Below are 125,424 nucleotides of genomic sequence, written 5' to 3' on the forward strand. Positions count from 1 at the left end.
CCACGGGAAAGAGGAACAAAAGGCTGCTTGGCCTCGCGACCTGCTGTCTGGACCAGAGACAGAGGGGTGTGCTCTCTGAGACTTCCCACTGCGCCCCTAGAGCACTCCCTGCCAATCAGTCTCCTCGTGATTGACATGGAGGGATGACCACCCATGCTACAGGCCTCACAGGGTGGTCATGAGTTCAGGACAGAACACGACAGTGCAGAGCTCCCTGGCCTGTGCCACCGGGAGGGCTGAGGGTGAGAACATTGATGACCGGAATGACACTGAGTCCTCAGGAGAACCTGTGAGCTCGGTGGAGGTCTCCCACTTTCCAAAGGAGGGAACGGGTCAAGGAGGCCAGGCCCAGGCCTAAGGTCACACACACCGAGTGAGCGTTGTAGCTGGGAGTCGTCCAGAAGCAGAGCATGCTGCAGTCCGGGTGGCACTGGTACCAGCTGACTTGGGTCAGAGGGCCAGGGTGTGAGGTCAGGGCTGGTGGGGAAATGGGGTGAGGTGAGCATGACCTCAGTGACCCTGTCCTCCACCCTGGCGGAAGCAGCCTTCCAGGTATGCCACTCTGATGTTCCATGTCCCTGGATCCAAGCTCAGGCTGCCCAAGAAGGTGAGTGATCCTGTCTGGGGGTGCTTAGGATCATAGGAGGGGGTTCTGTACTCTCAGCTGGAGGCTTCCAATTCAAGACAGGGAGGCCTTCCTCCTCCAGCCCTACCTCCTGTGCTCACAGAACCTGAAACCCTCCCTTAGAAATGACCAAGAGGAGGGCCTGGGGGAGGTACCTGCAGGCTGGACATGGGGGTGGGTCTGGCCCAGGACCACTGACCCAGTGATTTGCCCAGACGTGGTCCTGGGAGCTGATCAAGAGGAGTTCCTGGAGAGTGAGGGAAGGGACAATTGAGTGGAGGGCCTAAGGGACCTGGGCCGCTCCACGTGGAAACCCTGGGGTGGCCAGGAGGCTGAGGGTGGGAGGCTTTCAGGAGAGAGCCCGTGGGGCACCTGAGAGCAGGGGCTCATCCGACCCTCACTCTGTTTGTCCAGTGTGTTCCCTTCCTGGGAGAATACCTTAAAGAACTGATGTTGATGGACAGCAGAATGGAGGATGATCAGGAGGTGGGTGACCTGGGGCCTGACTGGGGTGACCAGGATTGACCTAGGGGACAGAGAGCCCCCATCCTGATCTGTGAGTTCTCAGCACTGCCTTCCCTTGGAGCTGGAGCAATAGGCCCATCATAGTCATCCTTGTCCCCGCTCCTTTGGAGCCCAGAGCCTGGCCTTGATCCCAGTCCTACCTTTTCCTGCTTCCCATTCCCTCCTGGGACCTGGTGGTCGTGCACCATGAGAAGGGTGGGCATAGGGGTCCAGTCCTAGCCAGGGGGATCTTTCTCATGGACCTTGGATATCTGCCTTTTAGAAGAATCAGATCAATTAGCAAAAAAGGAAAAGGTTAGCAGCTGTGGCACAGCCTGCTGGACAGGGGACGTAGTAAGAATCATAGTCGCCCTGGCCAGCACACTCCGGGGCTCCATCCCCTGCATCTTCCATTTATTGGGAGGATTTGATAACAGAAGTGGGAGACCCCTCCAGTTGGTGGTTGGGGGTAGGGGCATGAAATCAAGGATAACCTCCTGAAAGGAGGGCTGTTGATGCCCATCTCTGAGCACAGGTAGGGCCTGGGTGGGGTTGGGGGAAGGAGGGTGCCCCTGTGTGCAAAGACCCAGGACGGAGCCCTTGCTCCACTCTTCACCCCCATTTGGGCCATGTCTGCATCCTCTCCTTCCCTCTGGCCTCAGGTGCAGAGAGTTTTGGAGGAGATAGTGCTGCTACAGGAGGCTGCACAGAAATACCAAATAGAGCCTGAGGAGCAATTCCAGGCCTGGTTCTGGGCCCTGAAACGGCTCAGTGAAAATGAGAGGTGAGGCCGGGCTGGAGTTGGGCAAGGGCCGGGATAGACTCTTTCTGCTGGTCGGTCCAGAGAACCTGTGTCCATGGTTCCCTGATTCGCCTCCCCCCAGTCCTTGCTGTGTAGCAATTCCTGGGGCTCCTGACACTGGGAGGGACACCTGAGGTTGGGAGCTCACAGGTGCCACTCTCTCCTGCAGTTACATCTGGTCCTGCCAGCTGGAGCCACAGTCCTAGGTGGCCAGGGGAATACTCACCCAAGGAGGTCAATGCATGATACACTGCAGATGTGGAAATTATTCTCATCATAATCTCTATTTTTTAGATTAAGAAATAAGTATACAAATATTTATATTTATCTTTGCACATACCCTAATAATACATGTAAATATACCTTTACCCATAGTTCTAAGTAATTTTTGTTATGTTTATGTTTTGTAAGTTTTAATAATATTAAAGTTATTTCTGAAAAATAATATCTTCTAGTATCTTTTCTCGTGCTTTGTCTTAAATTGTATAATTTGGCTGTAGTTAATGGACTTAAAATGATTTTGTTTTCAACTTTATAAATCAGTCTTTGATGATCATTGTTGTATAGATACCTCTGAACATTTATTCATTTTGAATCAAATCCGGCAAATAAAATTTTTTTTCAAAAAATACACATTTTAAATGTTTGTATGTACTCATTTTGACTCATATGATCAAATTCCCTTGGAATTTTGATTGTGATCTCATCAGATTTGTAGACTGGGCTAAGAGGAATTCATTCCCTGGCTCCTTTATCAGGTATGTATTGAGCGCCTCCTATGGATCAGGCACTAGGAGCACGTGCTCAACCCGAAGAGCTTGTCATGATGGCATGTTTGCATGAAAGAGTCAAACCAGCCAGCACATGCATACCGTGAAGTCAGGATGTGCTGGGTGCTCTGAACAAAAGGTAAAGTGGAGAAAGAGAGAAATGGTGAAGAGGTGATGTTGTGTAGGATGATATGAAGGTTTGTGGGATCGAGGTGATAGTTGAGGCTGCTTTGGGAATATGCATAGATGACCAGCAAAATGTAAACATCCCAGCTGAGCCCCTAGTTTGGGCTCTGGTTCCAAAGTGCTCTTGGTGGCTCCTGATCTGAGGGAGAAAGTGTATCCAGCCTCATTCCTCACAGAAGGGAGGACAAAGCACGCAGCCCCTGGCCTCTCTGGACCCTTTACCGTGAATTAACCTTTCATTGTGGGGCCTATTCTTACTTTACTGCTGTGGCTCCAGTGTGTCCTCTTCCTGTAACAAACTGTAGGCAGCAGGTATCCCTGTTTACCTGGCCCTGAGTTATACAAGGGCAGTGCACACTGTGTGCCTGACCTGCAACGGAGCCATCCACCTGTCTGCCCAGTTCGTGGTCCCACACACTGAATGGGTCTCTCCTAGGCATCATCTGTTTTGCCCAGGAAACTACAATTGCTTGTGCTTCCCTTGAGAGTTAGGGCATTTGAGTTGCCTCTCTTATAAGCACCACCCAAGCCCCCAGCACCCTGCTTGGCTCTTATATTTCCATCATGCTGCTCCCGCACTGCATGGAGGACAAGAGGTCTGAGAGCTTAGAATCTGTAGTGTTGGAAGGTCATTACGTGGTACTGAACTAAGAATTATGACTAAGATAGAGGGAAGGGGGTGCCAGTGATGCAGATACGGAAATCATCACAGATGAGAGAGGGACCTAGGGGTCTGTGGGTGACCGCAGCCAGCAGGGCTGGAACAGTCTAAGAACATAACTGTCCCTCTGTTGTCCTCCATCTCCTGACATGCAGGGGAGACCATCCCCTGCTGCAGGCTTCACATAATGGTCACAAGTTCAGGGCAGGAAAGGACTGTGCAGAGCTCCCTGCCCTGTCCCCCCTGGAGGGCTGAGGGTGAGAACAATGATGACAGGAATGACACCGAGTCCTCATGAGAACCTGTGAGCTCGGCGGAGGTCTCCCACTTTCCAAGGTGAGAACGGGTCAGGGAGCCAGGCCTAGGCCCAAGTGAGTAAGCGCTGTAGCTGGGAGCCATCCAGAATCAGAGCATGCTGGAGTCGGGGTGGCACTGGTACCAGCTGACTTGGGTCAGATGTCCAGGGTATGGGGTCAGGTGTGATGGGGTAAATGGGGTGAGATGAGCATGATCTCAATGACCCTGTCCTCCACTCAAGGGGAAACAGTCCTTTGGCTTTCAACTCAGATACTGAATATCCGAGGATTCAAGAAGAGGCTGCAGAAGAAGGTGAGGGAGCTTGCCTGGGAGGGACACTCCAGGGTCAGAGGAGAGGGGGCTCTGTGCTCCCAGCTCAAGGCCTCCAAGTCAAGAGAGAGAGAGCTTCCTCCTCCATCCCCGCCTCCTGTTTCCCCAGAACCTGAAACCCTCCCTTAGAAGTGACCAAGGGGAGAGCTTGGAAGAGGAGGGTGCAGGATGCATAAGGGGTTGGGACTTGCCCCGGACCACTGACCCTGTGATTTGCCCAAAGGATGTCCTGGGGGGTGATTATGAGGAGTCTTGGAGAGTGAGGGAAGGCACAATTTTTTTTTAAATTAAATCTTTATTGTTCAGATTATTACATTTGTTCCTCTTTTTTCCCCCCATAACTCCCCTCCTCCCAGTTCCCACCCCACCCTCCGCCCTCACTCCCCACTCACTGTCCTCATCCATAGGTGCACGATTTTTGTCCAGTCTCTTCCCGCATCCCCCACACCCCTTTCCTTCCCAAGAATAGTCAGTCCATTCCCTTTCTATGTCCCTGATTCTATTATAATCACCAGTTCATTCTGTTCATCAGATTATTTATTCACTTGATTCTTAGATTTCACTTGTTAATAGATGCATATTTGTTGTTCATAATTTGTATCTTTACCTTTTTCTTCTTCTTCCTCTTCTTAAAGGATACCTTTCAGCATTTCATATAATCCTGGTTTGGTGGTGATGAACTCCTTTAGCTTTTCCTTATCTGTGAAGCTCTTTATCTGACCTTCAGTTCTGAATGATAGCTTTGCTGGATAAAGTAATCTTGGTTGTAGGTTCTTGGTATTCATCACTTTGAATATTTCTTGCCAGTCCCTTCTGGCCTGCAAAGTTTCTGTTGAGAAATCAGCTGACAGTCGTATGGGTATTCCCTTGTAGGTAACTGAGTTTCTTTCTCTTGCTGCTTTTAAGATTCTCTCTTTGTCTCTTGCTCTTGGCATTTTAATTATGATGTGTCTTGGTGTGGTCCTCTTTGGATTCCTTTTGTTTGGGGTTCTCTGCGCTTCCTAGACTTGTAAGTCTATTTCTTTCACCAGGTGGGGGAAGTTTTCTGTCATTATTTCTTCAAATGGGTTTTCAATATCTTGCTCTCTCTCATCTTATGGCACCCCTATAATTCTGATGTTGGTACGCTTGAAGCTGTCCCAGAGGCTCCTTACACTATCTTCGTATTTTCGGATTCTTTTTTCATTTTGCTTTTCCGGTTGGGTGTTTTTTGCTTCTTCGCATTTCAAATCTTTGACTTGATTCTTGTGCTCCTCTGGTCTGCTGTTGGGAGTCTGTATAATATTCTTTATTTCAGTCAGTGTATGCTTAATTTCTAGTTGGTTCTTTATCACAACATCGAGGGTCTCATTAGATTTCTTGTAGATCTCATTAAGTTTATCAGCAGTTTCTAGAAATTTATTGAAAGACCTTAAAAGTGTGGTTTTGAGCTCTGTATCCTCCATTTCTGACATTTATGTCCTGTTTCTTTGTCCCCGCATTTTTTTATGTTTTCTTGGTGCACCCCCTTGTGGTCTTTGTGTGCAGTCTTGTTGTAGTTAAGCCTTGATTGTTGTAGGTAATACTGGGGGTGATTTGACCTTCAGGCCAAGTGGCTGTGAGAATCAGCTGTGTCTGCAGTGGGAGAACTTCTGTCCTCTAGGGAGGTGCTAATCTAGCCTTTGCCTGAGGCTATCCGGCAAATGCCTCTGTGCAGGGCTTGAGCGGGGCGGGTCCCACGGGATCAACAGGGCGGGTGAAGCGAGCAGTTGGGGCTGCTCTCAGTCCCGTCCCCAAGGGCTCTGCCTCTCAGAGTCCCAGCAACCGCTGCAAACCTCGGAGAGAAAGCTGCCCTCGAGTTCCGACCGCTGCCAGAAAGTCCCGCTTCTCCCGTTTGAGTCTGGATCCCTAGAGGCTCGCCCGGATCTGGAGCTCAGAGCCTGAGACTCCCTCCCAATTGAAACAGACAACCATGCCCTCAGCCGCCAGCCTGCTCCGCTCCGCGAACACCTCCGCACCTTAGTATTTGACTTCCACACTGTGCCTCCTCTGAGTCTCGGTATGCCTTTCTCTTTCCTTCTAGTTGTAGAATTTCCCCTCAGCCAGCCTTCCTGTGGTTCTGGGTGATGTCCGTTCCGTCTTTTAGTTGTATTTTTGAAGTGGTTGTGTGAGGCAGCAATCTCCGGTGTTTACCTATGCCGCCATCTTGGTTCCTCAGAAGGCACAATTGAGGCGACTGCCTGAGGGTTCTGGGCTGCTCCCCATGGGACTCCTGGGGTGGCCAGGACCCTGAAGGTGGGAGGTTTTCCAGGAGGGTTTGTGGGTCATCTGAGGGCAGGGTCTCATCCCACCCTCACCCTGTTTTCCCAGTGTGTTCCCTTCCTTGGCAAATGTCTGACTGAGCTGTAGATGTTGGACCCTAGGATGGAGGCTTATCTGGAGGTGTGTGACTTAGGGCCTGACCTGGGGTGACCAAGATTGACCTTTGGGGACACAGGGCCCCCATATGGAACCCTCAGATCTCAGCACAGCCACTGCTGAGACCTGGAACAACATGCCCATCAAAGTGATCTGTCCCCCTTCCTCTGCAGTCCAGAGCCTGGCCTAGATCCAAGTCCTGTCTTTCCCTGTTTTGTGCCCCCTCCTGGACCTGGTGGTAGTGCAACATGGGAAGGGTGGGCATAGGGGGCTAGTCCTGGCCAGGGGGCATTTTCCCATGGACTTGGTGGAAGGGTGTGACAACCAGAGAAGCCCTGGCCAGCACACTCTATCCCCTGCATCTTCCATTTATTGGGAGAGTTTGATAACAGAAGTGGGAGACCCCTCCAGTTGGTGGCTAGGGGTAGGGTGTGGCATCAAGGATAACCTTGTGGAGGAAGGGCTGTCGATGCCCATTACTGAGCACAGGTAATACAGGATGGAATTAGAGGGATGGAGGGTGCCCATGTGTGCAAATCCCAGGAAGGGGCACCTGCCCCACTCTTCACCCCCACTCAGGCAGTGTCTGCATCCTCTCCTTCCCTCTGGCCCCGGGAGCAGAAATTAATGGAGGAGATAGTGTTTCCACAGGAGGCTGCCCAGGAATATCAAATAGAGCCTGAGGAGCAATTCAGGGCCTAGTTCTGGGCCCTGGCGCAGCTCAGCGAGAATGAGAGGTGAGGGCAGGATTTGGGTGAGGGCAGGTTTGGACGCTCCCTGTTGGTCAGTCCTGAGAACCTGTGTCCATGGCTCCCTGTCATTCCCAGATCTTGTTATGTAGCAATTCCTGGGTCTCCTGACACTGGGGGGGGGGGACACCTGAGGTGTGGCTCCTGGGAGCTCACAGGTGCCACCCTGTCCTGCTGTTACATCTCATCCTGCCTGCTGGATCCCCGGTCCTAGTTGGACAGAAGAACACTCAGTGTCAAGAACACGGGTGTCAGTGAGTATTCAGGTGGGCAGGACAACTGTTCGTCACCAGCGGGGCCACTGCTGGGTCCTAGGAGATGGGGCCGCTTCCTCTGCTCTAGAAGGAGGAGCAGTTGGGACTCTTCCTGTTGAGCCCTGAAAACCAGGGGGGAGAGGAAAACACCCCCACCTTTCTCACAATCTCCCCAAGGCCTCTTTGTCCATGGGAGGCGCGATGCTTACTATGGTCAGCAGATTTGGTGCCGTCCTTTGCAAAAGGCTCAGGGCCTGGACTTCTGTCTATTTGCACCATCTCCCCTCTGGCTGGGGGAGTGCAGCTTCCCTTTTGACAGAAGACTGCTTCTTGGACTGGAGCTGAAATACAGATGATGTCTCAGCAGAGCAGTCGGAGCTGACCAGTGCAGCTCAGAGGGAAGCAGATCCAAGCAGAGCTGTCTAGCCAGAGAGGGGCCTGAACGTGTTCTGGTCATTATGGGCTGACACATGTGAGTTCTGTGAGGCAGGCCAGCAGACGAAACACTCAGCAAAATTGCATACTATCAGATGAGGCAGAATTTCTTCTTCACCAAGAAACCTTAATTTTTACTCTTAAGCATTTCAGCTGAGTAACAGACCCACCCCCGTTTCCAAGGGTAATGACCTCCACAGTCAACTGATTGCGGATGTGTGTGGTCATATAACTGGGTACCATAGCCCAGCCAAATTGACATACAACTCTCACCATCACAAGTTGCAGGAATTGCTCATCTCTAGGAAGTATTAGACGCTTCCCTGATACAGGCTTTGCTAATATTGCCTCCCATTCCGTGGGTTGTCTGTTTTCTCCTGCTGGTTCCGTTGATGCACAAAAGTCTGGCGCATGTATGAGGTCTGTTTTACTTGTGATGTGGAGGTTCTATGTAAGATTTTGCCAATCTAAGATAACGCACCTTTGTTTTCTTTTTAGGAATTTTATAGTTTGGGCTCTTCAATTTAGGTTTGCTTTCCCAAAGGTGGCGCTAGAGCTCACATTGGTGGGTACTCCTTGGCCTGATTACTAGGGCCAGCCAGCTTCCTCCTGAGCACCTAGCCCTCTGCCTGTGCTCAGGCTTGCTGCAGCCCCTCGGGAGGACTCAGAAGGCACTGGCCACAGGTGGACGTTTGAAAAAGGCTTGCGGGGCACTGGGGGTGCCGTGTGCCCATCAGGGGTCTATGGCAACGTGTTCCGTGATGCAGCTAGGAACCGCATCCTTTTTAGACCCTCCTATGGGCCCACCAGCTGCTAGCTCTCCCAGCCTCCTCTTGACCTAGTCATGTTGCTCACCCATCAGACCTCAGGGTGGCGCAAAAGAGACATCAGCTTTTTTGGTGGAGTCCTGCACAGCTGGCAAAGCTGTACTCTTCTTCTTGTTGTTATTATTATTGTTGTTATTGCTAAAATGGTGTGCTGACACTCTCCCCCTAGAAACCTGGTTGCCCACCAAGCTCTCTAGTTCCTGGGTGATTGTCTAAGACAGTGTTTCCAGGGGCTCCGGGCCAGGGCTGAGGGGGCTGGAGCTGGTTCAGAGGCGTTGCAAGGTCCACAGAAAGGCCTGGGCCCGGGTCTGTCTGCCTGGTACCCTGGGAATGAGCTGGATCCTACAGCTCCTACGACCTGCTCAGTGACCCTACATGGAGGCCGAATCGTTCTTATTCTCAGTGAATGGTTGCTGGGGGTTAAAGGGACAAAACTAAGGCATGTCTTATGCCATTAAGGTGCTGCCGTCCTTTGAAGCTTTACCTTTGATAGACTACGTTTGTAAGTATAAACCACTGTTTATGAACCCCTTGATATATGTCACTGATTTGTTTTCCCTCTTGAACTATCATCATGCTTTTAGTGTCCTCACATTGCAATGAGAGCTAGGAACGGAGTCAAGGTCATTGCATAAAACAGGAGACTGTGCATGGGTAAAGAAAATACGCTCACTGCATGTGCCTCACAAAGACTTATATGCATCTCATGCACTGAATTCCGACAAACAACACACATAAGAAATGGCTCGTAGACCTGAACATTTTGTGAGGGTGGCATGAAATGGAAAATAAACACAGTAATTGTGAGATACATCATCTGAACCACTAGAGCAGTGTTTCTCAACCTTCTGGCCCTTTAAATACAGTTCCTCATGTTGTGACCCAATCATAAAATTATTTTCGTTGCTATTTCATAACTGTAATGTTGCTACTGTTATGAATCGTAATGTAAATATCTGATATGCAGGATGGTCTTAGGCGACGCCTGTGAAAGGGTGGTTCGATCGCCAAAGGGGTCGCGACCCACAGGTTGAGAACCGCTGCACTAGAGTGACTAATAGTCATTTTAAGGATTTGAACTTGATTCTGACAGCAAAGGAAGTCATTGAAGGATTGACAGCAGAAGTGGAAATGATTCTGAAAATGATTTCATTTACTGCCCTTGCATTTTCATGGACATTGTCCTCATGGAAAGCAGGTTTGGATACAACATCTGCCTTATGGGAACTCTTAGCTTAGCAAAAATTTTCTTAAAAATAAGGCAATACTAACTATTGTTTTAAAGAACAGCACCATAAATACCATACATTTTGCTGGGTATGTGTGCATTTCCACATCCGCAATGCCTGTTTGATAAGAAATTGTAAGATAGCAATGATGGAACTGACCCAGAGGCAAGTCCTCTGAGATACACTCCATAGGAAGCAAGAATATTTAAAACAAGAGGAAGGTTGAAAAGCACTTGATAGAGGCTGGTACCTGTAAAATTTGAGGTGCTCAGAGCAGGTTTCTAAAAATACCAGCACAGCTCTGGCTGGTGTGCCCTCAGCTGGTTGGGCATCGTCCCGTGCACTGAGAGGTGGCTGGTTCGATTCCCAGTCAGGGCACATGCCTGGATTGTGGCTCGATCCCCAATCACTCATCTCCCTTCCTCTCTCTCTAAAACATCATACACTATTAAAATAAATAAAAATACCAGCACAGCAATGGGAGTTAATGGGGCACAAGTGGTAGAATATTTCTGTGTAGTGATTTTCACCTAGTTGGATCAGGTTGCTTACCTAATGTTTCTTGCTGTTCTCAGCCTATCAGCAGCAAATGTTGTGGCTGGACCAGCCCTTGTGTTTCTTCTTATGATTGCAAGACGATTTTTGAGCAAAAGCCATTGGGAAACTTGTGTGTGGGGAAGACTTATTACTTACAGGCCTGGAAATTACACAGCACACCTAGGGCCACACAGTGAGGTCTTTGGGGAGGTAAGAGGGGAGTGAGGAGAAAAAGGAGAAAGGGAAGAACTAGAGAAAAAGTTAAAGTTATGTAAGAAATGGAAGGTAGAAGACTAAAAGAAGGAAAAGTAAAATTTAAAGATAAGGTAAAAGGAACTTGAATGGAGTAAAACATTTAATACAAACAATGAAAAACTTTAACAGCTGAAACAATGTAGGAATTTGTGACTTTTTGTAGGACATTAAAATAGATGTGTTTCTTCAACTATGTTAGAATAAGATTTTAAAGAGAAGAAAGACACAAACATGAGGGTAGGGAGTAGCAAGAAGCCCCCAAAAATGGACAGATGAGGTTGAATAAAGTGGAAATAGGAATAAATATAAAATAGTAGAGAGCAAGGCAACTCACAGGTCTAAAACCATGCTGAGAAACGAATAAAGCAAAATAGACCTGCATAGAAAGAAAAAACATGTATTGGAGGGAGCAAAAGAGATATTTGTGTGGCTGTGTCTTGCTGCATGAATCTTCTGGTATGTACGTCTAATTAGTCCAGTGGATCTGCCTCTGAATAGAGTGTCTTGCCATAATGCAATTTGAGGACCATTAATGGGATTTTTTTCTACAAGTAATATTTGTTTCAGAAAATATTACCCAACTTTTAGGTGGACCCTAACCTGCTTGTCTTTCCAGGTAGGTAATCTAGACAAACTTCTTTATCCCCATCACCAATGCTTAAATATACTCACAATTTATATCTTAAGAGCAATTTCTTCATCTTTACAATAAGGAAACTGGACTATATATTATTTTTCTTTTTCCAAATAAAAATAGATTTTTTCATTATAAAAATAATTCATAGTTATAGGTAGAAAAGAGAAAGGTTAAAATAAGTAAAAATCATGCACATACTAAATTGAAAATAGTTATACATACCTTTATACATCTTTTCAGATATTCTAAACATATATAAATATACACATCCACAATATATTTCTGTTTGACAGTATATTCTATTTCTAATATTAAAAATATGTCTGCTTGGCCATTGTTGCTAAGTGGTTAGAGCATCAGCCTGAGCACTAGAGGGTCTCGGGTTAGATTCCCGGTCAAAGGCACATACCTGAGATGCAGGTTAGATCCTGGCTTGTAGGGGTGCATGCAGGAGGTAAGCAATCACTGTGTCTCTTTCACATGGATCTCTCTCTCCCCCTCTCTCTCTATCCCCTCCCTTCACCCCTTCCCTTCCAGTCTTTCTAAAAATCAATGGAAAAAATATCATTGGATGATGATTAACAACAACAAAACACACAAAAATTTCTGAAAAATAGTATCTTCTAGTATGTTCATAGTAAGTACCTCTGAACACGTATTCATTAAAAAAACGATTTTAAAAACTGATTTTTAGGGAGAAAGGAAGGGAGAGGGATGGAGGGAGAGAGAGAGAGAGAGAGAGAGAGAGAGAGAGAGAGAGAGAGAGAGAGAGAGAAACAGATGTGGGAGGGAATTATCCATCTGCTGCCTCCTGTCCCCCATGGATCCTACATCCCTGAAAAGTGCCCTGACAGGTAATCAGACCAGCAACCCTTGGTACCCGTGAGGACGCCCAACCGAGCCCGGCGCTGGCCAGGGCTATTCAATTATTTTTGAGTAATTTTCTATAAATAAAATTTGTTTCAAAAAATACATATATTCTAAATTTTAGTATGTATGAATTTTAAATCATTTGACCAGGTGTCGTTGGAATTTGATTGGGATTTCATCACATTTGTAGATGGGGATAAGAGGAATTCATCCACTGGCTCCTTTAACGGGTATACATTGAGTGCTTCCTACGGGCCAGGCTCTAGAAGTGCAGTGGACAATCCAGAGTTGGCAATGAGGGCACTTTTGCATCAGAATCAAGCCAGCCTGCAGGAAGCTACATAGCGTGAAGTCAGGACCTGCCTCTTTGCACGCCTGCTCTGTGCTTTTCCTTGACGCTCATTCCTCCAGGCGCATCCCGTTCCGCCTTCCTGGGCAGCGCGGGGTGCTGTGTCCTCCAGCCCGGCGACCCTGCACCTTTGGCCAGTGTCCCAGGGAAACTGGTCCCTCTCTCCGCCCCGCCTTGGCCGCTCCTCCCTGCGAGGTGCCTCCATTCCCGCCCCACTCCCTCCCTTCCTTTGGGCTCTGGGACCTCCCCTTCCAGCGTCCTGCGCCTCCCAGCTCCATTCCGGGCGCCCGCTGCCGGGCGCCGGACCGTGTTGCTCCGCTGGCGGCGCCGCCCGCGGGTTGAAAAGAATTTCCAGACCCGCGGCCCGGGGATGGGGCGAGCCCGGCTGCTGCTGCTGGGGCCGCTGACTCTGTCTTGGCTCTTCGTCCCTGGGCTTCCCAGAAGGGGTGAGTGCACGGGACGGGGTTCTGGGAGAGGGGGCGCGTAGCCCGGGGGCTGGGGGCGGGGGCAGATGGAGCCGGGAACGCGAGGGTCCGGGGAGGAGGTAGATGTTGGGAGTTCCGGAGGGGGCGCGGGGCGGCGGGAGGTCAGGGGTGGGATGGGGTGCGTCCCCCCTGCTGGGCAGGTTTGCAAACACTCACTCCCCCAACCTCCCCACGACGGACTGGTGCGCGGAGCAGAGTGCAGGTCTCGCAGTAGCCCAGAGTCAGGGCGCCTGGATGGGCCGTGTAGGCGCGTCCGATGGAACTGGCGGGGGCCACCGAGGGCCCCCTTTCCTCCGGGAGGAGGTCACGCTCTGTGCTGTGAGTTCCCAAGTTTTCCGCCCAGAGGACCGCGCTGGACCCGCGCTGGCAGGAGCTCTGGGGACCGCACACCCACATCCCGAGGGACTCGCGCCCACTGACGCGCAGGCTGCGGAGTTGGGGTCGCTGTTTGGGCGCGTGGACTAAAGCGGGACCTGGGATGGTTGGCGCTCAGGCTGCTCCCACTGGGCCCTCATGGGCAGTACCAGCACCCCTCTGCAGGACACCCCAGCGGTGCGGGGCCAGGAGAAAGGGGAGCATTCCCTACCCCTGTTATTGGGGGAGGGGGCTCCAGTGCTTGGACAGCGTGTAGGTTTATCCCAGCTCTGCCAGGTGTGCGCACGGGTATTCCTGGGCGGACGCTGGCTGGATGGGCACAGGCCGGTCTTCGGGGCCGGTTCTGCACCCATAGCTGGTTCACGGGTGAGAGGGTAAGCAGGTTAGAAGTCTGGTTGCTGATCCACTCCTGGAAGCAGGGAGAAACTTAACCAGGCCTCACCAAAAAGACAAAGAAAAAGGGGGGGGGGGGGGGAGAGAAAGGTATGCTAAATAAACACACCCCAGGCATTTTTCCTTGGCTAAACTATTTCCATCCAGCCTGTGGGTTGGTTTGTTTGTTTGTTTTACCATGAATACTGCTGAGTAGTTTTCACCTAGTAGAGTAAAAGGTGTGTTGTTGTTTTTTTAAGAATACCAAGTTACAGTTAAGCAATTTACTTAAAACTTTTCCTTTTGAGGTTTTGTGTGTGTGTGTGTGTGTGTGTGTGTGTGTGTGTGTGTGTGTGTGTGTGTGAAAGCTCAGTTGGTCAAATGAAAAATTCTTAAGCAGTGCCTCCTTTTGCACATTAAATTGCATGGAAGCACTTTATAATTTGGGGCAATTTGAAACAAACATCAAAGAACTAAAACATGCCTGTTCTCCACCCCCAAACCCTCAAAAATTCCTGGGCATTTCTGCCAGACCTATTTTTCATAATCCGCCAATCTGTTATATTTCTCTGCTAGTGAGGGCTGGCCATAAATAGTCTTGAAGGTAATGAATGTGGTGAAAAGTATGGGAAAAATAATTTTGGTGTAAGATACTTAAAAATTGTGTTTTTCTTTTTCTAAATTTTAAAAAAGCTGTAATAAAAAACGTTTGTAGTTGACAGTCAGCTTTAGTCAGATAAACATGCAAGGACTGCTAAAATCCATCCAGTGGTGCCCGTCTGGCGTGGGTTGGGCGTCACCTATGAACCAAGAGGTCATTCCTGGTCAGGGCACGTGCCTGGTGGCAGGCTGGATCCCCAGTGGAGGGGGGGGGGACTTGCTGGAGGCAGCCAATCAAAGATTCTCTTTCATCATTGATGTTTCTCTCTCCCCCTTCCTCTATGAAATCAATAAATATATTTTTTTAAATGAATCTTAAAAAAAAATCTACCCAGTAGGAAGAATGAAAAAATGTCTCCAATTTTTCTTTTTCTACCCTTTGCTTCTTTTCTTGAATTTGCCTGGGAGATGTCTGATAGTGTTGCAGCTTACCTTATGAAAAGCTTAAAGCAGTGGTTCTCAACCTTCCTAATGCCTCGGCCCTTTAATACAGTTCCTCATGTTGTGGTGACCCCCAACCATAAAATTATTTTCGTTGCTCCTTCATCACTGTAATTTTGCTACTGTTATGAATCGTAATGTAAATATCTGATATACAGGATGTATTTTCATTGTTACAAATTGAACATAATTAAAGCATAGTGATTAATCACAAAACAATATGTAATTATATATGTGTTTTCTGATGGTCTTTGGCGACCCGTGTGAAAGGGTCGTTCGACCCCCAAAGGGGTCGCGACCCACAGGTTGAGAACCGCTGGCTTAAAGGCTGGGATTCTCGCTGGCAGAATTCGAGCAGAAGTAAGAGTGCTGTGCGAAGAGATTAAAAATGGAAATTTGAGTCTCAGTCTAGCTTTAAGATTTTCATATTGCGCATTGTGGATCTAAGTGGTTTGTGTACTGAGACAGGAGGAGACCGGTGGACTGTGTATGTAGGTGCTACACTGTAGAAGAATGGATAATTAACACCTTCCCATCACTTTAATCCAGGAATCCTCCCACCTCCATACATACAAATACCATCCCTCCAAGCCACAGAGAAGCAGAAGTGAAACTGCTGACCCAGGGGCATTTCAGTCCTTCCTGCCTGAGAGTCTCTAGTGGGGGTGCTAGTGAGCAGCAAAACCACCCAAACGAGTGGTTTGGTACTGGAAGAGGATAAAGGAGAAATAAAAGTGGGTCACAGTGAGGGCACAGCCAGGACCTGGCCCCTGACGAGGCTGTGTATGCAGCTAAACTCAACCTTCAGAACAAATTGGGCTTTAAAACCTTTTAAATTGTAGTGTTAACCTTCCAAACTGATGCTGTAACATACAATCTGTAGTCAACATTTTCCCAGGGAGAATTTTAATTTGTCCCATTGCTCTTGGCCTTCATAAAACAATAGCTTCGTTTTTTAGAAATAAGTAGTGCATATGTAACAAATAAATAATTTATAGAAAATTATTCTGATCCACTTTTTAAAAATGGATTTTGAGAGAGCCAGAGAAACAGAAACATCAGTTGGTTGCCTCCCTCACATGCCCTGACCAGGGGGTTAAACATGAAACCTGGATATATGCCCTGAATGGGAATCGAACCTGCCACTTTTTGGTGGACAAGACGACACTACAACCAACTGAGCTGCACCGGTCAGGGCCTGATCCACTTTCTTAAAGTGCTGAATGGAACACATTTATTTTTTATATTAACAATAACTATGTTTTTCTGTCATTATTTTATTTTATTTATAATATTTTTATTGATTTCAGAGAGGAAGGTTGAGGGAGAAGGAGAGAGCGATAGAAACATCAGTGATGAGAAAGAATCATTGATCGGCTGCCTCCTGCACGCCCCACACTGGGGATCGAGCCCGAAACCCAGGCATGTGCCCTGACCGGGAATGGAACCATGACCTCCTGGTTCATAGGTCAATGCTCAACCACTGAGCCACACCAGCCGGGCTTCGATCATAATTTTAGAAATAATTTCCAGATAATCCTAGGAGCAGGGCCAGTGAGTTAGTATCCGGAGTTGGATCTGAAGAGGTTGACTCTTTTCATGCCTGTGAATAGGGAACCTGCTGCCCGCTGGACAAGCTGAGCCAGGGTCTTGTTAAACGGGTCCCTCCCCACCTGCAAAGAGTAGCAGCCACTTCCCATATAATAGCCAGAATGAGATCTGAAGACGAGCCTGACTGTTGGCCCTTGTTGAGAATCCTCAGGGGGCTTTTCACTCCTTCCCAGGGTTTGCAAGGATCTCACTCCTGTGGACTCTTTTCCAGTTACTCCCTCCTATTCAGGATGCTTCGGTCACAGTGTCTCCTTCCTAGGGCTTCTGCAGTGGATGTGCCTGCCCTCTGGGCGAATCTTTCCCCTGATCTCTGCTTGCTGGCTCCTTCTGGTTTAGGTTTCAGCTCAGAGCTTGTGCTGAAGAGGCCTTCCCTCACTCCCTCCCCAGCCAGTCATCTCTCTCTCTCTCTCTCTCTCTCTCACTCATTTTTAATTTCCTAATGATGCTTCTCACCACCTGATGGTGGATGGCAGATGCCTAGCCCATCGCAGGTGCGCAGTGGGTTGACTGGATAATGTCCAGGGCCAGGCCTCCCTGTCTCTCTCCCTACTGACTTCCCAGAAGCACAATTGTTGCAGCTGCTGTGCCCTTTTTGGTGTGGAGGGTCTTGGTTGATGGAAAAATCACCTTCAATTTCACTGTGATATCAAAGCAGTTTCATTACTAGAAATGTTAGGACATCTAGAGGAGATAGATTTTTGGGTTCTGTTATCACCAATATGGCAATGTTAGCCTATTTTATATTTTCACAACTATTCCAACTGGGAAAAAAGTCAAAAGCTGCTGTTTTAATGTTGAAAACACAGATTTCACAGCACCTCCCCAGGAGCAGGTTGCCCAGTGCTCAGGTGGTGGCCCTGAGTGCCTTACCTTTGGCCCATCGTCACAGGTTCAGTCTTAACCCAGAGCACAAGGCTGTGCTTACTGTGCATCTCAGCAGGAGGTTAATGATTATAAAAACGGACAAAAGCCTTTGGCCTGGAATGAAGTGCTTAACAGGGTCTTGGCCCAGGATCTGAGTAGTCAGCGAGCCTGCTCAGTCCTGCCTGGCCAGCCTCCGTTTTCTCTCTGGTCAGGGGGACTCTTAATTTTTCATGGAATTGTGAGGAGGATGAAGTGATCTAATGGCATGGAGTAAGTCCTCCAAAAATATTAACTGTTATTCCCAAAGGCTTCTTCCATTATTCTGAGCTCAAATTTTGGGGTAATTGTTTTTCCTGGACAGCCAGTGTTGCAGGGGGGCGGGGTTGTTTTCTCATTGAAATGTATCCTAAGTTACACCTTGAACTGTGAGGGCAGATGAGGGCAACGCCCCCTGTTCCTTGCGGGGCGGGGCCGTGGGGTGTGGGTCCTGACTTCTGAGTCCGGCTGTGCTCTTGGGGATTTGGCTTCCCGGTGGTTCCCGTGCAGGACCCACCCTTGGCCTGCCCTGCCCGCTCCTGCCCTGCCGCCCCCTTACCTTCAACCGCTGGATTCAGACTTAACTCGGTCCAGGAATAGCTTCCCGTCATGTGCTTCTCTGCAAGGTTAAAAATGAAGGCCAGTGCCTGCTCTACTCTCCCACACAACTCTGCCAACGTGGGTGTGGTTTTTGAGTGTAAACATCCAGATGATTCTTTTTTTTTTTTTTACCAGCGCAAACCAGGTTTTTCAAGTGAAGTCTTCTGGCTGCAATGGATGGAAAATGTGACTTTGTTTCTTAGATCAGCCTCTGGGCACCTGCCTGGTGTGTGTGTGCCTGGTGTGTGTGTGCCAACTCGCCCTCCTGACCGGATACTTCCTGTGGGTGGCAGGTGTGAGCAGGCTTCACCTGACCCTGCCTCTCGCACTCTGGGCATCTGCTGACCCCTGGCAGGAAGGGAACCTGCTTCCTTTATCCTTTCCTTGGTCAGGCCCCCTGTGTCCAGCAGGCAATGGTTGGGAATCCCACAGGATCTTGTGCCAGAGTACTGAGGGGACCCGCCACCCCCACTTCCTCCCTCGGCGGAGGCCTGAGTTGGCTTCTTCTGAACCGTGGCTCTGGAACGGCGGCTGTTGAACGGCTCGTGTGGAAGAGTCTTGACGGCAGCCAAGGCCCAGGTCTTCCCGCTTCTGTGAGTCCGGACAGCTGGGCAGCCCTCCGTGGTAGCTGTGTCATTCCCACTCTCTGGGCCTCTTTTCACAGCAGGACCCAGTGGGCCCCGGCCGCAGGTCCCAGGCTTTAAAGAGATAAAGAGAGGGTGATCATTCCTCAACGTTTCACTGAGAAACCTACACTCAATTCTAAAGCATTTTATTTCATCCCTTTGCCCATTTAATCCACCATCCATGCTTCTTTCTTTACTTAATGGTAAAACGGATTTTCCGTGAGCCTTGGGGTGGCGGGGGTGGGGAAGGAAAAAGGGTAGGGGAGACGAAGGAGGGAAAGAGAGAAACAGATGTTGACTTTATTTTGGGACAAGGCCATATAAGAAAATGGTTACACCAAAAACTAAGAATATTTGAGAGACTTCTGGAAAAAGCCCAGTCCATATCCCAGTGCGTGGGGTTTCTTAGGCTCTTGTGTTTCCCCTTGTCCTCAGTCATTAGTGGTGTCTTCTGGGGATTTCTTAGTCAGTTCCTTCACAGGTGCTTGCCCAGCGTCTGCTGAGCCACCTCAGGCCCCAGCAAGGTCAGGTCAGAGGTGGTGTCTCTGCTGGCTCCCCCAGGAGGTCCCGTCCTCAGGCCTGAGGTCTCAGGTTGGCACTGACAATCAGGCAAATGGGACAGACCTGTTTTTTGGGGGGAGGGGTGTTCAGGTACCTCCACATTCGGGAATGGTGGACACCTTAGACTTTGCCTTAGCTGCGGCCTGGCCTCTGGTGAGACACAGGGGAAGCCTTGTTTTGGGGGAGAAGGGATTGTTCTGCTGTTTTAAGCCTTCAGGCTTGTTAAAGCTGCTAGTAGACTGGCCTCATTATGGTTTTGGAAAATGATCCTTTTTACAAGTCAGAACAGGCTGTCTTGGAGGAGAATATTAGAACAGGGACGCAGTCTCCCTGAATGTTGTTTTCTGTCCGGGGCTGACCGCTGACTGCACACACGGCCAGCTGATCCATATTCATGGCACCCAGTTCGGCTGCATCTGTAGGCGGGTTTCCACTTACCCCTGGCTGGCTGCCCCCATACAGGAAGGGGAAGGAGCCTGTGAGCCCTTTTATAGTTCTGTCATGTGATTTGCAGATTTGTGGATGAAAACAATGTTCTTTAAAAGTCTTGGAGCAGCCCTGGCTAGTGGCTCAGCTGGTTGGAGTGTCAAACGTGGTGGGTTTGATTCCTGGTCAGGCTACATACCTAGGTTGTGGGTTCTATCCCCGGTGGGAGCATATACCGATCAATATTCCTCTCCCTTTCTCTCTCTAAATTCAATTTTAAAAAAGAAAGAACCAGCCAGTGTTGCTCAGTGGTTAAGTGTCAGCCCATTCACCAGGAGGAGTGCAGGCTGATCTCTAATAAAAAAAAATCAATAAAAAGGTTTAGAGCAAATTAAAAAAAAGGAAGCTTATTAGGATTAGCATTAAATCGGAAGCATTCGTTTAAGAAAAAGAACCACTTTGGGAGTGCAGAAATGTACATTCTCATCCCAGTTTTGACCTTAGCTGGGAGGACAAGGAGAAAGTCAGCTAGGAAGTACACCCCGGACCTGTGGACTCAGGGTTTGGGGTGCACATCTCATTACCCTCCATAGATCCAGTTGCATCTGATTCTTGAGGGGTGGGGAGCCTCTACCCCTTCCCCGTCAGAGCTGGCACTGAGGGTAGGAATAAGGTAGTTACATTTATCTAAGGACGGTGGCAAGTCCTAGGCCCGGGTGACATCTGCAGGGCGGGACAGTTCCTCAAGCCAAGCGCCTTCAGGATTTTTGGACCAACAGGTGGCCGGAAGGTTGAGGTCTCTCACGTGAACCACTCAGGGAGGGATCCCACCATTGTTACCTGGGGGCCAACCAGTAAACATAAAAGCCTCATTTTCTCTCTTTACCTTTACGTTTCGTCTTTCTCACCTACTCTTTTGCTTTACGTTCAAGCCTTTTTATAAAATATTTAGAATACGTCTTCTTGGGAGAAGTGTCTGTTCAGGTCCTCTGCCCCATTTTTTAAATTGGATTGTTTGGTGCTGAGTTGTTGTTTTTTTTTTTTTTAATATATTTTACTGATTTTTTACAGAGCAGAAGGGAGAGGGATAGAGAGTTAGAAACATCGATGAGAGAAAAACACCGATCAGCTGCCACCTGCACACTCCCCACTGGGGATGTGCCGGCAACCAAGGTGCATGCCCTTGACCAGAATCAAACCTGGGACCCTTGAGTCCGCAGGCCGACAGCTCTATCCACTGAGCCAAACCGGTTAGGGCTGTGTGAGTTTTTTTAAAATACCTTTTTGATATTAACCCCTTCTCAGAGCTGAATATCTTCAAATATCTTCTCCCATTCAGTTGGTTGCCATTTTGTTTTGTTGGCAGATTCCTTTGCTGTGCAGAAGCTTTTTAGTTTGATATAGTCCCATTCATTTATTTTTGCTTGCTTTATCTTCCCTTGCCTTTGAGGTAATAAAATCTTGTCTAAGACCAAGGTTCATAAAATCTTGTCTAAGACCAAGGTCCATATGTTTAGTACCTATGTATTCTTCTATATAATTTATTGTTTCACTTCTTATATTTAGGTCTTTGATCCAATTTGAGTTAATTTTTGTATATGGGGACAAACTGTAGTCGTTTTGTTTTTTTTGCATGTGGCTCTCCAGTTTTCCTAGTACCATTTATTGAAGAGGCTTTCATTTCTCCATTATATGTGTTTGGCTCCTTTGTAAAACATTATTTGCCCATAAACATGCGGATTTACATCTGGGCTCTCAATTCTGTTTTATTGGCCTGGTGTCTTTTTTTCAGCCAATATGCTGTTGGATTATCATTGCTTAGTAGTTTGAAGTTAGGGAGTGTGATGCCTCTGGGTTTGTTATTTTTTCTCAGGTTTGCTTTGGCTATTCAGGGTGTTGCATCCTTTCATACAAATCTGATGATTTTTTTTGTTCAGTTTCTTTAAAAAATGTCATTTGGGCTCTGGCTGGGTGGCTCAGTTGGTTGGAGTGTCGTCCCACGCACCAAAAAAGGTTGTGCAATTAATTCCCAGTCAGGATACATACCTAGGTTTCAGGTTTGATCCCAGGTCAGGGAGTGTACTGGAGGCAGTTGATCAATGTTTTTCGTTCACACATTGTTATGGGTTGACTCAGCGAGATAGACCACCGACTCAGAATTTAATTTTAAGAGCCTTTATTAAGCTGGCCAGCTGACTACAGTCACAGCACCCTGCGGAAGCAAAGGCTGAACTGCAGGCTGACTGCAAGAGTTACAGCGTTTTTATTTGCAAAAACCACAAAGTTACAAAGCCTTGTTTACACAATTAGTTCCCGACACAGTATAGCATCATTACCTTCCTATCTATGAGTTTTAGGAACAGAGAGTACAGCATATTGAGAAGGGGCCATGAGACCATATCTCAAGGCCTAGCCTGATGTCAGTACCTTCCTATCTATGTGTTTTAGGAACAGACAGCACAGCGCGCCCCGTCTGGCCGAAGTGTCAGATATGCAGCCCAGTACAACATCAATGTCTCTCTCTCTTTCCCTCCCTTTCTCCCTCTCCCTTCTTCTCTTCTAAAATCAATCAGGTGAGGATTTTAAAAATGTCATTTGGATTTTGATGGGGATTGCATTAAATCTGTATATTGCTTGGGTAATATGGCAGTTTTAATTATATGGATTCTTTTAATCCATGAACACAGAATATTTTTCCATTTTATTGTGTCTTTTTGTAAATATTTTTTATTGCTTTCAGAGAGGCAGGGAGAGGGAGAGAGAGATAGAAACATCAATGATGAGAGAGACTCATTTTTAGGCTGACTCCTGCCCAATGTACCAGAGTAAAGAGATGCAAAATGGGGATTGAGCCCACAACCCAGGCATGTGCCCTGACCGGGAATCGAACCGTGACCTCCTGGTTCATAGGTCGAAGCTCAACCACAGAGCCAAGCTGGCAGAGCATATTGTGTCTTTTTCAATCTCTTGTAATAATGCTTTGTAGTTTTCAGTGTATAGGTCCTTCACATCTTTTAAGTTTATTCCTAGATATTTTATTCTTCTTGTAATTGCAAAGGGAATTTTATTTCATTTTCTGAAATTTCATTGTTAGTATATAGCAGTGATGGCGAACCTATGACACGCGTGTCAGAGGTGGCACGCGAACTCAGTTTTTTGGGTTGATTTTTCTGTGTTAAATGGCATTTAAATATATCAAATAAATATCAAAAATATAAGTCTTTGTTTTACTATGGTTGCAAATATCAAAAAATTTCTATATGTGACACGGCACCAGACTTAAGTTAGGGTTTTTCAAAATGCTGACACGCCGAGCTCAAAAGGTTCGCCATCACTGGTATATAGGAATGGAGTGAATTTTTAAAAAATTGATTTTATAAACTACAACTTTACTGTATTTATTGTTTCTAATAGTTTTTTGGAGGTGGTGTTTTTAGGGTTTTCTATGTAAAGAATACATCATCTGCAAAAAGTGACACTTTTATTCCCAGTGTGGATGCCTTTTATTTCTCTTGCCTGATTGCTCTGGCCAGGACTTCCAGTACTAGGTTGAATAAGAGTGTGAGAGTGGACACCTTGCCTTGCTCCTGGCCGTCGAGGAAAAGCGTTGAGGTGTTCACCATGGAGTGTGATATGAGCTGAGGTTGCTGACGAGCATTATTTTCAAGTTCTGTGTCCTCGCATATTTTCTGCCCAGTTCTTTGATCGGTTGTTGAGAGAGAGATGTTGGGTGTCTCCAACTATAATTGTTTTGTTGTTGTTTTGTTTTTTCGTTCAATCCTGTCAGTTTCAGCGTCACATATTTTGCATCTCTCTACTCTGGTACATAGAGTCATCCCCTACTTTCCATGGGGGATTGGTTTTAGGACTGCCCCTCCCTTAGTATGCTGAAATGCGTGGATGCTCAAGTCCTTTATATTAAGTGATGTAGCATCTGCATATAATCTCCACACATCATCCCTTATACTTTATTTTATTTTTATTTTTTAATTTTTACCTGAGGATATTTTTTCCACTTCTTTTTAGAGAGAATGGAAGGGAGGTGGGGAGGGAGAGAGACACATCGGTAGGTTGGACGCACCCTGACAGCGGGTGGGAAGTGAACCCACAACCCAGGTACATGCTCTTGACCTAGACTTGAACCAAGACTCTTTGGTGGGCAGCCAACGCTCCAAACATTGAGCAACACCAGCCAGGGTATCCCATATACTTTAAATCATCTCTATGTTACTTACAATACCTAACACAATGCAAATGCTATGCAGATACTTCTTATACTGTATTATTTAGGGAATAATGAGAAAAAACCAGTCTGTACATGTTCAGTACAGATGCAGCCATCATAGGTCTAACTACATTGTACGTGTCAGCAGCAAGGGACCTTTTTTTTCTCCCTGAATATTTTTAGTTCACAGTTGGTTGAATCCATGGATACTATATCCACAGATACAGAGGGCTGGCTGTATTCATTTAACTGCTATTTCTTATTGGTAGATTGACTGTTTTATCATTATGTAATGTGCCTTTCTATCTCTGGTAATTTTCTTTACTTTGAAAACTACTTTATCTGATATTAATATAGCCATCCTGCTTTCTTTTGATGAATGGTTGCATATCTTTTCTATGCTTTTGTGTTCAACTTGCCTATCATCATATATAATAAAAGGCTAATATGCAAATTGTCCCCTTGACTGGGAGTTCAACTGGGAATTTGACCAGGGGGCAGGGCCGGCCCTCCAGCAGCCCGAGGACCCTCGCCCAAGACAGCCGATTGGGCTGATTGGGCCTGGCCATCCTGACCCCACTCATGCACAAATTTGTGCACCAGGCCTCTAGTATAATTATATGTGGAGTGAATTGCTTATAAATAGCAGATAATTGGGTCATGTTTTTTACTCTAGTCTGCCAATCTCTGTCTTTTAATAAGCATATTTTGATCATTTACATGTAATACTAGGTGTTGGTGTTTTAGCAGTTTAAATGAAATACAGAATCCCTACCTCCTTTTATTTTATTTTTTTATGATTATTTTTTAAATCCTAACCTGAGGATATGCTTTACATTGATGACTGAGAGAGCAAGGAAGGAAGATGAAGAGAGGGAGAGGGAGGGGAGAAGAGGGCGAGAGAGGAAGAAAGAGAGAGGAAGAGAAATCGATATGAGACTCATTGATTGGTTGAGGCAGCATAATCCCCTTCTCTACCAGAGCGGGTCAGAGGAAACCAGATAAAATAAAAGATTTAAATAAGAGCCAAAGTCTTATAATACCCAAAGGTATAATCCCCAGTCAGGGCCCGTTGATGAGGGCCCTGACTGGGGATCCAACCTGCAACCTGCTTATACTAGTATTAGAGGCCCGGTGCACAAAAATTTGTGGGTTTGATTCCCAGCCAACTGAGCTACACTGGCCAGGGCTTGACCAATATTTTTGCTTTTTATGATTTTTCCTTCCTTCTAATGACTCAGGTTTCTTTCTTTCATTATTTCCTTTCCTAGAGACATTCCTTTAGCGTAAGTCTTCTGATAACAAATTCTCATAGTTTTCCATCTCTCTGTGTGCTTTCAAAATGCCTTTTTTTTTTTTTTTTTTTTTTTGGCTTTAATAGTTAAAAGTTTGGCTATGATGTGTCTTGGCATGGATATTTTTGGAGCTTATTTTGGGTTCACTCAGATGTTTGATTCTGTAGATGTGTATCTTTTGGCAGATTTGGAAAGTTTTCAACCAACATTTCTTCAAGTACTTTTTTAGCCTTGCCCTCCCTCTTCTCCTTCAGGGACTCAGATGATACAAATGTTAGATCTTTAATAATAGTCCTACTGCTCCCAGAGACTCTTCATTATTTTTCAGCCTCTTTTCTTTCTGTTGTTTAGATTGGATACTTTTCTGATGATTTATCTTTCAGTTCACTGATCTTTCCTCTGTCCCTCCATTCTGCTTTGAGCCCACTCATCCACTCATTGAGGGTTTTTTTTTTGACTATTGTATTTTTCTATTAAAAAATTTCCATTTGGTTCTTTTTATTCTTCTATTTCTTTGCTGAGACTTTTTATTTTTCCTCTATTTCATGTTAATAACTGCTTGTTGGAGTATTTTTATGATTCCTTTAAAAACTTGTTCAGCCCTGGCTGGTATAGGTCAGTGGTTAGAGTGTTGGCCTGCCCAACAAAGAGTTGCGGGTTCAATTTCCAGTCAAGGAAGAGTACCTGGGTTACCGGTTGATCCCCGGCCCTGGTTGATGGTTTTCTCTCTCTCTTTCTCTCCCACCTCCCTCTCTCCCTTCCACTCTCTCTAAAAATCAATGGGAAAAATATCCTCGGGTGAGGATTAACAACAACAACAAAAAAGCTTTTTCAGATAATTCTCTGTCATCTTGGTGTTGATACTTCACTGAGACAAAATATTTTATTGAAACCTAGACATTTTGGGTAGTATAAGACCTCGACTCTTAGTTAAGTCTTTTATTTTATCTGGTTTCCTCTGACCTGCTCTGGTAGGGGAGGAGGTTATGCTGCCTCTTACTGCCTGGTGGAGGCAGCATAGGTCCCAACTCAGCCTCCATTGACCACCTCTGAGTGTGGGAGCATCCTGGTCACTGCTGGTCACAGGTGGGGTGCGAGTTCTGGCTGCTTGCAAGGCCACCCCTGCTACCTCCCTCGCTGGGAGGTGTAGGAGAGCCTCGTTACTTTCTGACTGTTCCCTACCTGACTTCCCCTGACATCAGAGGAGGGGAAGGAATGCCCTCACTGGGCAGTGGGGAAAGCCCAGACTCTGATAACCACCCCAGGGGGGACAAGGCGGATGCCTCATTAATGCCAGGTGGGTGTGGAAGTTCAAGCTCCCCACTGGGTCTTGACTAACACCAGCCAGTGGGGATGACAGCCCAGCTCTCCACGTGGCCCTCTCTGATACCACCCCGTGGAACTGCTGTCACCCCTTCACAGCCTGGTGAGGGTCAAGTCCAGGCTTCCCTTTGACCTTTGCTGGCCTCGGCGGGATGGAGCCATAGAGGAGAGCCGCTTATTATCTAAAAGTCTTCTGTCTTGTTGAGCTACCCCTTTCCTGGCCCTTCGAGAGAACAGACTTGCTTGGGTTTGTTTGTTTGTTTGTTTGTTTGTTTGTTTGGTTTTGGTCTCTGCCTATTAGCATTTCCCAAGGGGAAAACCCAGGGAATTCATCTTTATGGTGCTCTTGGCTTCCGAGGTCCTTTGTCAATCTTCCTCCTCTCCAGTTTTCAGGGTTTTAAAAAGAATGTTTGTTTTACATACAATGTCTGGTGTTTTCATGGGAGGGACAGGAAAAAATTCATCTGTTTTTAGAGGTAATTCTTTGCCTTCTGTCACTTAGGAAAGACAGACTGTTCTTGCTAAGGTGTTTGTTCTTCCCGAGATGGTCACATTTTAAAAGGAAATACTATTTCTTTAAAAGAATGACTTTTTATGACTAGGAATTCAGGTGTTTGTGAGCCAGGGCATACGTGTTGGGTGTGGCTTCTGGAGGAAATAAACTTGGAGTCTGAGAGTCGCTCCTGGGACTTGGGAAGGCCGTGCCTGGCCCTCGGGGAGAACCAGCCGCAGACTCCCGCAGGGAAGCTGCTGCAGGACCCGGGCCAGAAAGTGTTCCGTCAGTGCCTTTCTCTGACACTTGGTGTGCTGCCAGCGGGGAAGGAGAAGGAAGCCCTCGCTTAAGTAAACACATATTCCTGTTTCACTGAAGACTGAATAGCCTAAGGCATAATCGGTTCCATATGTTCAGCATTGATAGTCCACGCATGACTAGTGGCACCTTTGAAATAAGACAGATCGAGTGTTTCACGTTCTAACATAGTAACTGCCATTTTTTTTTTGCATGTCTGTGCACAACAAGCATCGTGCACAGTGTTCTGTGTGCACACTTCTGCTCTTACCTCTGAAACATACGGAGGTGTCACCTGTCTGACCTTATAATGAGACTGAGTCTCAGATGGACAGGTGACTTGCCTCTGGCCTCCGTGGGGCTGACCTGGGGCTACTAGTACACCTTGCCCGTCTGATCCAAGTTCTTATACTCACCACACTCCTAAGCCGCGTGCATTCAAACCTGGTTCTGCATGGGGATTCTCAGGCCGGACCCTCAGGCATGCCCAAGCCAAGGCAATCTGATTCATTCCCTAGAGCAGGGGAGCTGGTCCTGGCGGCATGATAGAATCACTAGAAGAGATTTCCTAAAAGCCTGATGCTCAGCTGCACCGCTGGCCAGTGAACTCCAGCTGTGCATGAAGCCCAGGACCGGAGCTTTAAAAACCTCCCCTGGAGATGCTGGTGTTCTGCGGGTTTGAGAGCTTGGAGGGGATGGTGGGGTGTCAGTCAGGTTCTGGAACTCTCTTTTCTGGTTGCAGAAAGCACTGGGGGCTGCAGCCTGCTTGGGGAGCTTTCTTTGCAAAGCACTTCTATCAAGAAAATGTCAGATGCCCACGCCAAAAAGTGGGGTTCAGGCTGAAGGGGATGATGAGGGGCTGCCTGAGGCCCTTGGAGGCCCTTGGGGCTCCCACTGCTGAAGTGGGTGCAGGCGGCCTGGTGAGAGGCCCAGGTGGGACTCTGCTCTTTTTTTTTTTTAAAGCCAATGTGCCAAGTGGGTTGTGCTCAGAGGTCCCAGCACTTCACAAGTTCCAGGTGAGGACTCGGGGGTGGGGGGGTGGGGGGGATGGCTTAAGCCACTGGTCGGCAAACTCATTAGTCAACAGAGCCAAATATCAACAGTACAACGATTGAAATTTCTTTTGAGAGCCAAATTTTTAAAACTATATAGGTAGGTATATTGTTATTAACTTAATTGGGGTACTCCTAAGGCTTAGGAAGAGCCACACTCAAGGGGCCAAAGAGCCGCATGTGGCTCGCGAGCCGCAGTTTGCAGACCACTGGCTTAAGGGATGTGCTATGGTTCCTGTGTGCCCCCCAGACCCGCTCTTGCCCTAGCCTGTGAGGGCCAATGGTGAACCCCGAGGGCTATTTTTGCAAAGTGATACTAAGATTTATTTGACTGAGTATATCATCCCACCCAGTCATAACTGACCTGAAATGCAAGTGTACTGGGGCATCCTGTTTCCTTTTATCTGGCAGCCCTGGGCCTGCTGGGCTCCCTGGGGGAAATCTGACAGGACCATGCTTTGTCCCTGTCCTCACTGTCAGCCCTGCCACCGCCTGCAGCTGTGCCCTCTCAGGCACAGGCAGCCCACACTCCTTTACCTCGAGGCCCCTGTCAGGCCAGCTAAGGAGCTCCAGGTGGCTGAGCTTAATCTCTCCAGGTATCACTTGGGCACCTCGGGTCACGTGATCTCAGGTTAAAAGTTTTTAGAAAGTTTTCTCTCATACGTTATTGTCGCTGCTCTTTATCCGTGGAGAATGCCTGGCTTTTGCATAAAGTTTGTTCTGGATTTGGCTTCAGCCAGAGGGGCTGAGGGAGGAATCCTCAAACGGGGACGGGGGAGTGGCCTAGGGACAAGACGCAAATGGCAGGCACCAATCCAGGCAGGGTCTCTCCTGGGGCTGGGGTGTAGACATAAATGGGATTCCAGAGGCCAAAAGCCTTTCTGTAAACACTGATCCACCCCAGAAGGGGCCTCTCTACTGCACTGCTGGACAGCACAGCCTGGCAGGCAGCAAGCTTGGGGCACTGGGCAGTGCGCCCTCCCTCCCCCCCCCATCTGCCATCCTGCTCTGTGCTCATATGCTCCACTGGTGAAGCAGAGAACCCCTGGGAGTTCAAAGACACCCCGTACCCCTGCAGTGCCCCCTCAACATCCCTCTCCACGGTCTCCCCCACTGATGTTAGGGCTGAACTTTGAAGAGTTATGCTCCTGCCTCTGCCCACCTTGCTGTCTGAGAAAGAGCAGGGAGGAGGCCCCATAGGCGGGCGCCTCCGTCCTGCCCTCATCCCACCACTCAGTTCACGGGACTGGACAGCAGGCTGAGGGCACCTGACACCCGAGGGCACTCTCCATCTTCCCAGGCTCCGGGGCCAGGAGTCCGCTTAGCGCAGCCATGGCACCTGCTACTCTGGGCCCCGAGCCTTCAGCAGCTGCTGCGTCCTGCACCTTCCTTGGCCTGAGATCCGAGTCTTCGGGGAACTTAGGGAACTCCTGCCAGGAGAGGGTGTGGAGGCCAGCCCCAGACAGGCTCCTCGGAGCCCGGATTCTCTGGCTGGAGGCTGGAAGCATATTTTTTCCCTCTCAGGTTTGGCCAGCAGTTACCCTGCTCCAGTGTCGCCGTTCTCTGTGCTTTGTCTAACACACACCTCCCTGGTGATCCAGGCACTCGCTCCCACATCGGCCGGGACCTGCACGTGTGCTGGGGTCCTGTACATCCATCCTCTCCCTCCGCGAGGGACTGTGACCCTGGCAGGGGAACAGGTTGAAGCTCTTCCCCTGAGGACATGGCTCAGGGTGAGGAGCTGGGGGCTCTAACTGCAGAGCTGCTGGTCAACCTCTGGCCACCACTGCTCCAATCCTCCTGCCGCTGTTATTGGACGAAGCGGGGTGTCGTTTTCCCCACTGGGGGCTGGGAGTAGAGTCCTCATGATACCCTGAGAGAAAGAATTTTCCGAGAGCCGCACAGAATGAGTGATTTTATTTGCGTGGAATTGTATCCGTGGGTTTCCAAAGTCTCATTTCCCTGAGTCCAGTCATAGAAGAAGTGTAGGTGGGGTTTCAGTAAAGCTAGAAGCAAAGCCAGGGTCCAAAGTTTCCATTCCATTTGTAGCAGGTCCAGGGCTGCATCAGGCTAGCTGCAGTCCATTAGTCTATTATGTATACATTTGGGGGGAGGGGGATACCCTATATTTGAATTCTTCACAACACACTGTGTTACCTTTATAATTAGAAAGGTCAAATGTTTTCAAATAAATTAAATCAAAGTAAGTATCATTAGCTTTCCTCGCTCTACTTTTTGCCTTCTATAAAAGGGACGTATATTTAAAGAAAAATAAAAAATGGGGATTTGGAGAAAGCCCAGCTCCCTAGGGCCCTGGAACTCCGTGAATTGACAAACATAGGTTTGCCAATGGAAGAGGCAGAGGTGGGCCGGGAGGGCTTCGAGGACTGTAGAATAGAGTGCACGTGGCTTAGGCACATAGCAGGAGCATTCACTACTGCAGAAAGCACCTCAAACCAGAGAAAGACGGGGCCTGGGGGGACCCAGGGCCTGGGCTTTGCCTTCTTCTACTGAGAGCACAGGCCACACTCCAACAGGCTTGCCTGGCGGTCCAGTCACCCTGACCTCCTCTCCCTGGAGTAAATGGACACTGCAGCCCCAGCACACTCATCTGTCTGGCTGGCTGCTCCAGGCTGACCCCTAGTGCCCTCCACCACGCCTGCAGAGGGCCCTGCCCCCACTGAGACCTCCATGTGGGGACCAGCAGCAAGTGTTCCGGTTCCTCCCAGTGAAACCTCTTCTCCTCCACCCTGGCATTCTCCCTGGGGCGGAGAGAGCACCTGGTGTGGGAGAAAGGCGTGCGGACAGGGCTCAGTGACCAGAGCTGTGGCCTTCAGTCGAGGCGTGAGTGCAGTCCTGAGGGACTTGGCAGGGAGGGGGCAGAGGAATACATTCTCAGGGGCCTCCTTCTGTCCTTGGAACTCCTGCTTGTAGTAGCTCCATTAGCCAAATACGTGCTCAGCTGGGTACTTTTCTTTTTCTTTATTAGCTGGATACTTAGGCTAAAAATGATTTGCTATTGATGTGAATTACAAGTTCTAGTTGTTGCTATGCATTCTTTCTTTAAATTGTTTTATTTTCTTGTTCTTTTTTTTGTTTTTTAATTTTTATTGAATGTATGGGTAATATTAGTTAATGAAATTATGGAGGTTTCAGGTGTACAATTCTGTAATGCATCATCTATATATTGTATCGTGTGTTCACCACCCCAAGTCACGTCTGGCGCCGTGCATTCTTATTCACTGAATCTGGCACAGCCCTAGCAGCGACCACCCTACTCTGCACACCCGCACTCAGGAGCCCAGGGGATGCAACATCCTGAATGTGACAGGAGGTACAGCCCTTGAGCAGGGATGGGGCCCTTGGTAAACCCCCAGTCACCACCCACAGAATGTGAGGCCTGCATCTCTCCCCACTGCCTGTTTCACCAGAATCGTGGTAAACATGTTTGAATACATAGCAACCAGCACAGAACATATGCTCCAAAAATGCCATTAAAAAAGCTAAAAGTGCAACTATTGTGAACCTATATTTTTAGAAATACTTTTGAGCCAGATTAAATGAAAACTTTTCTAGATCCATTCCAGCTGGCAAGCATTTTGCTAGAAGCTCCAAGTCATTCTGTAGCTGGTGGCCTGAGCACACTTTGATCCCCACCCCCTCACCCAGGGATAGGTCTCTGTGACCAGTAGCAGCCTCTCAAGGCTGTCGGCCAGATCTGCAGGACACTCTTGTGACTGGGCAGATAGACAGTGATCTCCTGGGGCTGTGCCCTTCCCGCCATCCTGTTGAGTTGGGTTTGAAGGACTTGGAGTGAGTCACAACAAATCTTTTTCATTGGGGGTGTGCGCCTCTGTGCTATGTGGATTGTTTTGAGCTAAAGGCAACTTTAGCCCCCTCTAGGCTCCAGGGAAACTTCTGCCCCTCCCTACACAACCGAGAACTTGAATTAAGGTCTTGCCCATAATAAGAAGTGATCAGCCATAGCCTTTTGTAACCTGTCTCTAGGGCAGGACAGACTTCTATTTACTGAACATGTGCTCTTTTTATCGCCCTGCAATAACTCGTTGAAGACCCCAAGGCACCTCACCTCGTCCCTAGCTCAGGAGGCCTCTCATACCCATGTTCCCTTCTGTCTCTGAACTTCGTGCGTGTGGGGTCTCTGACTCTCATGTATGCGGGTCCCATACATATGTATGTGTTAAATTTGTTTATTGTCTCATTAATTTGCCTCATGTCTATTTGATTATTAGTCCAGCCAGAAGAACCTTGAGGGTAGAGGACAGTTTCTCGTACACCCCTGGGGGGAGTATATTGCGTAACATTAGCGTAAAAACCTTCACAACTGTAAAGAATTTTTGTGAGTTTATTTGAGCCAAACTGTCAACAATTGCCAGGAAGCAGAATCTCAACAGATTGGGATAATGCTCCCGAGAATGGCGGTTTTTCATCTATTTTTATACATTAGAATCAAAGGAGGGGATGTAGGTGGGTTACATGAAATCCATTGGTGATAGATTAGAGAGGCGGGAGAAAGCAAAGCGGGGAAACCTCTGGGATTGGATAAAGAGTAAAACTATAGACCAGCCGTGGGCAAACTACGGCCCGTGGGCCGCATCCAGCCCGTTTGAAATGAATAAAACTATTGAAAAAAAAGACCGTACCCTTTTATGTATTGTTTACTTTGAATTTATATTAGTTCACGCAAACACTCCATCCATGCTTTTGTTCCGGACCTCCGGTCCAGTTTAAGAACCCATTGTGGCCCTCGAGTCAAAAAGTTTGCCCACCCCTGCTATAGACAGGTACTTCTTTTACTTAGGTGGGTACAGGATAGTTAATAGTCAACAATTAACATAATGACATGTGGTATCTGTCCTGGAGCCCAGGGCATTTGGTTGTGCCCTGAGGGGTCTGAAAAAAGGGAAGTTACAAGTTACCCTGACATTTTGTTTTTTTAATATATTTTTATTGATATCAGAGAGGAAGGGAAAGGAAGAGAGAGATAGAAACATCAGTGATGAGAGAGAATCATTGATCGGCCGCCTCCTGCATGCTCCCCATCTGAGGATAGAGCCCGCAACCTGGGCATGTGCCCTTGACTGGAATCGAACCCAGGACCCTTCAGTCTGCAGGCCAATGCTCTATCCACTGAGCCAAACCAGCTAGGGCTACCCTGACATTTCAATGATATGTTATCTTAGACGCAAAAAGAATAAGCTCAGTTAAGGTAAAGGTTTGCCTTGTTAGGAAAGGTATTGGCCTAGGAGTTGGCCACCCACCATAACTGCTTTTAGTTAAAGTTTAATTTCAGACCATCCTTTGTGGTGGCTTTAGGTCTTTGAGTTTGCAAGACTGCCATGCAGGCCTTCCCTGAGCTGGTCAGGTTAGCATGTGGCCCCTTTCGTCCACAGTAGGGTTCCTTAGAAGGTGTTGAGTGAGCACATGAATGAGAAATATGTGTTTCGAGGGCACTGAGGATTCCCCACTTCTCCCTCGTCATGGCTGTTATGCCCAGATTTCAAGATCCCCAAAAACCACACCAGGGAGCCATTCCGATGCAAAAGCAGAGGGTCCTGTATTGAGCTAGCTAACTCGACCCTGCCTCCTGGCCGATGCAGCGACCGGAAGCAGAATGCCGCTCGTGAGAATATCAGGGCTTTAATAGTGAGGGGAGGGGAGCTGACTGTGGGCCCTGCCAATTGGCCAGGCGCAAGTCGGGTCTTGTTACACAGGATGTGGTCATCTCTATGGCGCGCACGTCCCTTGATTGTCATTGGTTAGTTTAAAGAAATCCTGGGCGTGGCCAGCAGGGGCCTGGGCTTCCGGGAAAAAGGTACTCTCCTGAGCACATGGCGGCTGCCCCAACATGGAGGGTACGGGGCAAGATGGAGGGCATAGCCCTCGCCCTTTCAATGGCCTCATAAGTTGAGAACCTACTTGGAGAATACCAGGTTTTTTAAAAATTTTTATTGATTTTAGAGAGGGAGGGAGAGGGAGAAAGAGATAGAAACATCAATGATGAGAGAGAATCATTGACTGGCTTGCCTCCTGCTGGGGATGGAGCCTGCAACCCAGGCATGTGCCCTTGACCCAAATTGAACCCAGGACCCTTCAGTCCACAGGCCAACGCTCTATCCACTGAGCCAAACCAGCTAGAGCAACACCAGTATTTAAAAGGCTAAAAATCACTGTTCTGTTTTGCAGCTCTCGCTGAGGTGAGGGAAGAAACCCCGCCCCGCCTGCCCTTCCCCATCGGCCTGGCTGACCTTGTGCCATCCTCCTCTCCTCTCTCCCTTGGGGCCCAGCCCTCGGTGGTGGTATCACCAACCCTGCCCCGAAGAAGACTCCGCAGAGGAAATGCAGCCCTTCCAAGCGTGCCGTCGGCCAGGTCCAAGCGCCTGCCGCCTCTTGCATTTAATCACACGGTTGGCCACATAAAGCCATCTGAACACAATGACGTGAAGTTCAATTGCTCCATCAGCATACCTAACACGTACCAGGACACCCATATTTCTTGGTGGAAAGATGGGAAGGAGCTGCTTGGGGCACATCATGCGGTTACGCACTTTTACCCCGACGATGAAGTTACAGCAGTGATTGCGTCCTTCAGGTAGGTGGTCTTCCTCTTTCTATGTAAATGGTACGCTAGTGCCTCCTCAATACAAAACAGTCTTGTTTTCTGCCTGTGCAGCTCCACAGGTGCATTCAGAGTGTAGATTAATACCCGACAGTCTGCATGGTGGGTCTCTTTCCAATGGATCATAGCCCCACTGGAATGTAGTTAGCTCTCAGGTCTGGCGTAGGGTGACAGCCCTCCCACTGCTTCCCCCCCTCCCCCCACCAGGCAAAGCATCCCAGGGGGGCACCGGCCCTCAGGGCCAGGGACTGGGAGGCAGCTCTCAGCAAAATGGGAGCTGGTGCTCCTGTGGCCGGGAGGTCCCGCAGACCTAGTGACCTGCGATTTGTGGCGAAGGGAATGTTTTTGTGGTTGGTTTTCTGTGCAGTCGAGGGAATTGTGGTGGTTCCCATCGCTAAAGCTGGAGGACTTCGCTTTCTTAGTGGATTTTTTTGTGTGTGAAGATGTAAAGGTCAGTTTGAATCCCTGTGGGTTCCTTGGGCCCTGAGCAGCTGGTGTTTGATAACCCCCTGCCCACAGCTGCCCTGTGGGGCCCTCACCCCTGCTGCTTTTGGTGGCCCTGAAATGGAACTGTACATGGGAGAGCAGCAAAACATATAGAAAATAAAGACATAATCTTTTAAGTCAAACCATCAACTGGAAACGTTATTATTAGGCCCAGATCCCTGACACTCTGTGACGTGCTTCATAATCAGACTTCCTTCAGCTCAACATATACAAGACTGCACACAGGTGACCCGTGGTATGCCACCTGCACCATTTGATCTGTGACAGGTACAAACAGGACACCTACCAGTGCGTCGTTGTGTTATTTACTTTTTTTTTCATTTTTATTATCATGGTAACATGTACACAAATAAAAGTGACCATTTTAGCCCTTTTTGGGTGTATACTTCATTGGCATTAAGTACATTTACATTGTGGTGCAGCCATCACCACCATCATTTCTAAACAGAAACTCTTTGCCCATGAAAATCTAACTCACAGCCTTCTCCCCAGCCCCTGGTAACCTCTAGTCTATGTTCATTTTCTATTTCTCTATTCTAGGGGCCTCATATAAGTGGAAACGTACAACATATGTATTTCTTTGAAGAGGCCCCAGAGCTCAGCTGCTACATATGAGCCATTTCTGAGCAGTCAGCTCTGTTGGGCAGGTCCCAGGGACAGAGGGGCACTGTGTGTCCCCTTAGGATGTTGTCCTGGGGCCAGCCCAGGCGAGGCTGCCCTGGTGTGACGGGCTATGCAGCTGCTGGCCCTGTGGTCTGCCCAGGTGATTCCTGTCTAGACGCCACAGTCAACCTGTATGGGTCCTGTTGTTCTACCTGGTTCAGATGTTTCTACTTGACCAAAATCTCATGGGACTTTTATACCTTTTTTAAAGCAGGGAATACATGTCGTAGAATATTTCAACTCTAAAATTTCTCTCTCCCATTCCAGCCCCCAAATGTCTGCCAGTGGGTGCCTGAGTCACCCATTTCTTGAGTATCTTTCCAGAGACATTCGGTGCTTGTGTTGTGTGTGTGCCAGGCCCCCGTGTGTATGTTAATCTAATAGAGTGTTACTCACAGCTGGGGTGAATCAGTACCCACAGCTCACATAATTGGGGCCACATAAATGCTGTTTTCAGCTGAATCATGTCATAGACGGTAATCATGTTTATATCTTAGCATTTTTTGTTTTCCTGAAATTAATATTGTTTCCTTGCCTCTTTGTTTAATTTTCTAAGTGTTAATCATGCATTCTTCTCGAAGCTCTACCGGAAGACAGGCATTTCTTTGGAAAGTGAAAAGATTATCAGCTCTGACTTCTTGCTTGGCAACGCCTGTCCTAGAGCCATCCCCTCTCCTGCTCTGGTCTGGGGTCCAGTTGAGCCATTTTTGTGCTCCTCGTGGGGACCCTCACTCCTCTGACTCCCAGCCCCTGCTCCCAGGAGCCCAGGCCCCTGCTTGGCTTTCACTCCCTCACTTGGCATTAAGCCCATCCTCCACTAGCCTCCTGGGACCTGCATCTCTGAAAATGCCGTGTTTTCCCTACCCTGACCTTGAAGTAGTTTGGCCTGATGCAGAATTCAAAAGGAAAATAATTGAAAGTCATTGATGTACTCCTGCCTTTTCACTCCCAGATTTGTTCTTGCAGAGTCCAGTGCTAATCTGATTCACGTGTGAATGATCTGCTCTTCTTCCTTCTCAAGCTTTGGGGTCTCCACTTGATCACAGAGTCGTGATATTCCTGGTGAAGCCCCTGATTGGGTCTTTCCTCTCCCACTGTGCTGCCCACCATGGGGTCTGGTGAGGGAAGACCCGTATCTCCAGAACTGGGCATTTTCTTGAATCTGCACTTTTTCTGGAACTGTTCCTCAGTTGCTGTTCTGAACTCAGAGCCTTTCCCGTTGAGCCTGCATGGAGACTGGGACTGCTGTTTCTACTGGGGACAGGGCGGGCCTCGGGATACCACTCCTTCCTGTCTCCAGCCCACCCTACCCTGCCTTCAGCATGGGGACCTTTCCTGGGTTGTCTAGAGTAGCACAGGATTATTTGTGAAAAATCTGTCCTGTGCTATAGATACAATGGACGTGGACTTGCTAATGATTAATGCCAGCACACGGTCCTTCTCCCCAGACCATTGCTAAGCTCTTCCTGACATGAATGTGTCGAGTTAACAAACATTCAAACCTGCAGAGAATTTTTCTTACTTTGAATAATGTTTTATTTTTCAGTTACAATTTACAAACAATATTATATTAGTTTCAGGTCTAAAACCCAGTGATTAGACATTATATAACTTACTAAGTGATTACCGTAGTAAATCCAGTACCCACCTGACAGCATACCGAGTTGTTATTATTGACTATATTCTCTATGCTGTATTTTACATCCCCATGACTTCTGTAACTACCAATTTGTACTTAATTCCTTCACCTTTTCACCTAGCCCTCAGCTCCCTTCTCATCTGACAACCATCAAAGTGTTCTCTGTATCTGTGAGTCTGTTCTTGTTCTGGTTGCTCATTTATTTTGTTTTTTAGATGCCACATATAAGTGAAATATGGTATTTGCCTTTGTCTGACTTATTTCGTTCAGTATAGTACCCTCTATGTCCATCCATGTTGTTGCAAATGGCAAGATTTCATTTTTTTAATGGCTGAATCATATTCCATTGTTTATATATACACCACTTCTTTATTCATTCATCTATTTTTTTCTAATCCTCACCTGAGTATATTTTTCCATTGATTTTTAGGGAGAGTAGAAGAGAAAGGGAAAGTCAGAGAGAAACATTGATGTGAGAGAAACATTGATGTGAGAGAAACGCATCGATTGCTTGATTCCTGCATGAGTCCCAACCAGGGCCTAGGCCAGCGAGGAGCATGCAACCAAGATATGTGCCCTTTACTAGAATCGACCCAGGGCCCTTTGGTCTGCAGGCCCATGTTCTATTCACTGAGTCAACCTGGCTAGGGCTCATTCATCTATTAATGGACACTTAGGTTCCATTGTAAATAATGCTGCAGTGAGCATACGGGTGCATATGGCCTTTTTAAAAATATATATATTTTTATTGATTTGAGAGAAGAAGAGAGAAGAAGAGAGAGATAGAAACATCAACGATGAGAGAGAATCATTAATCAGCTGCCTTCTGCACACCCACCACTAGGGATCGAGCCTGCAACCTGGGCATGTATCCTTGACTGGAATTGAAACCGTGACCTTTCAGTCCGCAGGCTGACTCTCTATCCACTGAGCAAAACCAGCTAGGACCATATGACTTTTTGATTTAGTGTTTTGAGTTTCTTCGGATAAATACCCAAAAGTGAAATTGCAGGGTCCTTCTTTGCCTCTTGTTATATAGCCTTTGTTTTAAAGTCTCTTTTGTCTGGTATGAGTACCAGACTTGTTGCTACCTCAACTTGTTGTTTGTTCGATTTCGTTTTCACAGAATATCTTTTTCCATACATTTACTTTTAGTCTGTGTGTGTCTTTTGATCTGAAGTGAGTCTCTTGTAGACAGCATATGTAAGGGTCTTGTTTTCTTATCCATTCAGTCACTGTATGTCTTTTGATTGGAGCATTTCATCCATTTTCATTTAAGGTAATTGTTACATATGTATTTATTGCCATTTTATTATTCACATTTTTAATCTTTTTCTTCTTCTTCATTTCTGACTGGTTCTTTTTTATGGTTTCCACATGTGTTTGTTTGTTTTATGCTATTGAAGTTCTCACTAAGTTCCTTGAGCATCCTTATAACCATTATTTTGAACTCTGTATTTGTTAGTTTGTTTGCCTTGCCTCCATTGCATTTATTTCCTTTTCTGGATATTTCTCCTGTTCTTTTATTTGGGACCTGTTTCTGTGTCTCCTCATTTTGGCTGCTTCTCTGTGTTTGTTTCTATGTAGTAGCTAGAGCTACTAGGTCTCCTGGTTTTAGTAGAGTGGCTTTATGTAACAGGTGTTCTGTAGGACCTAGCGGCCAGCCTCCACAGTAACCTGAGCCAGGGGCTCCAGGTGTCCCCCTCCCCCTTACCCTATGTGAGCTCTGTGCACCCTTCTGTTGTAGTTGAGCCTTGCTTACTGTTGGCACCTCACTGAGAAGGATTGACCTCCCCCCAGGCCTATTGGCTGGGAGGACCAGCTGGGACAATAGCAGAAGAGCTACTGTACAGCAGCTAACCTCAACAGAGCAAAACTTAACTTCATTGGGGCTTTGGTACCCACCAAGTCCACCCCTTGAGTGAGTCACTTGTGAAGGTGCTTGGGTTGTAATCCAGTGTGACCTGAAGCTGTCCACTGGGTGCACTGGTTCTGGGGCCTCCCAGGAGTTGCAGGCCAAGGTCAGCCACTGCCTGTGCCCTGCCCAGGGCCACCTGGCAAAAGCTACAAAGCTGTCTGAAGATGGCTGCTTTGTGTTGGGCTTAGAGGTGTCCAGGAGAAGCCAAGCTGCACACTGCTGCTGCCTGCCTCTAGTTTTGGGCCTGGGGCCACTTAGCAAGACATATAGGATCCCCAGAGGCCAGATGCTCCTTGTTTGAAAGATTTTAGGAAAATCCAAATCATGATCCAAGAGAGGCCGTTTGTATGGGAAACCACTGGAAGTGGCTTAGGTGGGCCCCACGTTGGGTGGGACGGCGCCTCAGGCAATCACCAGGGTGGGGGAGAGCAGGGTTGACCCGGCTGATGGAGACTCAGATATGGCTCCCACCTGCTGGCTTTGTGAGGGAGAGTCCAGACAAGGAGCAGCTGCCTCTGCCAGCACTTCTGTCTGGGAGAAAGCTGCCTCTTCAGCTCTCACACGGATGCCAGACATTCAGTTCTTCCCTCCTTGTCCCTGCTGCCCCAACACTGGAGCACAGAGCGAGTGAGTCCTAGTAAGTCCATTGGTGGGTCCTTTTAAAAAGAATATCTGGGACTCCAGCAGCCCTCCATCCCACTCAGCCGCAATCCCCACTGGTTTTTACATCCAGAACTTATGGGGACTTCTCTTCCTGTTACTGGAATGTTGGGTTATGGTGCCTGCTGTGGGTCTGGGACCCCTCGCTCCTCAGGGGGGGACCTCCACATCCGAGATATCCCTCATGACTTTTATTCATCACAAGTGGGTGGGGGACCAGCCCGTTCCAGGTCTTTGCCCCTCTTACCAGTCACAATATGGCTTCTTCTGTATCTCTTTAGTTGTAGGACTTCTGTTCAGCTAGACTTCAGGTGGTTCTGAATGATGGTTGTTCTGCAGTTTAGTTGTAATTTTGATGTGGTTGTGGGAGGATTTGAGTACTTCATTTACCTATGCTGCCATCTTGACTGGAACTCTATGAGAAATTTTATAAGCATTTATTTGAGCCAAACTGGCAACATATACTGGGGAGCAAGATCTCAAATGATCCCAAGAATAACAGTTTTACAGCTCTTTTTAAGCATTTGAAATTAAGGAGGGAACAGAAGAAAGATTACATGAAGGCAGGGTGAGGTGGGAGAAACAAGGCAAGGATTGGATTACAGGACAGTTAACAAGATCATGTGTTCCCTTAAGGACAGTTACAGCTTATTTCAAAGGTGTGATAACCCAGCTGCACAGAAACAATAGACATGGCTTTCTTAAGACAAAGATAAAGCTTTTACAAAAAACGTTATATGCCTGGGGCAAGACTACCCACCATGACCTGCCAGTTAGTAGGAATTTAGAATCAGAACATCCTGTAAGGTTACTTTCCATAGTGTTAGGTTTTGGGCAGGTGATGTGAGCTGTGAAAGAATTCTCAACTGAGAGAAGAGATAGATAGATAGTTTATTTTACTTTCCCCAAAGGGAAAGGGCCAGTACATTGCTAATCAATGCAAGGGCAAGAAACAGAAGCTGCCCCCCAGGGACAGGAAGGGAGGGGGATTTTCGGGCTGCTGCTGTTGCTAGGTGAAATTGAGCATACATCAGAGGGGTTGACTTTATTAGTTCTTCAGGAGACAATCCGGGCAGCTGTCCTAGGGAGGGGTCTTACCAGTATGTTTCTAAAGCCTGTAAAACATTCTTAGAGCAAAAGTTATGAAGAGTTCAAAAAAAGGCTTGTTTGAAGAGGAGGGGGAAGGGAACTTTCTACTAATTATCCCTGGGTTGTATACCAGCAGGGAGGAAGGGTATGCAAGAATGTAGCCTTGAAAGTAGCTTATCTTGTCCCTCAGTTTGAACAGAGGGACTGTTGGACTCAGAGGAGCTAACAGTCTTGGGGTTTAATTGCCAGGTGCTTCCCACAAATTGTGGACGGCTACAGCAAAGAAAGGCCTTTTCTTCCATCCTAACATATAGGACCCCCCCCCCCTTTTTTTTTCTTCATCCACAAATGGCTGAAGACAGAGTTTGGATCATGTTCCTTCTGCCCCCCTTTTCTAGTCCTAACCTGAATTTTCCTCACTGGTCGGCTGAAGGTACTCCTAGACTTTTGCAGCCAGGGTGTGATGCTAACATGTTATTTGTGCCTGGTGGTTTCTGGGGCTCCCTGTGCCTCTGAACAGGTGTGCTCCACATCTGCCTTGAGCTGCTCCCTGGGGCCCTGCCCTGTATCCCTCTCTGCTTGTCACTTTCTCCCTGGTTGCCAACTCCCTGAGTCATCTGGCAAGCCTGCTGCTGCAGTGCTGCGGTCCCAGGCCCAGAGCCAGGTCTTCATAGGCACGGGTGTCCTCAGCCTGTCAGATCTTGTCATTCACTTGTAGAATCCCAGGCTTTGCCTGAAAAAAGTGACACCTCTTTTAAAGTGAACTTGTGAACTGTCTGGCAAGAACTTCTCTGCAGTAGCTGTGACCTTAGCTTCCCTTGAAAATGCACTAGATTGACTGGAGGTCTCAGGAGCCGCTGAAACCACTATGCACATTCAACCACTCGTTATGACTCACAATGGGCAGCACGCCACTCCAGACACACACTTCTCTCCCTCTTTCTTCAGCCCCTTTCTGTCACCATGACAGATGATCAGGGGAGCATCAGCCCCTTATTTGGAAATATTTGTCCTGTGAGATCTCTTTCTGTCTTTTATTGAGACATTCAGCTCCTGCCCCCAAACATGGAGAGATCTAGTCTTTACTTAATCCTGGGTCCTCCCAGATCCAATATTCACTCATCAGATGTGTTCCAGATTTAATGTTCTCCTACACAGCAGTGAGGGGAAAGGGGAAGAGAGTACACCTAAGTCAGTGGGGTGCCATTCAGATTGCCACATCAGGAAGTGCAGGTGACAGGTGACAGTCACACTCCTGGGTCCCCACTTCTGACTGACGCCACTCTTGACATGGAATTGAGTTGCTCTGTTTAGCATAAGCTAATAGGATTTGCAAAATGATTTTATTGGAGAGAAGTTATACATACATCCTATCTAATAAAAGAGAAACATGGTAATTAGCGTACGACCGCTACCCTTCCCATTGGCTAATCAGGGTGATATGCAAATTAACTGCCAGCCAAGATGGCGGCCAGCAGCCAGGCAGCTTAAACTGAACATGAGGCTTGCTTGCTTCAGTGATGGAGGACTGCAACGTTCCCCACCTGCCTTGCCGGCCTCTAAGCTTGCAGTTTGAAACATAGTTACAAATACAGAAGCTAAACAAAACCCCAGAAACCTGCTTTCAGCAAGCGGGGATCTCAGAGCTGGAGTTGATACAGAGTTTCGATTGTAGAACCCAAACAAACCAGATACCTGTTTTCAGCAGCTGAGGCCTCAGAGCTGGAGCCAGAGCTAAAGCTGGCCCAGAATAACAAAACAAAACAAAAAAAAAGGGAGCAGTTGGGAGCTTCAGTCCCAGCCTGAAAACAGCTCTCAGCCCCTCACCCAGACTGGCCAGGCAACCCAGTGGGGACCCCCACCCTGAAGGGTGTGTGACCAGCTGCAAACAGCCATCATCCCCTCATCCAGGCTGGCCAGGCACCCCAGTAGGGACCCCCACCCTGATCCAGGACACCCGTCAGGGCAAACCAGCCAGCCCCCACCCATGCACCAGGCCTCTATTCTATATAGTAAAAGGGTAATATGCCTCCCGGCACCGGGATCAGCGTGACAGGGGGCAGCGCCCAAACCCTGATTGCCCTGAGGCTCTGTGTGTGACAGGGGGCGGGGCCACAACCTCCCTATCTGCCCTGCTCTGTTCCTGACAGGGGAAGGTGCCCCAACCCCGTGATCGGCCTTGCTCTGTGCCTGATAGGGGGGAGCTCCCCAACCCCCTGATCGCCCTGCGGCTCTGTGTGTGACAGGGTGTGGCACCCCAACCCTCCCACCCCATGGGCCCTGCTCTGTGTGTGACGGGGTAGAGCCATAACCTCCCCATCAGCCCTGCCCTGAGTGTGACAGTGGCGATGCCCCAACCCCCTGATTGGCCCTGCTCTGTGGGTGATAGAGGGCGGCGCCCCAACCCCCCCCACCCCACGGGCCCTGCTCTGTGTGTGATGGGGTAGAGCCATAACCTCCCCATTGGCCCTGCCCTGAGTGTGACAGTGGCAGCACCCCAACCCCCTGATCGGCCCTGCTCTGTAGGTGATAGAGGGCGGCGCCCCAATCCCCTGATCCGCCCTGCTCTGTGTGTGACAGGGGGCGGTGCCCCAACTGCCCTATCGGCCCTACTCTGTGAGTGACAGGGGGGAGCTCCCCAACCCCCTGATGGGCCCTGCTCTGTGCGTGACAGGGGGGAGCTCCCCAACCCCCCTGATGGGCCCTGCTCTGTGCTTGACAGGGGGGAGCTCCCCAACCCCCTGATGGGCCCTGCTCTGTGCATGACAGGGGGCAGTGCCCCAAACCCCTGATTTGCCCTGCCCTGCTCTGTGCGTGACAGGGGGTGGCGCCGCAACCTCCCCATCGACCCTGCCTTGAGTGTGACAGGGGGCGGTGCCCTAACCCCCCAATCGGCCCTACCCTGAGCGTGACTGAGGGTGGCATCGCAACCTCCCAATCCGCCCTGCTCTGTGCATGACAGGGGGCAGCACCCCAACTCCCCAATCAGCCCTGCTCTGAGCCCGACCAGGGGCTGCACCTAGGGATTAGGCCTGCCCTCTGCCACCCGGGAGCAGGCCTAAGCCAGCAGGTCGTTATCTCCCAAGGGGTCCCAGACTGCGAGAGGGCACAGGCCGGGCTGAGGGACTCCCCCCATCCCCCTCGAGTGCACAAATTTTTGTGCACCGGGCCTCTAGTGTATATATATATATATCCTCACCTGAGGGTATTTTTCTACTGATTTTTAGAGAGAGTGGAAGAGAGAGGGAAACACAGAGAGAAATATCAATGTGTGAGAAACACATCGATTGGCTACCTCCTGCATGCGCCCCAACCAGGGCCTGGGTCTGGGCCGGGGAAGAGCCTGCAACTGAGGTACATTACCTTGACCGGAATCATACCCAGGACCCTTCAGTCCACAGGCCAAGGTTCTATCCACTGAACCAGACCGGCTAAGGTGAAAAGTTATATTTAAAATGTCCAGTGTGTGTTCTGACCCAAGGAGACTGTGGCTCCTCAAGGCCTGGATGGTGCTGTTCGCCCTAGGTGGCTGCTAATCATTGCCTAGGTCGGTGGGGGCCCCCTTTGCCCTTGCCTGCCCCCCTTTCTCTTTTGAGCTTTAAGCCTCGGCCTTTGACAGGCTGAGGGATGGGTTTTATTTTGCTTTGGATAAATAATTTGTATTGGGGTGCAGACTGCTAGGCAGGTGGACCCCGCCATGGTTTTCTCTTTTCCCCAGTGACATCTTTGCTGTGTCTGAGGAGCGGAGAGATCAGTGTCTTTGGGCCAATAGAGACCCCTCTGCGGGAGAGCATCTCCAAGTGTCCCTCCTCCCCTCACCCTTCCTACCCGGCCCAGTGCAGGTGTCATGTATGCTGAGCAGTTCCTGTTTGTAAACACGCTGGGAAGGTGGAAAGCAGGACTCTCAGTCTCTTAGAGCCAAGGCCACCTCTTAATGTCAGAGATTTTATAACATATTGTCCAAATGTAATACAAGAACAAAAGAAAGGTGATTTATAATAAAAGAATATGAATGTGAACTTGTTAAGTGGGGCATGGCCACACCAGGTCTGCAGAGACTTGCACCCTGTCTCCCCCGACTGCCCACCCCCCACATGGCAGTTGCAGATGCAGCCTGGATGTCAGTGATCCCTTTTCCAAATGGTGCAAAGTTCCAGACAGGCCAGGGCCATTGCTGCTCTCTCACCAGCCACCACCCACCCGCCCCCCATTTTCATGGTAATTACAGACCTGGGAAATTAGGTGGGTGTTAAAACCAGACAAAATACATGTGTGTGTGTAAAATGGAATGGGTTCCGGTCTCAGAAGGTCATTTGGGATATGGAACAGTTGCTTCTGGCCCCTAAAGGCCATGAGGCCCCCTAGTTATGATGACCACCCAAAACAAACTTACAAATTTGCGCTCCAATATAGAGGTTACCGTGGAAGTGAAGACAAGAACCAGCACAGAGTAATTTGTTTTAAAGACTTGGCCAGTGTGGCTGTAGGTGCCGACTGTGCAGTCTTGGGTCCCAAGGCAGTTTGGAGGCAGAATTCCTCTTCCTCAGGCGACCTCAGACTTTGCTCACAGGCCTTCAACGGACTGGATGAGGCCCACCCTCATTGTGGAGGGTCATCTGCTGTAGCCAGAGTCTGCTGATTTAAATTTAATCTCATCTGAAAAATACCTTCCCAGAAACAGCTAAAGCGGTGTTAGACCAAATATCTGGGCACCGCGACCTAGCCATGTCGATATGTGAGATTAGCATCACAGCATCTGACAGAGAAGCTGAAGAATGCTCTGTTTCTGTAGTAGAAGCTCGAAGGGTAGTCATCGTGCATATCTTCCTGTGTTTTCTCTGAAGCATAATGAGGGTGCAGCGGTCAGACAGTGGGGCGTACACCTGTAAGACGAACATAAACAGTGAAGAGATCGTGTCTGACCCCATCTACGTCGAGGTACAAGGTAAGTGCAGAGGCCACAGAGCGGCCAGTATTAACTGCTTTGCATATAACATTGCAGCTTGGCAGGCCCATTTATAACTCTGTGCAAACCTTGCAGACCTATAAGCACTGAAATTGTATGACTTCCTTGTCCTGAGGTTATTTACAGTTTTAAAAGTTGATGACTTTTTTTAGGAAGCAAATGCATTCCATTACCCGGCTCTTGGTACTGGCACCAGGTTCCACTCCCTGGCCAGGTGGCAATTTGCTTGTTACTCAGCATCTTGTCTTGTCTTGAGTCTGTGGGTGGTGAGACAGGGGGGAGGGGGGGTGTTTCCTAGAAGGGTCAGCAGCTCGGTCTGGGACTCCTTTCAGGGCCCTCGGTTTTGTCAGGTGTTGGTTCAGGGCAGTTCTGTGACAAGACAAGGCATGAGATGGGTTCAGTGGGGGTGAGAAGTGAGACATGAGATGAGGACAAGGCAGTCTCTCTACCCTAGAGGCACTTGAACTCCAGTGGGGAGTATGAGCTGATGCACAGGTGAGCCAGGCCAGGTGAGCCCAGTCCCTGGGTCTCCAGGTTCGGCAGTGGCAGGGCCTGGCAAGGAAGGCTTCAAGGAGGAAGCATCTTTATTGTCACCACCCCATTGGTCGCTCCCCACCCCCCAGGTGCTGCTTTCTGAGATCCCTGCATCCTCGCCTAGTTCTCTGAGGTTCCCCTGAGCAGACCATCAGAACACCTTTCTTTCCTACTTTCTCCTGACGCTCCTCATCACAGGCTGTAGAGCAGGTGATTAGCTTTCTTGGGACTTTCAATTGGAAACATCTTCCTCTAAAAGGCTCCTCTGCTACCCATTCTTTTGCAAACAGGAGCCTGGTGCCCACTAATGCTGCAGGCGGCCTGGGGGAGGCAGGCCCTCAGGAGTCTCTTTTATAGCTTTGTTCTCGGGTCCATCCCAGACTGGACAAGCTAGTATGTGTCAGCATGAATTGGGGGCGGGGCCTCCACTCTGGGTGTGTGTCGGGGGGAGGGGTCCTACATCTGCTGTTTATCTGGGAAAAATATTTAGAGGACATTTTATTTGTCAGAATCTCAGAAAAAATGCCCAGAGCAGGGACCCATTAGGTCCTAATGGAGTTTTACAAAACTGAAGCAGGAAAAAAATGTTTTGCATTTACCACTCCCACATCATTCCTGTAGGGACCAGTTCTGCGAGTTGGCAGCCCCAAAAGAACACAGTGTGAATGTGTGAGGACAGTTAGCTTCAGCTGATAAGTTTTTGGCACACGCCCCAAATAAGTGAGCTATTTGGGTTCCTCTGAGACATTCCTGAAGTGCCCTTCCTTATGGCCTTGATTCTGGAACAACAGTTGGAGATCTTGGCTGTGACTGTAACTGTGTCTACAGTGTTTTTCTGAGGCTGCATTTAGCCCTAGGCTCATGCACAGATTTTAAAGTTCCTGTCACCCATCTCAAAGCCTCACACACAGGCGATGGTCCTGGAAAGCAGGCAGACCTGTTTTCGTGGCGTGGCTTTTACTGTTTATCTGGGTGAAGAAGACGGAAAACCTGCCAGCCTGCCCCAGTGAGCTGGAGCCGGACTGTAGATCATCAGCCTGTCCTCTTTCTCACCCAGCTTTCAGGGGAGACCTGGCCTTTCCGACCTGAGATGGCGTAGAAAGCAATCTCCTGTGACCAAGGTCTAGTAGTTGCCATTCCCCTCAGGCTGTGCCTTTGCTTGTGGGTTTGAAACATTCCTTCCCTTAACCCTTCCTTTGCAGGACTTCCTTACTTCACCAGGGAGCCCGAGAGCATGAACGTCACCAGAAACACCGCCTTCAACCTCACCTGTCAGGCTGTGGGCCCGCCGGAGCCCGTCGGCATTGTCTGGTTTCAAAACAGCAGCCGTGTGAGTGAACAGCCAGAAAGATCCCCGTCTGTGCTGACTGTCCCTGGTGAGTCTGTGCCGATTTCTTTGTTTCCTCTCTAGTAGTGGGAGGGAGCACACGTTTGCTGAGCACTGCTGTGCACCAGGAGGAGGAAGACTGGTGTGGCAGCCAGGGGGCGGGGGCGGGGGGGGAGGCAGTAGATGGGGAGGCAGGCAGGAGTCTCGGGGGGAGAGTTCCCAGGTCAGGGGTGGGAAGTGGCTGAGTGCACTGCGAGGGTGTCCGTGGTTCAGGTAGGGAAGCTGGTGAATGCCCCAGGCGGGGCAGCGGAGCCGGCTCACACCTCCCACAGCAGCTGTGGCCTCGCTGGACAGCAGGTCTGGCACTTCAGGAACCGCTGATGTGAAGACTCAGTGAGGTTTGACAGCCCCCGGCTTTAGCACCATCTGTGTGATGGTGACCTCAGGCTTTGCTTCTCCCTGGGTCATGGCGGTTGTTGTGGGTTGTTGTGGGCAGAGTGAGTCATCGTGGGATTGTGGCTGATTGGCAGTCAGGCGTCACCTTGATTTCTATCTGAATGGAAGTGCCTGATTTTGTTCCAGTGGCTCTGACCATGTTCTAGACTAGAGTCAGCACCTTTGGTGTTCCTTTGCCGCGAAAGCCAGCGGGCTCCTCTCTGCTCCTCCCATTGCGTCTTTCAGCAACATGGGGCCAGGGAGCCCTGCTTGCGGAGAGGGGAGGAGAACCTTTCCTCTGTCCTCAATAATAATCTGGTCTAATAACCAAATAGTCATGAGGCCCGTTAGCAAAAGAACATGACCAAGTTTAATACATACATATGGGAGCCGGCATGCATGAGAGTCAGAGACCCCACAAGCAGGAGGTTCCGAGACTGAAAGGGAACACAGGTATATAGACATCCTGAACAGGGACGAGGTGAGGTGCCTCGGGGTTTCAAAGGGCCGTTGCAGGGAGAACGCATGTTCAGGAAAGAGAGTTTGTCCTGGCATATAGATAGGTCAGAAGAGGTGGTCTCTGATCGGCTCTTCTTATGGGCAAGGCCCCTTATTCAGGTTTTCTAGGTAGTGAAGGGAGGGGCAGAAGCTTCTTTTGATCCCATTGCTAAAGTTGTCTTTAGCTGAGAACAATATGCATACCCAAAGGCACACCTTGGGATGACTCGTTCTGAACCCCCCGGCTGGCCCCTAATCCTTCCTTTCTTCGTGCATTCAGGACTTCTGTGTGCAGAGGGCGTTCCGGGCCCTGAGAATGCGGTGGGTGCTTCATCGCACCTCACTGCTCCTTCTGTGCCTGTGGCAGGAGTTCTGAAAGGGTGGCGCCCTGGTGCTCAGTCCCGGGTCCACTTCTGTTCCCTCTGAGAGATGTTCCCGCGGCCCCTGGCTTTAGCACCGTCCATGTGATGGGGACCTCAGACTTTGCTTCTGCGCCCAGGCCTCTCTCCTGAGCTCCAAGCTCACGTAGCCAACTGTCTCCTTGGCATGTTCACTTGCTGGCTAGGTGCACATCTTAAAATGAAATTCTTGATCTTTCCCCAGATTTGTTCAGCCCCGAATTTCTCATCTTAGTAAGTGATACCACCATTTGCCAGTCCTTCCTTTTTCTCATTTTTCACGTGAATGCATCAGCAAGTTCCATCAGTGTTGCTTCTAAGGTACATCCAAAATGGTCTTTTCATTGTCCCTGCTGCAATGTCGTGGTCCTGTAACCACCAGCCCTTGCCAGCTCCACTGCAGGAGCCTCCAAGCTGGTCTCATTGCTTCACTGGTCCTCACTCTAACCCTTCTTCCTGGTGGCAGACCCTGTCACTTGCCTGCTGGAAATCCTTCCGTGACTTCCTGTTGTCTTAGACGGTTGCCCAGAGCCCTTCTTGCCTCCACCCAACACTGCAACCCACCCCATCCCACTCTCTTTGCTTGCTAAGCACCGGTCACACTGGTTGCCTTTCATTTCCTCAGACACATTTCCTCCTTCTTGCCTGAGGACCTTTGCCCTCTCTCTTTTGTCCGCCAGGGTTCTTCCATCTGCCCTTTGGTCCATGACACAACTCAGATATCACTTCTTCAGCGAAGCCTTCCCTGGTCACTCTGCACTAGTAGGTTTTTGCCACCTTTTTATTGACTCCCAGTCACGAATTATTGTGGAATTTCTTGCATAATAAGAAAGTACTTGTCAGTCTATAATGACCCTGTTTATTGATGATGTCTTCTTAGAGAACATGTGCTCGGTAAGGACCAGGTCTTGGTCTCTCCCAAGGCAATGCCTGACCCCGTAGTAGTAGTCACTAATATTCATGGCAAGAATGGATCAGCAAGTGAATGCCAGCCCCTGGGGTTGTCTCTGAATCACTTTTCTGACTCCTGACTCCACCTGGAGTATTATGGTTCTCTGTCTTCTACAGCTGGGCAGGAGTGCATTATTTTTTACTGCTGACAGTGCTCTGTTGTATGAAGGTGCTACACCGTGTTATTATCCATTTGTTTGTTGAACATTTGGGATGTTTATGGCTGTTGGCTACTGTGAATAAAGCAGCTATGAATATTTATGTGCAAGTCTCTTGGGGAACATATATTTTTATTTCTCTTGGATAAATAGCTGAGAGAGCAATGGCTGAGTTGTTTGTAAGCATGTGTTTAAGTTTTAAAGAAACCAAGACTGCCCTAGTTGGTTTGGCTTAGTGGATAGAGCGTTGGCCTGAGGACTGAAGGGTACCAGGTTCGATTCCAGTCAAGGGCACATGCCCAGGTTGCGGGCTTAACCCCCAGTAGGGGATGTGCAGGAGGCGGCCGAGCAATGATTCTCTCTCATCATTAATGTTTCTCTCTCTCTCTCCCTCTCTTAAAAATAAAAATATTTAATAAAGAAACCAGGACTCTGTTTTCAACAGGGTTGTACTGTGGTGCATTCTCCACTTTTCGGTTGCTCCATCCACATTCTCCCATCACTTGATAGTGTTCGTCTTTGTAGTTTTAGACATTCTAATGGATGTGAAATGGTAGATTATTGTGTTTTCATTTGCACTTCATTCCTCTGATGACTAATTTTGGATTAGATTTAGAGAAGACTTTGTTTTTATCCTTTTTGATGAAGACCAACTTTGGGCCTTTTGCCTATTTCCATATAAATCTTAGAATCAGCTTGACATTTTTTACAAAAATTCTGCTGTGATTTTTGTTTGCAATTGTATTGAATTTATAGATCGATTTGGGGTAAGATGACATTTTACTAATATTGAGATGTCCAATTCATGAACATAGTCTGTCCATTTTTTTAGGTCTTTAATTTCTCTCAGTGTTTTGTTTTTTATAGTTTTTGGGGTAGGGATCTTAACGTCATTTGTAAAATTTAGTTTTAAATATTTTCTGGCTTTGATGCTGGCAAATAGCCTATTTGATTTCATTTCCCATTTGTTCTCTATTAATATCTAGAAAATAAATGGACTTTTGTGTGTTGATCTTATATTTACAACCTTGCTACATTCACTTATTAGTTCTGAGTTTTTGTTATTGTAGAATCCTTGGATTTTCTAGAGATGTCACCTGCCAATAGACACAGTTGTACTTCTATTTTCCCGGTCCTTAGCCCTTTATCTCTGTGGCTTATTTCCTGTTTCCCTGGCCAGGACCTCCCCAGCATGTGCTGCATGGAAGTGGTGACAGTGGACATCTCTGCTTCCCAGGACTGAGTGGTCTTAACTGCGGGTAGATGCCCTTCATTTGGGCCAAAGACGTTTCCTCCTATTACCAGTTGTCTGAAAAAAAATTTATTGATTGATTTGTTAGGTTAGATGGCTCAGGAGGCGGCGTAAGAAATAAAGAGTTGAGTGAATCAGAAAAGAAAAGGAAAGGAAAGGTTTATTGCGTCCCCGGGAGACTCACGTACCCCAAATACAGGGCATGTGGATTCACGCCAACAGGGAGGGGGGCACTTTTTTTATACTGGTTGGGTGAGGGGCGGGGACATGAGCTGAGGTATTCAGCTGAGGAAGTTCCCGCTGCAGGGGGGCAGCCAGGTATTCAGGAAGGAGTCAGTGTCTGTGTGGGGGTCGTGTTGATTCAGGGAGAAGCCAGTATCTGTGTCTGTCAGGCTGATCTGTTAGAAATGCCAGGGGGAGTCCATTATCTCATCACACGTCTGCATGTATCCGATCCTGGGCTCTCTCCGACCTAACATGATTGACTTTAGATGAGGGGCTGGTGGGGGGAGAGATCACTTTGTTGTTCCACTTATTTATGCATTCATTAGTTGATTCTTGTATTTTTATATGTGCCCTGACTGGGGATCAAACCCGCAACGTTGGCATATCTGGATGATGCTCTAAGCAACTGAGTTACCCCACCAGGGCATAAAAATTTTACTTTTATCATGAAGGGTGTCAGATTTTGTCAAGTTTGTTTTCTGCATCTACTGAGATGCTTGTGTGGTGTTTTTTTGTTACTCTCTCAGTATAGTAAATTACGTTGATTTGCTTTTCAAATGTCAGTTTTGCATTCCCGGGATAAACTTGGTCATGATGTATTTTGGTGGATTTGACATTGCGTGAATGACTTTCGAATTTTTGTTTTTTTCTGTTTCACCCCCAATCTGGAGTAACACTGATTGGATAGACAGCTCTTACTTCTGACGCTGACTACTTAGAGTGCACACTGCGCAGGGTCAAGTCCTCCACAGACTACCCTCACTTTACATGCCAACCACAAGTCTGGGGTGCCAGTGGTGTCCCCAGGCCCCTCCACTTCCTGCTGACGGCTATAAATGTGGAAGTCCCCATGACCACCTCCAGTTGGGTAATTTGCTAGAACAGCCCAGTGTTAATGTATGAAAACATTCAAACTTGTAAAGAATTGTTGTGAGTTTATTTGAACCAATCTGTCAACAATTTCCGGGAAGCAAAATCACAAGATATTGGGATAATGCTCTGGAGAATGGTGGTTTTCACCTATTTTTATAAATTACCATCAAAGGTGGATATGTAAGTGGGTTACATTAAATCCATTGGTGATAAGTTGGGGAGTGGGAGAAAGCAAAGAGGGGAAACCTCTGGGTTTGGATCAAAAGTAAAATGATAGACACAGGCTTCTTTTACATAGTTAACAGTCAACAATTAACATGATAACAATAACAATGAGGGAATTTGTGGTCTCAGCCCTGGCGCCATTTGCTGTGCTCTGTGGGATCTGGAAAAAGGGAAGTTACAAGTTACCCTGACATTCCACAGGTATGTTGTTATTTTAGATGCAAAAAGACAATAGGCTCAATAAAGATTGAAGTTGATCTTGTCAGGGAAGATACTGGCCTACCCACTATTAACTGCTTTTTAATTAAAGGTTTTAATTTCAGACCATCCTTTGCGGTTTCTCTAGGTTTTTAGTTTACAAGTCCGCCACGCAGGCCTTCCCTGAGTTAGTCAGGTTAACATGTGGCCCCTTTTCTGTCCACACCAGAGAACTCAGAAAGTGCTAAACTAACCATTACACTTTTATTACCAAGGATGCACACAGGGTGAGGTCTGTGAGGGTCCTCCTGGAACTAAGGTGTGTCTCCCTCCAGCATGTGTGTGTGTTCACCTAACAGGAAACTGTCCTGAGCTTCAGGGTCCAGAGATTTTGTTGGGGTTTTGTCACATGGGCACAAGTGATGAAACCATTGGCCATGTGACTGAACAGTTTCAGACCTCCCTCTGCTCCCTAGGGGTTGGAGGTTGGGCTGAGATTCCCAACCCTCTGGTCAAGTGGTCAGTCATTCTGGTGACCAGCCCCATCCTAAAGCTATCTAGGGACCCACCATGTGTCACCACTCCTGTCAGGGAATTCTAAGCAACAAAAGCCAGTCAGTCGAATTCTTTATGGTAAAAAAAAAAAAATGCCTATGTGGGAAATTGGTTTATGAGTTGTTTTTGTAATGCCAATTTAGGTATGTGGGTTTGTTTACCTCACAAAACTAGTTAGGACTGCTCCCCCCTCTCTTTTCTGAAAGCATTTAGTCACATTGGTATCACTTTGAGAAGACATTCCTTGAGGTTGAAACAGCCCCGGTGAGGTTGGGACGACCCCGGTGAGGCTGGGATGGCCCCGGTGAGGCCGAAACGACCCCGGTGAAGTCGGGATGGCCCCGGTGAGGTTGAAACAGCCCCAGCGATGCTGAGAGGGCCCCAGTGAGGTCGGGACGCCCCGGTGAGGCCGGGACGCCCCGGTGAGGCCGAAACGGCCCTGGTGAGGTTGGGACGGCCCCGGTGAGGCCGAAACAACCCTGGCGATGTACGGCACCGGCAAGGTCGAGACGGCCCCGGTGAAGTTGGGATGGCCCCGGTGAGGTTGGGACGGCTCCAGTGAGGTCGGGACAGATAATGGGGACCAGTATAGACTGATGAACAGGGGTAGATGCAGAGGCAGAGCAGCATTGAACAGACTGTCAAACTACAGTGGGAAGCCTGGGGAGGGTTTGAGGGGGGCGTGTTAAGAGATTAACCGAAGGACTTATATGCATGCATATAAGAATAACCAGTGGACACAAGACACTAGGGGGTAGGGGCCGGGGGAATGTCAAGGGCGGGGGAAAGGAGACATATGTAATACTTGTTGTGCCCAGATTTCAAGATCCCCAAGAAATCCACACCAGGGAGCCAGCCAGTCCGATGCAAAAGCAGAGGGTCCTTTATTGAGCTAGCTTGACTCCCCCTCCTGGCCGACGCAGCCACCGGAAGCAGAGTGAAACCCGTGAGAGAAACAGGGTTTTAATAGGGGGTGGAGTGAGGGGAGGGGAGCTGACTGTGGGCCCTGCCGATTGGCCAGGCGCCAGTTGGGTCTTCTTACACAGGATGTGGTCATCTCTATGGCGCGCACGTCCCTTGATTGTCATTGGTTAGTTTAAAGAAATCCCAGGCGTGGCCAGCAGAGGCCTGGGCTTCCGGGAAGAAGGTACTCTCCTGAGCACATGGCGGCTGCCCCAACATGGAGGGTACGGGGCAAGATGGAGGGCATAGCCCTTGCCCTTTCAATACTCTTTGTAATACTTCAAGAAATAAAAATTATTTTTTAAAAAAAAAAAAAGGTTGTGCTTAGCACATAGTAGGCCTTGAATGTTTATAAGGTGAATGAATAAATAAAAGGGATTTCCCTCTCACCACCTTTTAAAAAAAAAAAAGACATTCCTAAGGTTCAGTGGAAGCTGTAACCGCCTGTGTTTTGGACACTGTTTCTGTAATGCAAGCCATAGGTTAGTATATTGGTTAATGTTGAGTTTGAGGCTCATTGAAATCCCCAGGTCTTTTTTCTCATTAAATTGCCGCAAAGCCAAAGCTCTCCAGCTCCTTGCCTATTTGTTTTTGAAGTTGCATCCTTTACCTAATAAAAGTTTAACCCACTGTCCCAGCCTACTGAGCCCATTTCCAACCTCGATTCATTGGATAAGCAGATTTTCTCTCTGCTTGGTGCCAACTGCCGTTTTGTTGTTGATGGAAATCTAGATTCTGATCTAACCGAGAGCAAAGCCAGAGGCCTGTTAATAAAGGCAGCCCCTGAGTTGACCTCAGTTCATTCAGTCAGTTCTCTTGGCTACTGTTCAACCCATGATAAGCCTGCTGACTTTTATTTTTTCCATTTATGTCTCCATCTTGTGTTCTGAGACATTCCTTGATACATCAGCCTAATAACTGTCCACAGAAAGACTGGAAATCAGTTTGGAATTCGTTTTGAAATCAGGCCTGATTATTGGTGGTGAGCTGAACTCCTGGATAAGATAGTTTTCTGCATCCCTATAGGCACCAACTTGATACCCCCTCTTTTTTAAAAAAAATCTTTGTTGTTGAAAGTATTACATATGTCCCCCTTTTCCCCCATTGACCGCTTCTAGCCTGTCCCCATACCCCGAACCAGGCCTTCCCCACCCTATTGTCTGTGTCCAGGGTTATGCATATATGCATACTAGGTCTTTGGTTGATCTCTTTCCACCCACCCTCCCATCCCCACCTTCCCTTTGAGATTCGACAGTCTGTTCCATGCTTCTGTGTCTCTGGTTCTATTTTGTTCATTGGATTCCACATATAAGTGAGATCATGTGATATTCGTCTTTCTCTAACTGGCTTCTTTTACTTAGCATAATACTCTCCATGTCCCTCCATGCTGTCTCAAAGGGGAAGAGATTTTAAGTTTTATTGTGGATTTCTATCTCTCAGTGATTCGGTACTTACCAGAATCAATCTCATTTTCCTTTTGAAAATAGGACAGACTCTGTCCATCTCTGTTTATGTAGAACTTTTCTTCTTCTGTGTGTTTTCACAGAAGTTAGATGTGTGTTTCTGTAATAACATCTGCATATTATCTTAACACCAAAGGCCACGTGTAATTTGTCTCAGCTCAGAGGTATGATTTATTTCCAAGTGGCCAGATACATCCGCACTACTGCCACCTATTTGGGGTTTCAAGTTCTTTGCAATCTTTATTGTACTTTCTCTAATTTGATTTAACCCCCTTTGGTAGAGAAGATAGATGTAAAATAGGAACTGAGAAGTTTATCCCAATAATGTGCTTTTCAAAATAACCTTTATGTGTAACTGTGACTGCACAAAGCTGCACCTGTGATAAATTTACATAGAACCATGTGTGCGCACACACGAGCCCAGGTATAATTGGTGAAATCTGGATAAGCTCTATGGCTGGTACCAGTGTCAGTTTCCTGGTTTTGGCCGTAGACTCTAGTTATGTGAAATGTTCATACTGGGGACATAGGCTGAAGGAAACAGAATTTTCCCTGTATACTTTGTTTTTTAAATGTTTTTATTGACTTTTAGAGAGAGAGGAAGGGAAAGGGAAAGAGTGATAGAAACATCAATGAAAAAGAAATTGCATGCCCGCTACTGGGGATCAAGCCTGCAACCCAGGCTGGTGCCCTGACCAGAAATCGAAATGGCGACCTCTTGGTTCCTGGATAGATAGATACTCAACCACTGAGGCATACCAGCCAGGCTCCCTGTATATTCTCTACATCTTTCTGTGATCTATAATTAATTCCAAGTAAGACGATTTTTAAAGCTTTAGTTTGAATAACTATTAAATTATTTTGTGTTAAAATGTAGAAAATTCAGAGAAGTATTTTTACAGCTTATTACACATTTACAATTACAATGAAAACATTGATGTGTTTTCCGTCCTAATTTTTTTCTATAAGTATGTGTGTGTGTGTGTGTGTGTGTGTGTGTGTGTGTGTGTATAAGTGATTTTCCTTCAAGTGAGGATGATAATACTTATGCAGATTAATTCCAGCTCTTTTACTACACAAATAATATGTGAACACATATTCACTGTAAAACATTCAAACGATAGACATAAAGCAAAGTGTGAAAAATCTCCCTTTTTTTCTTTATACTTTCATTGCCCTATGCAACCGAATGTACTGTCAACCTTTGGTTTACCTGCTCTCAGACTCTTCCCAGTTCTTAAAATATCCTCATATATGTGCGTATACACGAATGTGCCATACACACATTCATGGCCAAGCCATGTGGCTCTTTCTGAATGTCAGTACTCCAGGGCCTGTCTCATTGTTTGTGACAGTTGCCACAGTGAGTGGATGGACCGTAATTCACTTAACCATCCCCTTGTTGATGAACATGTAGGTTGTTTTAACTTTTTTCTGTTGCTTATGCAGACATCTCTGTACCCATATGTGTTTCTTCTCTGAAAAGCTTGCTGGACACCCTGACCTTGTCTTTGCGGTCATAGTGCCTCTTCATAACTCTTGTACCTCCCACCACATAGTGCAGAACATCTGCGTGTCTGCCCCTGAGTTATGAACCGGTGTGATTATCATATATTAATTATTAATTAGCTTAGCCCCATCACCCCACACTGTGTGACTGAATGAATGAATTACTGAACAAACCGTGAATGGCAAACACTCCCATGTCTTAGGTCCCTTCACTGGAACAGAGACACAGTGATAGCAAAGTAACTTGCATTAGTATAATTATTTTTGCACTTAGTCTTATCTCTTTTCTCATATATCTCTAGCCAGTTCTGTGAAATTAAAAGATATTTTTGTTTTTCTTTAAAATATATATTTATTGATATCAGAGAGGAAGGGAGAGGAAGAGAGAGAGAGAGAGAGAAACAGGAATGATGAGAGAGAATCATTGATCAGTTGCCCCCTGCACGCTTTCTACCCTGGAACAAGCCCACAACCCAGGCATGTGCCCTGACCTGGAATCCACCCGTGACCCACTGAGCCACACCAGCCAGGCAGTACAGGGTTTTTACATCCATTTTGTAGATGCAGAGGGAGAAAGGGCCCAGGGTGCAGGCTTCTTGTGATGGCCCAGCACAAGTCCTGACTTGTGCTGGGCCATCAGTGAGACCCAGTCAGCCACCGGGCTGTGCCCAAGCACCTCAATTTTGTAATGTTGGACAAGAATGACATAAAACGTTATCCTTACTTATTCCTGTTTTTTTATTTTGAGCACCTTTGGTGTGGTACCTGAGTCCTCCCAGTAGTTCAGGCCTTTCTGACCTGAGATGCCTTTGGAGGTTACATGCTGATGTAAAGCCGGGTGTTTGCAGGAAGACGCAGTTCCGTCTTTTTTTTTTTTTTTTAATTATTTATTGTTGGAAGTATTACATATGTGTCCTTTTTTTCCCACAGTTCTGTCTTGAAATTAACCCCCAAGTAAACCTTTCTGATCTGAGAGAATTCTGCGACCTACGGAGGTGCTTGATTGTGGAGGCTGCTCTGAGCAAGCACATTTATGAACAGGAAGGTCACACACCTTGTCCCTTTGATACCAATCTGTTCTCTAGTGATATAAGAGCTGTCTTTAAGAGACAAGGGCAAAGAAGGCCTTTGTCTACAGGACGTTATTCTGCGTCAACAAGCCAATCTCAAAGGATTCTACGCTGTAGGATTCCATTTATGTAGCAGCCTCAGAATGACCCGGTTGTAGTGATGGCAGACTGATGCGCGCTCATGCCGGGGTTAGTTGGGGGAGGGTGTTTCTAAAAGGAGTAGATGGAATGAGCTTCTTTTTGGAAATGGAACAGTTCTGTCTCTGTACACAACCTGTGATAAAATTGCATAGAGCCATACACTCCTCCCTCCCCAAACAAAACGAAAACGGGCGGCATCAGAATCAGGTCTGTGTTTTAGTTAATGGTATTGCACCAAGTCAGTTTCCTGGTTTGGGTCAGAGTCCCTTGATTATGTAAGATCTTATCAGCAGGGGAAGCTGAGTGAAGGGTGGACCGGAACTCTGTACTATTTCTGTAATTTCTTATGAATTGAAAATTATTTCAGAACAAAGGGTTCGTGTGGGGTTTTTTTGGTCTTTTTTTAAAGAACCACTTTGTCAGGGGCACAATTCAATCCTCCGCTCCCCCAAATAGCAGGACTGTAAAAAGCATGTGATGCATGGTATTTAACCGTGGGATATATTGATTATAGACTAGAGCAGTGGTCGGCAAACTGCAGCTCAAGAGCCACATGCGGCTCTTTGGCCCCTTGAGTGTGGCTCTTCCACAAAATACCGACTTCTGCGCATGGGCCACGAAGTTTCAGTCGCACTGTATGTGCGCGCCCGCACGTGGTATTTTGTGGAAGAGCCACATTCAAGGGGCCAAAGAGCCGCATGTGGCTCGCAAGCCGCAGTTTGCTGACCACTGGACTAGAGGTTCAGTTCCCCAGCTGTGACATAGAGACTAATGCCACTTTACTGCCATGTGTCCCTAGGCAAGCTACTCCACTGCTTTATATAAAGTAGGGGTAATATGTGTCTACTTCGTGGCCCATTTATGAGGATCCACTGAAATAATGAACGAAAAGTCCTTGGTACAGCAGCAGCCTACAGGAAGGACTCAAATGTGACCCATTATACATTTTTACATGCAGTAGTTCCTAACTCACTGTCAATTGTGAGCTACCTTCCTAAGAAGAGTGGTGGACTTATGCTGATCCTTCTGTTTTTAAATACTCGTTTTATATTTAAATCTACATTTAGAAAACAGCTAAGCTAGTTTTTATTTCAGATAGGTGGATATGCAGTTAATTAATATTCATTGTAATAACAACAGTAATGTTACTGAACTCAAGGGGTTTGCCCAAACTTGGGGTACTGTTATAGGCACCTCTCACCAACACCAGAGAGCTATTACCAGCTAAGACAGCCCCAAGTCAGTGGGAGAGGGCTGTTCCTGTTGTATCTTAAATCAGCGAATGAGATACAAGGCGCCTTAATAAACCAATTAATTAGGAGTTGTTTATTACGTGCAGCCCATAGGGAGGTGTCTCTTCCAAATCTCTGAGCCCCACATACAGGAAATTTCCCGTATTTATACCTTTTGAGCTTCTTTGTCTGCAGGTATTACAAAGAACTCTGTGTGAGTTGTTGTTACAGACAGTTGTAACCTTGAATACATAATGAGTTGGAACTTGGCATAAGAATATGGGAATTATTATCAATATTAGTCTATATTAGTCTATTATATTGGATGGCTAGCTTGCAAGGTCAGACAGTTAAGTTTATCTTTTTCTATTTGAACTGAAAACAAAGTAATTTTATAGAATAAGAGACTGTCTAAAGCGACAGAGTTTACAGTGACAGAGTTTACAGGACTAGGGATTATCTAACAATAGCAGAGAATTCAAACAGCAGTTTTATTCAAGATGGAGGTTACTATACTTCGATCCTTGCTTTCTCACATAAATGAATTTATACGAGAGTCCTTGAATGTTTAGTGAAAAGCAAATTTATAAAGCAATTAAAGCATGCACCTTTATTGAAAAAGCAAGCAAGCAAGCCTGGCTGATGAAGCACAGATGGCTCTCAGCTCATCTGAAGAGCAGGTTGGTGGGGGCCTCAGGCATTATATACCCTCCTGTCTATAGGTCTCAGAATTCCTCTGATGACTGTTTTGGTGCAGATTAATTCTCAAGATCCCTTTACTTTGTTGTGGCCTTCCCAGAATTCATGAGAAGCACCTGGCAACTTTCTCTTGCCAAGCCTTGAGACTGCTGGCTTCTCGCAGCGGTTCTCAACCTGTGGGTCGCGACCCCTTTGGTGATTGAACGACCCTTTCATAGGGATCGCCTAAGATCATCCTGCATATCAGATATTTACATTACGATTCATCACAGTAGCAACATTACAGTTATGAAGTAGCAACGAAAATAATTTTATGGTTGGGTCACAACATGAGGAACTGTATTTAAAGGGCCAGAAGGTTGAGAACCACTGGCTTAGGGAGTAAAACTGCCCTTTTTTCCTTTCCCCTTTCCCCCTCCCTTTCTGCATTCTCTCATTAGGGAGGTTTTTAACCATTGCTCTCAGGTCCTTGGCTGGGGAGATAATGGCTGGTTAACTTACAAGCTGCCCGCAAATTGCCCCGCACTGTTTGGCTTCCTTCTAACTTTCCTATCTCAGTTTGCCTATTCCCCCTGCCCTGGAATCCTGTAACAGTACTACTCTTAGTAGTTGTATTTACTTGCAGCAAGTAAAGACAAGGACTTCATTTCCAAAGCTTCTCTCCCCAAGGGAGGCTGAGCCATTGCTTAGATGCACTATTCGGTCAATTGTGTGTTGACTTCTTCTTTGTAGTTTGGCTACATTTATCAAGTTGTTCCCCCCTTACTCCCCCAAGCTCATCCTGTTTACAGCTGGTCTGCAAAATTACTGAGCTACATTTTAACATTTAGCCAGAACAACATTTAGTAATAACATTTATAACTGCCCCGACCTTGAGGTCCTTGTCCTATCTAACAGTAACATAACTAGAATTTATATAAACCAGTTCATTCTTCTCACAGTGCTCTCTGCAAAGATTTACTGGGACCCTTATAGCAAGGCATGATAGTCATTTTTAATACCATTTCACAGATGAGAAAAAAATTGGAATGAGTTAGGGACCTACATGCTTAATTAAGTTCTAGTCTTTATGTGGCGGCTGGCACGATCCCGATAAAACACGTGCGGTCATGGCTTCTGCTCAGAGCTCCAGTTTCCCCCCCACGGAGAGGACAAAGCAAAGGCCTGTCCCGCCTGTTTTTCTGCTCGACCCTTCCCTCACCTCCAGTAGAAACTTGGCCCTTTCCCTCACCTCAGCCTTCCTCAGAGGGCATTTCTCAAGGAGCCAGGCTGATCCACGCGGAAAATCACACCGCACTTCTCCGCTCACCTCTGGCCCTCTGATCCGCTTCTGTTCTTGCAGAATCCTAATCACCTTCCGAGAGCTCACTTACTTAGAAGGTTATTATTTCTCACCCTTTCCCTCCACGAGAACGTGAGATCTGTAAGGACAAGGGCCTTTGTTTTATTTGTGGACGCACCCGCCGTGCCTGGGACAATGTCCGGTACACAGTACACAGTAAGTGAATGAGTTCAGGGCAGACAGTGAGTTCAGAGTGAGCGAGCGTAAGCTCCTTCATTCATGCAGCATATATTGTATTTCCCCCCCCCCCTCTTTGGGTAGAAAGATAGACACCAGGGAAGAGATGAGAGGATAGGATGGCTTCATCCAGAACTCAAAGAATTGACCTAACTATGCTTAGAAGTTGCTTCCTCAGCAGTTCTGTCCTTCCCTCCAGGGAACATCCTGTTACTGAAAGTTCCTTAAAATATCTTTCAGACTTTGTATCAGAGGTTGTTACTATTGTTTTTTTAACCAGCAGAGAGCCTGGCAAGAGGGGCATGAGCCACCGTGGAGTTGGGTCAGATGTAATGGAGTAAAGGGAGCCCAGGGGCAGAGGACAGGGCTCGGGGCTGGGGCACTGGGGAGCGTGGGTGGTGGGCGGAGACTGGGAGCTGGATCATGTTTTCCCTGGAAAGCCACAAGGGTTTGGGTATAAAACGTGCAGGGCTATTCCAGTCTGGTGGTTATTGTGCGTCCAGACAGAGGACAGGGCCGTGTCTCCTGCGCACACCCGTTGCTGTGTCCAACCCAGTCTGAGAAATGAGTCTCTGGTTGGGCATCTCAGGCCCAAAGAAATGTAACTGAATACAGAAAGCAAAGAAGGCTGTGTCTGGCCTGCAGTGCCCACCGAGTTTTGGAGAAAGTTCATCGGTTGGGACCAGCTTCCACGCTCTCTGCTGGCATCTGCTGAGCGTCTGTTGAGAATTGCTGTCATCCGAGATTTGGCTCCTTCTGGGCGGTTCTGAAAGGGGGTGGTGCCTGGTGCCAGGGATTTTGCTACAGATGTTTTTCCTGACTTTGTGTTCACTCTGTAAGGAAACGCAAAGAGGGAAATGGACTTCCCGCTTAACCTGAAGTTATGCCCCATGATAAGCAGTTTCACTTCCTGCGTGGATAAACCCTGCAGGCCTGAAGGACGGTTGGGGAACATCTCGGTGAAACCCACCACCCTCCTGATTTACGGGAGGGCCAGCTCTTCCCCCATGTGACTTGTGTTTTGTACTCAAGTGTTTACCAAGAGTCTTGGCAACAGTCTTGGTTTCAGCCTGCAGATATCTGTTCACACACACACACACACACACACACACACACACACACACACCACCTCCTGTGTCTTCTGATTGAGCCAAAGCTGATTGACCTAAGTATAAGTCAAGTTTTGAAAGTTCACGGAGCCTGGGGATATATGGGCATCTTATTTGAGAGCTTATGACCTGGAAGGTTAAAGTGATACTTCAGCACGAAATCCAGTGCCACAGGCCGACTGAAATAGTGATTGCAGCCCCGGCCCCAGGCAGTGGCTTGGAGGGGCCAGTGTCTTCATCCTCATCCAGGACGTCTTTCCTAAAATCCAAGCTGGACAAAGTGCCCAAAGTCCAGATGCTGTGACAGCTCTTCTGTCTCACCTCCTGCTTCCCGTCATTCATTGCTCCCTTGTTTTACAGAGGAAGGCCCCCTCCGACTTATCTCGAGTCATTGTGAGGGCCTCGGTTCTCCAAGGCTTTGGTGTAAGATCACTGTAAAATGCGTCTGAAAAATGAGAACCCACGAGCTCTACCTCTTGATATGGACTGAATTTGAAATTAAAATGGAAAACTTGCAACAAGAATACCCAAGCACATATTCCGGTAGCTAATAGAGCTAACGACCTCCCACAGCGTACAGCCCCTGGAAAATTACATCAGACATGAAAGGAGTTTTCCTTTAGAATGTCAGGCCGTTATTTAGGGCAGCTGAAATTCCATCCTTTGCAGCCATTTAAATTAGGAACCGTCTAAGACGCAAACCTCAAAATGTGTGAGAGGCTACATGTATTTTTCAAAATTCTTTGGGGGAGAATCAAGCAGAAGATACAAAGACGCCAGAGGCAGGGCCGCCACAGGTGCCCTTGTATCGCTGTAGCTGCCGGATTTCAAGGAAACACTTCCCTCCAGGGCAATAAATATTTCCTAAACCACCACACAAGCCATTGGTGGTTTCATCCCTCACTTGAGAGGAGGTGGCCAGCTGGGAAAAGAGCCTGGTTCCTACGGGAACTGTAGTTTCTTGGCACCTGGAATTGTCGGGAGAATGTAGCCCAGCCATCCGTGGAAGAGTTCCCTCCAGTCGGATGGAAATACTACTCATCTTGGAAAGATAAAGCCCTGAGATGTCTGTTTGATTCTGACATAACGTCTTAGAGAGGAAGCGGTCACCACCGGGAGGTAGGGCGGAGGCCCCTCGGTCCCTGGTCCTCGAGGGGCCGTGTCTGGTCAGCAGATCTCGGTCAGCAGGACAGATTCCCATCTGGACGGCGAAGAGCAGAACCAGCAGGGATTTCTCAGCACATGGATCCACTCAGGAGTAGCCCCAGCACAAAAGGGATCGGATTTCCATTTCTTCCTAGATCTGCTGCCAGACAGGGCCTCCGCCTCTTGGCCGAGCCTCTCTTGGTTCATGCCTGGCAGCGTGGTCCTTTTTGGTTTTTCAAACATTTCACTTCTTTGTTCGTGACAAGCTTTGAATTTTATAGTTATCAGATGGAACGGTCCCTACACAAGTAGATAGCTGGAAGAAAGCAAAATAAACTGTTCAGGCCGGAGGCAAATGGTGGTGTATTTTCAGGAATTCTGTTTACCGGACTGTCTTCCTCCGGTTCGTGATGTGGACTCTGAGCCAGAGACAGACATAGAGAAGTTTCCAGATTAAAGTAGAGGGCATATATGGCTGTGATTTTCTTTAAAAATAACCTTTTTCCTCTTTAGAATAGTTTTAGATTTGCAGAAAAATTGTGGAAGGACAGTTGGGGAATTGTACAGAGAATTCCCACCCCCACTCGTGGCTCCTTCTGACATCTTCCCTTAGTGGCATGTTTGTTACAATGAATGAGCCAATACTGACGCCCTGTTACCAACTAAAGCCCGAACTTAGTTCACATTTACTTTTTTTTTACTTAACCCCTTTGCTGTTCCAGGATTTCATCCGGGATTTAGTTTCCATGTCTCCCTAGGCTCCTCTTGGCTGTGACGGTTTCTCTGGCTGTTTTGTTTTTTAATAGCTTTGACAGTTATTTTTAAATGTATTTTTATTGAATTTATTGGGGTGACATTGGTTAATAAAAGCACATAGGTTTCAGATGTACAGTTCTATACTATAGCATTTGTATATTGGATTGTATATTCACTGCCCCAATAAGTCTCCTGTCACCATTTACCCCCTTTACCCTCTATACCTCCTCTCACCCCCCTTACCTCTGGTAATCGCCATTCTCTTGTCTGTGTCTGTGAGGGTTGTTTTTTTTTTTTTTTGCTTTGCTTTAATTCCTTGACCTTTTCCACCCAGCCCTCCAGCCCTCCTCCCTTCTCACTACTGTCAGAATGACCTTGACGGTTTTGAGGAGGACGAGCAGGTTTTTTTGTAGAGTGTCCCACCGTTGGGCCTGGCTGAAGTTTTCTCTCCTGAGTAGACTTGGGTTGTCGGTTCTGGGGAGGAAGACTACAGAGGGGAAGTGCCATTTGCAGCACATCATATCGAGGATGCATTCTGTCAGCGTGACGTACTGCTGGTGTTGACCTTGATCATCTGGGTGAGCCAGTGTTTGCCAGTGTCTCTGCGCTAAAGCTTTCCTTTTATTTTTCTTTCCACACTGTCCTCTTTGGAAGGAAGTCGCCGTGCGCAGCCCGCGCTTACTAGTAAATAGGGTGAGTGATGATCCCTCCCGAGGGCAGAGGACCCACGTTCATTACTGGGGAGGTTTGTCTGGTCTCCCCCTTTTATTTAATTATTTATTATATCCGTATAGACACATGGACATTTGTTTTATATTTTGCGTTACAATCCAATGGCACTTCACTGGTTTTCTTGCTCCAATTGTTCCAGTTGTGGCCGTTGGGAGTGCTTTCAGTTGCTCCCATGTTTCTGCGGCACCCCCATCTGTGTGTGTGTGTGTGTGTGCGTGTGTGCGTGTGTGCGTGTATGTGTGCATGTGCTGTGTGTGTGTGTTATATTTTGTCCCAGGCTCATCTGACATGTTCCTTGCCCCACTTGAGAATCAGCCGTTTTTCCAAGGAGCCCATGTTCCTTTATTGGAAAATGGAATTAGACTAAGGTTGCCTCCCTTTCTTTCTACTTGAAATTAACGAATCAGAGGTCTTCACACCTCGGAAATGGTAAAATTCTTTTTTATTGAGCACTGTTATCTTTGTGTAGTAACAGTGCCTCGCGGTGGTATAATAATTCCTTATGAGTTGACCGATTTTTACTAAGGACTCGTTACAGCAGATTGTCTGAAATTTTTTAAACTGGTGTTTACACTGCTGTTTCTGGAATTGTGAGGTGTCCATGGTGTCCTGGGTGGCGACGCCACAGGGGACTGTCTGGGGAACCCCAGAAACCACTTTGCTTAATATTGGGACCAGCGAGTCCCTCCTCCTCGTAGAAAGCTAAACGTTGAAAGCATATGGCTTTGTTACCTAATGTCTCCCCATCAAGGAAAATGAAAGGATCTGAATGGAGGAGCTGCCTTTCAGGCCCCTTGTTGTTCATGGTACCCAGGGCTTAATCTCAGGTGTGTTTTTATTCCCCCCCCCCAAAACACCAGAACATTTAAAAATTAACTTTGCATTTAAGACGCGAAGCAGTGAACCAAGAAGTAACAGCATGCCCGGACCCCCGTAGGGCTGGTCTCACGCTCTCCTTCCCCTTCAGGTCTGACCGAGACGGCGTTCTTCAGCTGTGAAGCCCACAATGACAAGGGCCTGGCCGTGTCCAAGGGCATTCAGGTCAACATCAAAGGTGAGAAGCAGGGCCAGTCGCTGGGAGGACATCCGGAGCCCGGGCTTCCCCACTGACTGCCTTTGTGATCTTGGGCAAGTCGCCCGACCTCTCTGGCTGGTGTTCCCCTCTCTAAAATGGGGATCAGTACACTACCTACCTGGTCTGGAGGCTTAAATGAGATCACACCAGCCAGAGTGCTCACTACAGTGCCTGGCACTAAGTTTGCTAAACATTTGCCAGTTTAGCTCTGCGGGGTCTGGGAAGAAAATAGGCTGAAATGTTCACCATGACCATCTTGCCCATCTCCACTTCCCTCTTCCAGCCTGAACTAGTCCCCGTTAGCCCTGAAGAGAGCCTGGGTGGGGCAGCTGCGGTCCTTAGTCCAGGAATGGGCCCCGCCCCTCCCGGGGCAGCTGGGGTGAAGCAGTCCTCCAGCTGCTGCCCAGAGGCGGGCGAAGAGCAGGCCAGGGTCACCCTCCCGGCCCAGCCTCCTGTCTTTCTCTCCTCACCTCCCGTCCCTTTGCTTCCGCTAAGCGGGGACATGAGGTAATGGAAGGCCCCAGCTGGCGGAGACGTTCCAGTCCAATCCACTGCCTCGTCCTCCTTTATCTGTGGATCAAAGGCGTTTAAATCTGAAACCGAAAACCTAGTAACAAAAACGTACAAACTGTCTGTTTATCCCTCTTCGAATCACCTTCCTCACCCGCTCTCTCAGAAACTCGGGCAGGTTTGGGGTTTCGGTGTTTGTTCTTAATGAGGGGCCTTTTCAGAAAGTTCACCCCAGGAAAACCTGAGCGCAGCCTGTGTGGGCGCCGAGGGATGGGCAACTTCCTTCCTCCGGCCTGAAGACCATTATTACCGTTTTGCAAAGGACGTGTGGGCAATTTCAAAGATTCACGCGTGGGCATGCATTTATAGAGTCATTGTCATCAATATAAACATCTTAAAAATTAAAAATCCATGAAAGGTGAAGTACTTCTTTAGCTTTTGCTTCATACAGACTCTCGGCTAAGATTAAAGATAAATAAATCCTGTTTCCAAAACTTAGGCTTTTGGCTCTTATTTATTTAGAAATTTATGTGAAACCAAGCCTCCCTTCTTCCAGTGTTGTTAACTGTAGCATCCGAGGCCTAATTCTGATGTGGAAAGGCCGGCATTTTGGGCAGTTCTACAGCCGCTCTATTTAGGGGAGTCGAACAGAATGCTTCTCTTCCCCCCACTCAGCACGCCGCGTGTCTGCTGGTAAAACTGGAACTCCTGACGTGGCACCCCGTGTGTGCCTAACGTGGCCCAGCCCTCCTGCCCATCCTGTCCTCGCTTCCCCACCTCCACGCCCCCCACACCTCGCCCGTCTGTGTCACCTCATTTACTTCTCACCGCCGCCCCCCGGAGCAGGACTATTACTATTACTGTCCCTTTAACAGAAGAGGGAACTGAGTTTCCAGAGGGCTTTCCACTGTGCCGGGGGCCACATCGCAGGCCAAGTGGCGATCAGATGCCCGGCCCCTGCCCGTGCTCACGCTGGGCTGCTCGCTGCCTCCTCAACCAGCCGCCCGTGTCCTGTTCAGCGACAGGAGCTCTGGGGTCAGGCAGACCCGAGTTCAAGTTTCCGTTCCCCTGCTCGTGGCCTCCGGCTGGTTTTAACTTCTCTGATCCTCAGTTTCCTCATCTGTAATGGAGAGGATAAGACAACCCCTCCGATAGGGTTCTAATAAGGAAATGAGGTGGAGGCCATAATGGGGGGCACATCGTAAGCACACAGCCATCTCCAGTCACCATGTTTTATTATGTGTGATTATTACTGTTAAGAGTTAAATTTAGCACAAGAAAAGAAGACCCCTCCCCCAAACTTCAGATTCTTTTTAGATTCTGATTGAAACACCTGTCCACATCTTTCATGTCGCTGAGGACATTGTACGCTCATTATGGCCCCCCTCAGCCCCCCCCCCCCCCCCACCACACACACAGAGCACCGGCAATAGTTCTCACCTTCCTTGGCCTGGAAATTTTTACCCCTGTACACACATGTGCACCTCATACTCTGTGGTACCCCTCTCTTCTCCACACCGGGCCCTCTTAGCTTCTGCTCACATGTGTCTCCCCAACTCAGGCAAGAACCCCGCTAGGACAGGGCTGTGTCTCTTCTTCCCCATTTATTGCCCAGCAAGGTGCCTGCACACAGTAGGACCGTGGGCAGTAAAGGAGCTGGGCCTCTGTACATCCTTTCCCAGCTGAAAGCATTCCCTTCTTCAGTGGGCAGGGAAGCAGGCTGGGGCCCCCTTCCATGGCCAGGCAGAGCACCCCGTCACAGGAAGGCCTGTCTGCAGGCTCACACAGTCAGCCTCAGGCATAGGGTGGCTCCTCTTTGAAACTTGTTTTTAATTTTTCTAATCCTAAGAAATGGGAACTGGCATGGTATTGATGTGTCTGTTTGGTCGCTTGGCCTCCTGTGGTCTCTAATTGCGTCTGTGTGTGTCTTTTTCATGTAGTCCTTCCCTCCCCACCAGCTGAAGTCAGCATCCACAACAGGAGCTCACACGGTGTCCTGATCTCCTGGGTCCCGGGCTTTGATGGCTACTCACCGTTCAGCATCTGCAACATTCAGGTAAACAAACCTGCAGGATTCAGAGGGAAGTGCCCGTTTGGTGCCCTGTGGGTCTCCCTCACTTTTTCTCCCTCCAGTACTTCCGTTGAGAGTCCTGTCCTCCTCCCGGCTCACTGTGCACCTGCCCGCCCCCGAGCCTGCCTCCTTCCTGTGCAAGGCCGGGCCCAGCCAGAGGGATCTGTGAGGCCAGGGAGAATTAATTTTTAAGGTTCAAAAATGCATCCCTAAGGTAGGACTGGCTTGTGACCAGGAGTTCAGGAAGCCAGGTACTGGTCATCCTGGCTCTTCCTGGGCTGGTTGCCAGGAATGTAGCACCTTAGCCCGTGGTCCCCAGGGGAGACCTGGGCCTTACAGGGCCTTGCAAGTCTTCACCCATTTTAACCACCACCTCAACTGGTGTAAAATAGAGGTTAGCCATCCTGCAGTGGTTCCATGCCAAGATGTAAACTCTGCTCTGTTAGTTTTATAAACATGGAAAGTAACCCAGCTGTTTGTTTCCCAAGTGCCCCGGCCCAGGGCCTTTGCCAACTCCCCACTGAACCCCACACCAGCACTGCAGGCTCAGCCCCGAGCGAGCGGCAGAGCCGAGGTCAAGCCTGGGAAGCTGAAGCCACAAGCGCTGCTCAGACCCTTTGTCTGAGACACTGCGTGTGGGAGCAGGCAGTGAGCACATGTGGATTGTCTGCTGAAAACGGGCATGTGTTCTGCCTGGTATTTTATTACACAGTAGGGTCACAAATTGTTCTTAGTCTCATACATGTCTGGTCTTATTAGTGAAAATCATGTCAACCTGACGGGCCATTTACACCCACTCACTGTAAGGAAATGACTTTTAAAGAATTTTGTGTTGACAACCGGATATGGGTGGTGGTGTTGTTGTTTGTTTTTGAAGTATATTTTAATTGATTTCAGAGAAGAAGGGAGAGGGGGAGAGAAAGATAGAAACATCAGTGATGAGAAAGAATCATTAATCGGCTGCCTCCTGCATGCCCCACATTGGAGGTCAAGCCCGCAACTAGGGCATATGCCCCGACCGGGAATCGAACTGTGAGCTCCTGGTTCATAGGTTGATGCTCAACCACTGAGCCACGCCAGTCGGGCAACAACCAGATATTTTAATACCAAATGGAATTAGTCTCCCTGCTCTTGTTGCCTCCCACTGTCACCTAACTGCTGCTCCTGCTTTGAAGAGTGAAAACATGTGCTCTTCAAATATTTAAAATAGCCTGCCCCTCTCCCTGCCACCCCCAGCCTTGCTAAGTTCTTGCCCAGCTTTGTAAACCTCCCAAGTACTGGTAAGTGTCAGGTCCTTGTGTCTACAAAATCCTCACCAGAGCTATTTTTTAACAGCTTTTTCTGGAGATATATTTCACATACCATAATATTCACCCATTTGAAGTGTACAATTCAGTGGTTTTCCTCGAAGAGTTGTGAAACCATCACCACTGTGTGATCGTGTCTGTATTCACAAGAGATACTGGGCTGTAGTTTTCTTGTATTGGCTTCTTCTGGTTTCGTTATCACGATGATACCCGGGCTTGTAGAATGAGTTGGGAGGTGTTCCTCCTTTTCTATTTCTTGGAAGAGTTTGTGAAGGATCGCTGTTCATTCTTTAAATATTTGGTAGAAATCACCAGATAAGACATCTTGTCCTGAGCTTTTTTTTGTGTAGGAAGTTTTTTGATTACTTATTCAATCTTTTTACTTGGTATGGATCTGTTCAGATTTTCTATTTCTTCTTGAGTCACTTTTGGTAGTTTGTGTGTTTCTAGGAATTTGTCCATTTCCTTTGGGCTATCTAATTTGTTGGTATACATTTGTTCATAATATTCAAATTATAATCTTTTTCTCTTCATTGAGGCTAGTAGCGGTTGCCTCTTTTTCATTCCAGCTTTTTAATAATTTGAGTCTTCCCTCTTTTTTTTTTTTGGTCAGTCTAGCTGAAGATTTGTCAATTTTATTATCTTAGCGGAGTACCAACTTTTGTCTTTGTGAGTTTTTCTGTTCTCTACTTCACTCATTTCTGCCTTAATCTTTGCTTTCTTTCTTCTATTTGCTTAGTTTTCTCTTTTTGTTGTTGTTCTTGTTTCTTAAAGTGGAAGGTTAGACAATTGATTTTAAATTTCTTCCTTTTTTATTGTGGGCATATATACTATTCATTTCCCTCTAAGTCCTGCGTTAACTGCATCCCCCGAGGTTTGGTATTTTTTAGTGTTCTTTAGTTCCTCTCAAGTTTTTCGTCATTTGCCTTGTAGTTTCTTCTTTTCCTGCTGGTTATTTAGGAATGTGTTGTTTAACTTGTACATGGTTGTGAATTTTTCAAATGTTCTTTCTTCGTTGATTTCTAATGTTATTCCCTTGTGTTTGGAGGATACACTGGTATGGTTTGCATCCTTTTAAATTTATCAAGGCTTGTTTATGGCCAAGCATAACTTCTGCTCTGGGTGGAATGTACTGCATGTGCCCTTGGGGGAGGTGTATTTGGCTGGGGCTGGGTGGGCTGTTCTGCATCTGTCAGGTTGAGTTAGTGTATGGTTTTGTTCAGTTCTTCTGTTTCCTTGTTGATCGTTTGCTTGGTGGTTCTATCGATTATGGAAAGTGGGGAGTTGAGGTCTCAACTGTTATTTTTGAATTGTCTAGTTCTCTCTTCATTTCTCTCAGTTTTTGCTTCATGTAATTCAGGGTTCTGTTTTGGGGAACTACTACAGCCTGTTTGCTATTGTAGGGCCATGACTGTCCCTATATAGGGACATATCTGAGGCGTGGACAGCCCTTTAAAAATGTTACCCAGTTGCTGAGCTGTTGGCAGAATCCAAGAGGACATGAGGCTCCTTCCACACAAGGATGGCTGCCTTCAGGGGGACTTTGCGGAAGCGCGGCCCCGCCTGGAGAGAAGGCTCTCAGGGTAGGCATGAGGTAGAGTGGGCTGGCTGGAAAACACCAGGTCGCCTGGAAGGTGGAAGGTGATGACACACAAACTTCACCTGCTCTTTCTGTCTCTTTCTCTCTCTCTGCACCTTGGCTTTGGGTGGCCATGGCCTGAGTGAACAATCACCCTTTGAGCACCAAGTTGCAGCCTGCCTTGCCTGCCTCAGGTCCTGTGGCACTGGCATTGTTATTCTGCCTCTCTTCACCCATTATCCTTTCCATCTCGGGTAGGGTGACCAGATTTAGCAAATAAGAAGAAAGTAATCTTACAAGTTTTGTGACATACCTATACATATAATTATTTGTAGTTGATCTGATACTCAAACATAACTGGGTTTTTTACTTTCTCCTGCAGTGCTAACAGGATTAGTCAGGTTGGTTTGAGAAGTTATAACTTACATTCTGCAGATAAACGATATATCCCCATTTCTAAGGGGACCAAGGATAGTTTTGTAGCAGGTTCCCAGTCCATGACAGTTTTAAACTCTGACTCGGTAACAAATGAATGTTCTGGCCAAGATTCAGATTTACGCGGAGGAGCACACACCCTCTCGCTTCCTGTGGTCCTGACATGAATTCCTTTCTTCACCCATTTTTGGGCTGCATACTCCAGGTCTATTTTTAACTGTCCCACGTACTTCTTGCCATCTCATTCCCTCTTTTCCCCCAGGACCCACCGAGAAGGCCTGTTATAGAAACCCCATCCTCTTCCAGGAACGGCTCTCAAAGCGCGTCTTGTGCCTGGAAATGCTCCACAAGTTGCTCCCCAAATGGTGGATGGAGAGCCACGGGCTTCCTCCACCTTGGTCTCCAGGGTTGGTCACCAGGAAGGAGGTGCATACTCTAAACTGAAGGAACAGAGTGACTTCTGCCAACAGCCAGGACCCAGAGGAGCATGTAGCTCACTGAGTTTCCCCAGGGGGCTCCTCAGGCCAACTGCGGCTTCTTGTCGCCCAGTGGAGTCTCCAGTTCTTAGTCAGAGGGGAGGGGAGGCCCCACTAGCTCAGTCTCATTTAGCAGATTCAAAATTCCAAAATGTTACTGGGAACGCCCCTTGGCCTACATTTCGATACCTATATCCTGTCATAACAACCTCATTATCCACACCCGTGATTGCTAGCCCATTATTATGAGGAATGGATACAGGGTTTAAGCTATTTCCCCCAAATTGCTCTTGGTTACTTCTTTTTTAAATTTAATACCGTTTTGTCTTTTCTGATTTATAAGTACTTCGTGTCATAGAAGTTTTGAAAAATGTGCTGTGAAAAGATACCACTCTCACACATCCTCCCTCACAGACAGGAGGTGTGCTTACTGGACAAGGGGGAGGTTTTTGCTGGGAACCCCCTTTTGCCTGTGCTTACAGAGGACGCCTGGAGAGGGATGTGGAGAGACTGGTGGGTTTATGAAGGATGAAGAGAAGGAACTCAGAAAGAGCTGATGTTTTAAAGAGCTTTAGAGAAGTTTGGTGGGTGAGGTGCAAATGACCCTTTCCTATGTCTCCCCACTAAGAAATGTCATAAAATCTGAATTACCTGTGTATGCCTTTGGAACGGATTTATATTGGAGTGTAATGAGAGGTGGGGAATAATGGACAACGTGTCCTGGCTAGTGTGGCTCAGTTGGTTGGGCATCCTCGTCCCATGCACCGAAAGGTTGCCAGTTTGGTTCCTGGTCAGGGCACGTGCATGGGTCGCAGGCTGGTTCCCCCGGTAGCAGGGTGTGCAGGAGACAACTGATTGATGTTTCACTCTTACATGATGTTTCTCTCCCTTCCTTTCTCTCTAAAAATCAATTTTAAAAATCTTTTTTAAAAATTAAGAACAATGACAACACGAAAACGTTCTTCAAGGAAGAGCAGAGGGTCCTCAGGTTGCACAATGAAAAGAAAAACAGATTAAAACAAGCCCCAGTATCCCATCTTCCAAAGTAGGATTTGGGAAAGGTTTTCTTTAAAAGTCTAGATAGTAAATACAGTGTCCCCACAAAAATGTATATACACAACGGATAACTCAATTTTGAAAATGAAATGTATTTTAATAAATACCGTCTTTATTATTATTCCCTGTCTATACATTTTTTGAGACACCCTATATTTTAGGCTTTGCCACCCTATTTCAGTTGACTTTGTTGCATATTCTGTGAAACAGCTGAAAGAAATTGAGACTTGAGGCGGTTCTGAGAGAGGAAGGGCTATTTTATAACGTGTTATAATAATTGTAATACAGTGATGATCATTTGCTCTGTCCCCTACCCCAACGAGAACACTTATTTCAGGCCTTTTCCTCGGGTCCCCAACTGTTGCTCCCGCAGCATGAGTAACACTCAGTAATGCGGGTGTGTGGCCTGGAAGGAAGCAGGTACTTCCTTCCGTGGAGAGGACGGGCCACGTGCACAGGATGCCTGAGCGCCCACGTCTGACATTCCCGCCACTTTACTAATGCCGGGTCCACATCTTCACTTTTCATTTAGGTCATGGAAGTGGATCCTCTGAGTAATGGCTCCGTCATGAATTTTAACACCTCTGCTTCTCCACCTCTGTATCAAGTCGAGCAGCTGCGAGCTCTGGCTAACTACAGCATCAGCGTGTCCTGCAGGAATGAGGTTGGCTGGTCCGCCCGGAGCCCTTGGATCCTGGCCAGCACGTCCGAAAAAGGTAATTCCTGGTGTTCAGAATATTACTTCTCGTGGCATGTGATTAAGTCCTTCCCAGTGGCCTGATTTAGAGTTTAAATTTTGCTTTCTGGGTCTTTGTCTCTGGAGGAGAATTTTATGGAGGTGGCCAGTGAAAATGGGAAAGAAACTTATAAACTACATATAAGTAATATTTTCTTTTGCATAAAAAGGTAATAGCAAAACACTCTTTATAGCATATACTATTTTTAATTAAGATATAATAATATAAAGCGTTACTACTCATAGCATCAAACTCAAGATAACTAATGAATTTGAAGATGGCTAATGTTCACCAAACCCTATGTGCCAGGAACTATATTAGATGCCTGACTCGAATTATCCATTTAATCCTCATAGGAGCCCTAGGGAGTAGATACTGTTACCTCTGTTATCTTACTCGTTACATCTTTAAACTTTAAAGAATTTTTTGTGTGCTTTTGAATTCCGAGTTTTTTTCCCCTTTACTATGAATAAAACCTGTGAAACCTGTTAAATTCAAGTCACACAATTTTCATTCTTTCCCAGTTAGAGCTCTAGAACGATCACTCAGAACCTCTTATGTGCCCTTAACTCCAGCCTTATACCATCAGCGGTATAGTCTTAATACAGACAGTGCAACGGGTCCCAATCAGAAACTGTTAGGGCTTAATCCTTGCACAAATGAAACTCTAGTGCCAAAATTGTGAAATACCTCCTTTTCTCAAATGAGGAAGAAAAACCTTTGAGAACAATATTTATATGCTGTGTTCCACTTTCATTGAGTTCATAATACTTTCTGATTTCTTCTTTGACCCATTAGTTATTTAGGTGTATAACTTAGTTTCCAAATATCTGGGGGGAGGGAGTTTCTGGAGATCTGTGTATTGATTTCTAATTTCATTCTGTTGGAGACAGAGAACATAACTTGTATCACCTGAATCCTTTTAAATTTATTGAGACTTGTTTTATGGTCCATCATATGGTCTGTCTTGATTAATGTTTGGTGTGCACTTGAAGAGAATGTGTATTCTATTTTTTATTAGATGGCATATTCTATAAACATCAGCTTGCTGAAGTTGGTTGATCATGTTTTTCAAATAGTACCTATTTCTGTCCATTATTTAGAAAGAAGCATTGATAATCTGCAGTTATACTTGTGGATTTATCTCTTGCAATATGCAGTTCTAGCAGGTTAATCTTTATATTCAAAGTATGTTTCCTTTAGGGAGCATAACTTTGGTCTTGCTTTTTAATTCATTCAAATATCTGCATTTAAATTGGGGTATTTAACTCATTAAAATGTAATGTGATTATTCATATTGTCTTGCTTACAGCAAATTTCATTTACATCTTTAAACTTTAGGTTTAAAGGTTGAGTTTAAATCTCACATTTTTATTTTTCTGTCTGTAGCCCTCCTTTTTTTCTTTTGGGTTAATTGAATATTTTTATTCTATTTTCTCTCTTTTGTTTGCTTATTAGCTATAACTCTTGTTTTCTGTTTTGTGTTTGTGGTTGCTTTAGGGTTAATAGTGTACATGTTTAACTTACTACTGTTTACCTTCAAGTGATGCTATACCACTTCATGGGTCATGTTGGAACCTTCAAATAGAATGCTTCCATTTGATTCTCCGATATTTACACAATTGTTGTTATCTTACTTTTACAAAATATATTATAAACTCATACTACATTGTTATTACTTTTGTTCAAACAATCAGTAATTAGGGTGACTTATATAATTATAAAAATATATATAATTATCCATAAAGTAACCATTTCTGATTTTATTCATTTTTTGGTGTAGGTCCATTTTCATTCAATATCATTTTCCATCTTAAAGGCCTTCATCATTTCTTGTAGTACATATCTGGTGAGGACTTGAGCTTCTGTATGTCTAAGAAAAATCTTTATTTTTACTTTTTAATATATTTATTTTGCCTTTCTTTCTGATAGTTTTATTAGATATAGAAGTCTAGGTTCACATATTCTTAGTTTCATTACTTTAAAAATGTTGTGTCACTGTCTTCTTTCTTGAGTTATTTCTGATAAGGAATCTACAATCTTTATTTGTTCCTCTGTATGTAATGTATCTGCTTGTATTTTGTCTCCGGTTTTCCCTTTATTGTTGACTTTGAGCAATTTAATTGTGGTGTGCTTTGGTGTAATTTTTTTACTTGTGCTTGGGGTTCATTGAATTTCTTAGATCTATATGTTTATGGTTTGCATCCAATTTGAAAACATTTTAATCATTACTTTTTCAAATAATTTTTTCTATTCCCACCTTTCTTCTAAGAGGACTCAATTACACATGTATTTGATCACTTGAAGTTGCCTCATAACTCATTGATATTCTGTTAGTTTTTCCCCCTGCTTTTCCTTTTTTTATTTTGGATAGTTTCTATTGTATTTTCAGGCTTACTGGTCTTTTCTTGTGTGGTATCTAATCTGCCATGAATTTTATCTTGTGTATATTTCATTTCTCACATTATAATTTTGGTATCTTGTTTGTATTTTTCATGTTTCTACTTAACTTTTGGACCATATGGAATGCCGTATGTTATGACTGTTTTAATGTCCTTGCTAATTCTAATATCTGTTATTTCTAGGGCAGTTTTGATTTATTTATATTCCTGCTATGTAGAAGACTTTGCAGTTTCTTTGTGTAGCTGGTAGTCTTTGGTTGCATTCCCAACATTGTGAATTTATTTAACCTTGTGGGATGCTAGATATGTCTGTATTCCTATAAGTATTGAACTTTGTTTTGGGACATTGTTAATGTATTGGGAAAAGACCGATCCTCTTGGATCTTTTAAAATTTGTGAGGCGGGACAGGAAAAGTGCTCAATTACTAACCACTATTGAGACAAGATGGTTATGTGTACTCTGCCTAGTGATCCTGGCACCATTAGATTTTCCAGTCTGATAGCTGAGAAGAGACAGTATTCCTAGCCCTAAGTGAGGCCCAGGCACTGTTATCTTTAATTCTTCCATGTATTTCTTTTCCTGTCTCCATCCAGAGCATCCTTATGACTCCACGGCCTTCTCTTGGGCATTTGTCTTTCTTGGTTTACTCCCTCGTTTTCATGGAGCACATTGTCCATTAGCATCAGGGAGAATATGTAAAACATTAAGACTATGGGGCCCTAACTGGTTTGGCTCAGCGGATAGAGCGTTTGCCTGCGGACTGAAAGGTCCCAGGTTCGATTCCGGTCAAGGGCATGTACCTTGGTTGCGGGCACATCCCCAGTGGGAGATGTGCAGGAGGCAGTTGATTGATGTTTCTCTCTCATTGATGTTTCTAACTTTCTATCCCTCTCCCTTCCTCTCTGTAAAAAATCAATTAAAAAATATATATTAAAATCCCACCTCTTCTAATTCCTAGCTCTTTGTCAAATCACTTTCCGGAGCCTTAGTTTTTTTTTTTTTTAAAAAAGACTATGGGAACTTGCATGTCTTTATGTCATACTGAATTGATAATTTTTCCTAATATAGAATTTTATGTTGTAAATTATTCTTCCTCAAATTTTAAAAAGTACATCTGCATTGTTTTTTAGGTTCATGAGTTATTATGGAGAATTCTGATACTTGAGTTTTCTATTTGAACTGTTACTTAGTTTGATTTTTAAAATAGTTTCTCTCTCTGATCGTGGTGCTGTGATGGGCTATGATGTGGAATTTGTCATCATTTGTTTGCCAACCACCATTCAGTGGTTCTTTTGATCTAGAAATGCAAGTGCTTTGGTTTTGAGACTTTTAAAATATATTTTTTTTGTTGACTTCAGAGAGGAAGGGAGAAGAATAGAGAGAAATCAGTGATGAGAGAGAATCATTGATTGGCTGCCTCCTGCACGACCCCCACTGGGGATTGAGCCCACAATCCGGGCTTGTGCCCTGACCGGGAATCGAACTGTGACCTCCTGGTTCATAGGTAAAAGCTACACCACTGAGCCTCACTGGCCGGGCTTGAGAATTTTTCTTATAATTTTTTTCTTTGAAAATCTCCTTCTATTTTTCTATTGTATTAGATTGTACATTAGATAGTTGCATTAGATAGTTGTTGGACCCCTTTGCTTCCTTAATTTTCTTTTCTCAAGTTGACCTTCTTTCTTTAATTTTTAGTCTACAGTTATGGAGGCTTACTTGATTTCTCTTCTAATTCTTTTATTAAACATTTAATTTTTTCTTACATTGCTAATTTCAAGAGCTTTCTATTTCATTGACAATTCTTTTTTTCAGTTCTCAAGTATGACAGCCTTTACCTATCTTTGGGCATATTAATTATCAGGTTGTATGTTGTTGTTGTAGTTTTCTCTAGTCCCCTAGAATGTCTCTATCTCCTTTGTGCTCTCTGTCCTGTGTGTTGTTTGCCTGGACATTCATGAAGGAGGCTTCCCTGACCTCTCCTGACCTCCCCCACTGTCCACTCCTTCTAAGAGTAGAGAACCAGCAATTTGGACATTAAGTGTAGGTGGGGTTTGTAGACGTCTCTGTCAGGTGATTGGTTGGTGACCTTAAGTGTTTAGGTTAGCATACTCCCAGGTATCAATATTGCTTTTCTTTTCTCTGAGACTGCTCACTTTCTCTAGAAAAGAAGTCTCCTGTTTGCTGCCTCATGAATAGAAACATGGCTGCCGATACTCTAGCAGCCAGGTGAGGTGGAGTCTTCCTCATTCAGGGCACAGACTTCCACTCATTTTTCCCCACTTGTCAGTCTGGCCTCTCTTGGTGCCTTCATTCTACTGGTGCCCCTAGTCCAGAGGCTTTTCAGTTCATAGAATAAGGTATCCTGTCTTTTGTGGGATTTGGGGGAGTTCCTGCCAGGTGTGTGGGAATAAGTTAGAGGAGTGACAAGGACTAAGTTCTTCCTAATCAAACTTTCAATCTTCCAGTTTTAATACCTGGGCCCACAACTTCTGAGCCTCTCCAGGTGCTTTTGGGAGAATCAGCTTGCTGAGTTCATTACACCTTCTTCGTCTCTTTTTCATCTGTCCAATATATGTTAAGACTTCTCTTCTCCTGTTGACTTCTCTTTACCTTATGAGTTTATACCGTTTTAAATTCCTTCCTTCGGAGGGAGCAGGTATAAAGACATGTTGAGTGGGCAACGTTTATCCATAAATCCCACAGCAGATTTGAAAGTATGTGACTCCTTTCCTAGGCACAGCTCACCTGTATGACATGTCCTGTGCTAAAATGCCTTCTAACTGCTCCTGGAATCAGCAGAGGCGAGGAAGGTTACAATACCCTTTTGTTTTCTTGTCAGATGTATCAGAAATATACTATTTAATCTCCCCTAAGTACTAGTACAGGCAGTTTTGGTCTATATTATTTAATTGTCTTCATACTTTCTCTCTAAATAAAACACTTTTTAAATTTCTAAAATGGATCAGTGATGCATACTTGTTGGCAATTTGATCTTTATCTCCATTAGATTATTTTTTCATATCAATACACGTGCTCTACCTAATTTGTTTTTGCTGACCAGATTCCATTGGAAAAGGTGTCAAAGTTTCTTATATCACAATTAGCATTATATTTATTCCTTTTTGTTTCTATTTTGTTTCAATGAATATAATACCACCCACAGCAGAATTTTTGTAGATTAAATTTCTGGAAATAAAATACTTGGTCAAAGAACGTATTTTCAGTTTTAATAGATGGAGCCAAGCTCTTCCCTCCCAAAAAAAGAATATAGTAATGACCTTGACCTATTTCCCAAATTACTTTGTACACACACACACACACACACACACACACACACACACATACAGACACATGCACACACTTTCTATTCCAAAGTGCTTTAACTTTTACTATCCTGTGTCCTTGTGAGAGGTAACAGACATCCTATATAATAAAAGCCTAGATGGCATCACGCCCTCGCGAGATGCCCTCGTGTGACGTCATCACAAGATGGCTGCACAAACAGCGGAGGCGGGGCCCAGTGGCCACTCCGCGCAGTGAGGTCTGGGGGTCCCGTGGCTCTGCACAGCGTGGAGGAGGCGGGTCCCGGCAGAGAAGGCAGGTCGAGGCAGGGGAGGGCAGTTGTGGGCGATCAGGCCGGCAGGCAGAAGCGGTTAGGGGAAGTCAGGCAGGCAGGCAGGCGAGCGTTTAGGAGCCAGTGGTCCTGAATTGTGAGAGGGACCTGTAGTCGGACATCCCCCAAGGGGTCCCAGATTGGAGAGGGTGCAGGCCAGGCTGAGAGACACCCCCCACACACACATACCATGCACGAATTTTGTGCACTGGGACTCTAGTTTTGATATAAAGTGGGTGTATGACTTAGCAGAATTTACTATGAAACAGAGAATGAAGACCTAAGTGTTACATTTTACACCTAGTCCAGTAATTAACATTTGACCCTCTGACCTCCAATAATGAAGTGTCTGACACATAAAGTAATTTCCTGATTGGTTAGTTCTGTTCAGCCCATCCGTCACTGCAGCTGTGCTTGAGTTCCCTGCCCTTTATGTCTCTCAGACCCAGACCTGATCTCCAGTCAGTTGGTTGACCTTCTGCCCCATAGGCTTCTGTTGGAGAACCCCGATCAAGTGTGTCTGTGTGTCTGCTTTGCTTCCCCGGGCAGAGTCCTTGAGCACCTCTCACCATCTTCCCTGCCTTCCTCTTCCTTATTCTTTTAGTTTAGAAAGGGCTGACTTTTTAAACTCATGTACTATCGCAATGGTCCTTCATGGAGAAGAGGGTGGAAATCTGCTCTTTGTCTCAGTCTCATGTGAGTGCTTCCCTAGAACATTCGAACATCAAACATTCAGAATCCAAAAAGAGAATGAGTATCTGTGTGCTTTTCTTTGTGGTTCTTCATCCTTCTCTCCTTGTCCTTTTTAGCCCCATCGGTATCACCTTTGAACGTCACTGTGTTTCTGAATGAATCTAGTAACAAGGTGGACGTCAGATGGATCGAGCCTCCAATTGAGCGGCAGGATGGGGACCTGGTGGGCTACTGGATATCTCACGTGTGGCAGAGTGCGGGTGCTTCCGTAAGTCTGAGCGCTGGCAGAGCGCGCTGTCTCCTCGGATTCGCTGGTTTAGAACTGTTTTAGAAGCTTTTGTTTTGCTGTGAGAATGCCAGGTGTTACTGAGTTAGACAAGACACCTTTTAGTGGGTTATGAAGAATGTCATAAAATTGGAGGTTATTGAACATCACAACATTCCAAGAAATCTTTGGGCCTCTCCTCATTCACTCATTCAGCTGTTCATTTACTGATTGAGTACTTACATGTAGAACTCATCTCTATTATCACCTGATTCTTACCTTTAGGGAGCGTGGCTCTTGTAGGAAGACGTGGAAACTACCCAGATAACCACCCCATACGGTTGAGAAGGTACAGGGCTTAGCAGGCCAGCCATTTATAGCCTCTTGAAATTCCTGGGGGCCCTTTTCTGAAGAAGACTGTCAGGGAAGAACCCAACCACCTAGAAAATAGCAAAGGGTAACCAGACTCTGAAGGAGAGGGCTCAGCAAGCAACAGGCCGTCTTGACACAGCTCCATAGGAGCGAAAGTAGACACATTTCTCAACTGACCAGAGCAAAGCAGTTGTCACGGCACAGCAGAGAGTTGGAGCGTCAGCCTGGTGGCACAGGTTCCCTGTCCCCAAGCTGCGTGGAACTGTGCCACTAAGGGTTCTCCGGTCAAGAGCTCGGCAATCTGAGCAGTGAGAACGAACAGCCCATGCTCTGTGCAGGTGCACGGTGGTCTCGCTGCGGCCACCTTGACCGACTTCACTGCCTACGTGACCAGCCCCAATGTGGCTCAGGGTCAGGGGGGGTTGGCCTTGCAGGTTGACCTCCTCAGCAAGGATGCTCAGGGCAGTGCTATGCCTCGCCTTGTTTCTGGGCTTGGAATAATCTTGACAGTTGACGATGGAGGAGTTCCAGATGGAGAAAGATCACGTGAGATGAGGCATAATGTGACAGCTTTGGGGGATCATGACTCACTCAAGGCCCTGAAACATGAATATTTTCAGGGGTATAGTGTGAGGGGAAACTGGATCAGGAGTCCTGGTATGCGTGGAGGGCTCTGGATGCTGGCCAGGGGTCTGATAGACTTTGGCAGATGGCAAGGGAGCCAATGAGAACCTTGAACTTAGGCAGCCAGTTTGAGGGTTGTGTGTTACGAAGATGGCTGATATGACTATTACTATTTTACATATAAGAAAATTGAATTTGTTAAAAGTAACCTCAGATCTGCCTCATTCCACCAGAGCATATTGCCAACGGGCAGGTCACTCAGCAGCTCCTCCTGCTGCTCACTGAGAAGAGCCCACGCTGCCCAGCAGTGTGACTGGGGAGAGGCACACTGGCTGGAAAAGGAAGGCCTGGGTCGAGAAGGGCACCCTCCACCCTGAAGGCAACCTTGATTGCTCTCCCTAAGCTCCTGATTTAAATATCAATCTCATCTAAAAATACCTTTCATACCAACATCCAGCTGAGTATGTGACAACGTATCTGTATTTGACCATGTACCTGGCTACCATCCTATATAATAAAAGGCTAATATGCAAATTGTCCCCTTGACCGGGAATTCAACCGGGAGTTTGACCAGGGGGTAGGGCCCCTCTCCCTGGCTGGCTCTGCCACTGATCAGCCCCACCCCCACCCCGATAGGGGGCAGGACCTGACCACCAACTGCCCACGGCCCCACCCCCTGCCAGCCCGGCCCCATTGGCCCCAATTGGGGCGGGTCAGCTGGACCCCACCCATGCACAAATTTGTGCACTGGGCCTCGAGTTAGCACATAAAATTAACCATCAGAATTGTCGTGACTGTTGATTGAGTACTAGCCTGTGCTGGGAACTGGGGGATACATGGAGGTGTCAGAATGTCAGATAGTTCTCGCCTTATCAGCGAAGATGGCAAGATCCTCCGTAGTTCAGTAAGGACTGTCTGGTGTAAATAGTAGTTTCATTGCATAATAGCAAAAAAAGGCAGAGGGGTCTACATGAGAAACTGACTGCTCCCTAAGTTCCAGCCAGTGCCCTTCCAGTGGGAGTGAGTTTTTTAGGCATGATGCCAGTCGAGCCAGAGGGACATTCTGACTTGGTTACTGTGAGGTGTAAAGATCACAGCTGTGTTGAGAATAAAGTCAGAAGTGTGGGGAATGCAGCTGAGTAATGAGGCCCGCGGGGAGAGGCGGGGGTGCAGGTCCCAGGCAGGCCCCTCCTCACTTGGGAGAGGGAGAGGGCTGAGGTCACTTGTACTCCTTTGTGACAGGGTAGACGCACTGGGTTCACCACCAGGACTCTCTCTTTACCACCATCACGAAGAGCCTCCTTGTTTCGTGTTTCACATTCCCGATGGATGTAACCCGGTGATGGGTCAGATTTTTGGCTTCCCGGTGGCATTTGTACAGGGCATCACATGAAAGTAACAGCTTCTTGGCAGGAGAGAGGGACGGGGAACAGCTGCACCCACAGATGATGTCTGAGCTCGTTTCAGTCATTTTCAATCTCACATCATCCAACTTTTACCAAAACTGCTATTTTCTAGTAGGATAGTTGAGACTTGTTTTCTTTCTTTTGTTGCCTCAGTTTACCTACCAGAAGCAGACTGTTGGACGCAATAGATGATGGAAGTAGAGGAGACGGGAAGAAGAGGGCTGAGAGTCCATGATCTCTCATGTCTCATAGTAAATGACTGCAGGCTGTTGTTTGTACCAGTGAAACCCTGCACTAGCGTTTCAGCTACAAGAGAAGGAGCTTCGCATTTCCTGGTCTTTTGTCCCAGAGCATGTGCAAGGTTCCTGTGGATTAACTGCATTTGCACCCTGACTGGGACAGGGGAGTCAAATCTTAGAGAAAATCTCCTTTTCACAAAGCTCAATTCTTAGGATAGTACATGAAGGCACAATCATTTTGTTTTGAGTCAATGGAATTTTTTCTTGCTTGGTTGGCAGAAGATAGTGATCATTGGCAGACATTTATGAGCAGGTCCTTTTTTTTCCCTCCTCTGGCGTGGATGATAGCTTCTTTATTATTATTATTATTATTATTATTATTATTATTTTTTATTTCAGAAAGGAAAGGAGAGGGAGAGAGATATAAACATCAATGATGAGAGAGAATCAATGATCGGCTACCTCATACACGTTCCCTACTGGGGATTGAGCCTGCAACTCCAGCATGTGCCCTGACCTGCTGGAAATCGAACCGTGACCTCCTAGTTCATAAGTCGAAGCTCTACCACTGAGCCATGCCAGTTGGGCTGATAGCTCCTCCTTTAGTGGGGGGCTTGAGCTGACGGGGCAGGAGTGCTGAAAGCCCTGTGGGTGACGCAGCACGGAGCCTAATGCACTCACTGCCATTAACACCCAGCTGGGCTGTGCATTCTCCCCCTTTGCTCAGATCATTCCCTCTGCAGGGAGGACAGTGCTGCCAGTTAGGGCGGTGACAGTTCCAATCACCACCTCCTTCGAGATGCTGGATCATCCCCGTGAGAAGGTCACTTGCATTGCGATCCTTCTGTACGTTGTGCATTGTGATGGTCTTGTGACAACAGACGCGTCTGTGGTTCACTTTACTGCAGACAAATCCTCTGATGCAGCTGAGCTTCCAGCTCAGGAACTGTAACGGGAGGCAAATAAAATATAAGGTCAGCCAACCCTGGGAGGAGCCTGACCTATGCATCCTTCACCTCTATTTCTCAAACACCCTTCATTTCTGAGGGGCAAGAGTTAGTCACAACTTCATCTCTCCTGGACTTTTATGTCTATTCCCTTCACCAGGTTAGGGAAGTTTTCCATTATTTTTTCACATAGGTTTTTAATTCCTTGCTCTCTTTCTTCTCCTTCTGGCACCCCCATGAATAATAGTACACTTGAAGTTGTCTCAGAGGCTCTTTATACTATCCTCATATATTTGGATTATTATTTTTTTTCTTGCTGTTCTGATAGGGTGTTTTCTGCTTCCTTATCTTCCAAATCTCTGACTTGATCCTTTACTTCTTCTACTCCTCTGCTAACTCCCTGTAATGTAGTCTTCATTTCTATTAGCATATTCTTCATTTATGACTCGTTATGTTTTCTAGTTCTGTTTTTATGTTTCCTCTCTCTTCGTTGAAGTTCATCTCCTCTTCCCCTAAGTTCATTGAGCAACCTTATAACCAGTGCTTTAAGCTCTGCATCTGGTAAATTGCTTGTCTCCATTTTGTTTAGTTCTTTTTCTAGAGTTTTGTTCTGTTCTTTCTTTTGAGATGTTTCTTTGTCTCCTCATTTTGGCAGTCTCCCTGTGTTTGTTTCTATGTATTAGGTAAAGCTGCTGTGTCACCCAGGCTTGGTAGAGGTGTCCTATAGGGTCCTGTGGCACAGCTTCATGATTATTTGAGCTGAGCACCCCAGGTGCACCCCCCCCCCCCAAATGTGGGCTGTACACCTTCCTGTTATAGTTGAGCATTAACTGCTGTTGACACATCCATGGGAGGGATTTACTCTCTGGCCGATTGGCTGAAAGGACTGGCTGTAACCACAGTGGAGGATCAGCCATGCAGGGGCCCACACCATCGAGCAGGACTTACTTCACAGGGACTTGGGTGCCTGCTGAGTCTGTCTCTTGAATGTGTTGCTTGTGGAGGTGGTTAGGAGGTGCTTTGTTGTGATCTGAAGCTATCCAGAAGGTGTGCTGGCTCTAGGGCCTCCCTGGTTATGCAGGCCAAGGTCAGCCGCTACCTGTGTCCTGCCAAGGACACTGGCATGAGCTAATCTGCAGTTGGCTGCTACTTGTACTGGGCTTGACGGTGAATGGGACAGTCTTTGATGAGTATGGACTAGTGTTTCTTATCTCATTCTCATTCGCATAAGGTATCAGTAGACCTTCTATGAGAAAATAATTCAGTAAGTAAATCAGTTTATAAAATATTACATATTATGTCCTTCCCTGAAGACCCAAGTGCCTACTGGCAAGTTCAAGGCTCTCTGATGTTCTGCAGTGAAGAGATATGTTTAACTTTGACGTGGGAATTGCCCAGATGTTAGGCACTCGATTTGATCCATGTCATTCTTATAGAGCTCATTGTTGTGGGATTGTGGCTCTAATGCTGGTTTTGCTGTGATTGGAAGGGTAGAGGTCTCGATCAGAGGGAAGTTTCATGGCAGATTATTATGGAGAAACAACTTCAAAGACCCAGGGGAGCCCCAGTGTGTTGGAAGATTCCTTCGCTGGCCTAGAACTCTGCCTCCTGACACGCTGCGCTCCTGGGTGTAGGCAAGTGCCCCTCCCTCTCCCTTCCCCCCATCCTCCCTCTCACTCAGTGTCTAAGGAGGGCAGAGCATTTGAACTGGTGTCATTTTTAGATATGGGGAATAGTCATGGTTCTTGTTAAGCCAGATAGAGGTCTCAAACACTTTAATCAAGGATCCGTCGAGGATGGTGCATTTTGCCTGGGGGAGAAACCTACAATGTGTTAAATGAATGTTACAGTTTGGGGAACAAGACAGCCTTGAATGATACAGGACAGCCTTGAGAGATACTACAAGGTCATTTCTGTGAGAAGGACTTACATATATAGGGAAAGAAGACCAGATACAGCACCTTGTGGGACATGGTATAGGAATTAAGAAATAGCCTTTGTGCAAGATCATGTGCTGAGTGTTTTCCATAAAGGAACTCACTTAGCCCTTGCAAAAACATGTTGAGGAAGACATTCCTCTTCTCAGTGTTCATTTGAGGAAGTTGAAGCTCAGAGATGTTGAGTAACTTTCCGAGAATCCCAAAGCTTAGAGGTGGTAGCACTGGGATCAGAACCCAGGTCTGGCTGACTCCAAAGACTGTATTTTTCAGAGCCTCCCTGCTCTTCCCCAGATGCCCTTGGTTTTCTTCATAATATAGTGTCTTGTTCAAATTCCATAGTGTGGCCTCTTAGCAGAAAGAAGTAAGGACAGGACGCATTTGAAGGTGTGAGAGTTTTGCATTGGTGCCTGTGAATTTGAACCCTTTTGAACAAGCTACCTTTGTTGTTGTAGCACGACAGAAGCTTTATCTGCTAGTCCTTGCCCGACTGAGTGTTACAGTTCTTTGAGGCAATAAAAAGGGCCATATTCTTAGAGTTACAAAGATAGGGTCGTGCCTTCTCACAGAGTAGAACATATTAAAGTCTTTTGATGGCTGAATAAAAGCACCACTGCGGTCGCCCTGATGAGTTAATACCCACGTGAGACACAAGACATCCTGTTCTGGAAGACATGCTCTTACATTCCCCAACAGGACAGTTCCACGGGTTTTATCTGCAAGTAAAGTTGTAATCAATGTCATACTATGCTTTCGATTTCATTTCCTGAAAACGCTCTTATATTTTAAGTCCTTGAGGATACGGGCCTGTGTTGGTGAAAAATGAAAGGTCATAAATGAGAACTACGCAGTCTGCACGGCCTGTGCCCATGACCAGACCAGCTCGTGCCAGGAACACGGCCCCACGTTCCGCGGTCGGCACCTGACACTGAGGGTGGCTCCTGCCTGGGTGGGATTTCAAATGGGTTTCTCTGTCCGCTTTAAAAATCAGAATTGAAATACTTGAGGATATGGATGTGGTCATGCCTCTCTTTATACACTTGGCATCAAAACAATGGATCAATGACATCACTTTTTAAAAAACAATAATATTTTAAAACTATATTGGAGGTTACCATTTAAGAATATTCTTAGAAAAAAATGCTAAGCCTCCACTAAAATGTTTATCATATATTTTTCTAATCACTACTTCAAAATCTATTGTAATCCCACCCCTAGAATGGGATAATTTTTATGTATTTCCAAAATGTGTGACCATAAGCCGTGCCTGCCATCACTTCCATACTTGGGGTTTCAGCATGATGACAACAGCCATGATGGTGGCCATCGCCACACTTGGGTGACATTTGCTCCAGGCAGCCGCCATTCCAAACACTTTACATGGATTATTAGCTCTTTACTCATTTAAGGGACAGGAGGTGAAAATGAGAAAGTCACTCCTCTGAAGAAAATTTTACCCTTTTCAACAGCATGGATGGACCTGGAGAACATTATGCTAAGTGAAATAAGCCAGTCAGAGAAAGACAAGCGTCATATGATTTCACTCATATGTGGAGTTTGATGGACAAAATAAACAAACAAAAAACAGAGACAGACTCATAGATAGAGAACAAACTGACAGCTCTGGGGGTTAGGGAGTTGGAGTGGGTGGGAGGGATTGAGTAAGAAAGAAAGAAAAAAGGGAACTCATGAGAATGGACAACAGCATGGTGATTGCTGTGGTGGGGAGGAGGGGGATGGGTTTTGTTAATACTCACCAGAGGATATTTTTCCCATTGACTTTTAGAGAGAGTGGAAGAGGAGGGGAGGGGGCGATAGAGAGAAACATCCATGTAAGAGAGACACATCTATTGGTTGCCTCCGGCACGTGCCCCAACCAGGCTGGGATCCAGCCTGCAACCGAGGTTCATGCCTTTGACCAGGAATTGAACCTGAGAACCTCCAGTGTGCAGGCTGACACTCTAACCACTTACCCACACCAGCCATGGCTAGGGATTTAATTCTTTCTCAGTTACCCATTTCCTCTTATTTTGAGCTAATTTCTCTCATACACGAAGTCTTGTTTTTGAGGCTTTGTAGACAAAAAGTACCCATGTTCCTGGTCAGGCAGAAGGTCTTGTACATTGAAGAGCTGTGAGGTGCTAAACTCTGAAGTAGATGCATTTTCCTCATAGCCTGCCTGACTCACGCAGGGCAGGGCTGCAGGATGTGGGCTTGGACCAGGGAGTTACTAGGACTCTCTGATGATTTTCTGTCCTTCACAAATTAGAGAATGGCCAGCTAACCCATCATCAAAACTAGGTTTGGTACTGACTTGTACCGAGTAGTAAATAAATCCTGCAAATCTAACGCACAGTACGTGAATATAGACAACAATATCCTATATAATAAAAGGCCAGTATGCAAATTGACCAAAATGGCAGAACGACCAGAATGACCGCTCGACCAGTCACTATGAGGTGCACTGACCACCTCTTGGTCCCTTTCCCCAGCTGGCAGGTTCCGATCACCTGATGGTGAACTGGGAATGGGGTGGGTGGCAAGGGATGTGGGCAGTGCTAGGCCACGGCCCCCGCCTAGCTGGTCGCCCCACACACAGAGAGCGACCCGTGGCGGGGGCAGGGCCAGCGAGCGGGCAGAACAGCCGACCTGCATCCCTGTGTCCCTGTGTCACTGCCCTTTTGTTCTATTGGCTGTGGCCCGAGTGAGGAAGGACGCTGTGGAATCATGGCCACTGGCCCCTGGGATGTGGTGGGAGGACTCCCTCAGGAGGAACTGTGGTGGAACAGGCCACGTGCCCCAGGCAGCTTAGCGTTTCATTTCCTTTACTTCCTTGTCTGTCCCCAGGAAGAGCTGTCTGAGGAAGTCGGCCAGGATGGCAGCCATGCTCAGATCCCCGTTCACGTCCACAATGCCACATGCACAGTGAGGATCGCCGCAGTCACCACAGGAGGGGTCGGGCCTTTCAGTGACCCCGTGAAAATATTCGTCCCTGCACACGGTGAGAGCCGGGCTCCCTCAGCTGCTGGAGCCGTGCGTCCAGGCAGCACACAGATGGCCAGCTGGGGGATGGACAGCTGGCTTAGGGCTGAACCATAAAGACCCGTTTGCCATGGTAAAGAAACTCGATAGGGCCACACCTCAGCGTGAGAGGCCTCCACTAGCGTGACTACGAGTGGTTCTAACTTACGAGGAGGATCAGTCCGCTCAGGGTTTGACTTGGTTTCCTGAAAGTGGTTAAATGAGGTGTGCCGACGGAATGTTGGCAAGGCAGTGTGGCTGACCCTTCACTCTCTAGAACTGATAGTTGTTATGCTGTTTTAACCAGTGCTGCTTGTCCCATTGTTGCCCGTTCAGGCCTGAGGCAGCTTCATGATCGCTCAGTCCAGAACATGCAGGGTTTCTTGCAGAAGCCGCCCACCGACGACCCTGGGCTCCCTGAGCTAAATGCCCGGCCTTGCATTATGGGTCCTGCCTATCGTTGGAGTGTTCTTTGTCAAGGGGGTCACCGCGTACCCCAAGTGGCCCAAACACTGTGCTTACTTCCATAGATGAGGGGAGCCAGCTTTGTTCTGACTGTGTCCGGCCCTGGGTTGTTTGATGTTAAACTGGTGTCATCAGTTCCATGCACAGGCATCTATGTATATCAGTGTGACCTGTGTGTTTACAAGTCCTTGCAAGCACAGCTTTTGTACTCAGAGCAAACGGAACTTTGAGCAGACTGGTGAGTCCCTGATGGTCTCCTCCAGAGACTCTCTCATATGCTTTCCCTTAAGTGCAGAATTGGAGTCATATATCAGGCCCAGCAGCCCATAGCCTCTGCACCGGGGACCATTAGTAACTGGTGATGGGGACACCAGGCTTACCTGCCTGGTAGAAATTCACAGTCAACAAGATTCCGATTCTAAATGCACAGGTTAAAAAGTCAGACTTTACACCCTGGCCAGTGTTTCCCAGTGGTTAGAGAACAGCTGGAGCACCGAAGGGTCATGGGTTTGATTCCCCATCAGGGGCACATACCTGGGTTGCGGGTTTGCTCCCTGCCCCCGGTTAGGGCACCTGCGGGAGGCAGCTGGTTGATGTGTCTCAGTTGCATCAATGTTTCTCTCTCACTCTCTCTCTCTCTCCCTCCCTCCCTCCTTTCCTTCCACTCTCGCTGAAGAATAATGGGAAAAAATATCCTCAGGTGAGGATTAACAATAACAAAAAGTCAGAATTACAAAAGCTTTGCTACGCTGGCAGTCCTTGCTTGGCACGATTCCAATATGCATGCATTTCAGTTACCATTGTTCAGTGAAATAACTTCGTTCCTTCACAATATGGTTCAAATGTGAGCTACCATCGTATGTTAACTGTGAGACCTGCATAAAACACACACTTCGCTGCCGGCTCCTCAGTGCACAAATCCACATAACTAATAGGCTCCTCGTGACCACAGTCGGTGTGCTACTTCTCAGAGTCTGTTCGTGGCTGGTCACTGTACTTGCATGATTCAGTTCACTCACATCCAAGACATATCACCGTGCTGCCCCCTTCCGTAAGTGACAAACCCACGTGACATCTGCACAAAAATGGAGATGTGGAAGAGAGTTGGCGATCAAAGATGAAAGTGTAGTAAAGAAAGGAAAAATGAGCTGCAGTGAAATTTGAGTTGAATGTGTGTGGAATTATGGAAGAAAGAGCTCACAGATTCTTAGATCCACAGCCAGGGACTGGTGAGCTTGCCCACATGAATGAAGTGATTGTACCCAAAAGGAGGGAGATGTTCCCGACGGAGGTACCCCGGCAAAGATCTTCACACGAAGGAACTCTGAGAGGTACTATAGCCTTGAAAGCACAAAGGATAAGTTGTCGGAAGCAGATCCGAACTTACAATGGAGCATGACAACGCGCAGGCACAGAAAGTAGATTCTGTCCTCGTCACAAGTTACACACTGGCAGTCCGGCCAGCCCTGTTCACACCACTCTTGATACGTGTTTACAAAGAAATAACGGTGCCTAATGCTCAGTGTTTCCAGTGTGTGAGTTACAGTAGACCAGGTGAATGTTAATTTGACCATGTCACTTCCGTATACCTTCGTTGCTGACATGGTTACCATTGATGCCTGAGACCCCTACACAGTCTCAGCAAGGACTGCCTATGTTTCTGGGTCACGGAATCCTGAGGGGCCGGTTCTGAAGCTTATGATTACCTGCTCTTCCCCATTATAAGCCAGTGTTTCCTGTGTGTTTCGGATCCCAGGAGATGTTCTGAATTGCTTCCATTGGCTTTTTCTCAGGTTGGGTAGATCTGGCCCCCTCATCAGCTCCAACACCTGGCAGTACAGACCCCGTGCTCATCGTCCTCGGCTGCTTCTGCGGATTTATTCTGATTGGGCTGGTTTTGTATGTTTCTCTGGCCATCAGAAAAAGAGTCCAGGAGACGAGGTTTGGGTAAGTGCCCCAGTTAAAACATGTTTTGTTTGGCTCTGGCCTGTGTTGCTCAGTAGTTAGAGCGTTGGCCCATGCCCCAAAGGGTAGTGGGTTCGATTCTCAATCAAGGGCATGTTCGATCTCCAGCCCTGGTTGGAGTGCAGTTGGGAGGCAACCAATCGATGTGTCGCTCTCACATCGATGCTTCTCTCTCTCTCTCTCCCTCCTTCCCTTCCACTCTCTCTAAAATACCAATGGAAGAAATATCCTCGGGTGAGGATTAACAATAAAAAATGTTCTCTTCAGTGGTGTCGATGAGATAGATGGTTATGCCGAGTGACAATGCCTGTCCTGCCGGCCGGCTCCTCGGTGTTCTGAGAGCCCTGTCTGTGCTCTCTGGGCGGGCAGCGCCCTCACTGAGGCCAGTGCCACAGGCAGCCTATAGGGAAAGCCAGCCCGGAGGGGTCTGCACAGAGAAGATCATCAACGGGCCTTCGCTGCTCAAACTCCGTTGCTGTTAAATGAGCACTTTGATTAGAAGCCTTTAAATTGACGCTTAATTATGCACAAAAATAAAACAGAATATGTATGCACCAATAATGAGAAGGAAATTCACCAAAGCATTAGCAATTCTGTAATTGTGGGTGATCCCGTGGTTTTTTTGTTTCCTGTGTTTTACACATTTTCTGAGCTGTCTGTTTTGTTCACCAGGAACGCCTTCACGGGCGAGGACGTGGAACTGGTGGTCAATTACACAGCAAAGAAGTCCTTCAGTCGGCGAGCCATCGAACTCACATGTAAGTTGACTTCCATTTCTCTTTTCCGGCAAAAGTTAAAATAGTTAAGAGCAAAGAAAGAACAACAGAATCCTTGACAGATTTCTCACAAAAGCCAAAGGCATCAAAGAATCAATACCGTCACCCTGCAAGATGTGTTCAGCAAGCGGCAAGTAGGTAGTCAGACATGACCCTGTGCATCCTTGCCGGCCAGCTTCCTGGAAATCTGGGGTGAAGTAGATGGGGTGACAGCCTCCAGATGCCTTGAAAAGTGGCAGGAGATGTGGGTAGAGGTCAGGGGTTTAAAGGAAACGGCAAAACAACTGACCATCTCAGAGCTTTTCATTTCCTGGCCCCCAACTCAGAACGATTTGCTGACACCCTTGGTATCAATTATGGTTTGGGCTTTGCTGACTCAGAGTGGGCGTTCTTCTCGTTGACCAGTGGGAATAAACACATAGTTCTGTGTTCTCGAATAATTTCAGAAATTGTGTAGAAAGTGTTATAGGCATCTCTCACTGACACCAGAGAGGTGTTACCAGACAAGACAGGACAGCCCCAGGAGCCAGTGGGAGAGGGCTGTCCTCACCCTTGATCCTTGTCTTCTCATATAAATGAATTGGCATTGTGAAAAGCCAATTTAGAAGAAGAAAAAAGGGGGGTGGGAAGAAAAGCCAATTTATTAAAGCAATGAAAGCATGCATCTTTATTGAATAAAGCAGAAACAAAGCAAGCAAACCTATACATCTGGCTTATGAAGCACAGACAGGCTCTCAGCTCATCTGAAAAGCAGGTTGGGTGGGGGTCTGAGGGGTTATATACCTCCCTGTCTATAGGTCTCAGAATTCCTCTGCTGACTATTTTGGTGCAGATTAATTCTCCAGGTCCCCTTTTTCACTTTGTTTACTTTGTTGTGGCCTTCCCAGAATTCAAGAGAAGAATCTGGCAACTTTATCTTACCAAGCCTTGTGACTGCTGGCTTCTCTGCTTAGGGAGTAAATGGCCCTTTTTTCCTTTCTCCTTTCTCCCTCCCTTTCTGCATTCTCTCATTAGGGAGGTTTTTAACCATTTGCTCTGTGTCCTTGACTGGGGTGGATAATGGCTTGTTAGTTACAAGCTGGCTGCTAATTGCCCCGCAGTTTGGCCTTGTTTTAACTTTGCTGTCTCAGTTTGCCTATTCTTCCTGCCCTGAATCCTGCAACAAAAGTATGTGCAAAGACTTTCATATTTAAGCTTCTGGATGTTTGCTAAAACACCAAAATAACAAGCCAGATATAAGAACAATGGTATATAGGTTGCTATGAAATAAAAACTTGGGTGATATAGAATGTTACAATTTCCTTCCTTTTCTAATCTAGAAGTTTGACTTTTAGGTGTTATTATATTTTTTAAGTGTTTTTATTGATTTTTGAGAGAGAGAGAGAGAGAGAGGAAGGAACGGAGGGAGGGGAGAGAGAGAGATGAGAGAGACATCGATTGGCTGCCTCCAGCATGGGCTTGATCCTCGAGCTCACAACCCGGGCCTGTGCCCTGATGGGGAATTGAACCGTGACCTCCTGGTTCATGGGTCAACACTCAACCATTGAGCCACACCCACTGAGCAGATATTCTTACATTTTAAAAAATTCTTAATTTACATCAATTTTTTTTCTATATTGGAGGACCATTTGGGTAACATTTTTTTACCGAGAGCTAAAATGTTCAGATTATCCACATGGTTTTTGTTGTTGTTTTGTTTTTAATATATTTTTATTGATTTCAGAGAGGAAGGAAATGGGAGAGAGAGAAACATTAATGATGAGAGAGAATCATTGATCAGCTGCCTCCTGCACACCACTGGGGATCGAGCCTGCTTCCAGGGCATGTGCTCTGTCCAGGAGGGAATCGAACCGTGACCTCCTGGTTCATAGGTTCAACCACTGAGCAACACCAGCAGGGCTGTTGTTATTTTCTTCCAAAGCCTTGCTCATTGCCTTTCGGGGGCACAAACGGAGTCATTTGCCAAGTAGTCGTTGAATGGGTCTCCCTCCCCTGGTTAATGGTTCTTATTGGTAACACTTCCTGTCAGTGCTGCACCTTATTACAGAAGATCTTGTTCTCCATGCCATCACACTGGCATGTCAGTGTGATGAGGCTCATGTACCACAGCAGCTTGTGCTCTGTGTTTCAGCTTGTGCTCTTGGTTTCTGCGCCTCCTTCCCTGGCAGGGAGGAAGGGAAGTGCCCCAGGCTCCTTTGTGACCTGTCCTTAGGGATGTAACAGTAAATACTCCACTAGGAAACACCTATTGACTTCTCTTCCTCACCCCTAGTCAGGGCTGAACCTTCCCAGCAGGAAGCTGATTGCCAGTTACTGATACTGCACGTGGGAAGGACAAATGAGGTTGTGATTTTTAGAAATTTTCAGAGTTAATCTTGCCTGAAGGGTTCATTTTATCCGCTGTAATCATAGTAGTATTAAGTGTGATATTTTATTACTGGTATTTGGGGGAGAAGAGCCTTGGGGTATAACATGGAGAAAGCATTTAACTATTTGATGGGGCTTTATATATCATTTTAATTATATTCCAGTGAAGGGAAGCACACTGACCACTCATATGTCCCCTGTCACTTCTTTCACAGTAAGCAGCTTGGGAGTCAGCGAGGAGCTGCAGCGTAAGCTGGAAGATGTTATGATTGACAGGAACCTTCTAATTCTTGGAAAAATTCTGGGTGAAGGTAAACAGTTTAATTCTTTTAAAATGTGGGATAAGAAAGTAAGCAGTTCACAGTAATTTTTAAAAATACAGATTTGTTACATAAAATACCATTTTGTGACTTTAAATGATAATACAAAGAGTTCTATTTTATCATTTAAAATGAAAAAGTGAATAGTGATTTTTGAAACTAAGATTGGGCATGAATGGGGCTCTGTAGTGCCTAGCACACGCAGTAGGCCTTGAAAATATGAATTCCCTTCCTCCACTGAAAAGCATGTAATTCACTGGTTGGCTTCCTATATCATTTACATTTATCCCTCTAGTTCTCAAGTTTATAATTCCTGGCACCTTCCTGGTTAAATAGGGACAAGGGTGCACATACATATTTAATCTGTCAACCTGATATTCTGGTGTTAGGATGAATGATGATGGTGTTCAGAGTTTCTACTTTATGAATTTCAAAAACACTCCCCATGTTGTCCTGTAATAAAGTGGTGATCTGAGCTAAACCCAAGCCAGCCTCGGTGCGACAAGCGGGAGGTTAGTTCCTGGCTTCTGCCCTGGGTTTCGAGTGCGGATGGCCTGGCCGCTCTGCCTGCTGCTGTGTATGGGTCCTCGGGCCACATGAGAACGTGCCTCTGGCCTGTGGTGTTTCTGTGGTCAGGAGAGATTCTGCACAAGGTCCGCACAGCTGTGGTTTTACTTCACAGGAGAGTTTGGGTCTGTCATGGAAGGAAGTCTTAGTCAACAGGATGGAACTTCCGAGAAAGTGGCCGTGAAGACCATGAAACGTGAGTTACCTGTCACCCACGAAACCCGTTCTAGGCTTAAGCATTAAGTACGTTCATATTATTGTGCAGCCGTTACCACCATCATCTCCTGAATTTTTTCGGCTTACAAAACTGAAACTTGGTTGGTTAAACAGCTCTTGATCCCCTAGCTCTCCCCTTGTACTTCTGTCTGTGAATTAGACTGCCCTGCGTACCTCATACAAGTTGACCACACAGTGTGTGTCCCTGTCACTAACTAATGTCACTTAGCCTAGTGGAGATTTTTAAATGTCTCTCTTAAGTTGCTTTAATTCCAGAAACTTGGTATGAAAGTGTCTCTAGTTCACAAGGCAGGGCTGAGCAGCCAGACTCAAGCTCTGATGGAGAGAGGCATGTGTCCCTTCTTTCTTTAAGGCCAAACTGATTGCAACAGTTTGGATTTGATATTAGTTTTTAAAACTAATATACTTTAATTATTAGAGCAGTTTTAGGGCTACAGAAACACTGGGCAGCAAGTACAGAGTTCCCATGTGTCCTCGCCACACACAGCCCCCTATCATAAACATCTTGCATTAGTGTGGTGCAGTTTTTACAGTTGACGAATCCGTATTCATACGTTAATGACTGGCATCCATAGGCTACATTAGGGTTCACCCTGTGTTGTACATTCTGTGGGTTTGACAAGTGCATAATGTCATGTGTCCACTGTCACAGTGTCCTACAGATGTTTCACCCTAAAATCGCCTGTGCTCCCCTTCTTTACCCCTGCCCAGCCCCTGACAACCACTCATGTATTTGCTATTGCCACAGTTTTGTCTTTTCCTGACTTTACTTAGAGAGAACAGAATTGCTGCTGCCCCTCCCCTCATGGAGCATGTTAACTGTGCCTGAGGTTTCCCATCTCTTCTTTCAGTGGACAACTTTTCCCAGCGAGAGATCGAGGAGTTCCTCAGCGAGGCCGCATGCATGAAAGACTTCAGCCACCCCAACGTCATCCGGCTCCTAGGTACCTGGAGAAAGGCAGGCCTGGTGGCCAGAGGGGCTCAGCGCATCCACTCTGTGCCAAAGGGAAACCTGGTATAACCCACGGTGATTTACAACCTGGGGTTTCTTCACCCAAAAGGCTTCTCCTTACAGTTAACATTTTCGGAGGCTTATGGTAAAAGTGCGTAAAAATGGGACGTGATTTAATGTCAGAATTTGGCTTTTAGCATCATTAGCTAAAAAACACCGAATGGGGAGATCGGGTTCCAGTGGTTGCTGTTTAAGCGACACTGTTCCGAGAGGGAGAGCAGCCTGAGAATAACAATGTTCTGACGACTTATTTTTGCTGCCCTGCCATCTAATAAATGCTAAAGTCTTTGGGGAGCTTTCAGAGTGTCTTTGACACTCAAGGGAGATGTGAAAACTAATCTTTGGATATAAGATGATGTCAAAGAAATGAGTGTTACTCATTGGCAGCTCTTGACTTCAGCAGACCGAGAACAATCGTGCTTTGTAATTGCACCACAATGTGCAAGAGCTCTGCAAGCCCGGTGTCAGGTGACAGCTCTCCTTCTAGAATTGCATGGTAAATGGGTTGCAGCTTTGCCCGTGTGTAACTGTTAAAATTTAGGGATGTGGATTCTACCTCAAAATACTTTTCGTAGTTTAAGCATTTGGCTTCAGCGCACGTCTTCATACGATGAAGCGTTTCACTGTCACATGAGATGAGTTTGCTTCTTGAATTCTGATGCAGTCCCTGCCCCTCACTTGGAATCAATTTAATGAAAACTCACCAGGTCTCTGCGAGGCTCTACTTGTGATAGACTAATTTTTGAGCACTCTCATGCAAAGACTGGCCCTAACCTGAAAGAAAGAAAAAAAAAATACCAAGATGTGGACCCAGGGTGCGTTCAGTATTCTTGAACTCGGCGTGTGAGTTACGAGCGTTTGTTTTTTTAACTGTTCACTTGGGCGCACGTGGTTTCAATTTGGCCCAGGCTCCTGCCCTGCGTGCTTTTTCCGGTCGCTGCTAACAGGGGCTCTTTGTAAGGAACTCTGCTCTTAATTTCAGGTGTGTGTATAGAAATGGGCTCTCAAGGCACCCCGAAGCCCATGGTGATTTTACCCTTCATGAAATACGGCGACCTACATACCTACTTACTCTATTCCCGACTGGAGACAGGATCAAAGGTAATGAATTCCCGCTGCCTTGCCTCTGGACACTTGACAAGGCCTGGGCAAACTCAGCATCTGACCTTGAATATGAAGGAGGGAGCGCAAGGACTCGAGCCTTTGTTTGGTGCTCCCTGTGCACCCTAGGGGTTGCAACGGGGTATCCGCCTTCACGGCAGGTCTCCTCCTGGTCCTGTTATTCCTGTTTATGGGGGAGGAAGTCAGCTGGGAGCACACTCTTAGGCCCCTCACACTGGAGCCAGGGGCCCCTTGTGATGTCGGGGTGGCCTCTTTCTTTTGAAGTTGCCTCTCTAGTGTGTTCACTCTGAAATCCCTGCGTGCGGGACCTGTCTCGGTTTTCAGAGGGAAGGTGCCCTGAACTGTTTTTCAGAGACACTGAGGGTGAACTTAATCCACCCGTCTTTCTTTCTTGTTTTGTTAACCCTCACCCGAGGATATTTCTTTCTTTCTTTTTAAATATATTATATTGATTTTTTTACAGAGAGGAAGGGAGAGGAATAGAGAGTTAGAAACATCGATGAGAGAGAAACATCCATCAGCTGCCTCCTGCACACCCCTTACTGGGGATGTGCCCACAACCCAGGTACATGCCCTTGACCGGAATCAAACCTGGGACCCTTCAGTCCGCAGGCCGACACTCTATCCACTGAGCCAAACTGGTCAGGGCCCAAGGATATTTCTACCATTGATTTTTAGAGAGAGTAGAACAGAGAGAGGGGGCAGAGGGATGGAGAGAAAGAGAAACACCTATGAGAGAGATACACTGATTGGTTGCCTCCTACACATGCCCCAACCAGGGCCGGGGATTGAACCCGCAATCCAGGTATGTGTCCTTGACCAGGAATTGAACCCATGACCCTTCCGTGTTGGGGCTGATTCTCTAACCACTGAGCCCCACCAGCCGGGGCCCATCTTTCTTTTTATCCTTGGAAATGGAAATCATGTTGGTTGCTGTAGCTTTATTGTAAGCCTTAAAAACGGGTACTGTGATTCCTCCAGATTTATTCTACTTTCCAGAATTGTTTTTAGCTTTTCTAGTTCTGTTGCCCTTCCATATAATTAGAGAATCAGCTTGTGTATACCAAGAGAAACCAGTACACAGCATTTTACTGACTAATGAATAGTTTCTATTTGCAAAAATACAAGTGTATCTCCAGTGTTGGAAGGTAACTCCCATGTATACATTTGCAGCCATAGGTAATGCTGGAAGTCACAAAATGCATAGAGAAACCGGAACGTCAGGCTTTTATTCAGGTCTTCGCTGTCTGTTCAGTCAGTTGGGGGAATAAGCACTTTCTGTTCTGCTGGTGTGGCAGGACTCGGGCTCGGTTACATAGCGTGCTCCTCCAGCAGGGCCTCAGTGCCTCCTGTCCTCATCTCCCCTCCATGAATACAGGCTATCATTTCCTTTATTGAGATCTTTAGAGTCTTTCATTTTGTACTTGTCAGAGTGTAAGTTTTGTACTTCTTTTGTTAAAGTTATTCCTAAGTATTTTATTTTTTATTCTTTTGTAGATAAAATTGTTTCGATTTAATTTTCAGAAAGAGTGTTCATTTCTAGTCTATGGAACTACATTGATTTTTTGTATATCGATCTAGAGTCCTGTAACTTTGTTGAACTCATTTATTAGTCCTACCACGCAATTTCTTTTTTAAAAATAATTTTTATTGATTTTTTTTCTTTAGAGCGAGAGGAAGGGAGAGAGAGAAACATCCATTAGTTGCTTTCAGCACGCACCCTGACTGGTTATTGAATCCGAAACCTGGGCATGTGCCCTGACTGAGAATAGAACCGGTACCCGCTCAGTGCACGGGACAATGCTCCACTAACTGAGCCACACCAGCCACGCCCACACAATTATCTTTTAAATAACTTTGGTCACAGTTTGCAAGAATGAAATCATTGTTCGAGGAAAACATAACACAGATGAATAGTACCTGATACTCATCTCCATGAATATTAGCAGACTTGATATTTCTTAAAACCCAAATCCTTTCCTGGAAATTAGCATTCAGAAAATTAAAGCCCCAGCTATACAGAACACAGGTATAGGACTTCCAAGTCTCCCTGATCTGTTTATGTTCTCTTTAACAAGTCCATTATGTAAAGGTAAAACATAATTAAAGCATTTTATTGTACATACAACGTGTGACCGACATGGGTCTTGACACGGAGATATAAAGCATTAAAAATTCAGGGCTTGATTCTCACCACGTTGGAAAACTCGTGCCGTACGGAATGAGTCATGACAAATGCAGTGTGCTGGGAAAGTGTGTTGTGGGTGGACCTGCTTGTGGTGGCCAGGAAGTCGTCAGCCCTTCATGCAGTGTCTGCAGAGAACACTGCCTCTGTCGTCATCCTCAGAATCAGCTCCAACCCGGATGGTCTCTTAACACAGCAGCGTGCGTGCGTTCACGCCGTGGAGAAAACGCTAGGCTGCTGACATTACAGGGGGTCCCAAGAAACACAAATGAAAATTCCTGTGGTAAGGGCCCAAGACCATCCTAATTTCTCTCTAAAAGAAAACTATCTTTTCAAAACATTTCAAAGGGATAGCAGATGTGGGTGCACAATTGGACAGCTACTTTAAAGTGGGCTTTTTGCCTCAAAACATTAGAAAACCCCACCCTCAAAAGCCAGCGCCCCCCCCCCCCCCCCCCCCGTGTGGCATGGGTGCTTGGTCCCACTGGCACTCAGGACACGGAAGATCCCACTGGATCCCATGACTTGGGAGACGAATGTTATTCACTGTCAATACTTTTAAACATGGGGAGAAGAAAATGTGATATTTGCCAAACAGTTTTAGAGTTTGTTTGTTTTTTGGGGGTTTTTTTGTGTGTGTTTTTTTAAAATATATTTTATTGATTTTTCACAGAGAGGAAGGGAAAGGGATAGAGAGTTAGAAACATGGATGAGAGAGGAACATCGATCAGTTGCCTCCTGCACATCTCCTACTGGGGATATGCCCGCAACCAAGGTACATGCCCTTGGCTGGAATCGAACCTGGGACCTTTCAGTCCGCAGGCCAACGCTCTATCCACTGAGCCAAACCGGTTAGGGCTAGAGTTTGTTTGTTTTTTCATTCCTCTTTTAAAACCTTTTTTGTGCTATTAGTGATAAAGAACTGAAGTTTGTTTCCATGTCTCATGGCCACACATTTCAGAGAAAAAATGCTGTTTTCCCCCCAGATGGAGATAACTTGCAGATTTCCTTGTAAAAAAAAATAATAATAATAATCTTTCTTCTTGCTTCGTCCCCAGCACATTCCCGTGCAGACACTGGTGAAGTTCATGGTGGACATTGCCCAGGGGATGGAGTATCTGAGTAACAGGAATTTCCTCCATCGAGACTTAGCTGCTCGAAACTGCATGTAAGGGTCTGGGTGCGTCCTGGGCGGTGGGACCTCACGGTGTTGGTGTTCGTGGTGGGGACACCCTGGGTGGCCTGTCGCTGTCACAGGAGGAGGAGAGAGAGTTCTGGAGATGGGATTCCTGCGTCTCTGAGGCATGGCTGGGTTTGTGCCTGCGGGTTTTCAGTCCCTCCCAAACTTCCTCCTGTGACTCTGTTTTCATTTTCACACTCTCACGCCCTAGGAGGGCAAGGTAAGACCTTTGAGATCCCTGTTCATTGCCATCTGCTGGCTTTGGGCCCAGTTACATACAAGTCAGCTAATCATGCAGACAGTAATGAAAACCATGAAGGTCTGTCCCTACGTTCCTGTGATGCTGCCCTGAGGAGACGCCCTGTTCCGTGGACACACCGACCAGAGCAGTAAGGACAGACTAGGACTTTGAGCTCCAGTTCTCCCCACGTCTTCCTGCTACAGCCACGGAGCCATTTTCTGTGGGAGATCTTCAAGACAGGAACTGCGTCTTGACTTAAGTTCACTGTTGCAGGAAGAGGGAAGGTTCCTTAAATGTGTTGCTTTTATTTACTTTTCTTGGCTGGAGAAGTGACAATGGTGCCTGCCCTCACTCCTCCTAGCCAGTGCACCCCTTCCCAGCTCCCTCCCACTTTTACCTCATTTTTGAAAGCCCAGAAGGGTCTTGCTTTTGTCTTTTAATTTAAAGAATATTCTTACCACAGAGGGAGACCTGTGAAAATCGTTTTTTCCCCATCAATGTTTCCTTAACGTTTTTCCTATCAAGAAGGGTGACCCGCTGTCAGTTTGCTCGGAACTGAGGGCTTTCCCAGGACAAGGGATGTCCAGTTTTAAAAGTCGGTGTCGGGCAAACAGGGACGGGTCGTCATGCTACCTCCAGACCTCTCATTTCTTCTCTCCCTTCTCCTTCTCGCCTAGGATCTGTTTTAATGGGATGGGCTGTCAATGTGATTGTATGACTTTAATTTTCTGAGTTACTCCTCCAGTACTACCTGGCCATCTCTGCGGGGAGTCCTGGATCCCCCTCTTGCAGGCTGTACTTGCCCACCTCCCCCAGGCTGCCAGGAGGCTCCCTTGGACCACAGAGCCAGGGCTACATCCAGACGTCAGGCGTAAAGGCTGCTGGGATGCTCGTTGAGTGACCAGAGGCCCTGGGTTTGAGCTGGGCTCCTTCTACGCCTGTGCAGCTCCCCTGTTCCCTCCTGGTGTCTCCATCCTTGTGCACAGATGGCCTTGCCGGGTCCGATTCCCACACAGACAAGCAGGGTGCAGGGTGCTCTCTCTGCTGCTGCTCCCCCTCACTTGCTGGGCCGTTGTTCCCCAAGCAGGTGGGGCCTGTGTCTTTGGGCTACTTCCTGTGCGTGTGACGCAGACCTGTGCTTCAAGGCTTTGCCTGTGAGGGATCTAAGGACTCAAACTCCTCTCTGTAGGTTGCGAGATGACATGACTGTGTGTGTGGCGGACTTCGGCCTCTCTAAGAAGATTTACAGCGGTGATTACTACCGCCAAGGCCGCATCGCGAAGATGCCTGTGAAGTGGATCGCCATCGAGAGCCTTGCGGACCGAGTCTACACCAGTAAAAGTGACGTGGTAGGTACAGTTTTCCTGGGGACCTTGAGTTTCAGAGATGAACCGTGCTGAACAAAGTGACTTAGCTGCCAAACATTTCACTATGATGAACTGAGGGCCGGGAGTGTGCTCACATCTCTCTTATTTATTGCTAGGCACCCTGATTCAGGTGGAACTCTAGATTCTGGTGAAGTCTCCTGACATTCAAAAGATCTGTCTTTGCACAGGCCCTTAACTTATTCCCGTTTTCCTCTGCTACACTATTGTGACATATTGCCCACAACTAAGCTATTTCATATTCATATTAAATTCAGCAAGTTCATTCAGTGGCTCTCTGGGACCAACATGATGTACAAAAGGTGCTGTGTGGTTACGCCCTCAACCAGAGAGGAGGAGCAAAAACACTTGACAACATTGTGAACGAGCATGGGTTCGGCAGGAGGCTCTGGCTGCCCTTGTCAGATTTCCCGTAAGAGCGTTAGTAGCAAATGGGCACAGTGACGTACCAACCACGTTACCGCCGTGTTGGGAGAGCAGCGTGTCTCAGTCATAATTGTCAGCTTTGTGCACGGTCATCGGGGCTTTAAGGAAATGACCTTTCCCAATGAAAAAGTCCATTCAGACTTTCTGAAAAGACTCAAATCTTACTTCTTGTTGATTTGTTCTCAGTGGGCATTTGGCGTGACCATGTGGGAAATTGCAACTCGGGGGATGACGCCCTACCCCGGAGTCCAGAACCATGAGATGTACGACTATCTCCTCCACGGCCACAGGCTGAAGCAGCCAGAGGACTGCCTGGACGAACTGTGAGTGAGCCGCTCGATGGGACCAGGCACCCTGCGGGGGGTGGCCAGTGGGTCTGCAAAGACCTAGGGACACAGCCATGGGGGCGTGGGGAGGAGGGGGTGCTTTTAGCCAGGCCACGTGTGCAGAGGAGGCACATCCAGGCCCAAGCCTTTCCTGGTGTGGGAGGTGGTGTGTGCACACGTTCTGCAGGTCTGCAGGCACCCCTGGAAAATGCATTCTAGATAAATGGGTCAACTTTACAGCATATGAGGTACCTGGTCACCTGCCCTCTTGTGCTGCCATCATCCTTCTCTTCCTGTACAGTATTTCAGACAGACAAATCGCAGTATTATCCTAATCAGGAAATTTAGAAACCAAAGCCCATGGCTCTGAGGTCAGGCCGATCATCAGAATTGCAAGGGGGAGAGTCTAACAGCACGATTCCTCGGCCCTATGCCTGGACACTGAGGTTGTTGGAACAAAGTGGGCCAGAAGTGCATGTCTTAAAACACTGGGCGATCAGGTCCTCCGCCCGGCTTGAGAGCCCCAGCTCAGCGTGCACAGCCCGTGCGGGACAGGGCCCTCCTCGCTAGGGTGGGCGGTATGGGGAGAGGCCGGGCCTCTGAGTCACTGAGGCCAGCTGCGGCCTCCACCTACCCATGGGGGAGGCCTTCACAGCTGACTTGACTTGTGTGCCTCATTCTCAGCCGCAGATAAAGTCCAGGCGCATATTCTTCAGAGCTATTGGGAGGGTTGAGGAAAGTGTGTGGAGCGCTCAGCCTGCAGGAGGCACAGAGCAAGTGTCACATCGTGGTGCCGATTCGTAACATGACGTCATACACACCGACCTGCCCAGACACCTTGCTGACCTTCTTAAACTGACTTCTTGTGGCATTGCCTCTACCTCCCTAGTGTCGAGTCTCTTCCCCACATAACAGGGGTTACAGACATGGTCTCCATATTCAGCAAGATTTCAGAGCCTTAGGCCTTCATGGGCTCAGGCTTGGAAAGGGTGGCTGGGACCCCCCCACTATGTCACACACCCACTGTCTGTGGCCTTGCTTCCTCACTTAGGGGAGGGCTAGGTTTGGGGGCATGCAGGCTCCCCTATCTCGTCCAAGCCAAACAGAAAACTATTTTATTTTTTTTTAACAGAAGAAAATTAAATTTTAATACATGTGCATGGAGAATTTACATAAGCAGGAAAATTCCCAGAAGGAAACTTTATTGATAAGAGCCACAGGCTGTTTGGTCGTGGTGGCTGTTGTGGTTATAAATTACAATATTAAGAACAGAAACAAAAAATGTTAAGCCCTTTAAAAACATTGTGAAATTCTAATTAAATTAGATCTGGGGTTTCATGGTGGTTTTTGAAAGAGCCACGTGAATGAAATGTTTGCTTCTAAAAAGGAGGAACTGTTTTAGCCCAACAATGTTGAATGAGGAGTTTTGTGGCTCTTTCTCTCTTGGCTTCCGTCTTGCGCCACAAGCAGTTGGTCTTTGCAGTGATTACCCAGGGTCTCAGCAAGGTCCGAGCTGTGTCACACTGTGGTTTTCCAGTGCTTTACGTGGAGCCAGACAAGGAATGCTGACTCGCTTTTCTGAGCATTTTTAGATGAGAGTCGCAGAGTCAGCACGTGGCCAGGAGGTCAGGCGGGTGAGGCGGATCAGGTGGCCCTGTGGTCCCCACCCCAGCTGGCTCTGCACCTGAGGCTTGACCCAGGCCTTCTTCTTGGGCCCCTGTCCCATCTGGATGCTGGTCAACAAAGAAGCCTCTGTTTCATATCAGGGACGTTTTCTTTTAAAAATGAGACACACTTCTGAGCTTCTCATCTCATTTGCTGCCTAACCTTAGCTGAGGTGAATTCATGCCTACGTTACTTGCCCCTCGGTCTTTTCCAAGTCAGTCCTTAAGACAGGTAACGGAGCGCACTGTATGTCCTGCCCTCTGTAGCTGCCTCTTCTCACGGTGTCACCCACTCTGAGTGACCAGGCGGCTGGCCTGTTCCCCTGGCCCAAGAGGCCTCTCTGCATGATGTCCCCGTCGTCTCTGTAGGACATTTCCTCAGCTGAGCTACGGCCTCCTGGCTGTGGCCCTCGGGCACTCCCACCGCTGGCCGCTGTGGTTCCTGCACCAGCCCTCATCCCCCTCATCCTCCTCTGATACTCGGGAGCCACCTTGTTCCTTCTTTAGTCCACTGGGTCCCATCAGCTTTATCCCACTGATGTCCTTCAGAGTCCCCCTGCCCTCTAACCCCACCCTAATACCATCAAACCAGGGAAGTGCAAGCTGCCGGGGCCTGGCATGAGGAAACGGTGGCACAGTGGCATCATGGTGTGAATAAGGAGCGCAGCTCACACCACCTTCCCCCTCTCAGAAACCCTCCTCTACTTACAGATCAGTCCCTCCACTTCCACTTGCGGCAGCTCAGGCCCCAGGCAGGAGAGCAGCGGAGGCTTCCGGTCGGCCAGGTTTCAGCACTCAGACCCTCCTCACACTGCAGGGCATATGTCATGTCTGTGGGCAGATGGGGGGGCGCTCAGCCATCCTCAGAGCCAGGGAGAAGCAGGTGCCTGACAAATACAGATAAATTCAGAAATCTATAAATTTTTTAAATGTGTATGATTGCAACCTTTTAACTCCTTTGTGGAAAACTGTGGTAAAATGCACAGAACATAACAGTTACCATCTTAACTGTTTTAAGTGTGCAGTTCAGTCGTGTAAGTGCATCCATGTTGTACAGCCGTCACCCCCTCATCTCCAGAATTCTTCATCTCACAAAACTGAAACTCTGTCCCCCGTGAAACAGTAATCCCCATCCGCCACTCCCCCAGCTCCCACAACCTGTGTGACTACATCTTTTATGAAATCTCAGTAGGAAAACAAAAATGACCCTTTACAAAGGCAACTACCAAACTTGTTTTTTTCTTTTTCTTCATTTTAAAATCCTCACCTGAGGATATTTTCCCCTTGCTTTTAGAGAAAGTGGAAGAGAGAGGGAAAGGCAGAAAGAAATATTGCTGTGAGAGAAACACATCGTTTGGTTGCCTTTTGGTTGCCTCCTGCACATGCCTCGACCAGGGCCCAGGCTGGGGAGGAGCCTGCAACCAAGGTATGTGCCTTTGACCAGAATCGAACCCGGACCCTTCGTTCGGCAGGCTGAGCCAGACTGGTTAGGGCTTGTTTTTTCTTTCCATCCCTGAGATTGAACTTGCTGACCTTGGTCCACCACTGCAGACTTGCCCTTTGTCGGAGGGGCCTAGGCAGTACCCACACTACCATATATTTGCTAGTCATATTTCTATTGTTACATATTGTGATTTTGCTACCATTTGAATATGAAGAACATAGAGTATATCAGCGATTTTCAACCTTTTGCGTCTCACAGCACACATGAACTAATTATTAAAATTCTACAGCACACCAAAAAATGTATTATTTGCCAATCTGACAAAAAATATAGGTATCATTTTTATTCATTCACACTGGATGGCTATTGTTGGGTTGGCTGTTGTCAGTTTTTTATTTGACAGCCGTGGGCAAACTACGGCCCGCGTGCCGGATTGCCCGTTTGAAATGAATAAAACTAAAAAAAAAAAAAAAAAAAAAAAAAAAAGACCGTACCCTTTTATGTAATGATGTTTACTTTGAATTTATATTAGTTCACACAAACACTCCATCCATGCTTTTGTTCCAGCCCTCCGGTCCAGTTTAAGAACCCATTGTGGCCCTTGAGTCAAAAAGTTTGCCCACCCCTGCTCTAGGAGAAAAGAAGTCAGTGCCCCTGGCTAAATAGTCAGGTATGGCATGTTTTAAAAAATTCTTGTGGCACACCGGTTAAAATCGCTGGGTTATGCAAACGCTTTCTCCGAAGACGTGGGATAAATGAAGGAAAATAATGGGGCCTTCATGGCCTAATGAAAAGGGGAGTGTCTTCTAAGGGCAAAATTCCTCAAAGCTCATCTCAGACTGCAAACAGGCAGGGCTCTGTGGAGAACAGGAAGCCATGCAAATTGATTTATACCATAAGAACCTCAAAAATGGAAACAAAAGCTGTTTGCCAGGTCCCATGGCCATCTCATGAAGGTAGAACAAGGAGAGTCAGAGAGCTAAGCTGATGTCCAGGTGGGAATTGGGCTCATCAGGGAAACGGGAGCTCAGGGTCCTGTGCTCATAGGCAAAGCGCCTGCAGACCCGCTGGCCAGGAGCTCAGGCCTTGCTGATAGGGGCTGAAAAGTAAACAAAGGCAGGTATTGATTGGTATACGTTATGTGGGTGAGATCTCAGTACGTGTGTGAATGCTGGTAGAATTACCCAGAGTTCTACGCGATGTGATTACATGTGAGTATGGGAATTGCATATTTATGTTCACAAGATAGCAGTAATCTGCCCAGCTGGTGTGGCTCAGTTGGATGAGTGTCCGACCTATGAACCAGGAGGTCACTGTTTGATTCCCGGTCAGGGCACATACCCAGGTTGTGGGCTCGAACCCAAGTGTGGTAGCCGATCAGTGATTCTCCCATCATTGATATTTCTATTGCTCTCTCTCTCCCTTCATCTCTGAAATCAATAAAAATATATATTTTTTAAATATTTTTTTAAAAGATAGCAGTAATCTACTATGTGTCTGATGATTAACATTGGGATCATTTCCTTATCCAGCAACATGAATGTCAATTTCTCAAGAAAGGAAAGAGTCCAAATGGTAGTATAACTCACTCTTCCTGATGCAGTCATCTCTCTGTTTTACTGTGCTCACATCAATGCCCCCCATTGTAATTCTTAATTACACAGACAATGAGGACACCACCCTGAAGAGAATCCTCCCTACAGGACACAGCAGAGGTCATGAGGAGCCCCAGTCATAGGACTTGTCCAGCCAGAGACTGGTCCCCTGCTGCCCACATAGCAAAGTAACAAGGACAGGGCTATTGATGAGAGTAGGTGCAGTGACACACACAAAACGCCCTGCACAGTGAGGCACACACTCCTTTACCCATCCACCCCCAGTCCTTCTAACAGCTCTCCTGGTGACAAACCCAGCTTCATGTGCAGAACAGGGGTCGGCACACTTTTTCTGTAAAGGGCAAAATAGTAAGTATTTTTTATTTTGAGGCCATGTGGTCTCTGTTGAAACTACTTAACTCTGCCATTGCAGTAGAAGCAGCCACACATAAATAAAAGTAGCTGTGTTCCAATAAAACGTTATTTACTGTGGAGAGCGGCTACAGCGTTTGGACAGGATCAAGCCTCCCACTGACTTGTGGCAAAGCCACGTACAAGTCCCAGCTTGGAGGGCAAAGCCCTCCCAGCACAAATATAGCCGTAGGCTGTGGTTATAAGCTTGACCTATAGTCCCAGACGCTGCAGTCCTAGGTAGCTAAGGGCTGTGGGCTGTGGGAGGTGCAGCAAGTGCTGCCAAAACAAGGCTTGAGTGCAATAATAGGAACAAAGTAGATTGGAAACTCGAGAGAACATTGTAAACATGTTGACCACTCCCCTTGTTTTGCTTTGTATAATCTGACTATAAAATAAAGATCCTGCTTGCAGGCAGGGTCACTGTTTCTTCATCCAGACACAGATCCTACCTGGCCCCAACTGTATTCCCTTGTCTGTCTTCTTTAATCCTTCACCACTCCTCTTAGGTTCACCCGGGGCCGTGCTGGACGGGGTTCAATTTACAAAACAGATGGTGGGCTGGACTTGGCCCACGGACCATACTATGTCCTGTATTCCTGGAGACAGAGGAGCACTATCACATACCCATGGAAAATTTATAATAAAAGTTGAACAAATATGCCACAAGGAAAACCTCCGTAATTTCCAAAAAGTAAAATTAGTGTGGATTAAAATGTAATAAAATTGCCCTTACCGAGTAGCTCAGTTGGTTAGAATGTCAACCTTATACGCCAAGGTTGTGGGTTCAATCCCTGGTCAGGGCACATACAAGAATCAACCAATGAATGCCTAAATAAAGTGGAACCACAAATCAGTGTTTCTCCGTCTCCCTCCCTACCTTCCTTCCTCCCTCTTCCCCTACTTCTCTCTCTCCCTTCCTCTGTAAAATTAATTTTTTTATTTGTTTTAAAAATCTAAGACAAGGTGAAAACAAGGGGTGGACTTCACTGAGGGCCCGGTGCTGCACCGGGAGTTAACTCACCTTCTCTACTTGCAGGTATGAAATAATGCACTCCTGCTGGAGGGCTGAGCCCTTAGACCGACCCACCTTCTCCATGTTGAGGCTGCAGCTAGAGAAGTTCTTGGAAAGTTTGCCGGAAGCGCAGGACAAAGCCGAGGTTGTTTATATCAACACACCATTTCCAGAGAGCTGCGAGGGCCTGGCAGAGGGCCCCCCACTCGCTCAGCTGGACATGGACATCGACCCCGACTCTATCATTGCTGCCTGCGCGAGCAGCGCTGCTGTCAGCGTGGTCACAGCCCAAGTCCATGAGAATGGACCTCTCGAGGGAAGGTACATTCTAAATGGGGGCAGTGAGAACTGGGAAGACGTGGCTCCCGCCGCCGCAGCAGCAGGGACAGCAGGAAAGAACAGTGTTTTACTGGAGGACAGGCCTGTGAGGAGCGGGGTTTCCTGGTCCCAGTCCAGCACGCTGCCCTTGGGGAGCCTGCCGCCAGATGAACTTTTGTTTGCAGATGACTCCTCGGAAGACTCGGCAGTCCTTGTGTGAGGAGAGCCGAGACATTCCCAAACCAGGGAGGTAGAGAGACCCCTCTGCCTTAGAGACCCAGGTACGCCCCAAGTTTCTGGTATCCGTCTTCCTGCCACCACCCGCAAGCACCAGATGAATGTTGTTCAGTACGTCATTAAAAATGCATTAATATATATTTATTTAAATAGAAAAATATATGTGTATATGGTGGAAAGAGACCTAGATTTTATATTTTAATAAAAGATGACTTATTTTCTGTCACTTACCTTGCAGATTTTAAAATTTAAGCTTTAACAGCCTCATCTCTACAGCTGCTCCTTGATGTTAACATTTGCACAGTTGTTGTTTTCATTTTCCCTGTTAAATGTAAAAATATTTGTAAAATGAAATTGCTTGACTTTGCTTCTGGTCTTACGAAGAATCCGATACTCCCCTGAATCCCCTGTTTGATAAGAATGACCTTTTGATATGTAAAGTTTTATAACTCATTCTTTGACATAACTTCCTAATAAAATATGAATGAGGAAGGATGTGTGGTACTTACTTGAGACTTGGAAAAAGACCAGGGTTGCCAGCAGCCTCGTGGCTTTGCAGAGGAATTCCTTTAGTGCCTGATGCTCGAGGCACCTGCTCTGGCCATTCTTGGATGTTTCCTAAAGATAAGAAAAACCATCCTGGAGAGACCGAAGTTGAAGGGTGGAAAATTATTTAAAGGGTTGAAAAACACACTCTGTGGGCAGAGAGTTTAAGTGGGTTGTAGAAGAGTGTGGGACAAGTGGAGGGCTTTCCTGCATGGGAGGCAGGCAGCCGGGAGCAGGCCTAGCACTCGGCAGCCCGGGTTTGCATCCTGGCTACTCTGTGTCACGAGTCATTGTTTCTTGAGCACTTTCCGTGAACTGACCTGTTGAATCCATGCTTCATGACTTGGGTGCCAGTGCCATCATGTGTGGGCCATGAACTGAGGCTGCAAAGGCAGAGTGGCCTGTGGTGGCCCACATCTAGAGGGGAGAAGCAAGAATTCAGAACCAAGCAATCTGCTTCTGGCAGGTTCTAAGCACATGATTTGGGGGTCTGCTCCAGAGCCCCTTGACCTTTTAACTTTACTAAACACAGATGGCACTTACTGTGTGTCAGGCATGGCTCTCACTTAGTCCTCATAACAACCCTACCAGATAGGTACTATTATCTCCACTTCACAGATGGGCAGACTGAGGCAGGAAAGGCTACCTTACCCTCCCAGTAAGAGCAGCAGCCAGATGTGGTCAATCGATCTCTCAGCCCTCGGGGCAACCCCGCTGGGCCGGGACTACTGTCATCCTCAGGCCCATTCACCACTGGTGAGTAGCCTCAGCCAGGTCACCAGCCTGAGAGGTCAGCTTCTGTACCAGGCCTAGGGGTGTGGCCCTCAGTCTGGCTGCCAGCCCTGGTGCCCCGGTCTCCAGGGTGAGTAGCTCCCCCATTACTGTGAAATGCCCCATACTAGAAAGTTCTGAGGGCAGGAAAAGAATTTGCATTGTTAAGAGAATTACCAGTATCACATTTTGTCAGTAAAAAAAAATAATTTCTACTGTTGGGATTTTGTGAATGGTGGTTTTAAAAAAATTAATAAAGCCCAGCTGGTGTGTCTCAGTGGTTGAGCACTGACCCATGCACCAGGAGGTCACAGGTTCAATTCCCTGTCCATTGGGGCATATGCCCGGGTTGCAGGCTCCCTTCCTAGCAGGGGACCTGCGGGAGGTAGCCGATTAATGTTGATGTTTCTCATCGATGTTTCTATCTCCCCCTCTCCCTAAAATGAATTTTTAAAAATCAATAAAAATGTTTACATCTCCTTGCACAAAGCTTCTTGTTGACAGTGACTATTAAGAATGTGAATAACTCGCCGAAACCGGTTTGGCTCAGTGGATAGAGTGTCGGCCTGTGGACTGAAAGGTCCCAGGTTCGATTCTGGTCAAGGGCATGTGCCTGGGTTGCGGGCGCATCCCCAGTAGGAGATGTGCAGGAGGCAGCTGATCGATGTTTCTCTCTCATCGATGTTTCTAGCTCTCTATCTCTCTCCCTTCCTCTCTGTAAAAAATCAATAAAATATATTTAAAAAAAAAAAAAGAATGTGAATAACTCATCATTGAAGTCTTGATCAGGAGCTGACTGGTTAGTTCAAGAAAAAAAAATGTAAAAAAGTGTTCACATCTGTGAGCAAATTGAAAAATTTATTTGGAAGTTTCATATAAATTTCATATTAACTGTTTAAACTATTAAAATACAGCAGATCCTTGAATAATGTCAGCTCATTATAACATTAATGAGAAGAAGTTGTTTTGGGGCCAGGGCCATTCTCTGTTGGCGTTGACACAATCTCCCCGTGTCTGCGTAGGTTTTCTTCAGGGGCCCGGTTTCCTCTCACGTCCCAGAGATGTGCACTGGCGTGTCTACACTGTCCCCATGTGAGTGAAGGTGTGAGTGAGTGAGTGAGGGTGTGAGTGAGTGAGGGTGTGAGTGAGTGAGGGTGTGAGTGAGTGAGTGAGGGTGTGAGTGGCCAGCGATGGGAGAAAGTTCTGCCCAGGATGGGTCCCACCTGGCACCCTGAGCTGCTGGAGAGGCTCCAGCCACCACCATCCTGAACTGGAATCGGGCCGGAAAATCATCATCTTGTTTTTATTCTCTTAAATGTGTGTAGAGCTCCCATTTATTTTAATGTTTAATATTAGGAGTGTTTTGGATCTTTATTTAGAAGTCTGGTGATGTTTTTGTGACCAGAAAGAAGACATAGGAACTTAACTCTTGTTTATATTAATTAGCCTGTAGTAAAGATGGTTTCATTGTACATCATTTGATGTAAAGCCACAGTTTCTAAAAACCTATAGAGCAGTGGTTCTCAACCTTCCTAATGCCGCGACCCTTTAATACAGTTCCTCATGTTGTGGTGACCCCCAACCATAAAATTATTTTCGTTGCTACTTCATAACTGTAATTTTGCTACTGTTATGAATCATAATGTAAATATCTGATATGCAGGATGTATTTTCACTGTTACAAATTGAACATAATTAAAGCATAGTGATTAATCACAAAAACAACATGTAATTATATATGTGTTTTCCGATGGTCTTTGGCGACCCCTGTGAAAGGGTCGTTCGACCCCCAAAGGGGTCTCGACCCACAGGTTAAGAACCGCTGCTATAGAGGATGTTAAGTGAGGACTTACTGTACTCTTTTATATTTCTACTTTCAATTATCTAATGTAAACAAGAATGTAATGAATAGCTCATCAGATTCCCATAGCGCCCCATCCTGTGCCGTTTGCTCTGTTTGTGCTTCGTGCCCTGAGGAGGGCTGGGACCCTGGACCGAGTCTGTCATGGGAGAGGAGAGAAGTGAGCCAGCTTGGGCTTCTGGCTTTTCTTGAGATATCAGCACACAGAGAAGTGCCCTTCATCCAGCCCTCGCGATGCGCCAGGGCCTGGGTGACACGGGTGTGAAGAGCAGCACCTTCACAACCCACTTGCTTTCCCCAAGAGGAAAACGGGCTGGGCCACCATCGTGAAGACATCTGAAATCTCCTCGCTGAGAACTTTGCAACCCGCGTCACATTTGACCGTCCAAAAGTTTTGAAAGAACGAACTTTCAGAGGCTCTAATCTTGGCAAACTGGTAGTGTCTTCTGAGCATGAACTAAAAATAGCCTTTCCAGTTCTCTTTTGTGTCAACTCTACTTTGTAGGGGCTCTTATGGGCTAACCATGGGGGAGCAGAAACAAGTCATTGTCTTCAGCTGGGCTGGGACAGGGCCAGTGAAGAAGGCCAGAAAAATACAGAAACACTCCTGACCTGCAGGTGGAGACTAGCTCTGCCTTGGGAGGGTTCTTTTCTCTTTCCTTTCCTTCCTTTCCTTCCTTCCTTCCTTCCTTCCTTCCTTCCTTCCTTCCTTCCTTCCTTCCTTCCTTCCTTCCTTCCTTCCTTCCTCTCCTTGCTCCCTTCCCTTCCTCTCTCCTTCCCTCACCCTTTTCCTGACTTTTCTTACTGAATAGAAAGAAGGGAGGATCAGGGTCCCAGGAGCAGGGACACAACCAGCGGCAGAGGCTCCTGGGAACTGGTCCTTGCCGCTGTCCTTGCGATCTTGGGCAGGTTGCTTGACGCTCCTGGAGCCTGAGTTTCCATCAGTGCTCGGTGAGCACCTTCTCCCGCACCCCTGGGCGGCTGTGTAGGACGGGCAGGCAAGATTTCAGAGAATGTTAGGCTTGCTAGAGGCTTTCCCCAATTTGTGGCTTCTGCCAAGTTCATTCCTTATGGTATAAAAACTCACCATGTCATATCAGAAATATTTTCCCTGATATGTTACCAACTCACTCCAAAATAATACAAACTAACTGGAAAAGAAAAGAATCCCACCGTTGTCAGTGATGCGTGCAGCCAGGCAGTTGGCAGAGGGAAGGAGACTGGTTCCCCTCGCTCACCGCAGATGGCTGTTGGGCTCAAGTTGGCAGCTACAGACACATCCATGCCCAAAGATGCCCCTCCTATCAGTCCTGTGAGCCACAGGCCCCTCCCTCCCAGATGTGGGTGATGGAAGCAGTGCTGGCTTTATCAACAGGTTCGGGAACCTTAGGGGAGTCAGTGCCCTCTGAGGAGGGGGACACTCTCCCTCTGCCTCCACCAAGCAGAGGTTCCCCGTGCAGGCAGCAGGCCAAAGCCTGTCTCTTATCTTACAAATCAGATTGATTCTGGCCAGACTAGTCCTGACTCAAACCAAGACCTCTGTAACTTCTGGTCATCAGCAAAACAAGCTGGAACCTCTGCTGAGTCAGTGGGAAAACCACCACCACAGAATAAATCCGCTACGAAGGCAACTTAACTTCTCTAAAGACGTTTCGTTAACCTTGGCTGACAAATGGAAAACGGGAAGTTGTGTTTTCTTTAAGGAGCATTTCAGTAATGCACGATGTTTCTGCGCGTGGATTTTATTTTCTCTCTTTTAAAGCTCGAAGAAGAGAAGTAAAATGGCCCTTCTGTTTAACTTTAAAAAGCATGTCTAAATGACAACTTATTTGTATTTAAAGTAATGATTACTGAAACTAACCCAAAGACCACTACGTTGGGATACTTTTGTGTATAATTTTTTATTGAAATGGATTGTACATACAGATATTTGAAAGAGAAATTTCAGTTATATACAGTAACTCTTACTACCTCTTAAGGATGCAATAATTTTAAGCTGATTCGTGGGCTCACTGAAACTGCATAATTATAGATTCTAACCAGAATGGCAGTCACATGAGGACACACAATCAACTCACCCACTCACTGACATTCACGGAGAAGTCTGTTCCGGACGTTGGGGTTTGCCAAGAACAGCTCCCTGGGCCTTGCTGTTGTTAGTCACAGCCTTCGCAGGGCACAGATGGCTTCCAGTGCACACTGTCTTTTAAAGAGTAGCCCCAGAATGGCCCTGGCGTGCACATTCTGTTGAAGTTCATTAGCACCACAGTGAAGCAGATTAGCTGAGCCTCGGGTGCTATTGGGACTCTAACGAACCTCAGAACTGGAGACTGGGTGCTCTCCCTGGAAGCAGACTCTGCGGCCCCGCCCCATAGGATGTAAAATTAGAGAGAAAAAGAGAAAGGTGCCCAGGTTGGAAAAGCAATAAACTGTCTTTATTCACAGATAAGATGGTTCTGTATGTAGAAAAATCTCAAGGAATCCATGCACAGAGAACGGAGGTAATTGATGATCTTAGCAAGGTCACTATGCAAAAATCATTGCATGTGTACTATGAACATCAAAATAGGAAATTAAGAAAAAATTCTAGTCACGATAGCATCCAAAAGAATAGAATAGTCAGAAACAAACTTAACATTTGAAGTGTGAAACATACACTGAGAACTACAAAACATTGCTGAGGAAAATTAAAGGAGCTCTAAATAAATGGAGAGACATTTCGTGCTTATGGATTGAAACACCCCAAATTGCCAAGATGATAATCCTCCCCGAACTGATCTATAATTTCAAGGTAATTCCAATCAAAATCCCTGCAGCTGTTTTGTAGAAATTAAAAGCTGATCTTAAACATATATGGTAATGCAAAAATCAAAACACTTTGGAAAAAGAACAAAGCTGGAAGACCCAGACTATGTGATTTCAAAACTTTTAAAGAAATGCAGCTGTGACAATGGATATCCATAAGCCAAAAAAAAAAAAAAAAATTACACAGAAATTAACTTGAGATGAATTATAGACCTAAATGTAACAGCTAAAACTATGAAACTTCTAGAAGAAGGCATAGGAGAAAATCTCTGTGAACTTGAGTTAGGCAAACACAATCCATATAAGGATAAATGGATAAACTGGACTTTACATTTTAGAATTTTGCTGCTAAATATACTGTAAAGAGAATAAAAAGGCAATAATGGCCCTAGCTGATTTGGCTCAGTGAAGAGAGCGTTGGCCTGTGGATCAAAGACTCCCCGGTTTGATTCCTGCCAACGGCATGTACCTTGGTTGCAAATTCCTCCCTGGCCTGGGCCCTGGTTGGGGCACATGCAGGAGGTAACCAATCGATGTGTTTCTCTCACATAGATGTTTCTCTCTGCCTTTCACTCTCCCTTCCACTCTCTCTAAAAGATCAATGGAAAAATATCCTCAGGTGAGGATTAAGAACAACAAAAAGAAACAATAATGCTCAATATCATTAGCCATTTGGGAAATGCAAATTAAATCATGCAGTAAGATACCGCCACATGCCCGCTGGGTATAGTGAAAGAAAATGCCAAGTGTTGGCGAAGATATGGAGACCTGGGACCGTTGATATATAGCTACTGGAGAAAATAGAGCTACTTTGGAAACCAGTTTGGCAGTTTCTTAAAAAGTTAAAAAATAAACTTGTCATAAACCCAAGGATGTCCAGTTCTTGGAAACTACCCAATGAATAAAAACGTATGTCCACAAAAAGACATGTATGTAAATGCTCACAGCAGCATTATTTATAACAGTATAAAACTGGAAACAACTCAGACGTCCATCAACTGGTGAGTGCACAAAGTGTGGTATATCAGCCAATGGTTGGAACACTATTAACAACAGAAGGGATGAACTACTGATATGTACTACTACATGGCTGAGTCTCAAATGCGTTATGCTAAGTGAAAGAAGCCAGATGCTGTAGAATACATACTACTGTGTAATTCATGTTGTGAAATGTCCAAAGAAGGGCAATGGAAGTGTTCTAAAACTAGATTGTAAAGTTGACTGAAAACTATTGACTTCTAAGTTACATTGGGTGAATTTTATGGTATGTAAAATTGTTTTCTCAATAAAATTGTTTTCTCAAAAAGTATTCTTCCTCATTCAAATATTTGAAATCCTCCTTTATCCCATGTCCTTCTGAACATGGTGAAAGGCAAGCTCACTTAAGGACTCCTAAAATGATCAACAGATGATTCTTCATTTTTGCTTACCTCTTCAAAAAATTAGACCAAACATGCAGTTTTTACAATATTTTAAATAAGGACATGTTTCAAATATGCAGAAAAGTGTACAATTAATATGTAGGAAATTAGAGTAGGCCACCTCCAAGCGTGCCATTGAGGCACAGGATTATTTTGAGCTGGAGGCAAATGAGGATCAATAGATGCAGAAAGAAGCCTTCTCCAAGCTTCCCTTAGCTGACCCAAAGCAGAAACTTCTGGAAAAAAAAGACTGCCATAAATTTTCTCTCCTGGAGAAATTTTATGACAAAAAAAATGGCAAGTCAGCATCAAGATGGACCCCCTGGCTCTGGCTAGTTTTCCTCAGTGGTTAGAGCATTGGTCTGTGGACCAAAGGGTTGTGGGTTTGATTCCCAGTCAAGGGCGTGTACCTCGGTTGCAGGTTCAATCCCCGGCCCCTAGTCTCCCTCACATTGATGTGTCTCCTTCATATTAATGTTTCTTTCTCTCTCCCCACCTCCCACCCTTCCACTCTCTAAAAATCAATGGGGAAAAAAATATCATGTGAGAAAAAAAAAACCCCACAAAAGATGGACCCACACAAACAAATATTATTCCATTAGTTTGCCCTATATATTTACCTTCCCACAGTTTATCCCCCTTGGAAGCCTATAACCCCTTTTCTTTTGTCATTGTCACCTCTCTACAAATTTACTGGTCTTTGTTAAGATGCTATATAAGCCCAAGTTCTAACCAACCCTTAGAGTTACTCATCACTGAGTTCTCCCATATGTACACCTTAATTAAATGTTTGTTTTTCTCTTGTTAATCTTTCCTTTTGTCAGGTATACATCCTTGACTGGAATCGAACCCAGGACCCTTCAGTCCATGGGCTGATGGCCTATCCACTGAGCCAAACCAATTAGAGCAGTCAGTAATGTACTTTTTACAAACTGTTTATTATGGAAAATTTCAAACTTATACAAAAGGAGGCAGGATAGTCATGTAACTGCATGTATCCAGGCTTTAAAGAATGATCAACTCATAGCCAATCTTGTTATATCTGTGCCCCACTCTTTTCTCTCCCTCTTGTATTATTTTGAAGCAAATCCCAGATGTCAGGTAAGCTAAGGTGTGAACATCTGAGGCTGAGTTTCTGCCATGGTCCCTGTCAGTGCCTGGCCCATATCACTTCTGTCTCTTCACTTCCATGTGCCTGAGCTGACTCTAGCTCTCACATCTATCTGCATCTCTTTGCTTACGTGCTTTCCTCAAAAGTGGGGAAAGGGCTCAGCCAGTGTCGCTCAGTGGTTGAGCATTGACCTAGGAACTAGGAAGTCACGGTTCCATTCCTAGTCAGGGCACATGCCCCGGTTGTGGGCTCAATCCCCTGTGGGGGGCATGCAGGAGGCAGCCAATCAATGATTCTCTCATCATTGATGTTTCTCTCTCTCTCTCTCTCCCCCCCTCTCCCTTCCTCTGTGAAATCAGTAAGAATATATATTTTTTCAAAAGTTGGGAAAGGTTCTCTGCCCTGCTCATAGGCTGGAACTGCCAGTGTAGCGGGTGCCCTCCTGGGAAGAGCCCTCACAGGACTTACAGGTGTGAATATATAAACACTGTGGGAGATAGCTATGGGGCATGTGCTTCTCACCTTTCCTCTCAGTTTCTCTGTGGGACCAGTTCCCTTTGTCCACAGTGGTAGCTGCCTTGGCAATGCCCCATTATTGTCTGCATCCCCTTCCTGTCACATGCGTCACATCGTGTGCTGGGGCTATCATTACAAAGTACCGCAGACCAGGTGACTTAACCCACAGAAATGGATTCTGTCACAGTTTGGGAGGGTAGTAGCCCGAGATCAGTGTCAGAGGTCCAGGTGTTGGCAGGGCTGGTTTCTCCTGAGGCTTCTCTCCTTGGGTGCGTAGACAGCGTCTTCTCACTGTGTCTCATAGGGTCATCCCTCTGCATGTGTGTGTCCTAATCGCTTCTTATTGCCGTAGGGCCCACTTATATGATTTCATCTTTACTTTATTTATCTCCTTAAAGGCCCTTTCTCCACATACACTCACAATCTAAGGTCCTGGGTGTTGGGACTTTAAATATGAATTTGGCGGACACAATTCATCCCATGCATTTCCTACTGGTGTTTACTGCACCTCCCAAATAAACTACTTCCACTCAAGTCCTTATCTCAGGGTCTGCTCCTGTGGGAACTCAAACAGAACGAAGAGCTCTTTTTTGTTTGTTTTTGTTAATCCTCACCCAAGCATATTTTGTCCATTGATTTTTAGAGACAATGGAAGGGAGGGAGGGAGGGGAAAAGAGAGTGAGAGAGAGTGAGCGAGAAAGAGAGAGAGAGAGAGAGAAACATCAATGTGAGAGAGACACATTAACTGGTTGCCTCCTGTATGAGTCCCAACCAAGGCTGGGATCAAACCTGCAATCCAGGTATCTGCCCTTGACCAGGAATTGAACCTGAGACCCCTAGGTGCATGGGCCGATACTCTAACCCAGCCGTGGGCAAACTACGGCCCGCGGGCCGGATCCAGCCCATTTGAAATGAATAAAACTAAAAAAAAAAAAAAGACCATACCCTTTTATGTAATGATGTTTACTTTGAATTTATATTAGTTCACACAAACACTCCATCCATGCTTTTGTTCTGGCCCTCCGGTCCAGTTTAAGAACCCATTGTGGCCCTTGAGTCAAAAAGTTTGCCCACCCCTGTTCTAACCACTGAGCACACCAGCTAGGTTTCAAATGAAGAATTCTTGACCAAAATAACCACATTAACCCTAACACACGCTTGATACCCACATTCAGAGCTTTAGCCACTCTACCTTGCATTATTGACTCTGTCGGTGTATATCTCCTTATAGTGATGGCACAGCCCATGCGGTATTGATCTTATCTCTCCCTGTCCAGGCAGTGCCTTGGATGTAGGAGATACCAAATGCTGCTTCACTGGTTAAGTCAATGATATTAGTTTTAATCTGCCTTGGAAACTACATGATAATAGAATAGCAAAAAAAAAAATCTAAATTGCAATACCCAGCACTGAGTGAGGCACACATGCTTGTTGACTGCATTAAGGTTTCAATTATTTAAATTAGAGGCAAATAAGGTACAGCATCACCAATTGAAGCTAGGAGCTGTAAACTCTGGGTTAAAAAGACATTTGGGGTAAACACTATTATATAAAATATATTCAATCTGCTAGTGTCACCTGCTGGTGAAGATTGGCTAGTGTTCTTCAGACAATTCTGTTTCTTAGTGTTCTTGAATTTGACAGTTGCATGAGCCTTAGTACTAACAATGAAAATTTGACACATACAACAATATATGTTATATAATTATAAGTTTCTTGTGAAAAGCAACTATCAGAACTTCAATTTTCACATTTATATATAAATGAGCCTCAACTCAAAACTAAAATCTGCCCTGGCTATGTGGCTCAGTTGGTTGGAGCGTCGCCCCATACACCAAAAGGTTGCAGATTTGATTCCTGGTCAGGGTACATATCTCCATTGTGGATTTGATCCCCAGTCAGGGCACATATGGGAGGCAAGTGATCACATGTTTGTCTGTCTGTCTGTATCTCTTTCACAGATATCTTTGGGTGAGAATTAAAAAGAAACACACCTATAATCATTTTAACCCCCCTATTGATATCAATAGATAGATCTTCCAAACACAAAATCAATAAAGGAAAGAGTGGCCTTAAATCACTCACTAGATCGGGTGGATTTAATTGATATCTTCAGAGCATTTCACCCCAAAGCAGAAGAATATACATTCTTTTTAAGAGCACATGGCACATTTCTAGGACAGACCACATATTAGGACACAAAACAAGTCTCAATACATTTAAGAAGACTGATATCATATCTAGCATCTTTTCCAATCATAATGATATGAAACTAGAAATCAATTACAAGAAAAAAACTGAAAAACACATAAAGACCTGGAGGCTAAATAACGTTACTAAACAATGAATGGGTTAACAATGAGACCAAGGAAGAAATCAAACGATACCTTAAAATGAATGAAAATGAGAACACAACCCCAAATCTATGGGACACAGCAAAAGCAGTCCTAAGAAGGAAATTCCTAGCATTACAGGCCTACCTAAAGAAACAAGAAAAATCTCAAATAAACCTTTCACCGGACTCATCAAGAAAAAAAGAGAGATAACTTAAATAAATAAAAATCAGAAATGAAAGAAAAGTAACAACAGACATCAAAGAAATACAAAGGAGCCTGGCCAGCATGGCTCAGTGGTGACCTTGCTAAGATCATCGATTACTTCTCATCTCTTTTCTGGGCATGGATTCCCGGGTTTACCTTTCATTTAGATAAGTGCACACCTAAGTGCACAGATTGGTACACTGAACTATTGTGACCAGCACTCAGATCAAGAAAAAAAAAAATACACATTGCTGGCCCCTGGAGAATCTTTCTCATCGCCCTTCAGTCAGTAACACCGCCCCCTCCAGGGCATTTGAAAGATCTGAATTACAGAACCCCAAAGACCCCAGCAGTACTCATTGGAAAGTACAGAGCAGGCCAATATGAAAACAATGGTTGAAACTGGGAGAGGCCCTGCAGAATCCAACTCACTGGATGCAATTCTGGCTTCTAACACCGTAGATTGGTTTTGCCTGTTTTTGAACTTTTTGTAAGTAAATGGACCCATAACCATTATCATATATATCCTTTGGTGTCTGGCTTCTTCAGCCCAATGTGTTTTGTGAGATTCAATCATGTGATTGTGTAGAGCTGTTGTTCATTTATTCTCATCATTGTATTCAGTTGGATGAATAATTTATCTATTCTACTGCTGATCGACATTTAGGTTGTTGCCAGTTTGGGGCTAATACAAATAATACTATTAGCAACATTTTTGTACATGGCTTATGGATGAATTTTTAAAAACTCTTAGAGCTCATTTGCTTTCATAGTGTGTCTTAAGGGTATTATGTCATTGTCTTCTGGTACAAAGCATTATTATCAAAAATTTTTATCACAATCTGATTTTTTTCTTAGAAAAACTATTTTTTTGACCTGAATGCACAAAGGATCTTTTCTTTCAAAAAGTCTCATAGTTTCCACTTGAATATGTTTTATTTTGTTGGTCATTTAGGGTCAATTTCCACTCCCTCTCCATATACCTTCCATTATGTAGATCATTTTTTATTTCAAGAAAGTTTTCTTGAATTATACTTTTTAGTATTTGTTCTGTTGCATTGCTTAATTCAGGGTCTTCTATTTTATGAATGTTGGCTTTGTTTTATCTACCTTCTACATCTGAAATGTCTTCATGAATCCTTATATCACCTTCATTTATTTTCGATTTTAACATTTATCTTTTACCTTCTATTTTTAATTTTATTTTTATTCACCCTTGTATTCTTCTAGTTTAGTCTTTACTTCTGAAATATTTTTTTATTCCTAATTTTTTCCTGAATTCGATCACCTCTCCCCCTGCATTGGAAAACTTGTATCCTATCA

General features: G+C 46.5%; 1 protein-coding gene across 1 annotated transcript; it reads left to right on the forward strand.

Annotated features, from left to right (window-relative positions):
* The first annotated feature begins 12,986 nt into the window (after positions 1-12,986).
* Positions 12,987-113,022, forward strand: MERTK (MER proto-oncogene, tyrosine kinase). Its single transcript, XM_036315859.1, has 19 exons — positions 12,987-13,160; positions 34,664-35,069; positions 46,417-46,517; positions 48,275-48,448; positions 67,474-67,560; positions 70,032-70,147; positions 75,548-75,731; positions 82,578-82,729; positions 91,099-91,252; positions 93,531-93,684; positions 94,375-94,460; positions 97,061-97,156; positions 97,848-97,928; positions 98,821-98,913; positions 99,964-100,082; positions 103,347-103,456; positions 104,899-105,058; positions 105,707-105,843; positions 112,000-113,022. The coding sequence occupies exons 1-19, from the start codon at positions 13,085-13,087 to the stop codon at positions 112,511-112,513; spliced, it is 3,000 nt and encodes a 999-aa protein (XP_036171752.1). The 5' UTR covers positions 12,987-13,084; the 3' UTR covers positions 112,514-113,022.
* The last annotated feature ends 12,402 nt before the right edge of the window (positions 113,023-125,424 follow it).

Source organism: Myotis myotis, unplaced genomic scaffold, assembly GCF_014108235.1.
Source record: "Myotis myotis isolate mMyoMyo1 unplaced genomic scaffold, mMyoMyo1.p scaffold_m19_p_62, whole genome shotgun sequence".
Taxonomy (NCBI): domain Eukaryota; kingdom Metazoa; phylum Chordata; class Mammalia; order Chiroptera; family Vespertilionidae; genus Myotis; species Myotis myotis.

Coding starts and splice junctions, on each gene's coding strand:
- MERTK (XM_036315859.1), top strand. CDS start 13,085: ATGGGGCGAGCCCGGCTGCTGCTGCTGGGGCCGCTGACTCTGTCTTGG. Junction 94,461..97,060: donor GCGAGCCATCGAACTCACAT/GTAAGTTGACTT, acceptor CTTCTTTCACAG/TAAGCAGCTTGGGAGTCAGC. Junction 97,157..97,847: donor TGGAAAAATTCTGGGTGAAG/GTAAACAGTTTA, acceptor TTTACTTCACAG/GAGAGTTTGGGTCTGTCATG.